The following is a 144,179-nucleotide window of genomic DNA, read 5'->3' on the forward strand; positions in this document are numbered from 1 at the left end:
ATTGTCCCAGGGAATTCGGCTACTTCTGAGGAACCTAACCATTTATAGCTTGATCACAATATATATATACATTGGCAGGTGCCATTCATGCACATCACCAGTAAAAAAGTTAAAAATTAATGATAAAAAAATTACCATGGTAAATAAGTCACAGTTGTAAATCATACAATCTTCATAATCGAGAATAGTTTTTGATGATCGATATAATTTGATCAGCTTCTTTTCAGGGATTCTCATTGACTACTTTTGTGATGAATCTGGTTTCATTTGCAGCCTCCTGTTGGTAACTGAATCACACAATTTGCATCACTTGTTCCAATCGCTGTACCGCATCGTTTGATTGAGTCCACAAAGTCACTCGTAGGACTCTGCTATTGCTACCTGTTATCAGCCTCTCAATAAGCTTGCAGAAATCAATGTCTATCCTCAACTACTCTCTGGCTCCTTGTCTTCTCTAAACAGATGTATAAGGTTGCTGTTCAGGTGTACTTGACATCTATTCTAATAGATCTATCTCCTAACAGGCATAGGTGACTCTACACTCTATCAGGTTCTGGTTCCAAGTCTGTGACTCTGATATCCTGAGGATGCTGCTTCAGGATGTACTCAAGCCAAGGTATTCGCAGATGTTCAGCTGGCTCTCTGAAGTGGAAGGTTTTGAGGCAAAGTGTTGCGTAGTGAAGAGGTGTGCCTATGGCCGAACATGCACATTTATCACTGGAGGATAGATTTGATCCGATGAAGTTGGCCCATATATGTACATTATCTCACGTGATCACTTACGGTTCCATGGTGCAACACGTCACCAGATGCTGTGGGTTGATCGACCAGGCTCTGTGTTGTCATCCCACTTCTGCTGCCATTTATTCAGTAGATACTTCCAAAGGATTGATTTGGCATGTGATGCGGGAAGCAGCGTATCATCTGATTCTACGTTCGTCTTGGTATCTGCCAATTCATTACCCCATTGGTATACATGCGCTTTTACCTAGGAAGGGTTTATTCTGTTAATGTCTGCTTTGTAGAGCAATAATCGAATATAATTTGTGTATAGCGCAAAAAGGTGGCAGCAAATGCGGTGCTAAATTCCAAGACCTTGAAAGCCTTAATTTGTCTTTATTTTCTGCGCCAAATGAACCGAATAGGACCATTTCGCGTCGGCAGAAACGTGTAACTTCATCACTCTAAGTGCTTGTGTTTTCCTAACGTGGCGTATCATCTGCATGTCCATTGCCATTTTGCACAATAAAGAAGTGAGACAAAAAGGAAATGAAAGAAAACAAAAATGAAAAAAAGATCGGCGAAACGCGCGTGGCGTACGACGCATTTGACTTCTCCAGAAGCAGTCGACCAATCACGCCCAACGTAAAGCACTAGTACGTAAGGTGCGTTGCGCTCTGTGGGGCCATTCAACTATTACGTCAGCATTGATTTGGGGGGGGGGGGTTCCGATTTGCTGACTTTTGATAAGGGGGTTTGGGTGATGCTTACGTCATCAACCGCCCTTTATGACAATATGAAATATTCTTAATGGCATCTTACTCGGTGCGCCAAAAACCGGAAAAATCTTTCGCTATAGTTTGTGGGCACCTGAACTAACATTCTCCCTAATGATAAATCCCTTACAGAGCCACTTCAGCGATATCTGGTTCACGGATCCTTAAAAAAGTGCTTGGGTAATGTGTCCGGCCGCTCTGGAACTGCAACGCAGTAATCTGGGAATGTTCCGCGGGTAACTTGAGTGATGTAGAACCGCACTAGGAGGCCGCTTAAGTGCTCTAAACTTGTGCCACATGTCACTCAAGGGATCTCTAAATGTGCCACGGATCGTTTAAGTGTTCTGGAACTGTGTCGCGGGTCACTTAAGTGCCCCAGCACGATCCAACCCACACGAGTGAAAGGCTTATATCCCGGGAGGGACAGAGCCTGAGTCGTGTTTGGTCGGACGGTTACTTAAGTGATCTTTGAATGTGCCACGGGCCTACTTGTGTGATCTGAAAATGTGTCGCAGGCTGCTTAAATGCTCTGGAATTGTGCCACGGGTCATTTAAGCGATCTAAATGTGCCGCTTAGTTCATTTCACAAAATTGGGTTTGATGGGACAAGCCACATCAGATAACCTTCAGGGTCGCATTTTGTCGGTGGGTCGAGGGTTTACCATATATGGCTCAAAGGCGCATGCGCATAGGTTTACTTAACCGGAAAAAATAGAACCGTTCTTATCTGACTTACCAACTAAAGCCGTGTAAACGGCCCTTATCGTCTGCATACATTGTATCGTACTTGGCAACTAAAAATTAAGTTACCAACTAAAGCGCTTGCCTCGTGTAAACGGGCCTTTATCTGACTTACCAACTAAATCACTTCTGCACTTGTCAACTAAAGCCGTGTAAACGGCCCTTATCGTCTGCATACATTGTATCGTACTTGGCAACTAAAAACTAAGTTACCAACTAAAGCGCTTGCCTCGTGTAAACGGGGCTTTAAGGTCCGTTTACACGAGACAAGTGCTTTAGTGGGCAACTTAATTTTAACTTACCGATTCTTCTTGAAACTGTCCACACCAAAGCTGGTCCACACGATAAGTGGTAAGTAGGCGCTGATTGGATAATTTTTACGGAGGCGAGCGCAGTTAGCGCATGCGCGCTTCAGTCTACTCAAATCCACGGAGAGAGAGACAGACGCAACGCGCGGGAGTATAATAGTAATAATTTTTTATTTATCTGGCATTCAGAGAGGTGCTTTTTTTAAAGCTCATAGCTTTCGTAACGATGGATGAAGATGATCAGGTAGAACTTACGAATACTGTGATCACAGCCACATTATATGATTTTTTAAAGAATATAAATTTATTCAATAAAAAAGGAGAAACTTTTTTCTCACTTGCGCGAGAGCAACACACTGAGCAAGAAGTAGGTCACGCAAGGGAAACAGTTCGCTTGTCCCCTTTTTTCGCCTCTGCCACCCACGTAAGGGGGGCGAGAGATGACGCCACAAGGGAAAAAAGAATACACAACATGTTATAAACTTATGTAAGTCATCGAGAAGAAATATAAGATTTCTCTATTTCTCGTCCACGTTGTAAATATCGATTATATGATATTTTAATCGAAGTTGAAGAGGAGATAAATTATTAATTATGGAAGCCGAAAATACAGGAGAAGATTTTTGGCATTCGTAGGAAATTCTAAAGGTTAAAAATTAAATAATAAAAATTCATTAAACAAAAATTATTTCCAAATTTTCGAAATTATTTTTTAATTTATTCTATAGAGATGGCATCTTTATGGTGAATATTTGATCATGTATTTTTACAACAGATGGCAGCAAATTCGTTCTGGACGAGAGAAATATTCGAAACCCCCCTCCAGTTTTTAATATATATAAATCCTCCCCACCCGATATATATTTTTGAATCTTCAATTTTTTTCCACTCCTGACATCACGTCGACAAAATATTCCATAGCTTTTTCCAACATCGAATAATTTTTAGCTTGTTTGTTAAGGTAATTTTCATTTCAATAGTTCAACAAACATTCATGAAGATATTTTTCAATAAACTTGAAGCTTGTGTCCTCTGGCCACCTCACCATCCAATATTTCCGCGGAATTCTAGCGAAACTTCAGGAGACGACGGAGTATGAACAGGTTCACGCTTGAGATCAAAATAAACCCCTCCAGCGCGGCAGGTCACGCCCAATGGCGCATGCGCCTACTTAACCGGAAAAAATAGTCAGAAGAGTGTTCCTGGAGCCACTTTGTAGCAATTCTGGACGTGTGGGGTGTCGCATTGTCCTGCTGAAATTGTCCAAGTCCGTCGGAATGCACAATGGACATGAATGGGTGCAGGTGATCAGACAGGATGCTTACGTACCTGTCACCTGTCAGAGTCGTATCTAGACGTATCAGGGGTCCCATATCATGCCAACTGCACACGCCCCATACCATCACAGAGCCTCCACCAGCTTGAACAGTCCCCCGTTGACATGTAGGGTCCATGGATTCATGAGTTGTCTCCATACCCGTACACGTCCATCAGCTCGAAGCAATTGGGACCGAGACTCGTCAGACCAGGCAACGTGTTTCCAGTCCTCAACAGTCCAATGTCGGTGTTGTCGGGCCCAGGCGAGGCGTAAAGCTTTGTGTCGTGCAGTCATCAAGGGTACACGAGTGGGCCTTCGGCTTCGAAAGCCCATATCGATGATGTTTCGTTGAATGGTTCGCACGCTGACACTTGTTTATGGCCCAGCATTGAAATCTGCAGCAATTTGCGGAAGGGTTGCACGTCTGTCACGTTTAATGATTCTCGTCAGTCGTCCCGTTCTTGCATGATCTTTTTCCGGCCGCAGCGATGTCGTAGATTTAATTTTTTACCGGATTCCCGATATTCACGGTACACTCGTGAAATGGTCGTACGTGAAAATCCAAATTTCATCGCTACCTCGGAGATGCTATGTCCCATCTCTCGTGCGCCGACTATAACATCACGTTCAAACTCACTTAACTCACAGCCAGCTCAATGAGGCTTGGTCCGCGAGAAGGAGAAATTTCCGATCGTAGAGGTAGTGATGGAAATGCTCTACGGCTTCCACGGTTTTAAAAACAACGTTGATCAGCATTTTACTTGTCTAAACGAATATATCTACGCAATCGACTTTTTCAACTGTGTCAAATTATACTGACGATTTTTTCACAGTCGAAAATATGAAACACTTTTTTATCGTTTACTTAAATCTCGATAACCTGCCATTGTAGCAGCAGTAACCGATCTAACAACTTTGCCAGACACTTGTTGTGCTATATAGGCGTTGCCGACCGCAGCGCCGTACTCTGATTGGTTCCATATCTCTTTATTTGCATACGCATGCCTGTACCAGTTTTTTTGGCTCTTCAGTTTATAATATAAAACGATCATAATATTATGCAATATAATACTTTTCTGTATTATTTCTCAGTCACAAGTCCTTGCAAGAAACAAGATGACAAAATTTTCCCGTGCAACTCGTTCGAGACCTCTTTCACACGGCCTCTGGGTAGGATGAGTTATCATCTGGACGTCTTTCCGCTCGACTCCCATTTGCGGGGATCGTAAGCCATCTCTCGTTTCCAGGGAGTCCCATAGCGCCCAGTATCTTTTAGTCGTCGGACTGGAAGAGGCGACGCCTTGTGCCACGTTGGTTTATTCCTGGTGCATTCCTTCAAGCAGGCCGCAACTAGGGGGGAGCAGACGGGTCTCGTGCTCCGGGCGCTGGACCCGAGAGGGCGCAAATTTCACTCTGAAACCTCTCCTTCAACATTACCACCAACGGTTCCACTAATCAAGGTTACAGGTTTCATTTCTAAGTTTCAAAATTTGGCAACATTGTGGAAAAGCTTGCGCCAACTGTAATTGACGAATCATAACAAAATACTTCTGGTTTTATTTGATAATTGGCAGCAAGAGTGTCCTAGTGCCGTGCGGTTTCTCGCATGTATAGATATTAAGATATACGGTTGAAGTTGTTTTCAAATTGAATTTCTGATCATTGACATTTTTATGATTTTGTTATAATGGTTATCTTTTCGAAAGGGAATTCATACCAGAAATTCCCATTAGAAATTAAATCCAAATACGATTAATTAGACGATTAAACTTATTTATTTTTAGAAAAATTCTAGTCTCTTTTATATACGGGGTGATTATAAAGAAACTATCCCGACATATGGGCCCCTAACTATCATACCATTCACAGAAACTGAATGAAATTTTGGCATGAGGTATTTTGATGTATGCGCTCAAGAATGATATGGAAAACAACAGTGTCACTCTAACAGTTACGGTTACAGTGAGAAAATTTCGAAAATATCAAATGGCAACACCAAGTTTTTTATATTGGAATGCGATCTCCATACTGAAAAACACTAAATAGCGTTGGAATGGCACCTGTAGCACGAAAATCCCCGGAGCTAGGCAAGGAAAAGGGACTTTGCCGTGCACCAGAGCATTAATGTTCGTTTCATTCGTCACACCGTTTCCCAGCCTGATTAGTCCTCCACAAGGTCATGTGGAAAATTTGTGAAACACAATAAAATGCTTTATTTTATGCTGCTTCTCTGTCCTTATTGGTTGTCCTCACTTTTAGCCTACCTACCGCCGGTGATTTTCATGCTACAGTTGCCATTCGAACGCTATTTAGGGTTTTTCACAATGGAGATCACATTCCAATACAAAAAACTTGGTGTTGCCATTTGATATTTTCGAAATTTTCTCACTGTAACCGTAACTGTTAGAGTGACGCTGTTGTTTTCCATATCATTCTTGAGCGCATACATCAAGATACCTCATGCCAAAATTTCATTCAGTTTCTGTGAATGGTATGATAGTTAGGGGCCCATACGTCGGGATAGTTTTTTTATAATTACCCTGTATATTACGTAGTGTAAATTTTTGTTTTAAAGCGGTCCTAAAGCCCTTGTAGGTATAAAGGACGTAAAATAAAGTGTCATGTCATGTCACGGCTTCCACGATTGGGAACAACTCCTTCCTAGTGACACAATAATTCCTCTCGGGCTTGGACAAGCTTTTGCTGAAGTAGGCAATGACGTGTTCTTTGCCGTCCACTTCTTGCGATAGAACAGCTCCGATCTCGTTACGTGCTTCCGTGTTGAGGATGAATTCCTTCTCTGCTCGAGGAAACGCCAATATTGGAGCCGATGTTAGGGGTTGTTTTAGTGACGTAAAGGCCTTTTCATACTCATCAGTCCACCAGAATTTTTGTTTGGCTTCCGTGAGTCGTTGGAGGGTCTCGTTATTTTGGAGAAGCCTTGGACGAATTTTCGGTAATATATTTCGAAAGCTCTGAAGCTCGTTCTCTGGTCACTTCTAGTCCTCTAAGGCTTTGGTCTTCTCAGGATCTGTTGTTATTCCCTCTCGAGAGATGATGTGACCCCAGTAGATGACTTCGTGTCTAAACAGACGGCACTTTGTGGAACTCAATTTCAAATTGGCATTTCTCAGCTTCTGAAGGACTTTGCTCAAATTCTCTAGATGTTCCGAGAATGTCCTCCCCACAGTTATTATGTCGTCTAAGTACACGAGACACGATTCGTAGGATAGTGCATGTAAAAGCGCGTATACACTAGCACGTGGTTCATGCAATGAAAGCATTCACAATTGGTTGTTCAGTAATTTGTACGGTGTTGTGAACGATTCTTGAGCTGTTTTCACAACTGCACCCACCCGGAATCGGTTTTTTCAATGAACACAAAGGGAATTTGTGTACCCACGAGCGGATTAGAACCGCTGCAGGGGGTCGTGAGTTGCAAGATCGGCTCGCTAGTGTATACGTGCCTTAAAACGGTCTCCATCAGCCGTACGAAGGTGGCCGTATCCTTGCACAAGCTGAATAGCATGACCTTGAACTGCCACAGTCCTTGTCCGGTCGTGAGGGCCATCCTTTCTCGATCGTCCGGATCATGGGCGGAGATACGGGAGGCATCAAAGGTGCAGTCGACTGATCTAGAGATATAGATAGCAGCACTGAAAAATCACACACAACATTAGACTCGCACTCAGACTTTTAGGTACACATACTTACACCTCCGGCACAACTCACTAGGTAGTAAATTGCCCATGGCGGTAGACGTGAGTTGTGCTCGGTTTGAAAGGAAAAAAAAAAGTCGACTGATCTAATGCATAGATGAATCGACATCATCATCATCTTGCCCCCCCCCCCCCAGACTTCCAAGTCTATCTCCGCCTTTGGTCCGGTCGTATTTCCACTTGCCCATATCGACTATTTAGGTGCAAGGTAGAAAACCACTGATGTCCGGAAAGCGTGTCAAGAGTGTTGTCAATTCTTGGCAGCGGATAATTCCGCTGTGAATTATTGTTTTAAACGTCGTCCGGGCGAAATATGTTGGCACCAACCACTGAGCTATATAGAAACCTTATCGCTAAGTTGCATCAACCAACTGTCACCTGAAAAACGCACGCCAATAGCTATGTCTACACTGGTGCGTTTTTTCTGCGTCAATGCGCTTTTCACTGGCACACCTGTCATCAAGCGTGTCGTAAATCACTCAGGCGTGACTCAAACTTGTTGAAAGGTGGCCATTTTTTAAGAGGCATTCGTGTTCCTTCTGCTCCACCAGGTTTGGATTTTCGTTCAATTTCCCTTTCCTTTTTGTGAAGATTCAGTGTTGTTTTCATAAGTTTTTCTCGATTTTTATGATGTCAACAAAAAAAAAACGTTGATACTTTTGAAGACTTCAGGTCACGTAGTGATTACGTTATATTATTGAAGGTAAATTTAAATTAACGGTAATTATAATTGTAAAATTATAAATTAAATGATTGTCTCGAAAATTATTTTTTTGGTAGAATTTCATGTCAAAATGCTGGTCGATTTCTTTTTCATGTTTTTGCGAAGAGCTCGCGTTACGGAGGTTTGCTGTGTAATTATAAAATAATTCACGAGCTCTTCGCGGGGCGACCTCAATGCATGTGGCAATCCAGACACGACGTGAGAACTTCAACCAGATGTGTTGGAGGGCTATTTATGATAATAAGATCTAATGGTATGATTTTTCAAAGTATATAAAATTGGTACACCCTCCGAATATAACTTTCATCGGAGGTTAACCGTGCTGTTGAAAACTCTTGACTCCATACTTTTCTAAACATTTCGTGGAGGCACACGAATAATACTTAGTCAACTGTTGGAGGATCACCCTTACCGGATGCAAGACCCCTTTACCAGTGCCTGTTCCTTGCATGGGCAAACGGGGGCAAGTGCCCTTCGCCCTTGCAATTTTAGGAGGCCCACAAATTTGGATTTCCTTTCCTTTATTTTTTTTAACCTTCCTTTCCGTAGAGTATTTCCAAACGTGGAATTTAATTTGAGAGTAATTATGTAAACTTTTTACATAATTGTAATCTGTAGCAGACATATTCAACCTGCTGCTCGCGGGCACTGTGGTGCTTTCAAAGTGCTTGATGCTCGTGTCCGATTTCATGTTTGCGAGTACTTGATTAACGTCCCAATTTGAACACTCTGCACAAATTACATTCAACGATTAAAATCATCCTAATTTCAAGCAATCGTATCCCAAACTTGATAAGGGTGCACCCTTTTTGATGATGGGAACAAGCATTGTGCTTGCGACTGGAAAAAAGTTTCCTGAAAGAACGTTATATAAAGGGGGGTGGGGGGTGGGGAGGGAAAAGATTAATGTTTGCACAGGGCCAGAATTTATGAGGAACAGGCTGTGCCCTTCAGCGCAATAATAATCTTCGCTATTTTCTCAAAAACTGTACAGTTTTATGCAGATTTTATTTTCATTAATATTATTAGAGCTGCAACTAGAAGCGTACGCAGGATCAACCTTTCGAGTAGCACGCCGAGTTTAGGGATGAGCGCACAAGAAATTCTCTTCTAGAGAAATTTTCTGTTACTGACTGTCGAAAGCACGGTATTTCAAGTTTAAAAATTGATTGAAACAACATATTAAATGCTTTTCCTTTGATATTCGGATTTGTGTGCGAAAATATTTTAAATCTGATCATCTTGGGCTATCATATTCTGCTACTTTGTATTATAAAAAACTATTTAATTTTAAAATTTCAAGTTTTTCACTTCTATTACCACGGATTTAGTGCTTTGGTGAATGAATAAACACTTGAGAAAAATAATGCTGCGCTGACTATAATTTTGAACGAAAAAAATTATTTAAATACGTATTAGATTACGACTTAGCAAAATAGAAGTATACAGTTTTCTTAATTTCTTTGACTCGACTATATTCGGGTAAAGTTGACGAACGACTTCATTTAATTTTTAATTTATTCCGAAGTTGAGCAATTTTGAGAATGATTTCGTCTATATATCGCGTCTTGCATAGAGCTATTTTCCCTCACATATTTTCACATTAAAATGTGGAAATTGCATCCACTGCGACAGTTGCATCGCCATCTGAATTGAAACGCCGTATAGGTGAAGACAGAAAAAAGGCACGCCACTTGAGGCATGCGATAAAATTCAGCGGTAAAGAAAAAAAAAACGAGATTGAAAGTTGAAAGCTGTTGAAAGAACATGCACCAGTGAGGACATACCTAAGGCCCCTTTCACACGGAGCGGATGCGGATGCGGACGAGGGTCCGCATACCCTTTCAAACGAGCGCTGAAGATGCGGACGAATCGCCCGCATCTTTAGTTCGAAATTCGTGCATAAAAACTGTTTTTTGCGCAATTTTTGTAATTATTTTTTTCCTTCACCCCTGATTCAGTGCCCATAGGCAGCCTAGAGGCATTCTTTGGTGGTTTTTATCATTGAGCCTAAAGATGCCTCCATTCCGATCCTCACAAGTAGTCGATGGGAGAAAATATCTTGAAATATTTTCAAAAAATTTTGAAAAAAAATCTGTCTTTTCGGAAAAATATGAAAGAAAAATTCCAAAAACACATCCAATGTTCGAAAAATCCAATCCAAAAACATTCGATGTTCCAAAAAAAAAAAAAATTCTGCAAATATCAAAGAATTTGCAAGTATAAAAAAAGGGAGGGGTTGGGACTTTCAAAATGTCTGTGCTTAGAAATATTCACATCACAATTCTGTCTTAGGCCGGGATTACACTATGAAAGTTTTGTAAAAGCTCTTTGATAAAACGTGAAAAATTCAACCATTAAGATCACCGGTTGCATTTGCTTGAATGCAACCGATGCGCCTATTGGTTGAATTTTTCAACTTTTATAAAAGATCTTTTACAAAACTTTATAGTATAATCCCGGCCTCAAGTATGGATTACACTATAAAAATTTTATAATAATTCTTTTAAAAAAGCAACTAATATATTTATCGGTTGCACTTGCAATTTATTAGTTGCTTTTTTCAAGTTTTATAAAATAACTTTCATAAACCTTTTAGAGTGAAATCCCATCCTTAGATTAGTCACTTCTGAAATATAAAATTTCATTTTTTTAAGTTTATAGACTAAATATTGAGTAAAATAAACTTGTAGGTATTCGGGGGGAACCACCAAAAATATTCAAGCGCTAGGGTCTTCAAACGTCTTAATCCGGCCCTGAGTGAACACCGTACGTGGATAACGTTGTTTAATAAAAGTATTTTTTTTAAAGTTTAAAAAAGTTAACAGATTAAAAATGAAAAAAAACAACAAATATTTAAAATAATATTTCAGATATTTATATTTTTAAAGAATTTTAAAAATTTAAAAAGAAAAAAATTATTATTTTTTAATTAAATTTGAAAGTTATTAAAGTATTTAGTTGTGGCGATGCTGTCGGCAAGAGTGTGTAGGTGTTGGTTTCGAATAGCATAAATCTGCCAACACCTCGTTATGTGCGCGCGCGTTTGTGGACACCATATGTAGTTGCCGGAGGTGATAATGACATTTAAATTGAAGTAGCTATTTATCCATAGTTAAATTTTATTTGACTCCACTAAGACTGTTCAATTCTAGATACGGTTAAATATACGGTTTATTAATTAGAAGAAACACACGGCACGTTAACACATATATACGAAATAATAATACACGGACACACAGTCAAAAGACATCTCTACTCTGCAAGAAACCAAAGCCTTCTCTCCCAAACAGCGGAAGAGAGGCCAAGAAAAGGCGCGCGCACATAACGAGGTGTTGGCAGATTTATGCTATTCGAAACCAACACCTACACACTCTTGCCGACAGCATCGCCACAGTACTCCCCCACGAGTCCGAAGGACGTTAAGCTTGATAAGGTGTTACAAAACGGACTTTCCGTCCGGACCTCGTGACGAAGCCCTGTGGCGAGGCTGGGGCATTACATATAGATGATTTGCGAACATTAGATTCTTTGCATTCGAGAGAATTAAACAAAAATGCAGGTTTTAAACGATCAATAGAAATACACTTAGATTCATTATTGATACGCAAAGTAAAAAATTTATCAGTCCTATTCAAAACTTCATAAGGTCCTTGGTAAGGCTGCTGTAGCGAACGCCTTACAGTGTCAACCCTCACAAAAACGTGTGTGGATCTGGCCAAGTCCTTGTGCACAAAAATGTTTTTTGAGGAATGATTGGACAAAGGCGAAGGACGAAGCTTTGACATAGTCATACGCAAGTTCGTGACATAATCAGATTTTGAGGTGTGCTTACCGGAATCTTTGAAGAAGTCTCCTGGTAACCTCAGAGATGTTCCGTAGACCATGTCCGCCGGCGTAGCACCAAAATCAGGTTTGAAACTTGAGCGTATCCCGAGTAGAATGGTAGGAAGAACGTCAACCCATCTTTCAGTGGCGTGACACATGATGGCAGCTTTCAAGTCCCTGTGGAATCTCTCGATGGCTCCATTGCTTTGTGGGTGGTAAGCGGTAGTACGCACCCTGTCCACACCCAGCAACTTCGCAAGAGATCGGAAGAGTTCAGATTCAAACTGAGAACCCCAGTCCGTAGTAATGCGTTCTGGAACGCCAAAACGGGAGATCCAATTCGACAGGAAAGCGAATGCCACAGTTTCAGCAGTCTGATCGGGTACAGGAATAGCTTCCGGCCATCTGGTGAATCGGTCACTGCAAGTCACAACGTAGCGATTTCCTTTACTTGGTGGAAGTGGACCCACGATGTCAATATGGACATGCGAGAACCTTGCGGAAGGTAATCCGAATGCACCAATAGGAGAATGTGTGTGACGACCAACTTTGGATCGCTGGCAATGGATGCAAGTTTTGCACCACTCTTTGCAGTCCCTTTCTAAAAATTTCCAGATGAATCGTCTGCGAACCATTTCAGTAGTAGCTTTGGCACCAGGGTGGGAGAGGTTGTGCACTGCATCAAAAATAGCGCGGCGAAACGTTGACGGTACGTAAGGTCTAATTGAACCAGTGGAAACATCACACTGTAGAGTGACTTCAGGAGAACCGAAAGTCATTGGTTTTAACTCGAGACCTGAGTCCATTTCACGAAGTAATCGCAATTCTTCCTCATCCTGAGCGCGAGCCATCTCGGCGAAATCGATATTAGGAGGTATTTCAATTTCCGATATTCTTGAAAATGCATCGGCTACTGCATTTCGATCGCCTGAAATGTGCTTGATACGGGTTGAAAATTGACTAATGAATTCTAGATGACGAATCTGCCTAGGTGAACATTTTTCACTTTTTTGGGAAAATGCATAGACCAATGGTTTGTGGTCTGTGAGAATTTCGAAGTCAGATCCCTCCAGCATATGTCGAAAATATTTAATTGCTGAATATATCGCTAGCAATTCTCGATCGTACGCACTGTATCTGCGTTCAGCTGAAGTTAGCTTACGCGAGAAGAATCCTAATGGCTGAGTTTGATCATTAACTGCTTGATTCAAAACTCCGCCAATCGCGAAATCAGACGCGTCGACAGCTAGAAGGAGATGCGCACTTGAAATAGGATGAGCCAATAGAGCAGCATTGGAAATCATTTCCTTGCATGACTCGAATGCAGATTTTGCTTCCTCAGACCAGACGATTTTTGTTTTATCCCGTTTTTGTTTGCCTTTAACTAGATCATGTAAACATGCTTGCGTAGAGGCAGCGTTTTTCATGAAACGATGATAAAAATTTATTAGTGCCAGAAAACGTCGCAGCTCATCGATTGTGTTGGGCAATGGATAGTCCAAAAGTGCGGTAACACGATCCGGCAACGGGGAAATGCCCTTTTCTGACACAAGATGACCTAAAAACTGAATTTCTTTGAGTCCAAATTGGCATTTGTCAGGATTGAGAACTAAACCGTATTCGCTTAGTCTCTTGAACAACACATCGAGATCTTGTTCATGCGACTTCTCATCAGCTGACGCAACAAGAATGTCGTCTAAGTAAACATAGCAGAAGTCGAGATCCGAGAGGATGCTGTCAACGAATCGTTGAAATGTTTGTGCGGCGTTCCTGAGCCCAAAGGTCATGAAAACATACTCAAAGAGACCGTGCGGTGTAATCACAGCCGTCTTGGGAATATCACTTTCTTTCACAGGAATCTGGTGGTATGCCTTTACAAGATCGAGTTTAGAAAATATTCTTTTTCCAGCCAGACCGAAAGAAAAGTCTTGAATATTGGGAATAGGATAACGATCAGGAGTAGTTACGGCATTCAACCGACGAAAATCACCACATATGCGCCAACCACCTGTCTTTTTTGGGACTAGGTGGATAGGACTAGCCCAAGGGCTTTTGCTAGGACGAATGATGCCTTGCTTCAAAAGCAAGTTAAATTCTTTCTTGACGGCAAAAAGTTTTTCAGGAGAAAGACGTCTAGCCTTTGCGAAGACGGGAGGCCCTGATGTTTCGATGAAGTGGATAATGGCATGTGGTTTGGGTTGAGAATTTAAGACCGAACCAGTGAGATTTGGGAACTTGGTCAAAATTTTATGGTATGTAGTGGCACCAGAAACTGTAGTTAGACCGAGAGAAGGACCAGTGGTAACGACACCAAGAGAGTATAGAGTTGTCAAATTATCAACCAACCGGCGATTCTTGACATCAACAAGTAAACCGAATCTCTCCAAGAAATCGGCACCCAAAATAGGACTTGTGACGTCGGCCACTAAGAAATTGAATGAGAATATTCTCCTCAGTCCGAGATCAAGTTCAAAATGCTTAGTTCCATATGTGTGAATTTTAGTGCCATTAGCCGCATATAACGAAAGGTCGTCAGGCTTGGAAACTTTGGCAAGTGATTTAGGAAAACAGCTCACAGCTGCACCACTGTCAACAAGAAAACGAATTTTCGATTTTCTATCACAAATGAATAAGCGACTTTGAAAGTGGCAATCTCCGGCCGCCGCTGTAACAGGATTGCCCACTAGTTTTCCGAGTGTTGGCAAGGTGAAATGCAACGATGTGCTTTTTCACCATATCGAGCATGATACCAGCACAATTTGCGTCGATCGGAGCGATCTGAAGATTTTTTCCGCTCACGAGTTTTCGAATTGATTCGCGACCGACCTCTGTATTGGTTTCGAGAACGAGGTCCGGACGGAAAGTCCGTTTTGTAACACCTTATCAAGCTTAACGTCCTTCGGACTCGTGGGGGAGTACTGTGGCGATGCTGTCGGCAAGAGTGTGTAGGTGTTGGTTTCGAATAGCATAAATCTGCCAACACCTCGTTATGTGCGCGCGCCTTTTCTTGGCCTCTCTTCCGCTGTTTGGGAGAGAAGGCTTTGGTTTCTTGCAGAGTAGAGATGTCTTTTGACTGTGTGTCCGTGTATTATTATTTCGTATATATGTGTTAACGTGCCGTGTGTTTCTTCTAATTAATAAACCGTATATTTAACCGTATCTAGAATTGAACAGTCTTAGTGGAGTCAAATAAAATTTAACTATGGATAAATAGCTACTTCAATTTAAATGTCATTATCACCTCCGGCAACTACATATGGTGTCCACATAGTCAATTAAATATTCATAATGAACAGAACGGCTTATAATTTTGGTCCCGTCAGTGGCCGTTGTTGACAGGTTTTATTGTATAAAATTGTGAAATATGGACAAAAGGCAGTTGAAGTTGCTATATCTCAATCTCAGAAGGAAACGAAGGGATACACGTATGTAGGTACATTATATTAATGAGCAGGGACCATCATATGGTGTTTTTAAGGGTATTTATGGCAAATAATTAAAAAAATTCCGTGAAAAATCACCTTTAAAAAGTAGCCAAAGATGCGGACGAATTCGCTCCGCATCCGCATCGTGTGAATAGCTCCGAATAAACCTATTGTCAAAACTTCTATGTGCGGATGCGGAGCCCGCACTTAGGTTTTGACACACGCGGACGACATCCGGACCCGCATGAACATTTCCTAGGTGCGGAGATTTTTCGGCTCGTCTGAAAGGCGCAGTATATTCCAATTGTTAAAACTTCTTCCGGACCCGCATCCGCGTCCGCATCCGCTCCGTGTGAAAGGGCCCTAACGTGCTTGCGCGCGCGTTCTGGCGTCACCATCGTTATCTCAAGAAAGAGATATCAAGATGGCGGTGGTTCTGGCAATGTTCAACTACTGAGCTATAAGTAAACTTTATGCTTTCCTTATAGCTCAGTGTGTTCAACATTGCAGCGAGCCACTTTCCCCCCTTTGTCATAATGACGTCATAGTTTGCGCGCCCGAGGGAGATGCGCGGTGCAAGGAAAAGAAGCCGTCCTCGCACAGAAATCATCGTGACTGTGTGAAGGTAAACAAAGCGGGAAGCGTCTCGTTGTTTGTTGTAGATCGGCTTATTAATAATTTTTGTTTGCTTTGTTTTTGGGACGAAAAGAAATGACCACAATCAGACCTTTCACATGTGACGACATGTTCAGATTCAATAACGTGTAAGTTTTGTTTTCTTGATCTCCCCCCCCCACTCAACTACATATCAATTGCAATCTAATAGACGTTAGAGCTGTTATAGGCGCCTATTTTTAACATACTCAATGTTCAACTGACAATTCGACCCTTTTTAATTGACGGGAAAAAGAATCTAGGAGCCCACTTTTGAATATAGACTTGAATCTTAGACGAAATGGCTGGGAATTTACCAGGGAATGGGGTTCCTTGTCAGAGGCGGATCTATGATTTTTCCGCCCTTCTCCTATTCTAGCCTAATTTTCTTGACCAATCATTTCTAAAATTTACCCCCCCCCCCAGGATATAACCTGCTCATACTCCAACCCCTTGTAAATCTGCCGCTAAGTCACTCTTCGTCATTCACATGCTTCCACACTTTCTTGATCACTTTTGGGCGTTAACTGACCTGTCGCCTTGCTTACTAGGTCACTCCTATGCTTACATACACTAAACGCCACTCTTTTTGGTTGCTCATGCTTGGTTTTCTGTGGTTTCCAACTTTAAGGCGCGAATGCGAGCCGATCTCCCTGTTAAAAAGTCTCGCCACAGAGAGCTACAGGCCTACAACGTAACAAATATTCAATCATAACACTTCACTCATAGTTAGTAAAACTGGGGGCAGATGACAGCACTACACATGACAAGCATTACACAGAAACAAACTTTACGTCAGGTTGCACAACACGTACATTCCCACATGTACCGATTCGTTGGGGGGTGCCGCGGTGGGGGGGGGGGTGCATGTGTGGTGTAGCAGTAGTAGGTAGGGGCTCGGGGATCCATAGATGGCAGCACTGAAATATCAAGCACAGCACTAGCAACACACTCAGACTGTTAGGTGCACTCACTTTGTTCCAGACTCTGCCACGAAGCTGGGCTGGAAGAGATCTCGGCAACGGGATAAGTCTGGTGGCAGAGCACCTGGCGTTCATGTCATGGTTGCTCACGCTCTGCAGGTTATTCTTTTTGTTGATTACATGTTTGCATACTATTTTGACCATTCACATGGGTAAATTCCCAGTATACGGTATACCGCGATTTGGCGACTTTTTTAATCGCCAAACTTTGGTGCTTGGGTTACTGTCCCAATGCCGAAGAACGATTAAAAACGTGGAAATAAAAATAATATATATTATAATAAGTTATTTAATTAGTAAAAATCAATAAACGCCTATAGGCCATATTTCATACGGCGCGTGCCTGGGACACAAATGGTTTCGCCAGCTGTGCTCGGACGTCGCTTTGTTCATCATGTCAATGAAAGGGGGGGCCAGGTGCCCCCCCCCCCAGACCCAAAAATATTGACTTCGTACAACCACAAATGCTATGGCAAAGGTGCTGTACACTAGGGTTACTGCCCAAACACAGGCCCATCTTTATACAGAAGTCGATAATGCTTTTCGAATTGTAGCCAATGCAGATGCATTAAATCTGCATGATCAACTATAATTGCGGAAAAAACAGAAAATAGCGTGAAATAACAGTATAGAAAAAGCAAAACCAGCATTGAGCAAAATGGATAAGCAAAACAAAATTTCAACAATAAGCTGGACAAGAAAATAGGGCGCAGTGGTGCGGTCTACGTTTTAGCACCTGGAAGAATTACGTTGACGACATATCATTGTTTGGCGTATATGAAAATTTGGCGACAAAACACTTTCTTGGTCAATGTTTTGGGCGTTCACCGACCTGTCCCCTTGCTTACTAGGTCCCTCTTTGGGTTACTCCTATGCTCACACAAACACACTCAGCGCCATTATTTTTGGTTACTCATGCTCACACACACTCTCTTGGTCATTCTTTTTTGTTGATCACATACTTGCACATTGTTTTGACCATTCACATGCTCACTCTATGTAACTCTTACGATCTCTCACCGGCCTGGTCCCACGTTGTCTTGGTCACTCACATGCTTGCACACTTTCTTGGTCAATCTTTTGGGTGTTCACTGACCTGTCCCCTTGCTTACTATGTCACTCCTATGCTTATACACTCTCAATGTCACTCTTTTAAAATTTTCCAGAATGGCCCAGTCTTTGAGCACCTGTATCTCTTCATTGAGACAGAGAGGCAAGCCATGTTCTGGTTTGCAGGAGGTCACTCACTGACATGGTCCATTGCTCTCTAGTTGACCGAAATTGGCTGTAAAATTGTAGATGCTGATACTAATTTTTTAGTTGCTCTTGAGACCTGGGATTTTTCCAGCTTTGATCTTTGCGATATATTGATATACAAATCTGCCCTGAATTATGAATTTATTTCGTTCCTGGAATGTATGTGTATCATTAAAAACTGGTATCTGAAAGTGCAATTTCCCATTTCAAACAGTGAAAATCTCTGATTTCATTACAGTATATCTCTTATATCACGGGAAGAATTTGCCTGAATTTTAGTGTACCAAATGGTGAGATTTTTCTTTCATTTTAGCCAAAATAATGTACCGGATCGGTGCACACCGGGTTCTAAGTTTTGATATCCCAGGTTTGCAGGCAATAAAAGCAAGTAAAAAAAAACCACATTTTTTTCTACCACAGTTCATGTATTCATATAAATCAGCCTTGAAAGCCTTTCAAGCTGAATATAATTTTCAAAAATTGTAATAAACTTTACAGGTTAAGGTCAGTCTTAGGGATCAATCCTGAATAATTTCAAACTTATCACACAGAATTCCGATACCATAAATCTTTATGTCACAAGCCTGTCGAATATACTGGACAGTTTTTCAGAAGTCGAGATTTTGGGCAGTGAAAACTGTGAGTCCTTCAAACATTGTTGTAAAGTGTGGATGTTGTACAGCACAATAGCTGTAACATCATTAGATCATGACCATTATGTCATTGTTGAACTCTCAATCACCACATCGTTGTTGGCTTAAGATCGTGACATCTGCATTTGACCATAATCGTATCTCTGCAACAAGCTTCAACATGATTATAGTTCATAATTAAAACATCCTGGCTACCGGATGTGTCTCAGTATGGACCATTAAGTAAGGGGCCGTTCAAGTATTACATAAGCAAATTTTTAGCCATTTTTTACCCCCTCCCCCCTCTTGTCAGCAAAAGGCAGCAAAACGCTTACCCTGTCAGCAAAATTTTGTCATCAGTTATGCCCCTCTGAATCTTAACTCATATTTTCATAAAAAGTGGTTGATGATGTAAGCATTATCCAAACCCCCCCTCCCCCCCTTCTCATCAAAAGTCAGCAAATCGGACCCCCCCCCCCCATCGATGATGACGTAATACTTGAACGGCCCCTGATTAAGATTCATATTGGATTAATTTTTTTTTCCAACGGCCAAATGCAGAAACGGAAGTAAATGCAAGAAATGAATATGAGAACAGCTTCAATCATGAGTGGGTATATATACAAAGATATCATCAAAGTCATTTACATATTTTTGAAGTATTAAAACATTATTTTAGAATTCAACCAGGGTTCGTAAATATCGCAATATTTTCAAAAATATCTGATATTTTTGATAAAATGATGAACCGATTGTTTATTATAAATATTTTAAGCATGATATAAATTAAAAAGTAGAACTTTTACTTAACATGAACACTTCCTTTTACTGCATATTAATAAAAAAAATATTTTAAATCTTGTCTCTTACTCTCTCATCTTGCATCCGATATTTTCATATATAATCAATATATCAATATTTTCATGTATATATCTGATGTCTTTGATATAAATATGAGAAGGGTTCAATATTTTCGTTTGACCAGGGTCTGATGTTTTTATTTGACAAGGGTTTGATATTTCAGTTCAAATATTAAATCATTCTCGAATGAAAATATGAAACTGTTCAATAAATGAAAAGGAAATATTTAGACATATTAGACACATATTTAGAAATAATTAAATTATTTCTAAACATGAAAATATCAAACCCTTTTGAACTGAAAATATCAATGTATTCCAGGCTAAATACATCTATTTTTGAGCAAATCTATTTATTTACTGATTGAAAAATTCAAAGAATTCGTGTGTAAATTCATTGATATTTAAATCATGAAAATATTATACAGTTATACATATTAATACATTTAATATATATTTTAGACTGAAAATATCAAAAATATCAGATACCATGATATTTTGAAAATAAATATCGGATATATATCATGACATAGATGGATTGATATAGACAAATCCTGAATTCAAAATGATAAAGTTGATTGTTATGATATCAAGTCTCAGTTACATATAATACACATTGAGTCAAATGCTTTTTTTGTTGTTTTTTTCTGTAAAACCATTTTGCTGGTTTCGCTACTGTCCTGGCAAAAAGTTATTTAATGCTCAGCCATCATGAATATGCTGTAACAATTGAATAGTTTGATATATGACTAAATGGTTTGTTAAAGTACTGAGACATAGAAACTTCTCAATGCTCATTAAACGGAATCAAGAGATAGATCATCTCGTAGATGGTTTGTGCTTTGCCGCGGAAAAACTGATTATGTTATTCATCCATGTTCCATTTGATTAAGAATTTTCAGAGTGGCGCTAAATTTCACTCTGTAAATTTATTCTGTGTATTCTAATCATATCAAAAATTGTTTAAAATAATGTTCTTTGTATTGTGGTCATATTAAAAAAAAACACCTTTTATCCGTAGGAATCTGGATCCGTTAACAGAAACTGTATCCTTTTTTTCAAAGAATTTTTTTCTTTATGATGATGGTGATGATGTGTTTTAAGAAAGCTGCTGCGAAAATTCACAGAAAATGTGAAAAGTCCTTCATTTCCTATTCTATACTCTTCCTTAAACAAAGTAGGTGCTATTCTATGTGAATGAACAAGTCAACACAGGAGTGAGTGAATGAGCTCAATTTATCAATGAGTGATTAAGTAGGTGATCACGCAGTTGGTCAATCATTTGGCTATAGGAATTATTATTCACTCATTCAGTTTGTCAGTTATTCCTGAAGTTTTTCTTGACTAAAATCAAAATAGTATGGATTGTCTTTTTACCTTCAATATCTAGCACATTGGCCGGAATACTTTCAAGTAGCCGAAGCCCCTAATGGTGATATTATGGGTTATAGTAAGTATAAAGCTACGTTTTTTCATTTAAATTTATTACTCATGAGTATGGCTGGTCTGATTAATCAGGTCAGTTAATCGCAGTTAAAAATTTTAGCCGTGTTAATCGACTCGATCAATCCGATTGAAATTCATTTAAAATTTTTATTAAAAGTTCAGAATTTTTTTTTGATTTATTTGACAAAATGGAGTGTGTGTCTTAAATTATATTCCTAGGCATAACATTTCTGATAGGTGGCAACATTTAAAAATATCTGAATCGATATTTTAATCCAATTTTTAGACATGATGAAAATACAAGTCAATTCAATGGAAACTGGTGATAATTTCAGTTTTAAATTGGGATTCACTGGAGTTTTCAAAGACCAAAATTGGTTTTTTCCACTGTGAACAGCAGTTTTTTTTATAATTTAGGAAATTGTTGCCCTCCCCTCCAGTACAATTTAGCAGCAGTTTTTAAGGGGGGGGGGAAGTAGTTTTGAAATCACTGACCAACCAAAAATGACTGATTTTTTTTAATACAATGACAAGATTGTAGTGGAAAAATATGCAGGATTCGACAAAAGTTTTCAGCATTACCTCAACCGTGCAGCCTTAATTTCTTTATCTGTTCCTGTGTTTGTTTACATTTAGTGAATAGGTGATAGGAATAAAATTTATTTTTGTATCATCAGGTAATAAAGAAAAGTTACCTAAATACATTTGTTATAAAGTGTTAGAATTTTGAAATATTTGATTAAAATTTGATTAATTGATCAAGATATGTTGATCAATCAGTTAAAAATTGGAATCAATTCCCAGCCGTACTCATGAGCAATTTAATAACATGAATGTGCCACCGATATTTTGAATTACAGTAGAGTACACTTATAACATACCCTTGATATAACATATGACTTTGTAATCCCTGATTTTCATACTATGCAAACATAAAACCCATAAAAATAAAGTCAAAAACTGACTTATTTGTGCAACGTATATATTGTGTATGTTACTGCCAAAGCCTGAAGTTGGCCTGGCCAATGTCCAAAATTTGGGCTGTTTCTGGCCCCTATATGTTGATCCCTATACATCCCTATAGGGAGTATATGCTTTGGCAGTAACATATATATGTGTGTATCACTAAGATATCGATATTCAGATGCCTTTGATTGTTAGGGTTGCCATAGCTAACCACAATAATTATGGTTAGCTATGGCTAATTATAAAGGACATAATTATCAAAAAATAATACACCAGCTTGGTAATGACCCCGAATCATAGGGATCAATATATATGGCAAAGGCCAGAATTTCGGACATTGGCCAGGTGAACTGGGCTGAACGCTTCGAGAAGTTGCCAACTTTGGTCTTTGGCAGTAATATATATATATATATACTATTGTTATATCTCCCCTCGTTATATATAACCAGTCTTTCGAGGAATCCTGTATTAGCAAGTGGAGTAGGGACATCTCTGTATATGTTGTCCTCTGGTGGCCTATGTCATTCACGAACTAATAGTCGATTGCTGCCAACATCCACATACGGAGTCATTGAACATAAATATACACTCAAAGGAAGAAATTTAACCAGTCTGGAGGAATCTTGCATAACTGGTGTTTATACACAGGAAAATACAGTATACACAGAGCCACTACTTCTAAACCACACACCACACATGCACCTCTTCCATATTCCTCTGCGGTACTTCTAACGAATTGGAAAATGTTAGAATGTGCATGTAAGTTTTGTCACAACCTAACATGAAGTTTGTTTCTGTGTATTGCTTGTTACGTGCAGTGCTGTCATACATTTTTTCAACTATGAGTGAAGTGTAATGATTGAATAATTGTATCGTTGTAGGCCTGTTGCTCTCTGGGGTGAGACTTTTAATGGGGAGATTGACTTGCATTTGCATCTCAAAGTTTGGAATCCAGAAAACCAACTTCAGCAAAGTATACAGAGCTGCCAACTTTCCAGATTTCATGACATTTCATTCCTTTTACAAATCTCCGTTAATTATAATGTGTTTTCTTGAACAAAAAACATTTAGCATAACAGAAATGTCCAGTAAATAATAGAAATTCATGAAATCATCGTTGAAAAACTAGACAGGGCTTCGAGATTGCGAATTCATATTACCGGTTTTCAAGTATTGTTTCAACTTAAACAGCATAAAAACTTGGAAAAAAAGAAGAAAAAAAAAGAAATATTGAGTTTGAGGAAGTTTGAGTTAATCGAAGCCATCTAAATCTATGAATGTAAACAAACATGGCAGCCCATTCATGTTGAATACCTTTTTTATTTCCGTGTTTAATCATAAAAGGGCTAAGGGATGATTATCACCATATTTTCTCTATGTAATATTACGCTGACCATATTTCATTGCAGAAATTACAAAAAAATCTGGATCTATACACCAGAAAATAAGGGACATCGTCAGTTGTGTGTGAGTAAAATTCGTAATTTATTGCTGAAAATTTTTGATAGCTCGGGCATTGAAGGCTTCTACAAATCTTGGTTAATTATAATGTGTTTCATGAAGAAAAAAAATGTTTAACAGTGAAAATGTCGAGTAAATATTTGAAATTCATGAAAGCATCGTTAAAAAACTAAATTTTTCTTTACAACAGTAGGACACCAAATGATGACTAAAAATACAGCTATGTTTCATAAAATACGGGTAATATGTTCACCTTAAGTATTACTTTTTATTTCGATTCTCAATACGCCCATAGAAAACTTTGAACATTCAAATGTACAATGAGTTACAATCCATTTCCAGGCTATTAGGCCATGGTCTAAGACATTTTCTTCCTGACGTTTCACCCACATCTGTGGCAGGCATTTTCTGAGGTTACACGCACGTAGGTTTCTGCGACAAGCAAGAAAGTTTTCGTACATCAAGTGTCATTGAGTTATTCTCTCTGTAGATTTCTGAGGCTTGATCGGCCGCAGAAGATCTTCATTGGCTGGCTTGAATGGATGTGTTATGCTCCGATTGGCTGTATGTGGGGGTCTAGTGGCAATCATCTGTGGTCATTTTTCTGGCTCTCGTTGAGGGCACATCTGCTGAAGTAACAGGACCCAAGTGAGATACACTTTCGTCTCCTTCTTTCGATTTATGTTGTGGTGCTTGAATATTTTAATAGCTTTTCTGTGAAAGTGAGCATAGCAGTGCACCTCTGACAATATTACCTTAGTATTTTTAATTTTGTGATTGGTTTCCCGCAGATGATCTGCAATGGCTGAACTTTTCCCCAGGTGGCAGCTCTTCTGGTGTTCCTTTATTCTTATAGCCGTACTTCTTTTTCCCAATTTGATCGGTAACCTTCCTGAAGTATGGTAAGTAAGCTTTGTGGAACCCTGAGCCCAAGCCTATTTATCATTCTTCCGGGAGGTCACTGATCGAATTGGGTGAATTTTAGAAAAGTTCAACTCAGTTTATCAAGCCCAACTTCAAACCTACTAGAAACTTAGAACAATTGCTGCGCTTTGCAAAAGATGTGACAAACCCGCTTTGCATGGCAGGTGTTTACTGGGTTCCGTACTCATGCAGGAAGGTGTACATTGGAACAACAAAAAGAAGTATGGCTATGAGAATATAGGAACACCAGAGAAGCTGCTGCCTGGGGAAAAGTTCAGCCATTGCGAAACATATGTGGGAAACCGGTCACAAAATTAAATTTGAAAGTAGCGAGGTAATATCATCTGAGGTGCACTACTATGTTTGCCATTACAGAGAAGCTATTTAAATGTTGATGAGCTATTGAAATGATGATGCTAGATGTACAAACTCTTTCTCGCTTATCACAGAAACCTACGTGCATTTAACCTTAGAAGATGCCTGCCACAGATGTAGGCGAAACATCTAGAAGAAAAGGCCTTAGACCATGGCCTAATAGCCCAGAAACTGCTCGCAAATCTATAGGTAATACGTTCACCTTATGCATTACTTCTTATTCTGATTCTCGTTTATGCCCATAAAAAACTTAACGTTCAAAGGAACGTGTGCCGGATTTTTAAATAAATCGCCGGGTTTTCATTAGAAAGTTACGGGACTTTCACCTTCTGAAGGTTGGCAGGTCAGAGTTTATTAAGTTTTGAGAGTATAGTTTGAAAAATAATAATTGATGCATAAAATGTTTCTCGTTATGTGGAGATTAAGAATTATTTTTGTTCTCTATTATAGTCATGGGAAAAGCAGAAGGCGTTGCTGAGAACTGGCATGGTCATGTGACAGCTTTGACAGTAGCTCCGGAATACAGGCGGCTTGGCTTAGCAGCAACATTGATGGCTTACTTGGAAGATATCTCAGAAAAGTCAGTTCCCTTTTTTTTAATTATCATAATTATAGTAAACTGATGCAAGTGGAAATCGGGGGGTAAGTGGAACCACACATGATTTGTGTAAAATTCAGTTAGCTTCTGGTAACGGTCTCTTGCGGAATTTTTCTTTCATATTTACTCTAATTTTCAGTAAAAATATAATTGGTACGATAGCTGCCCATACAAGGAGCTCACATAAGTTAGGTTGTGGTCAAGGAACTACCTGTTGTGACCTTTACATTTCGACTATTTCTGAAACTTCGAATTGACCTAATATCAATATTTCAGCGCCAATTTCTTACTTTCTAATTACTTTATCTGTTATATGATTATGACTTAAAGTAAAGTAGGAATTAAGGTTTACATTTTCACTGTGTTGAAGCAAGTGGAACCCAATACATTTACACTAACCCCACATTCTCGCATTTTCCTTGTTATTTGCCTTATATAATATCGAATAATATTTATGTGGGGGTATTTTATATTAACATGCGGCACAGTTCCAGGTAACTCAAGCAGGCCACTGCATATTTTCAGATAAATTGAGCAACTCACAGCACAGTTTTGGATCATTTAAGTGTCCAGTGGCATATTTACAGATCACTGCAGCACATTCCCAGATCGTTTGAGTGATCCGCAGTGTATTTACAGATCACTTAAGTGATGTTCGCACAGTTCCGGGCTACTCAAGAGGCTAGCAGCCCTTTTAAAGCTCACCGCGGCACAGTTCCAGTGCAATTAAATGTCCGACAGCATATATACTGTTCCGGATAATTTTTCACAAGTCTTCGAGATTGAAAAAACAAGAAGCGGTTTGACGGACAAACACCGATTTATTTACAGAACAGCAGTTTACACGTATTTGCAAGCTAATCAGAGAGCTATTCACTTTTTCGTAAAGTTCAACCACAACTGACTTTTCATTGAGTCTGTCTCTATTCGAGCCTCGCATCTTGTGAGCGCCACACTATTTATAACCCTGGTAGAAACTTCGAGAAGTAGAATGTTCTACAAAATTATATTTTACAGTTTCCAAGTTTGCAGCACCACCGTATGGGGGTGTGGGAACTACTGTCTGGAGGGGTGGGACCTTCTGCAATGTTCTCACCAATCGCATCTTTCTCCAATAAACCGAAACCGGTATCAACTCTCGTTGCCAATGGAAGAATTGGGCCATCTATCGTTTATAGTTTGTAACAATATATATCACCGCAGCGCAGTCTCACAGCACTTACATGACCCACAACACAGTTTCAGAACACTTGAGTGTCCCATGCTTCAATTCCAGATGACTTAAGTGATTCAAAGTACTGTTCCATATCGCTTTAAAAAGTGACCCGCATTACATTTTCACATTAATATTGTGGCCCGCACTCTCTTAAAAGTTGGACACCTCCCTCTGTAGTAAAACATCTCTTGCTCTCAGAGACCGTCCATCCCTTTGGGAAAGAGCACAGACCATCCCAAGATGGTCTCTCTGGGCGGTCATGTCTGCCTGTCTGTACTTAAAACTAAATTTCTTTTCCCCTCCATGAATGGCAAAAAAAGCTTTGCTGCTGACTAATTTTTTTATGAGCAAGTAAAGAAGTGTCGCTAAGATTTTTAAAAGTTATTTTTTTTGTATTATTGTTAACACTTATTTGTGAGGGATGCGTGTTCCAGTTTTGTCTCTTTTTTCGAGAGAGAGAGAGAATAACCCATACATTGTTTTACATTTAGGAAAAGAGCATATTTTGTCGATCTCTTTGTCCGTGTGTCAAACAAAGTGGCGGTTGATATGTATAAAAGGTTTGGATACAGCGTTTATCGTAGAGTACTAGAATACTATTCCGGCGATCCTGATGAAGATGCATTCGGTGAGTAACCTGCTGTTATACTAATGAGTTAAAAATTCATATCGAGTGAAAAATGCAAGCTTATATAGGCATTCGCAATCATTGTCTGACACCCGCTCAGTCCCTGTCTGAATCTTTCCTGACACAAAGATTCAGCATGGATGAGTTCAATAATGGGTTCGTGTAATTTAGGGGCGGGGGGGGGGAATATTAGTGTTCTAATATTTCTACAAGAAAATCAAGAATATTTTTTGGGGTGTCCTGTTAGTCTTAATTCAGCCTTTATCTCATCAACCGTTCATTGTAGAGGTATGGCTCTAGTTTAAAAAATGATCAAAATGTGTTCAGGAATCACTCTGTACCAGTTTCGGTAGTGAAAATACAGTGTGCAGTAAAATAAAAAATTCTAAATTTTTTTATGGATATCCCATCCTCAAAACCCAATTAGAAAGTTAGTTGTCTGGCTCTTCTAAAACCACCAAAAAAAAAATACTATATTTCTAAGTGTAATATTCACTGAGATATGGGGAAAATGTGGGAGAGAAAGTACATTGTGTCCATTAGTTTTTCCCGCCCCACTGTTATTTCTGAATTTTTGAATTCAAATAATCTCAGTGAATATAGCACTCAGAAACATGAATTTTTTTTTTTTTTAGCTGGCCTCAGCAGAGACAGTGCTACAACTTTCACATTAGAAGTTAAAGTGGGAGGGGGGGAATTGTATATAAATTCAGTTTTTTTCTTTTATGGCACAATGTATTTTCACATGAATGGTTGATGACATAAAGCACAATGGTTGATGATAATATTTACAGGACACCCTGTATGTGGTAAATTATAGTACAGTGCACTCCACCTAATGTTATTGCATCAGGACGCAGGTTTCTGATAACAATTGCCAATTCATAAATATATCAGAAAGATATCAAAATGTGAATGTGATGACTATACATACCATTTGATTGAACAGCATGTATAGAAACGGGACAGCTGTTTTTCTTTTCCGTATTAGTAGTTGCAAAATATTCAATCATGCCCTTTTCCTTTTTTTCATATTGTTTAAAAAGGGTATTTTTGTGTCAAGCTAAATACAAATACCGGAATTTATTGAAATTATTATTCAGCCAGTAATGAAGAGTTCACCACTGTCTAATGCATTTTCCAAATTATGATAATTTTTTAATGTACTGTAAGTTTCGTAGATCTGGCCAAGTAACTGTGAAACTGACCAAGAACTGAAGGGGAAGGACTTTTTTTTTTTACATAACAAATATCTCCACGATAGGCAGGCTGTCGCAAAAGTAGCTAAGTATAATCCCCATGCATAGTAGCTGCTATAATCCATCTGTACCGTTATGGTGCACTTCCGGTTAAATTTTTGATTTTCCCAAGAATAATTATCCTGCAGATGGCGGTAAGGAAATTACACATGCCATTCTCCCACTTGAATGGAGATTTATTAACAATTTAATTCTAAAGCTACACCAGATTATTAAATTCAACATGTGACTCTCATTTTAATAATTCAAAATCATATTTCACAATGTAGTAATTCAATATTGCATAAAAATACATGTCTCTCCAACCGACGACAGTCAGGAAAATCGTTCTCTATCCCGCTCTACAAAGTGTGCAATGTTTAGTCCATGCAATCTGGGAGTCCGTATATTAATACCACCTTCTCATTTCAATAGCATAGTGACGGACTTGTGTCGCAAGGTCCTGGGTTCGAACCCCACTGTCACCACAGTAGTCGTCGACTGAAGTTGGTTTTCTGTGGTTCTCTGTCCCAACTTCAAGGCGAGTCGATCTCCCGTTTGAAAAGTCTCGCCACAGAGCAACAGACCTACAAAGAGTAAAAATTTAGTTCAATCATAACACTTCACTTCTGAAATATATATGGCAGCACTGAAAAATCAAACACAACACTACATATGCACTCAGACTGTTAGGTACACACACAGTTACACTTCCGGCACAACTCACTAGGTAGTAAATTGCCCATAGATGGTGATAGACCTGAGCCGTGCTCGGTTTGAAAGAAAGCAGTTCTATGTGTGTGTATGTGCGAGAATAGATTTTGATCATGCTTCCGGTACCTTTATAGTCAGTCAATACCTTTGCTACAGGAAACTGCCATACACAAATGATGTTAGGTGCTGGCCATGGATTCAAATGTTTGATGAGAGCATGAAGAAATATCTAATTTTTTCCTTGTTCATTTATTATTTATGTGTATTTATTTCCAGATATGAGAAAAGCTCTTTCGAGAGATACAGATAAGTTATCAGTCATACCATTAGCTCATCCAGTGCGGCCTGAAGATATAGAATAGATTTCTCTAGCAGTAGCAAGATGACAGCTTTTGCGTGATCTAGCAGATCAACCCGTCAAACAGGTTTCCGATAAATGTGTTTGAAATGTTTCACAATCAGCATTTATTATGTGCATGTTACGTCCTCAAATGTACATACTAACAATGAATCATTAATTTATCAAAGATTTGTGTGTTGTTTCATATTTATGAAATTATCAGATATTACGAAGTTTTTGGCGAGAATGAGTCTTTTTTTTTTTAATAGGATCAATTTCCATAAAATCTGAAGTTCTCTTTCAGAAAAAAGTCTGGATGTAAAATGTGGCTGTACTATTCCAAGGAAGGCTACAAGTGCATTCTGTCTGCATCATATGCGTCATCTATAGCTAGGTGGTGATCTCTTGTCATAATTGGCAAGTCTCACGAATTTTTCGAGTGGCTCCCGAATTGCTACTCCCCCCCCCCCCCCCGGATAGGGCTGGTTCCCAAAAAATTCTTATATCTCCCGCATCTCAACCATGATTGTAAAAAAAACCCTACTTTTTGGTGGGGGGAATTATTCTTGAAAAAAGACTTGTTTCTCTTTCATTTTTTATTCCTGAAATGACATCAAAAGTATGATGTAATTGTTGCTATTGCATCAGGTCACAAAAAAATATTCTATTTTCGGGAGAAGAAGACTAAATTAGCCAGTCAGCTCAGCCAGCATCAATTTGGCTTTTTGACCTCTGAAATTACATGCAGCTGCTTTGACCATATGTCCTGTTTTGGGCATCACGACATGTTTTTTTTCCATTGGCATGATTTTATTTGAGAGTAGTAACTTAACCAACTGATTGGTGACTTGCGGCTAATCGTGATGGCTTGCACGATGCCACACTTTAGCAAACATGAAGAATCCCTACAATTTTACTGAAGTTAATAGAAAATACATTGTTTTTCAAAAATCACTTTTACTTAATTTTTTTCCACAGAGTTCAGATCCTCCCTAAAATATCTCTAATTCTCATTCTCCAAAGTTGGAAGATATGTCTTTTTATACATAGTGCTGGCAAGCCCATCATTTTGCCTCCCCCCGGCTTTTGAAAATACACTAAAAGTGGTATATATACACCTCCCGGAAAAAGTTGAAATGACGGCCCTGAGTGCTGGTTCTGTTCATCCCTAGACCCACTCGAATAAAGTGATCACCTATGGCAGCATTTCTCAGGCTTTGTGAAGCTCAGGACAATTAAATGTCTGTAAAAGACATAACACTTTCGGCAGTGGTTCTTGAACTTTCGCCACCCACGACTCCCTTGCCCTAGCCAATGCTTACCTGTGACTTTCCAGCATAGTAAGGAACCACTTCAAAGCACTGAACAGGCATAGGGCATGGCTGGACAAATCGCAAAAAATCTAGGCGCCAAAAATGTTTTAACCTTAAGAAAAATTCCCAAAATAATGCTTCTTTTGACTTTTTCAGTGCATAGTGACCCTCTTTCATGTTGGCAGATATGCTGCTATAAATTCCCAACATTTTGTGCTGCTCTCAGCCTGCACTTCAGTAACTACACAAATACAATTTTAGGCGCCAATACCAATTTTTTAGTCACTATGGTGGCTGGGATTTGTCCAGCCCTGCTACATCAATATCAACAGCTTGTCTCTGACAATGAAAGATTGGTGATGCATACTAGTAATGATGAGTAGATGGGGCTAATATCTTATTCAAACTTAGGTGAATATCGTTGATATTTGTGGCAAGAATAATTTTCACTTTAATTACTTATATATTTAAATTTTCAAGTCTGTTTGAGGATCACCTGTCCCATTTTTTGCACACCATAAGATGAGGAACGCTGTTTTTAAGTGGATTCCTCTCATTAGACTATATTATTTATCGTGCGTCAGTTAAAACAAGCATCAGATATTACGAATGTATCTGATATGAATGTATATTCATGTTTCTGTGTAACTTCGTTATATGTGGGCTTGATTGTATTTAACATTGACAAGGACTCTGTCCTTTAACGAGAGAGCATTTTTATTTACTTGATTTGAGCTAGGGCTGGGAATCAGATTAAAATTTCCAAATGCCAACCGTTTTTTAACAAACACAATATTGGTAATATTACGTGATAATACAGTTGATGCTTGTTACCCACTTCATTCCACAGAAAACAGACGTTACATTGGGAGGTTTTTATATCAAACATTTAAAAAAAATAACTAGCTTCTCAGTTTTTTTTCCAATTGTTGGAATTTCCCTTCGAGCGATCAACTATGCGAACAAGGAAACCCTAACTCTTGTGCTTTCATAATTGAATCATGGTTTTTAATTATGGTGAACAAAGAAGGTCTACTCTTTGGAAATATTCAATGATTTGGCTCTTTTTTGGCTTTCAACAGCAATTCCCAGTCAACTTCTGCCAAAACTTTCAATTTGAGATCAACTGCTTTCTCCTGCTATAGCTGGCATTCCACTAAAATCCGGAACACCGGATTTTTAAATGTTGGGATCTGACCTGTTCCAGACATGTCGGGAAAAGCAAAGTTTAATAAAGATTGCATTATGCATTCATTTGTCACAATTGAGTTTTAAAATAAAAGTATTTAAAAATTTTCCAGAATTTGTGATTTTAACTTCCCAGCATGCTGGGTATTGCAGTAAAGATATGTAGTGCTTTGTGTATTTAAGACAGCCATGTCGAAGAAATAATTTTCAAAATGACAAAATGAGTTCAGTTACCTGTATATTCTTAAATTTTGAAATTAAGTAAAATTGCAAAAAGTCAGCCACGTGGGAAGTGGGAGTGAGCCACCATGTGAGAAAATAAAACAAAATGGTAAGCCGGGAGGGGCAGAATATGAACACCATCCAGTCGATGCATGCCTTGCTATGACTTGCCCTGCTTCCAGCAGGGCTACAGGGTTTTCTGTAGAAGTGACAGAACGCTTTATCTCTTTTCTTCTCCAAGCATCAAAGGTCAAGGTCAAACACATTCAATGATGGATTTTGTTCATTCATTTGCAAAAAAAAAAACGGGGAACTGAGCTGAGTTTAGTCGTTGTGATGGAATAAATGAATTTTACTGGTTTAGAGTTATGACTCACAGATCTTCAATCTGATTCCACGAGACTGAGACTCGAAATACACATCATTCATAAAATTCATCGAGACTTGAGATCAGATATCATTCACCAATGTCAGTGAGACTCGAGACAAAAGATTATTCACCAAATTAGGTGAGGGCCCAAGACCTGCAGATCATTCACAAAAATCAGGGAGACTCTCAGATCATCCACCCATATCAGCGAGACTCATAGAGATAGTTGGATCATTCAACAAGACACAGTGAGACCCAATCAAACAGATTGCTTGAAAGTACTAGTGAAAGAACTGACCACACAAATATTCCACAAGCTTCTTCTCTAAGGCTGCACTCACATAGTGGAGCGAAGAGGTACAAGTTCCTTATTTAAAAAAAAGGACCTGTCACGCGTAACAGTTGTTATAACAAGGGTCGACTGTATAAAAATATATTTTAATCATTTCATTGCACCTATTTGCTAGGCGTAAACAAATATAGAAATAGATTAAGAAATTAAGGTGGCAAAATGGTTATCACTTTTCTAACAAAAATTGAATTCACATTCTGGAGTCTCCTTCGTCAAAATTTTGGAAGGGGGCAAAATTTCTCATTTCTCTTTCAGTTTATGATGAAACAACGGAGCCAAATTGTGATAAGTCAAAAAACCATAGTATCGAGTTTGTGCAAAATATTGTTTACAAATTTGCCACTCTGAAATTTTGAAAAAGTGGCATGTGTAACATTTTGCCATCTGAGCACAGATTTAATATGCTGAACACGTTTGTCAAATCCTGGAATTTCTTTATTTTGATTTTTGAGAAAAGAAGTTTTTTTTAAATTAGTTACTGATTTTGAAACTACTTTCGATCTTCATTTTGTTGCTTGTTTCTTTAGAAATTGCTCTACGATATGAGAACTGCTGTTCACAGTGAAGGCAATAAATTTTTGTCTTGTCTTCTAAAGGTCCCATCTAACTCAATTTGAAACTGCAATCACCACCTGTTTTTGTTGAATCGACATAATTTGACAAATATTCATCCAAGTACATTGAACATTGAAGGACCGGACAGACCCAAAATACAAATACAGTAGAACGTCGTTACAACATACTATGTATAATAGGGGTTAAGGTTGTCTGTTGTAATTAATGTTCGGTTTAAAACAAATAATGCTTATAAGGATGTGGCTTATAGGTTTGTGGGGACGCAGTGCTGGTGGATGTCTCGTTATTTTGGAAACATACTGAGGCATGGCTCCTTTTCTTTTTTAAGTTATTTAATAGAAGAGAGAGATAATATAAAGAGATAATATAAAAATTGTACAAGACAAGCAACGCCGCAGGTTCTACATCAATGAAAGAACGGTAGTTATACCTGTAAAAAGTGTTTATTACCCTACGCTTACAAGCGATTGGCAAGAAATTGGGATGCTCCCTATTTGATGAATCTGCAATAAATATGGTAACCTTGTCATAACCTTACCGCAATGCTATAAAAAAGGAAAAAAAAACCAGTGAAAGAGTAAAACAGTATAATAGATAAGATAAGAATGTAGGTATATAAAGTAGATTTCTCTTTTCACCCTCTCCGTTCTTTCTTTCATAGTGGTAAGAAAGATACATATGTGGGGAAAAAACCAATAGGAGAAAAAAATCGATGAGAAGAAAGGAAAGAAAACAGAGTGAACTTGTTTTGAATTTATTCCATTGGCGTTTGGACGTAATATTACGTCCTTGATCGTAAAGTGGTTATACAGGGTGCACAGGTAACAGCACGCACAGTATTTTAATGACGAACCGTTGATCCTAGAGGCCTACTTTCAATTAGGAAAAGTATTTAGAGTGGACACTTGGGTGATTTGTTTATTGCTTGTTTCTGAGAATACACAGATGTGGCGAGTCCCGAAGACATTGGTTTCAATTGTTTTTGTGGCCATGTCCTTTCAGAATTTTTTTTCCCCAATGTTTTTTTCAGCGTTATCTTGAGAGGGTAAGAAAGTCTATTGTAAGCATTTTTGGAAGGTACAAGTCTGCCTAAAAGAGTACAGTACGCATGCACAATAAGTTCTTCCGATCATTTCCTGTAGAATTTTCTTTCGATGTGGTGCTTTGCTTGCTGACAGGGCCGTCTTAAGAACATCATGGGCACTTGGGCCAATTGATTTTTCTGAGGCCAAACCTGGAAAATTCTCGAAAATTTCAATTAGTTCCCATTCTTGTGAGGCCCATCTTCCCTTGAGGCCAGGGCGGATTAACCATTAAGCAAAATAAGCACGTGCTTAGGGCACCAAGAGAAAAGGGGCACCATAAAAACTGTCGACATTTTTTTATCTTTTCTGTTGCTTAATTTCATAGTATAGAAAATTAAATCCAAGGATATTTACTCAAAATACAAAAAATGGAAACACCAAACACAGCTATTTAAAGTCAAATCAGTAATTCGAGCAGCGACAAAAAGAGGGCATCAGTGGACGTATCATTCTATTTATCACTCACTCTGTCTAGAGTAAATACTCAGGGCCGTCTTAAGGGCATCATGGGCCCCCGGGCCAAATGATTTTTCTGAGGCCCTACCAGGCAAATTTTCGAAATCTCAACCAGATCCCATTTTTGTGAGGCTCCCTTTTCTCAGCCCCCGGGTGGGCCCATGCCTTAAGACGGCACTGTAGATACTATTATGAATTGAAAAAAAAAGAAAAAACTCTTTATATAAAACTGAATAGCCGACAAGACATTCACTGCTTAGTCGGCAATGTACAACTCTCTCCCCTCCCCCCTCCTTGAAAACGGGTGAGAACTTCACTTGTCCGACAGGGATATAAACTGAAGAGCCAAAAAACTGTTACAGGCATGCGTATGCAAATAAAGAGATATGGAACCAATCAGAGTACGGCGCTGCAGTCGGCAACGCCTATATAGCACAACAAGTGTCTGGCATAATTGTTAGATCGGTTACTGCTTCTACAATGGCAAGTTATCGAGATTTAAGTGAGTTTGAACGTGGTGTTATAGTTGGCGCACGAGAGATGGGACATAGCATCTCCGAGGTAGCGATGAAATTTGAATTTTCACGTACGACCGTTTCACGAGTGTACCGTGAATATCGGGAATCCGGTAAAAAATTAAATCTACGACATCGCTGCGGCCGGAAAAAGATCATGCAAGAACGGGACGACTGACGAGAATCATTAAACGTGACAGACGTGCAACCCTTCCGCAAATTTTCTGCAGATTTCAATGCTGGGCCATCAACAAGTGTCAGCGTGCGAACCATTCAACGAAACATCATCGATATGGGCTTTCGAAGCCGAAGGCCCACTCGTGTACCCTTGATGACTGCACGACACGAAGCTTTACGCCTCGCCTGGGCCCGACAACACCGACATTGGACTGTTGAGGACTGGAAACACGTTGCCTGGTCTGACGAGTCTCGGTTCCAATTGCTTCGAGCTGATGGACGTGTACGGGTATGGAGACAACCTCGTGAATCCATGGACCCCACATGTCAACAGGAGACTGTTCAAGCTGGTGGAAGCTCTGTGATGGTATGGGGCGTGTGCAGTTGGCGTGATATGGGACCCCTGATACGTCTAGATACGACTCTGACAGGTGACAGGTACGTAAGCATCCTGTCTGATCACCTGCACCCATTCATGTCCATTGTGCATTCCGACGGAGTTGGACAATTTCAGCAGGACAATGTTACTAGACTCTCAGGAATAGGCCAATTCCAGGGCCACCATTACCCATAAAATGTTACTAGACTCGGGAATAGGCCAATTCCAGGGCCGCCATTACCAAACGTAGAGTCAGTAGAGGAAATGATCGGGAGAGGCTCTCCCGATTCGCGAATAATTCTCGTTTATTTGTTGTATTATATGGAATAATCATTATCATTTCTATAGTTGAAACATGGCTATGTTGTTCTATTCTTGAAAAAAGAAAAAAATATATTTTTAAAATATTTTTTCATATTACCACGTATGCGGGACTTCTTCGAGCGCGGGGCCTTGTGTGGTCGCATCTGTCACACACCCACGAGGGCGACTCTTGTCAATTTAATCCAATACTAAATATTCATGTTTAATAAATAGCCACGATTTTTTTCAAAGCATTTATGGGGAAAAAATCAAAACAACATGGGCCTCAGAACCTGTCTGCTCCTACCCCGCCTTCGCGGCCTTGTGTGAGTTATGACATCAATTCAAGACCTCTTGGCACAATCATCGGTCCGCTATACAGATACAACGCAGTCCAGTGCCTGAGCGAGGCATATTATGTGCAGCCTGTGAGGAAACAAATTTATAATTTTCCTCTGCTTTTCTAACACAAGCTGCGTTCATCTGAAACAAAATCACTCTCGTCTAAGGCCGGTATTACACTATAAAAGTTTGATAAAATCAATTTTATAAAACTTAAAAAATCCAACCAATAAAGTTCATAGATAACATTCGAGCAAATACAACCGATAAGCTTATTGGCAGAATTTTTCAAGCTTTATAAAAGGGATTTTATTAAACTTTTATAGTGTAATCCTGGCCTCACACCATCCGGTCAAAGCAAAGTTAATGCATGCCAACATCAATCTTCCAGATCACTTGACAAAAATGGGGCTGGAGGGGAGTTGATTGATAATTAATACTGAGTGTTGGAACATTTAAAAAAAAAATTCTTTTGGTGTTCTCAATGCCCAAAATATCCAAGTTTTACAGATTATGGCCTCTGAAATTCACTAATAAACTTGAAACTATGTTAAAATAGCTGTGGTGGTCGAGTGGTTATAGTGCCGGACTCGTGATGCGAGGATCCGGGTTCGAACCCCACAGTGGTGGTCGGCTGAAGTTGGTTTTCTGTGGTTCCCAACTTCAAGGCGCAAATGCGAGCCGATCTCCCCGTTAAAAAGTCTCGCCACAGAGAGCAACAGTCCTACAACGATAAATCATCATTCAATCATAACACTTCACTCATAGTTAGTAAAACTGGGGGCAGATGACAGCACTACACATGACAAGCATTACACAGAAACAAACTTTACGTCAGGTTGCACAACACGTACATTCCCACATGTACCGATTCGTTGGGGGGTGCATGTGTGGTGTAGCAGTAGTAGGTAGGGGCTCGGGGATCCATGATGTTCTTAAGTCAGCCACCTCGTTGGGCAATTTGCCTGTTGTGGCGTTGTATTTGTATTTGTATAGGCATTTCGAGCACGAAAATTTCAAAAAATAATTTTTACCAAAAAAGTTTGAAAATAGGAAGAGGCATTTATAGCATTTTTGTTTTTTTCATGGCTGAATTTCCGGGCTCTAGAGATGACTAATACAGAACCAGGGAAGAAGCAGAACTATAGAAATAAAGTGTGAATTTTCACACTGTTCTAATACACTGTTTTTGCTGCCATCTACGGTCAGAAAGGAAGATGACTGAAATCGTGGTAATGAATTTCGGATCAAGAAGCAGCAATTTTTATTCAGTGGAGTTCCCTGCGAGGAAAGTCCACAAACTGAACTGGATGGTAAGTTCAGTTCTTTCTCAAGAGCATAAAGAGCCATCAAAAACAAAGTACCTGAAATGAACCATGTTGGGTTCACCTTTATTGGTGGGTGAACTTCAATTCCTTTTTTTTTTCACAATAGTAAAACTTTTCACACAATCACATCACACGTATCTGCCACTTTGCATGATCTTTATTTGATCACTCAATAACGCAAATGGTCTCCATCATTTTACAAACTACACGCCTCACATTCACGTCTGCACATAGGCAGCTCCCGACACCCACTGGTCGTCCAAGGTCTCTCGTCTGTCCTCCTTTGTCCCTCAAAGGCAGGTGTCCCGATGTGGATCGGCGATTCCATTTTAAAGAACAAGGAGGGTTCTCTTCGCCTCAACTTCTGTCATTCGTGTCTTTAGGAAGCACATCTCACAAACCAGACGACAGCTGAAGTTTTCGTTCACAACAGCTCCCTACGAGCAAAGAAACAAACTGAACTGAATGGCAAGTTCAGTTCTTTCTTCGGAGTGTAAGGAGCCGTCACAAAAACCTAGAAATGGTAATTGAGCCGGATTTTCACCAATGAAGCGAGGTTTTCCTAGGAGCAGGTTTCCTGTGCCGCGCACAACGTGATTCGCCCAGTGCGACACGCCGTCCACTCACCAATGAGAACAGCAGCATGATTGTTTTCCTACAGAGCCAAAGCCGCTTGAAAGATGCAGCTTTGTACAGAGCGGAATACGCCACACGGCACCGCTTTACGTCGGGCATGATTGGCCGACTGCTTCTGGATGAGTGAATTGAGTCGTACACAGATCTTCTCTTCATTTTTTACAGAGAAATGAGAATTTCCACTATTTGATTTCGTGTGACACAATTAAATATTGTCGAAACAAGAAAAAAAAATCATGCGCCCCCCCCCCTCCCCCAACTGTCGCATTTTTATAATCTATGGACCCTGAAACTCGAGTCAATAACATCGTGCCAAGGTCTCCTATAATGGGGCCCCGGACCAAACGAATGCCACCAAAATTATTGAATTAATAAAGTCAAGAGTTTTTTCAACAACTTATTTTAATGGGGCCCTCAGGAAATTCTTGGGGCACCTGCTCCGGTTCACCACTTAGTGTTTGCAAAGTACTGTTCTCATATATCTACTCTATAATATAAAATCACAAACTCGAAAAGGGCCCCTTTCTATGCAACGGAAATTATTAACGATTTTATGTAACGGAAGTCGGTGACGTTTTTTGAGTGACGAAAATATGTTACGTTTTTGTGTTACGAAGTCGGTTACGATTTTGGATCAAGTTTTCATTTGACTCTTGCACACATCGGGAACTGCTTGACCTGTAAGGACAAAGTTTTGTGCATGTACATGTACCCAGAGGTATAAGCACAATGTGTGTCGGGGGCATCACCAGTGCTCCCAACACACAGGGTCCGGGTACCCAGGGTGGGGACAGATTCATGGGGAAATTGACAGGATTCATTTTGAGTCGGGATGAATCTCATTGTTTTCTTGCTTTTCATTGCGCATTGTACTGCATTGCTAGAGATACGTAAATTTCGCAAAAAAAAAAAAAAGTTTTAAAATCAGAAATTTCGCATTTATTCGCAGTAACGAATTTCAAATGACAAATTTCACATTCACTCACAAAAACAAAAACACCTCTCGAATACATAAAACATAGCTGAAATAAAAAAATTCGCATTTAAAAAAAAACCGGCCGTATTACTGGAAAGTGTTAAATCTGTGAGAAGTTGCATATACAGTCGAAGTACACTTATAACATAACCCAGATATAACATAAACCGTGAATATAACATACGGATGAGGAATTCTTAAAATTTGACCAATTCATAGGTCGATATATTTTCACCTCTGTTATAACATACCCTGCTTAAAGCATACACAATGGACATAACAAACCAAACGAATGGTCTTAACCAAGAAAATAATCCGGATGGTCCATGCTGTAAAAAAACCCTGGAAAAATCACCTAGGGTCTATGTTATAGCCGAACTCGACTGTATTCACATCTAACACAATTTCAGAGGAGAAAGAAGTGACGCTTGTGGTTTCCCATTCAAGCACACTCACAAGTACTGACCAAAATTACGACTTTCTTACTTGAAAAAGTGTAAATTACCTAGATTTCGCTAAAAAAAAGTAAAAAACAAATTTCAGCATTTATTCGTTAAAATTGGCGAATTTCACATTTATTTCGCGAATTCCGCATTTATCGCGGTTATTTCGTAAATACGAAATTTACGTATCTCTATGCATTGCTTATTGTGGTGCACTGAAAATAATGGTGCATTGCATATTGTATTGCTCACCGTAATGCAGCGTTTATTGCGTATTGTGGTGCATTGCGTACTACAGTGCTTTGCTTATTGCGATGCAGCGTTTATTGCGTGTTGTGGTGCATTGCGTACTATAGTGCTTTGCTTATTGCGATGCAGCGTTTATTGCGTGTTGTGGTGCATTGCGTACTATAGTGCTTTGCTTATTGCGATGCATCGCGTATTGCGTTCTATTGCGGTGGAAGGGGTATTGTGCTGTACTGCTTAACGTGGTATATTGGTCGATTGCGCATGGTTATGCATTACGCATTTTAGTGAATCACGTGCCATATGCTTATTCTAATGCAGTGCTTATGGCGTATTGTGATGCACTGCATATTGTGCTGTATTGCTTATGGTGGCGGTGTATTTGTTATTGTGGTGTATTGCCGATGGTGGAGTATTGCGTATTGTGCTGCATTGCTTATTGCGCTGCTTCGAATATGGTGGTGCACTAATTATTGCGCTGTATTGCCTACGGTGGCGCGTTGCTTATTTGCACTGAATCGCCGATGGTGGTGCATTGCGTATTATGCTGTATTGCTTATTGTAGTGCATTTTCAATAGTGGTGCATTACTGATTATGGTGCATTGCACTTTGCAGCGCATTGCATGATGTATTGCTTGTTGTAATGCAGTGGTTTTTGCGTATATTATGGTGCTTCGCTTATGGTGCATTACATTTTATGCTGTATTGCGGTGCGCTGTAAATAGTGGTATACTTCTATTTTTGGTGCATCGCGTGCTGTATTGCTTATTATGGTGCTTTGCTTATTGTGATGCATCGTGTGCTGTATTGCTTATTGTAATGCAGTGCACTGCTGATAATAGTGCATCGCTTGCTTATCGTATTTCAGTGGTTATGGCGTATTGTGGTGCTTATTGCGATGTATAATGATGTATTGCTTATTGTGGTGTGTGTTGCGTATTGCTATACATTACGTGTTGTAGTGCATCACGTGCTGTATTGCTTATTATAATGCAGTGCGTATGATGGTGCATTACGTGTTGTGGTGTATTGAATTTTGTGCAATACAACACAAGTAGTACAGTATATTGTAGTAGTAGTATATTGCAATATATCGTGCGCCGTATTGCTTATTATAATGTCGTGCCTACTGCTTATCGTGCTGTATATCTTATTGTGGTGCACTGCAATATGGTGCATTGCGTACTGTAGAGCATCGCGTGCTGTTTTGTTTAATCTAATGCAATGGTTATAGCTAGCTATTGTGCTGTATTGCTTATTGTGGTGCACCGCAAACAGTGGTACAATGCTGCTGCACCGCATGCTGTATTGCTTATTATAATGCAGTCGTTGATTGCAGTGCTGATTCTGCTGATTGCGTACTGTTTGTTATGCATTACGTACTGTAGTGCATAACGTGTGCTGTATAGCCTATTGTAATCAGTGCTTATTGCGTATTCTGGTGCATTGCGTATTATTGTGCTTTGCTTGATGCGATACATCGCGTATTGCGGCGGATTGCTCATTGTACTGTATTACTTATTGTGGTGCACTGCAAATAGTGCTGCATTACTGATTGTAATGCATCGCGTGCTGTTATAGCTTATTGTAATGAGTGCGCATTGGGAGTGTGTTGCTTATTGTAATGAGTGCGCATTGGGAGTGTATTGCTTATTGTAATGAGTGCGCATTGGGAGTGTATTGCTTATTGTAATGAGTGCGCATTGGGAGTGTATTGCTTATTGTAATGAGTGCGCATTGGGAGTGTATTGCTTATTGTAATGAGTGCGCATTGGGAGTGTATTGCTTATTGCGGCGTGCTGTACTACTCTTTGCGACGCAGTGCTTATTACGTATTGTGGTACATTGCGTATTATTTGGCTTTGCTTAATGCGATGCATTGCATTCTGTGGTGCATTTCATATTATGCTGTATTGCTTATTGTAATGCAGTGCTTACTTTGCTATTGCGATGTATCGCGTATTGTGATGCACTACTTATTTTGCTGTATTGCTGATGGGGCATTGCGTTTTGTGCTGTATTTCTCATTCACCACTATGTGCACTGCACATAGTGGTGAATTGAGTATTGTGCTTTATTGCCAATGGTGGTGAATTGAGTATTGTGCTTTATTGCCGATGGTGGTGCTTTGCGTGTAGTGATACACCGCATATAGTGGTGCATTCCTTATTGTGATGCACTGCATATAGTGGTGCGCTACTTATTGTGCTGTATTGCCTATCGTGGTGTATCGCATATGTATTGTGGTAGATCGAGTAATATGCTGTATTTATGATGGCAATGCATTGCTTATCGAAATCATAGTGGAAAATGGCAATTTTGCAGGCATTCGCAGGGAATATTTTGCTTTATAATTAAAGATGTGACGAGTAGTTAGGTCCATTTTGGAGGAGTTGGACTCCGAAGCCGTCAGGGGAGGGGAATTTTCCCCCTAGTTCATATAGTTATATATTTTTTAATTTAATTACCAGAAAAATTTCAAATTTCGTCCCTGTTCGGGGTCGTTTAGTTTGGGAAGGAGAAAAAAATTTTTGGGACTCCTTTTTTCACTTCTCCTTCCTCTTGCATTAAATATCTTTTATACGCATAATTTATGTCTACGATAATTTGCTTGAAGGACCATTAGGGGCTCCTGGTGGGCTAATCACTCGCTTCCACACTTTTCTGGTCACTCCTATGCTTAAAAACTCTCAAGATCAATCTTTTGGTCATTCACTGCTCTGGTCCCCACCCCCCCTAAAAATTCCCTATACTGCACAAGATAGCGTGTTATTTTGCCGTTCAGCACAGATAGTGAAATTCTGGCCGCAGAGAAACAGGTCTTGTGCAAGTGTAAAAATTAGAATGTGTGCCCCCTCTTCCCATCTGGGAGAAAAAGGTCAGAAGGCACATTTCATGTAAGAATAATTTTTTCTTTTTCTCTGCGAGACCCCCCACATCCTGGAGCCAGGTCGTCCTAGCCCGAGTACTTTGGTGGGCGAGTTTATAGTGTAAAAAAACAATAATATTTGGGCCCCTGCTACCATTGTGTTGTGTGTGTGTGGGGGTGTCATGGAGCTCACTTAAACCATTGAGAGTGGAAACTTGATTTCGTATTAAAGAGACATTCACCGACAACACAGTTGTACCCCCTATGAACATTGGTAGAGATTGACTAGAAACTCTGGAGGAAGGGGGCACGATGATGTCAATTCATCGCATTCCTATGTGAAAACTCCTGTGCGTATATTTCTAAGTACATTACATACATTAAATCAGTCGGCTACGTATGCAGAATTTTCTCGAGAGGGAGGGCTTTTCATTTTTCTCTTCCAAAGAGGGTGGGGGGTTAGAACCAGGGCCGTCTTAAGGGCATCATGGGCCCCCGGGCCAAGTGATTTTTCTGAGGCCCTACTTGGCAAATTTTCGAAAAATTCAACTACTCATTTTTTGAGGCCCCGTATTCTCGAGGCTCCCGGGTGGGGGCCCATGCGTTAAGACGGCGCTGGGTACAATGAATATTTATTTTGCACCGGCGAAATGCACATATTCGGCCTGGGAATCGATTATAATTTTTGAATGGTTAATCTGAAATGTTTAATTAATACAATATTTTGAAATTTTAACCATTCTCTTAGCAAACGCAGTATTGGTAACTTTGTAATACTAATTGATGCTATAAGAAATATTTCATTCATTTCACGCGCATTCGCTAGCTGTAAATAAATATAGGAATAGATTAAGTATTAAGAGTGAAGTCGAGTCTTGCCGCTCATTGAAAGAGAAATTTGATATGCTGAACGTATTTATCAAATCTATGGGTGGAGATACACGCCCCCCCCCTCTTACCAGTGTCAATGACGGAACCAGCTGATCTAATGTAAATTGACTTCATTTTATTATTATTCACTTGGATCTTGTAGTTTTTTTTTTTATAGAAAATCGGTTATTTTTAGATTTGTCACTGATTCCGAAACTTTAAATCTTCACGGTGTTGCTTGTTTCCTATAGAAATTGTCTAAAAGCGGGGGGGGGGGGGGTTTGGATGACCTACTAGGAATTTTCCGAACACGCGAAAACTGCTTTTCACCCTGGAGGTAGTAAATTTCGGGCTTGTCTTCCAAACACCCACCAGACTCAATTTGAAAATGAGTTTTTAATCATCCGTTTCTGTTCAATCGATTTGTATTCATTCCCCCCATGACGAAAAATTGTATCAAAATATATTTAAAATAATTTTCAACATGACCACTTATCTATAATATTATGTAAAGCAGCGTTTCTCAACATTTTTTGACTCGTGGTGCCCTTTTTCAGTATATAATTTCTATGGCGGAGCCCTGTTTGACTCGAGCAGCCCTTTTTTGTACATAATTTTTATGGCAGAATCTTGTAGGCCTCTCTTATTTACTTATCAAATTTACTGATTCATTTTATTTTCCTCGAGTCGCCGCAGAGCCCCAAGGGCTCCGCGGTAGTTTCTCATTACAAGCGTACCAATACCGATCATAGGCGAGGATTTTCTTCTCAACTTTGGACTTTTAATTGATCTCAAACACCGCAGATTAATGGATAGTATCACGAAACTTTCGCAAATAGGAAAAATTGAATATAACTCTGAAAACTATTCCATTAAGGTAATTTCCGAAACTTCGGAATATCACAAAATCTTGGCAGAATTTCCTGAACTAACAAAAGTGGCGCACAAAGTGAAGCCTGTTCAGCATAACACTGTACATTACATCGAAACCACCGGCCCGCCTATACATAGCAAACCTAGGCGATTAAATCCCAAGCTCTATGATGCTGTTAAGGAGGAATTCCAATTTATGATGAATCAAGGAATATGCAGGCCTTCTAAATCGCCCTGGTCATCACCATTACATGTCGTGTCAAAAGTTCAGGAAGTATTCGTCCAGTGGGTGACTACCGCAAACTCAATGCCTGCACGGTCCCAGATAGGTACCCCATTCCTCACATTCAGGACTTTTCAAATGCATTACACGGTAAAAGTTATTTTTCAAGACTTGACATTGTGCGGGCGTACTTTGACGTTCCTGTTCATCCTGACCATATTCCAAAAACAGCTGTCTACACACCTTTCGGCTTATTTGAATTTCCTTACCTGAATTTTGGCTTGTGTAATGCTGCCCAATCTTTTCAACGATTTATGAATGAGATTCTTGGTGATCGGAAATTTTGTTATGTCTATTTAGATGACATTTTGATTTTCAGTGACAGTGAAACTGAACATAAGGATCACTTACGCACTGTTTTACAACAACTCAATAACTATGGCCTCACAATTAATGTTTCCAAATGCGTCTTCGGTGTTGCGGAGATTTCATTCTCAGGCCACTCCCTTTCTAAACAAGGCACCAAACCGTTGCCAGAAAAAGTTGAGCCGATTCTCAATTATCCAAAACCAAAAACAATTAAAGAACTACGACGTTTCCTTGGACTACTTAACTTTTTTTCGCAGATTTTTACCACACGCAGCACATACACAAACTGCACTGAATAATTATTTGAAAGGGTCGAAAAAGAACGACAACAGAGAAATTGCTTGGACTGACATAGCAAATAAGGAATTTCAAAATTCCAAAACACTATTGTCCAACGCAACCCTGTTAGCACATCCGAAACCCGATGCTAAACTCGTACTTCAAGTAGATGCATCCGATTTTGCCATTGGTGGTGCACTGCTTCAGGTGGTTGACAACGAGCTGCAGCCTCTTGCATGCTTTTCAAGGAAATTATCCCCCGTAGAATGCAACTACAGTGCATACGACCGCGAATTGTTGGCTGCATATGCTTCTAAAGTATAAAGCAGTTTCGGCATATGTTAGAAGTTAGGGACTTTTTACTCACGAACCATAGACCATTGACATATGCCTTCAAGGAAAAATTAGACAAGGCTTCTCCTCGTCAATGCAGGCAATTAGATTTTATTGCCCAATTCACGACTGACATACACTATATCAAGGGTAGCGAAAACATACCCGCGGATGCACTTTCCCGCATTGCATCGATTTCAATGCCCAATTCTATTGACTATAACGAAATTTCAAAAGCACAAGAACGCGACCAAACTTTAACTGATCTTTTACAAAATCCACGAGGATTACAGCTCACAAAAGTGACTTTGCCAGACTCAAATATTTCACTATTTTGTGATCTCTCCACTCCGACAGACCAGTCACGACCCAGGCTCTGTCCCTCCCGGGATATAAGCCTTTTACCCTTGCGGGTTGGGTCGCGCTGGGGTGATCTCTCCACTGGCACAGCTAGACCATACATACCAGAACAGTTTCGTAAGCAGATTTTCGAGACCATTCATAATATTTCCCATCCAGGAATTAAAGCTACAACTAAATTGATTCGGACTCGCTTTATTTGGTCTTCATTAAATAAAGATTGTAATAACTGGTCCAGACAATGTATTGACAACCTTATCAAAAATCCAAAATAACACGACATACGAAAACCCCATTAGGTTTATTTCCTGACCAAACTGAGCGGTTTGATCACATCTATCTTGATATCATTGGTCCTCTTCCTCCTTCTGGTGGCAATGCCTATTGTATAACTATGATCGACAGGTTCACACGTTGGCCGGAGGCGGTCCCGATTCCAGACATCAGCGCCGAGACTGTAGCTCGCACATTCTACTCAACATGGATACCTCGCTTCGGGGTGCCATCCAAGATTACAACAGATCAAGGCCGTCAATTCGAGAGCTCTCTCTTCCTAGCACTGGCAAGAGTACTCGGAATTCAACGAATACGGTCCTCACCATATCATCCGCAAGCAAATGGCCTCGTAGAGGAGCTACACAGACCACTCAAAGCTGCCATCAAGGCATATAACACAGAGCACTGGTGTACGGATTCGCCCACTATATTACTCGGTTTCCGTAGCGTCTTCAAAGAAGATCTGAAAGCTACCACCGCGGAATTGGTATACGGCACTAGTCTCAGACTTCCCGGAGAAATATTCGATCCCACTCCGAGGGAAACATCATCAAAAGAACTTGTTGAGACTATCAAAGAACATTTTTCAAAATTACGACCTCGACCAACATCTTGTCATGGACCACAAAGTATTTTCGTCCACCGTCATCTAAAGGACTGCTCACACGTATTCATTCGGCACGATGGAGTGCGGAAGAAGCTTCAAGCTCCATATGACGGACCGTTTCAAGTGATTCAACGACGTGAAAAGACGTTCGACATCGATGTCCGTGGAAAAAAACGAACAGTTTTTCTGGACAGACTGAAACCCGCCTTCAGACGTGAAAGATTCCAATCCGTCATCAACAAGAATTACCTTGCCTACGCCTCCCGTTCCTCAGATAAGAAAAACACGTTCCGGGCCGTTTCGAGAGGGGGGGGGGGATGTGCGGTGGCTCACCAAAGACTGTGGCAAACGGTCGTCAAGTGCGGGGACGCGCGAGAGGATGTTTTGTGACTCGACAGTCCGGAGCATAATGCTGATTCGATAAGTTGTGTTGTCTGTGATACATTAAAAGAAAATTGCCACAAATGTTTGAACTAATCATTTGCGTAACGCTTTGTTTAAATAATTTTTTTGATTAATTTTCACACACTAATTTTTGTGTGAAAATTAAAACTGATTGATGCTTATCCTCAGGACTTGAACGAGAACTTAGCAGCTGAGCTACACTAGTTCCATTCTTATGTGAGGCATAAATCCAGTGGAGAAAAAATAGTCTAAAAACAAAATTCACTCACAATCGGAGCTATATAAAATAATTGTAGATGAGACAACATCGAGTTAGCTTTTCCGAATGTTGATACCGGTTTCAGGACATTTTTAACATTGATGACTACGAATTGCTCTGCCGAGCGTTCATTTTCTCAATTTAAGCATATAAAAAAATCTTAACAGAACAATTATGCAACAAGGTAGGCTCGATGCAATATCTTTACAGTGTATAGAAGCAGATGTGTTGCGGAGCATTGGTTTCAAAGACTTAATCAACGATTTTGCGCCAAGGAAAAGTAGTAGAAGAAAATATTTCTATAAATAAAGTGCGCATTTAGAAATATGAATATTACAAATTTTGGCTCTAGATGTTCAATACATTGAAAAAAAAAACCACCCCATATTTCATGGTTTTATTCATTGATAGTTCCAATATTGAGTGAAATATATTTTTTTACTAATATATACCTATAATGGGGGGGGGGGGTGAGAACCAAAATCACCCGTGCTTAGGGCCTTCAGACGTCTTAATCCGGCCCAGCTTGAGGCCCCCGGGCCGTGCTCCGGTGGGGCCATGTGTTCAGACGGCACTGCTTGCTGACTGAGTCAAATCCAGCGTTCGTAATGCCGTAAAAAAAAACCGCTCTCTTTAAATAAACCTTAAATTTTTGAAGAATTCAACAAGAATTTTAAATTAATAACGGAATTTCATCTTGGAAACCAGTTTAATATGCTCGTTTCAACTTTTTGAAACGATTATAAAGCAGAGAAACAAAAAACCTAAAACAGAAAAACATAAGAGCAAGCTCCTGATTGAAAATCTACTGCAAAAAAAAATAAATTTTTTTTCCCCCCAAGATGGGGAAATTTTCAGGATCATCGCTCCGCCTCTGACAAAGGTTGGAGGCGCAGAGAGAGTATAACCCCTGCGTTAGAGGAATAATCTTTGATGTTCTAAATTAAAGGAAAGTTAAACGCGTTTGGATAGAAATTTTGTTTTGTGTAAAATACGTTTCTTTAGTGGTTCGTTATGCAGAGACTACAGTTTCATTTGGTGTAGTACGAGTATAATTGTGCTTGTTTGGTGAACAACGAAACTATAGAGATGCGGTGAATATCTTATCTGAGAGAAACTAAGGATAAATTTGATACTGTGTATATCTATATAAAATTAATTTTCTGTCTGTGTGTTTTCTATACAAATCCACAATTTTGGATTGATCGTCGCCAAATTTACCACACAGAGCCCGGATTGAACGATAGGCTACTTTAAAAGTTCGTCCACGAAGGGCAAATGCCCGAAATACCGTTGGACAAAAATGGTTTCAAGCAGGGCCCCTGGGCCACGACCACCTAGATAACGTTATATAGGTAGGAGGTCGTGCCCGGGCCAAATGATTTTTCTGAGGCCCTGCCTCGCCAATTTTCATGGGGAAGCTCTATTGTATCGTGTAAAATTATAAACAAATCACATAATCATATCGAAATATAATATTTATTACACACACAATTATATTTTATTTAGCTTAAATATAAGGGCGAAACCTCAATATAACAATATTCTACGGACCAAGAAAAAAATATTGTGGTAGAGGGATTAAAGAGGCAACATTATCGTTATTAGTGATCAAATTTATGCTACTGTTGTAATTTTTTCTATATCGGCATTGTTAATATCGGAAAATGCACTTTTATGTATTTATTCATTACAAAAAAAAATTGTAATTGATTAGTTATTTATAAAATTCACTTAGATGTGTATTGTCCCTGTAAAGAAGTTTACCGCATAGCGCTTTTATGTTGTACAGAATGTAGCAATACAAATAACTTTAGCTTTTGATGATCATTTAGTGCAAAATATTGATGTTATTAGACGCCTGCAGAACAATGAGAACAAGTGACGAAATTAAATTCAAAACGATTTTGAACAAAATATAAAAAAAAAATATTGTTATAGCGATTTTAAAAATCTCCTAAAAATATCGTTATAGAGGATGTCGTTGCACCGATAGTTTTGTATCAAGGATTTTCTCATTGGGGAGGGGGTGCATTCAAAAAAATATTTTTTTCTTCCTGAAAGGGTTTTTTTTTTACTGAAAAAATACACCATAATCTTTTCTCAAAAAGGTGCACAGAATTTTTCGGGGGGAGGAGGGGGGGGGGGCACTAGCATGTGCGGCCATGGACTCGGCCTGAAGTCTCTGATTTCCACTGGCGTTCCATCTCGGACTTTGATGAACCGGTCTTGGGGTTTTCATTGTCACTAGGGAAGGGTGTGTCTTCACAGTCCTCTTTACTTCAACCGATCTAGTTTATCCGATAGCTCACTTGGAGAAAACATATCACACCATTCGTCCATTATAGTGTTCCTTAAGGTACAGAACAAAATTTTAGAAAATGATGCTAGGATTATTTTTCTAAGGTAAAAAAAAAAAGAGAGAGACTTCTAACTTTGGCACGGAAAGGATTCTGCGACAAAGGGTGTAAAAGACTACCAGCCCACAGCATTTATATCAAAGCACCATAATATATATAGTTTAATTTTAATTCAATGAACAGGCAGGGGGGGGGGGAAATAAATGGGAACATTGAGATAAGCTAAACACTATCAACCATCCTTATATAATGATTTCAGTGACTTGCCAAAGGAGTAGTAGTACAAAAGTGTACTAACACAATCTTTATAGGTCTATTTTCCAATGGTTTCTAGCCCCATGTCTTCTTTGAAATGACATATTTCACTTTCAGAAATGAGGCACCACTTCAAGAAATTTTCAGTCGCTGTTCTGTCGCGATCTTGCAACAAGTGTCTTGCACTAGGATCCTTAAGATATTTTATGATGAGCGCTTTACACTCGTACATATCATTTTCTGAAGGCAGTGTCTCTTTCAGAAAACAATCTGTATCATCCAGGTTATTGATTGCCGAAGAAATAAATGAGATGCTCTGGATACCAGAAAAAATGAAGACTCTTTTCTGTGCTTCTGTCATTAAGTTCATAACAAGCTTCACATTATCAAAATCATGAATATCAAATAATTCACAAAAGGTATCCTCACGTGCAGAGGAATATTCCATCATATGTTCCACAAAGCCCATTTTGTAGTTTAAAGGACTAGCACACCAGACTTCGCTGAACAGTTTCTCTATTACTCTACCTTTTCCAACATTGAAGATTAAATCACCCATAAAATTGACATAGTCATTTTCATCCATGAACGAGAACATCACAGAAATTGTTTGCAAGAGATATTTTTTGCCAGGGCCAATCGAAAACTAGAATCTGTGTTAAAACATTATCATATTTTTGGAAAACTTCTCTCTGTTGTTCAGAGTCATTCATCTCCCCCAGCAGAAAAAAGAAAATATCTAAATACCCATCTTTTCTTCCGTAATATTCATTATCATCATCGTTGTCGTCACAATCTATGGATTCAAACAAGCGATCAATCCAAACCATCATATTTGTGTTTTTCTCCTCTTCATTGAGTTTTGGCCAAAAATATTTTGCTGCAAGCTTATTGCCTGTCTGAACTGACAAATCAAACATATTTCGATACATAGAATGATTGCATTTATATATATTGTAGTCGTCGGTCTCCCCTATAATCTCAAACAGTCTTGAAAAGTCATTCTTACAAAAGCAAAGCCAATACACCACAAGGTGTGCATCATACTTGTGCTCCCAGCACAACCCGAAGGTCGTCTCAATATTTTTCTCGCGTCTTGGCATCTTTTTCCACTCTTTCTTAACAAGATTTTCTATACATGCATTTGAGATAGTCATGAACATTCTTTGATCCTTCTTTTGGTGCTTGTAAACAGATCTGATTGTTTCTGATACGTTGACTGTACCTTCACTGGTCCAACAAATGCGTTTTGATGAACGTAAACCCAGGCGGAAATACTCTGGATCAATCCAACCCAAAAAGTTTTGCCCGATATGCATTACATATCGACTGATTTCTCGTTCTAACAGTTTCGGTAATCGGAAGGTGAGTAATTTACTCAACACTTCTTTTTCCATAACTGGAAAGTCATGATAACGAAGAGTAAAATCATGATCGTGATCATTATCCCTGCAGTGATTCATAAGTGGGAAATTGATACAAAAGACACAGAGATGATTTATATTTTCAAAATCTTCATCCCAATAATCATCGTCAGGGTCACACTTGTGCCTGCAGTAGATAATTCGCAGGTAGCACTGTAGCTCCCACAATTTGACAACGATTCTGGTTATCACAGCACTTTTCAATGATGGTGCATAAGCACTGGTAACAAAATCTTTGCCCTTATCCATTTTCTGACAGAAAATATTTTTCGTTACATCACCACAAATTCATGCAAGATGCAACTGAAAGAGAAGAAACAGAAATATAGCTAACTTGAATCATCAGAATATCCTCCACAAAGAACAATGGACTCCACAAAGAACAATGGACTCCACAAAGAAACACTGGATCCATTAACAAATTAATACATAGGCTATACTTCCTTAACCCTTTCACTACTGGCAGTACCAATAATTTTCTATAATCCCCTTGTAACATCCCTTAGCATTCAAATATGTCAATTAATAAAATTCAGTCAGATGTTTCGTCCCCATAAAAGGGTTTACTGCATTCACTTTTGTGTTACGCAGTAAAACAATCCTTTCAGAAAATGTTCCCCAACAAATGCATAAAATACAAATTATGACTTTCTTTAACCCTTTAATTGGCAAGCATTGAAATATCCAGGGAAGAAAATTTTTGAGGGGTTATATTAAGCAAATGAGGAACCCTGAATGCTATTGCATGACAAAAAATATTATTGTCAATATTTAAAATAATAGATGTTGCACTTCAGTGTTTTTATATGATTTCAAATCTATGTAAATCATATAAATACAGTGTGTTTATATGATTTATATAGATTTGAATTGTATAAAAATGTCATTGATTGTTTACCAACTTACTTTTGCCAAAATTAGCTCAAAATATACAAAATGCTTTTATTTTAAAAATATAAGAAACTTGTGTTGTTCTCAAGCAACATGGCCAAATAAAGGGTTAAAGTATCACTAGAGTCAAAAAACTTACTAACTTAAAGACTATGTTTAAAACGCCATGATTTGCAAAGTGATCTGATTTTTAAATTTTCATCTTTTATAAAAGCCCCATTTCTTGTGGTACCAAAAAAAGCAGGTTTTAGAATCAGTTATGCCACTTTTTCAATGAAAAATCTACCCATTGTATCATTACAAAACTTTAATAAGATATATTGCCATGATATTTTTGGGGTTATGAACCATAAAGTTTTATCACATGTATTTGTATAATTACAGTGTTTTATAGACAATATGCAGGATGAAATTTCCAAAAATTCACGGTACAGCAACAGATTTGGGTGTAATGAATACTATTATGAGCATATCATAGTCCTTTCTTTAAGTTTTGATTCATAACCTCATGACCACTATAATATCAAACAAATTTTGATTGAAATTTGATTTAAAAATGACTTTTCTATAGAAAATGACAGTTGCAGGGGTCAGCACGGATCATGGCCTCAAAAATAGTGAAAATAGTGACCAAATTGTTTAAAAAAGTGAGCAAATAGTGACCAAAATGTTTAAAAAGTGACCCAATAGTGACCAAAATAATTTTAGAAAGAGACCAAATGGACAATGAATTTTGATTATTACCAAATTGAATGAATTGAAATTGAATTTAGTTTTCACTAAACTTTGTATTTCAATGGAGCTCATCGAAATTGCTTTTTTTACATAATAGTGTGAAATAAATCAAACTCGAATGCATTCTGCTAACCAGAAAAGTTTTGAATAACTTATCAAATTTATCAACAACTATGTGTGAGAGAGTAACATTACATCCTTTCTAAGTAACAGTAGCAATGCCTTTCCCCTCCCCATAGGGGCCGTTAAAGTATTACGTCATCATAGATGGGGGGGAGGGGGTTTCCGATTTGCTGACTTTTGATGACAAGGGGGGAGGTTGAATAACGCTTACGTCATCAACCACCCTTTATGAAAATATGAGTTAGGATTTAGGGGGGGCAGAGCTGATGACGAAATTTTGCTGACAGGGGGGGAGAGGGGTCAGCGTTTTGCTGACGGGAGGGGGGGGGGTCAAAAATGGCTAAAAATTTGCTTATGTAATACTTGAATGGCCCCCATATTGCTATCCACAACCCATCTTAAAATCAATTTAAGCCGGAAAAACTTCAAAACGAGAAAACATTTTCACATTCAAAGAAGGAAAAAAAATGAAATAACACAAAATTTGATGAGAGAATTTGTCCCATCTACATTCTAGTGGATTTTTCATTCATGTTATGCTATGAATGACAGTATACAAAATGTACTTTTTTTAACTAGTACAAATTGATTTACATAATTAGGTTTGTATAATATCTTCCAACAAATTTTAAGAAATTTACTATAATGATTGATTTAAAAAAAAACTAAAATTACATTTTAAACAATATTTTAAATTATTAAATTAAAATATTACTTAAACTACTGAATTAAATAAATTATTTAAATTATTAAATTAACTAAATTATTTTAATTGTTAGGGGCCGTTCAAGTATTACCTCATCATCGATGGGGGGGGGGGTTGGTTTCGATAATGCTTACGTCATCAACCACCCTTTATGAAAATATGAGTTAGGATTCAGAGGGGCAGAGCTGATGAAGAAATTTTGCTGCCAAGGGGGGGGGGGGTCAAAAATGGCTAAAAATTTGCTTACGTAATACTTGAACGGCCCCTTATACGTTGAGGGAGGGCAATCCATCCTCCCCCCAACGTCAATGGCAGAGCCTACTGATGTATACATGATGTATATCAATTGTCATCTGCCGCACCTCTAAGACCTTCAAGTCTATCTGCACCTATGGCTGGACTGGGAAGGGTGGGTGGGTCTACTCTTTTACAGGCAGAGGGGGCTCCAAAATAATACCCTCCCTTGGGCGAGGGAGAAAATAAATCAGTTTTGAAATTGGTTTTTGAGAGAAAAATTTGTAAATACATATTTTTCTTTTTTTTTACACACAACATACACCCCTAGCAAAAAAAACATTTACTACTTTACCCAGAAACAATATAATTTTGCCCCCCCCCCCCGTAATTTTTAACAGAAAAAGACTCCGCGGTCTTCCCCGGTAAATTTCCCATGAACCTTGTAAGCACCAACGTGGCGACTTTTTTCCGCGCCAACCAATCGCCGTTTTGCGGCGGTCAATTCAAGATGGCTGACAAAGGCCACATAAAATTACAAAAAAATATATAATTTATAACATGAATCAACCAAATATGCGAAAATCGATAGAAATATATCGGGAAATACGGAAAATTAGGATAAAATGAACACAAAATTCGAATCAACGACATACGGGGTTTATAAATGCGGTTGATACAGTTTATGGATGCCGCTGTCAGGGCTACCTATTTTAATGCGAAAAAAAGTCGCCACGTTAGCTCTGACTCCTCCCGTAATTTTCAACGAACAAAAACAGTGAATTCACCCCCACCCGGGGCACCCGATTTACCATGGCCGTAATACGATATTTTTTCTGGAGGGGAAACGTAATTTTACTGCCCCTTGACTGTGAAATTCGATAATTTTGCAAAGGAATTTATTTCCTTTTCTTAAATATACCATTCCATCAAAAATTCCATTCGAGGCATTGCCCCCCCCCCCGTGTTTTGGATTTGATCACGGTATGTAGCAACCCGCACCGCAAGTACGAACGAAAATTTACTATCGCCCGGGGCCGGTATCCATTTTTTTAACGGAAAAAGAGTAAACTCGGCACCCTTCCTCGTTCAACACCCGTGGAACCAGACCCCGCCCTCTCCTATTGCGGTCATAACAGCGACTCGAGACAAAAACGTTGTAATAACTTCCGAGGTCTAAAAAGGCTTTTTTTACACAACACCGAGAATGGAGCGCAATATGTCGATATTAAGTCAACAATCAGCATCGTGAAGATGCTCTAAATTAAGTTACGACCAGAGGCGGATAAAGGTCAGTTATTGACGGCCCCGGGCATAAAAAAAAATTAATATTACGCCCCTTAAATTAGGAAAAAAGTATAAAGTAGGGGCCAAAGGCGCGGTCGCTGTGCCCACCGTTAAATCCACCTCTATGTACGGCTCGCATGCACATTAACTGAGTTTTCATCAGCCTGATGACCAATTTTCATCTTATTTGGTTAAACTAAACGTTGAATCCGAAGGTTTTAACAACTGGCTGTTGCGAAGATATATTTTGGAAAGAGAAAATTCAACTGCCCCTGCGGGGAATCGAACCCACTAGACTACAGAGGCAACGAATCTCTCAATCTTTCCTTGGAGCTCGTGTACACTGAAAAGGACCGTACATGGACGGCCAGACCAGACTCAGGCCAAGCTCACAACTGCTGACGCTGCCACCAGATGGCGACTTATGGAAGGATGACGTCACTTTCCGCTACCACACGAAGGTTTTTAACAACTGGCTGTTGCGAAGATATATTTTGGAAAGAGAAAATTCGACCGGAAAGTGAAAGGACGTGGGTTCGATTCCCAGCAGGGGCAGTTGAATTTTCTCTTTCCAAAATATATCTTTGCAACAGCCAGTTGTTAAAAACCTTCGTATGGTAGCGGAGAGTGACGTCATCCTTCCATAAACGTTGAATTGCAGGATTCTGTGATCTTTTCATAAATAGTTCTCCTTTCGATCATATCTGGGGCTACGGTTTCTTGCTGAGATTTAAATCCAGTTAGAAAAATAGTACGAATTTTATTTCTAGATAGATCGCGTTTTTCAGTCGGATGATTTTTTTTTTATTGTAAGTAAATTCAAAATACTTGCGAGCTTCTTTAACGTTGGCCAGCTACAAGTGAAATTCAATTCTCCAAAGCGTACTAATAATACGCTTAATACGTATTAATAGTACGCATCTTTAATAGGCGCGCTTTGGTATTCTCCCGCTGCGCGTAAGTTAGTTTCTGCACGGGCTCTCTTTATAAACTCGCTCAATGTAAATGAGCCTTTAAATCGTCATTTCAAATATTAAAAAAAATTAATAAAAGTAACGATAGAACAAACGACAAATGTAACTTGCTCGATGCTCCAAGAAAGGAATTCGGCCCTTAGGACTAAAACTTTTTAAAACAAATAAAATAAAGGATCAATTTTAAAATAAGATGAAAATGAAAGAATGAGTGGGGAAATAAGAAAGAATGGTAGTAGAGGAGGGGAAAAAATTCTTTGTTGTAAATAAGCCTTTTACGCTATTTTTTTCCGACCGGCTTTTCCATAAAATGACGACTCTTTAACTACAAGTATAAGGAGCTTTCTTTCCAAGCGCCTTGAAATCAAGTTATGCTGACGTCACACGGTATGCTCCCGGGAAGATAAAGACGCCTTCATATATATATATAGGGGTTCCTTGTACGATCGTAGTTCAATGAAGGGAGGGAGAAAATTAGCGACCTTGAACCGGTAAAGTTCCTCCTTGAAGAAAAGAAAAACACTGACAGCGGAAAAGAGCGCGAGACTTAGGTTTTCTTGCTAAAAAAAGTGGAAAAAGTGACCTGGGCCCGAAAATAGGTAATAAAAGTGACCAGCTTCTAAAAAAGTGACTTTTAGGGAAAAAAGTGACCCGTGCCGAGCCCTGCAGTTGTTTTGATAGTAGTTCAAAATTTACTATTGTTTTCACATACTACTATGTTCATAAAGTTTCAAGACTTATTTTATTATGGAAGAATGAATACATATAGAACCTGTTTATTTGGTGTACCTTCTAAGTAACTACCCTGAGCAATTATGCCATTGTTCATACAAAGATATGAATATGGATTGCAAGCCTTTTTTTTTTGTCACATCCTCTAGTGCCTTCGTCGCTGTACTTCTTTGGAACCTGAGAATCATTACCCCTCAAGTAAATTTTTTATCCGAGGAAAAGGTCACATGGGGACAAGATCAGGGGGGAGCAAGTTGGTTGTGGAAATATCCGAATGTGGTTTGATGGGCAATCTGAAACCAGGAAGGATCCGCAAGTACTTAAATGTTGGCATGATTCTATGAGACGCAAGTAACTAGACCTAGACTAGATCTTTAAAATGCCAAGCCATAGATGTTCTTTCATGATAATGCGCCGACTTACAGGACCCTCCTGGTGTCAGATTATCTGTCAAAACACAGCTGATAAAACTTTCAAGTACCAGGTTACAAATTTGCTGTGTACTAATTTTTTTTAACTTTAAAAAAAAAAATTTAAGCTTTAATTAGAACTAAAATGACCTACCTAAAAATTTGCATAACTATTTCCTTTTTTCATAAGATGGTAGGTAGTGAAAAGGTTAATGGTTAATGCAAGCCTCTGTCTCTCTCTTGAAAAAGTCTCTCCTGCAGAGAGCAGACAGCCTTCATCTACATACTTACATAACGTGAAAATTCAAGCACATTCACCGCCTTCATTTCAAAATATGGAAGAGGGATAGCAGCACGTGCAAGAACACAAAACAAGCTATGAAACTATGAAAACATCAAGATGAGCATATGCATACACACAACACGTTCCAGCACATACTGATTCATGAGCAATTCCGCAGAGGAAGGTGTACACGGTGCATACTATCATGAAGAACTTAGTAGCATAGTGAAAGTCTATGAGACATATATTGATGACCAAGAGTTAATATGAAGCAGCCATACTGTATTCCAATTTCAATATTAACTTTTATAGCTCAGATTGAGTGACAGTCAACATTTAAAATAAGTTGAAAATTAGTTAATAATTGAAAATTAGTTTCAGTCATGACTTCACGATCTCAGCAATATACAATCAACGAGTTGAAAGGGATAGACTAAGTACCAAAGAAAACATTTTGTGCTATGAATTTTCTGATGAGTTGGTGCTTATATTGTTTTCAACCAAATAACTGAAGCTATTATTATTCCAGTCAAGAACCAAGTAAGGAATGCTGTTTGCTTTCATACAGTGAGTGGCACATACACATGTATATATTGTTACTTTGCAGTACACATACAAGACTAGCATAGAATTTTGTGGATTCTTTAAAACTAAATAATCTTATGGCCTTAGGCAACTTTCACTCAAGCATGGGAAAAACGTCAAGCCCGAACATTTGCTTATAGAAATATATTGTATACCCGGTTGGTTTTTTAAATTTCAACATTTGTTAAGAATTTCAATTCAGTTTCCTTAACTCAGAGTAGGGAATAGAAAGAAACAATAGACAGTTGGTATTAATACCTTGGTATAATATCGATCACTCTTGATGTCACTCCGCCTATCACATAAGTTAGTAAAGGTCAGTGCCAAGATACTTTATATACTGGTGTATAAGCATACAAGCCCCTCCAGGGCGCCAAAAGTTTAAAACCTATGCATAGCTCCCACCCCTAAAATTTAGAGGCAAAAACATATGCTTCTAAAATGCAAAAAGGTACAACGGAAAATAAAAACTTCAAAAATCTTTGTTTTTTACATCTTCTCATTTTCTTACAGTCTGCACTTTGCGAGACAATAGCATTTTTTTAATAGTAGATTAATAGCTACTGCATGGGTTAAGGCGGCACAGAATGAGTAATCTTTTCTGTCTGCTGGCCAAATATGCGAGAAGACGATCATTCGAGGGCCACAAACTAGTGTAGTAAGTGGCCTTTGATTGGTAATTGTGTAGACTGATATTCTTTGGGTGGAGGATTAAAACACCTTTTATGCATTGCCTTCTTAATCTTTGTGTGGGCTGCCTTAGATGAACTTGCATAGCAATCTCTCCATCAGTTTATCCAACTGGTGTAGAGGGCTTAATGCATTACTCTACTAAGAGCCCATGATGCCACTAAGACAGTTTTCACTGGCTGTATGGAACTCAGGGGGCTGTATTTGGCTCATGGGAAAGTGTGTACACTCCTGTTGTAATGGGTATTTGTAAAACTCTGAGTGAAGTTTTTGATCCCCAAAAATTGACCTGTATATGTTACAGTAAAAGCCAGAAATGCGACGCTTGTAAATGTTTCCATTTCAGACATTTACCAAGTCGAAGCCCGTTTTTAATGAACAAATCAACTATCATGAACCCATTAGTTTCTGAACATATAATTATAAAATATTTATAATATATGTTTAAATATTTTAATATTTAATTATTTAATATTTTATTATAATTATAAAATATTTATAATTAATAACAAATACATTAACTGTCATGAACTTATTGGTTCCTGACACTAATTAAACTAATAATTATTTACTCCTGATGCTGATTAAGCAATAATTAATTGCCTAATTAATCCACTCTGACCATCAATGGTCAATTGATTCATTGAAAACAAGTTTTAACTGTTCAAATTAATTTTCTGCGAACAGTATAAAGTTTAAATCAACTAATTAATTAATGATAATTGGTCATTATTTTGTTAGCTTCAGGAAGTATCGATCATTGCATGTGTGCTCAAGAAATAACCTTAGTCAGTGTTACCAAACGACAGAATTATGGGTTAGGTTTTTTTAAACTACTTCTTTTTAAACTTCATTCTATCAATTCATCTGAAAATATAATAATAAAAAAAACACTCCCTTCCATATCTCCAAAGATTAATAAGGTTGTGCACCTATTTTAAATGATTGAAAAATAATAATAATCATAGAAAAGTAACTGCTCACATCAACTTTAAATTTTTCTTCCAGTTTAAGTTTGGGGGGGGGGGGGAAATAGGTCTGCAACAAAAGGTACGAGAGAAAAGACCTTCCTCAACATGTATAACAGAGCTCCATATACCACTTACAGTTTCATTTTTATTCAGGCAAGGAAAAAAAAAAACAGAAATATTAAGATAGTAATACAAGGTAAGGGAATAGGGTATGCCAATGTGACTTGTGATAATAAAAAAAGGAATGATAGGTCTATACTGTAAATACAATCATCGAAGGTCTACTTTCCAATGGTTTCTAGCCCCATGTCTTCTTTGAAATGGCATATTTCATCTTCAGAAATGAGGCACCATTTCAAGAAATTTTCAGTCGCTGTTCTGTCATGATTTTGCAACAAGTGCCTTGCACTAGGATATTAAAGATATTTTATTATGAGTGCTTTACACTCGTGCATGTCATTTTCTGAAGGCAGTGTCTCTTTCAGAAAACCATCTGTGTCATCCAGGTTATTGATTGCCGAAGAAATAAATGAGATACTCTGGACACCAGAAAAAATGAAGACTCTTTTCTGTGCTTCTGTCATTAAGTTCATAATAAGCTTCACATTATTAAAATCATGAATATCAAATAATTCACAAAAGGTATTCTCATGTGTACAGGAATATTCCATCATATGTTCCACAAAGCCCATTTTGAAGTTTGAAGGACTAGCACACCAGACTTCGCTGAACAGTTTCTCTATTACTCTACCTTTTCCAACATTGAAGATTAAATCACCCATAAAATTGATGTAGTCAGTTTGATCCATGAACGAGAACATCACAGAAATTGTTTGCAAGAGATATTTTTGCCAGGGCCAATCGAAAACTAGAATCTGTGTTAAAACATTATCATATTTTTGGAAAACTTCTCTCTGTTGTTCAGAGTCATTCATCTCCCCCAGCAGGAAAAAGAAAATATCTAAATACCCATCTTTTCTTCCGTAATATTCACAATCATCATTGTTGTCGCCACAATCTATGGATTCAAACAAGCGATCAATCCAAACCATCATATTTGTGTTTTTCTCCTCTTCACTGAGTTTTGGCCAAAAATATTTTGCTGCAAGCTTATTGCCTGTCTGAACTGACAAATCAAACATGTTTCGATACATAGAATGATTGCATTTATATATATTGTAATCATCAGTGTCCTCTATAATCTTGAACAGCCTTGAAAAGTCATTCTTACAAAAGCAAAGCCAATACACCACAAGGTGTGCATCATACTTGTGTTCCCAGCACAACTTTAAGGTTGACTGAACATCTTTCTCGCGTCTTGGCATCTTTTTCCACTCTTTCTTAACAAGATCTTCCATACATGCATTTGCGATAGTCATGAACATTCTCTGATCCTTCTTTTCACAATCGTAAACAAATCTGATTGTTTCAGACAAGTTGACTGTACCTTCACTAGTCCAACAAATGTGTTTTGATGAACGTAAACCCAGGCGGGAATACCCTGGATCAATCCAGCGTAAAAATTTTTGCCCGATGTGCATTACATATCGACTGATTTCTCGTTCTAACTGTTTTGGTAATTGCAAGGCGAGTAATTTACTCAACACTTCTTTTTCCATAACTGGAAGATCATGATAACGAACAGTAGAATCATGGTCACAGTAATGAACAGTAGAATAACGACCGTTGCAGTCATCAGTAAGCATGAAATCGATACAAAAATCACAGGAATGATATGTATCCTTAAAATCTTTGTTGTTATCACTGCCTTCATTGTACCTGCAATTTAAAGTTTGCTGGGAGTAATGTAATTCCCACAGTTTGACAACAATTCTGGTAATTGCAGCACTTTTCAATGATGGCGTATATACATAGGTAACAAAATCCCTTCTTTTATCCATTTGACAGAAAATATTGTCTTTTACTCTTCACCACGAGCTCAACCAAAACTTTATTCCTTGTAAGGTGTCACTATAAAAAAAGAAACAAATATCAACTCTAAGCACTCTTTCAGAAGGAACAGATATTGCTGACTAACAAATTATTACATAGGTATTAGTGCATAATAATGCTGCACTCCCTTAATGCAATTTCTGGTAAGAGACATCAGAGATGGGACAAATATTCGTCCACTATTCAGTATTCGGCCGAATATCTATGTAAATCCAAGCACATACAAACTAATTTTAAAAATATTAACTGGAATTTTTCATATAAATTAAAAATTTGCTGATTATATTTTATTGTGTGGTGTAAAAAATGAATTTGTATACCCCTTTCTATAGAATTCTAGTGCAATAAGGTGGAAGTGAGCATGAATTACACAAGTTCATTAACTGAAGGATGTATCTAGACAAGAAACGTATTAATCTACTGAAAGAGGCAAAAGGGGGCAAAGAACGTTTAAAGAGGGAAAATAAGAAAATAAGTTGTATATTTTATGATGCATTACTAATTGAGAGTAAATACTGGTTGACATTTTCGTGATTAGATGCGAAACTGTGTGACATGAGTTGAAAAAATAGATTCTTTAAGTTATATTAAAATACAATATAGTAGAACTTGGTTAATTCGAACTTTGGATAAAGCAAACTTCCCTTGAGTTTTCTATCTAAGTTAATGTTAAAATTTCTTGTTTAATTCAAATTTTTTGCATGATTCAAAGTTGGAGGGAAAAAATTATGATTTTTATATCAGCGAATTTAGTTTGGGAAAATTCTAAAGGAAGTCACACAGACTTGGTTTTATTTGACTAACACGCAACAAATTTTCAAAACAAATGCTTTCTTTGATAATTTAATGCCTATTTTGATATTGATCAGCTGGAGTGCATCGAGAACGTGTACCACTTGATATTGATTAAGTTGAACGTATGGATCAAGGTGTACCATTCAAAATCTGTATCTTTTTATAGTCAAAGTACAAATTATAATGCGTTATTGAATGTATATTGCATTGATAGCATAAGAATGACAAGCAAAATTTGGAAAACAGTTCCGTAACCGATAATCATGAATTGTTGCCCTTAAATAAGGATTTGAGCACGGCCAAGAAATTCTGCAGTGATGGTGATTCCAGAACAGTAGCTAAGATCAATTATTATAATTATAAATAATTAAAATTTGGGAACGTTTCGTAACTGAGATAAAATTTTAATAACTTATAACTATTATCCCCCCACCCATGTGAATGTTGATGATTAAGTTGCAATTTGTAACCTTTTTTGCAGGTCCAGGATAGATTAATTGTATAATTCAAATTTCAGATAAATCAAACTTTTCTCTAGTGACTCTCTACTTTGAACTAACAAAGTTCGACCGTGTATCATCGTTAAATTTGATTGGCAGTATCATGATAATAAAAATCTTTCAATTAACACAGTTTTTTATATTTATTTAAATGATGAATCGCATAATTGAAATTCAATATCATTTAAAATTACTAATAATTTAATTTTCAATTAAAAACACCAATTTTATTTACAATTTCTATGAATTTCAAGAAAATTAATATTCAGCCACTGAATATTCGGTACTTGGCCAAATCACTATTCGTCCCATCCCTAAGAGACATGAGATTTTCTTAAAATATCCATATACAGTGATACCTCGACTGCCCCTGTGGTGGCAGAGTGGTCATGGTGACAGACTTGCGTCGCGAGGTACCGGGTTCGAACCCCACCGTCACCACAGTGGTGGTCAGCTAAAATTGGTTTCTTGTAGTTCCCAACTTCAAGGCGCAAATACGAGCCAATCTCCCCTTTAAAAAGTCTCGCCACAGAGAGCAACATACCTAAAAACAGTACAAATGCAATTCAATCGTAACACATCGCTCACTTCCCTTCTGAAATATAGATGGCAGCACTGAAAAAATCAAACAACACTACATATGCATTCAGACTGTTAGGTACACACACAGTTACACTTCTGGCACAACTCACTAGGTAGTAAATTGCCCATAGATGGTGATAGACCTGAGTTGTGCTCGGTTTGAAAGAAAGACACCTCGACTAACAAACGTCTTGGTTTATGAATTTTTTGAGGTTTTTTGCCTCTTCTAATGAACACGGATTAGGCTAACATAAAATAGCCGAGTCACGATCTAAATTCGAGCACCAATTATCATTAAAATTTCTGTCACTTGAGCCTGATCAACTCAGGTTCACCTCTGAATCTTTCTATATGTACCTCCATTTCTCTTTCTGAAAATTTTTAAACTATTTCATGTAAAATCATAGCTGCCAACTTTAGCGAATGAAAATTCCAGAGGTTTTTGCACGGATCCAAATGCTATAACAAAAATAAATGTAAAAGGGATATTTTTAAAACAATTTTGGGATTTTTCACTAGTAAAATGGAAATCTTGGGAATATTTTGCTTTTGCAAAAATCGTGACACCATGCAAGTCATGGCAAATCAGTAGGTTAAAGACCTTGGGTTAAATTACCTGTCATTATTACTCAAAAATCAAATCTCGCAAACCAAAATCTCCGTTGGGCCAGAAACGGGACATAAGGATTAAGCAGATACACACGATTGTGCCAATTTTGGATTTCGAAAGGCTAGATTGATGCTTGCCAATTGTGTTTTCTCAAACAAATAAAATATTTTTTTGTGATTTGACGGAATGGTGACAATTTACACAACGCTTATGAAGCAGCAGTTTTTTCCCAAATGTAAGAATTTTTTTACAATCATGGGTGAAATTCAGGAGATATAAGAATTTTTCGGGAGTCCGGGAGATAGAGTAGAAATTCGGGAGACTTGGCAGTATGTAAAATGATTCAGCTAAGAGGCAATGCATTGAAAAAAAAAGTAGGCTAGGTTTTTAGAGCACACGTTCTCTCAGTGCAAGGCACAGCATTAAACTAAAAATAGTCTGGATATTCTAGGAGCTAATCTTTTCCATCTACATATATCAGACACAGGAATTTGCTGACCAAATCACAAATGGCAGCAAACTCGACTGGGTTGCCTTAACACCAGTTTCAAAAGACTAAAGCTGGTGTTAGTACTATACATAGTGTAAAATGAAAAGATCTTTAGCATCTACTTGTTAATTCTCATTTATACAATTTTGACTTACAGCCTCGGCCAGTTTTTGCCTTTATCACAGTGCTCTCTGGTGTTTCAAAAAAAAAAAAAAAAAAAATTTAAATTATGGGCAATTCCTAGAATGGATTAAATCAGTGTTTACGCCCCACTGGTGGGGGATGGAATGGTCCAGGGGGGTGATACAAGCAATGGATTTAACATAGGATCCTATGGGTTCACTTGAGTTGGGGGCGATGAGAGAAAAAAAAATTCTAAAGATGATGGCGATGGAATGAAAAGCTTGGAAAACTATGAATTAAATGATATTCTATAGGAACCCACGTTTCAGCTAATGAACATGATTCTGTTGTCATCTTCTTCGTTAGCTGAGGTGTCCCTGTACCAGAGTTGGGACAGTTTCATCTGAAGCAGAAAAAGCCATGGGAAAGAAACTAGCTTCCCTTCAGTAACTTATCACGTAATTCAGATTTTACACTCTATATATAGTGAATGCATGTTTTTTTATAACATCAATTAAATTTAATTATGTATACAAATCAGGGTTGTGTGGTTTAAACCAGTTCGGTTTTTTTCAAAAAGTCAAATAAAAGTGGCTTTAATATAATTTTTTCCTTTTTGATCCCGGTTGTGACAAGTGGTTTGTCCCAAGATGCCTGCCGCTGCTCAATTTGGAGCTGAATATGCCTGTTTCCGTTTCCATTCACAGCTGAAGATATGTCTTCACTTTCATTTGCAGCTGAAGACATCTGCCTCAGTTTCCCATTCACAGCTGAAGATATGTCTTCACTTTCATTTGCAGCTGAAGACATCTGCCTCAGTTTCCCATTCACAGCTGAACGTCTGCCTCCATTTCTAATTCGTAGCTGAATATGTCTGCCTTCACTCAGGCATGGGGTGACTCCAAAGAGCCGAATATGGGAAAATTGGTTTGGTAATATGTGGAACAATCCAACGAACTCACGCAAATTGCTCCTCCCAACACATCATCCTGGATCAAAAATCACGTATAGAAGATAAGTATCTATACATCTATACAAGTGTTGTTGGATGGATCCCGTTTTAACAAATACCGTTATAGCAAAAATCTATTTTATAACGAACACTTTTCTAATACCCCAGATAAGTTTACATAACAACATTTTGAATAAACCTGGAATTCCTTTATAATGAATTATTTCTCCGGTCCCTTAGAGTTCGTTATAACGGGATTCAAAATATGGCATTTAAATATATCACATATAATATACAAAAATATAGGCATTTTTTTTGTATACCTCAATATAACGGGTATGATGACACTAAATTTCGACAGTTTTTCGGCAATTCACTGAAAAAAAATACCCCAACTTTATAGTGGTGCTTATTCCCGCCAAATTATAATGGGAAGAGGCTTGCTAGATTAGCATTACGCAACGCGTTGGACAAGTAAATACGGGACATTGTTAAAAAGAAAAGAGATTTGTCGAAGAAATCGTCTAAAAGAGGTAAATAAAATCATTGAATATTGCAATGCATGAAAATTAATGGATACTCAAAATCACAGTGAACAGACCCCCAGGGGGTCTATTACGCTCATGTCGTTATGCCCGCGTTTCAAACGTGTTTGGGGTTTGCGGTGCATTGTGGGATAGATTTACGTCACCATCGCTAAAGGTTGATTTTTCTCACATCGTTACTAGCGATTTTCGTTATCGACATCGCTACGTAAAATGTTAATAGACCCCCAGGGGGTCTATTAACAAACCTTATTAACCTTAATCAAAAATTCCGAAATATGTATAAAAAAAGGGAAAATATATATGCATTAAAAAATACACCATGCAAAAAAAACGAATGTGTTTTTAAAATACATGTTTTCTATTAGTGCATATGTATTTCATTTTTCCCAAAAAATATCCCCTCATATATATGTATACAGCATATGCAAATAACTTCTACATATTTTTTATTCAGGCATTTCTTTAGTTTTCAGTTTGTTGTAGCTGCTCAATAACGAAAATAGCAGTAATAAAAGAATTTCCACACTATTTCTAAAAACAAAATTAACATTTTGAGACATCTCGAGAAATAGCCTTACAATAAAACAGTTAGTAATCGTAAAATACTTTATAAATATGTATTAATTCACTAAATTTCACATACCGGGAAAAAAATCGATGTTATGAAAATATTACGAACCATATTTATTTGGAAAATTATAAAAAAAAAGGTGAGTTTAAGTAAACCTTCAAAAATATGCACTTATACTGGAAATTCTTTGATTTTATGCATTTATATGCATTAATGCCAAATTGGGTTAATGCATATGCACATATGCATTTGCATATAATCCGGGCTCTACTCATGACCTTCCTTTGTTTTCTTCACAATCAGATAACTTTTAAGCACAATCCGAAAGTTAAATGAAAATTATTTTCTGAGTTTGGGAGAAGTTACGGCTAAATAAGAACGGTTAAAGCAGTGGTTCTCAACCTTTTTTTGTCCATGGCCCCGTTTCACCCATTTTTCATTCCTGTGGCCCCCCTTGCGAACATGAATAATTTTCTACTCCCCCTTCCTTTCTCCCCCCCCCCCCGTTTTCCCATTAGAAGATAGTTATTCAAAAATTGTCTGAAGTATAAATATTTTTGAATTTAATTTATGAAAATAACGAAAAAGCAAAATAAACATAATAGAATACAGTAAAAATAGAATAAATCCCAAAGGGTCTGTATCATCGTAATGTTACTTTTTGTGAAGTTTATTGTTTTGTGTTTTTCTCAGTTTGATTTGTATGTTTTATGTGTTGTGTCAGTCCAATTTTAATCAATGTAAACTCTGCGCTTGAAGACGGCACAATGTCATCAAGTTACTGTACTGGATGAAATTTTTATTATTTCCAAATTAGTTTTTTATGACATATGGCATTTTACTGGCGAACCATTGGTCCTAGAGGCATACTTCCAGTTGGAAAAAGTACCCGAATAATGTGTAGTACTCAAATTTTTCACTGAGGTATTCCAAGAAAGTTGGAAAAAAACAGCATTAAATGAGGGGGAAACCATTTTACCCTCATTGAATGCTGTTTTTTCGCAAATTTCTTCAAGTTTTTGAATTCGCATATCTCGGTGAATATTGCACTTGGAAACGTGAAATTATTTTAGTTGGCATCGGGAAAGACAGACATATCTGGGTTGGACACTTGATGTGGATACTTTTTCTAGTTGGGTATGTCTCTAAGATTAATGGCTCACCAGTAAAGTGCCATTCGCCCTGTTACCCATGCAGCAAATACACGTAAAAAATTAGCTTGAGACGAAATACAGTCAACTCTCATTGTAACAAATACCATTACAACGGGAAAAATATCGTTTTAACGAAAACTTTTCTAATACCTCGGATAGGTAGGAACAATATAAAAATCTGGAATTCCTTTGTAACGAAATTTCGTTATTACGAAGTGATTTCTCGGGTCTCTTGGAGTTCCGGTCTAATGGGGTTTGACCAAAGTGTATTAATAAAGGGTCTTTAATACGCTTTGGGTTTGACTGCATTTCCCCCAAAAAAAATCGGACATTTTTGTTGTCTTAAGTAAAGTCTACGCTGCCGCCCCTTACAATGTGTCAGGGCCTACTGTCACCCCCAAGTCGTAAAACCACCGAGATTACATGAACCACTTTTTTTATTTCCTTCTTCCTCATGTTAATGTTACTCGAATAGGGAAAAATTACGAAAGAGATATTCTATGCACATTTTGTTTGAAATTCAATTTTTTTAGTCAGAGTGACTAAAAAAATTTAATGTCACAAATTTCTTCGTGGCCCCCGTATCAGTAGCCGTGGCTCCCCTTTTGCAAGATTTTCATCAGTGGCCCCCTCTGGAATATCCTAGGGCCCCCGGTTGAGAACCACTGGGTTAAAGAACTGCCGTGTATGTGTGATTCCGTCTCTCGAAAGTCGTATAAACGGGGTTCTCTCCCCACTGTATTTATTTTCTTCTCTTCATTTCCCCTCTCTTCTGATCTGGGGACCACGTAATGTCTGAATCTGAATGGTTTTGCGCTACAACACTGATCTTTATCTATCTATATTGCTCTAAAATAGAATTTTTTAACCCCGGCATCTGATGACAACCCGGTAACTTTAGGTCCTTTCTACTCCCAGGGTTATATAACTAAATCGTTTCACTTTAATGCGCGTCAACAAAACAATCAGTGAATGGTCATATCCTTGGCCAACGCCAGCCCCCATCTGTTCTTTGTCTTTTTATGAGAGCAAAAGACCTATTCCAGAGAAGTCAGTCCCTGGAAAACTTATCTTTCCAGTTGAACGTAGCTATTTCCTTTTTGAAAAAAAGGAAAACATCGATCTCACAAATGGCGGAATCTTTTTAGTGCTAGTTTTTTCTTTCACTCCCTTCTTCGTTTGAAGCTGAAGCTACTGCAGGAAAACAAGAAACGGGCTTTGCCCCACAAGTGGTCATTTTTTTTATCTTAACTGGTGGGGGAAATGGAAAGGCTAGCGGGGCAAAATCCCTCCCCCCCTCAGTTAACATGTTAAAAAAAGGCCTGCTCTGAACGTATATCTCCGTTTTTCCTTAAACCTCACTGTCTTTGTTGGATGGGCATAACAAGGATGGGCATAACAAGGATGGGCCAGGGCCTCTCCCCTTTCTTTACGGGAACACTCCCAAAGGGATTAAGCCCCACCGCACTAAGACAAGTGTCAGAATTTCTGGCGCCACGTTGTGTCTGTGGTCAACTTCGAAAGTCAATAATTCTTTGCAGTGCAACATTTTTTGAATAGCGCAATCGGAATCATGAAAAAAAAAAGGGTTAACCAAAAAAAGTACATTTATCTTCAGTCTTTCGGAAATCATAATATAAGAGATCATAATATACAATAAAAAATTAACTACAAAATCAACATAATCTTTTGAAGTTCTTGAGGAGTCGAGGTTCTTGGTTCTAGTCGAGAGGCTCCTGAACCTTTGAAAAAGTATCCTTAATTTTTGTTTCCTTTTTTTTAATCAATATTATAATTTAGTTGTTGTTCGGGCCCATGGGCCGGATACAAGTTTACGCCTATGCAACTGTACATATAAACTTACATTAGAAATCATCACATCAGATCGTAAGTTACTTCCGGCCAAGCAGGAACTAACCCAGAACCTCATATTTGTTCAGGGACCTATTACGTGAGACGGCCATGTATGAAATCCCCGGGTCTAGGTCAATTTGTCAAGTTCAACTTGTCGCAGGACAATTCGTCGCATTCAATTTGTCGCAGCGTCAATTCGTCGTGCTACAAACTCGTCGTGGTACAAATTTGCCGTCACTGTATCGTCAATTTGCCGCGAAAAATTTGAATTGCTTTATAATTCATATGTTTGTTGTGATCTTATAAATAGGGTAGTTGCTTTAGGCGTAGAAAATGGAACAAATTTTTTTTGGACATTGGAACGTACATCAAGATACTAAATTGGGATCCAATAAATTTATAAAATTTAATTTTCACCATATAAGCCGCATTTCTGTCGGGATTTCCATTCCTTGCAGTGAGGGGCGTTGGGGAGCTCACCCAAATAATAAATTGGGATCAAATAAATTTTGAAAACTTAGTTTCCTTTGTATAGGCCGCGCTTCCCGCTTTCTGTAGGGATTTCCATTTCTTGCAGCGAGGGGCGTTGGGGGGTGCACATCGAGATAATAAATTGCGATCAATGTGGCCGTCCCAGCACGATTTCCGTAATTCACTATTAAATGCATCCATGCAGAGAATATATCTTTAAGGAAATTTTTAAGACAATGTAAGTTTTATGTGTAACAGCTGCGAAAAGTCTTATTTTCAAATTATATTTTTACAATGCGATGCACATTTCAAATCACTTTGTATTATCACATTGAAATAATATTCAAACACTCCGACCATAGGCGACAGAAACTAGGGGCTGATACCATTTGAGCCGCCCCCCCCCCCCACTCCAATAACTCATGAGTATACAATGTAATGCACCATTTCGCTTCCTGATTACGGGTTTGGGTCCCTTATAAACGGAATGAATGGCGATTTTCGCCCCCCCCCTCATCAATGTTTCCTTCATGTCGGCACCTTTGACTGGCCAAGGATGCTGGAAGTTTTGGAACTTGTGGGTTCTTGTCTTGATCTTGAAGTAGGAAATTTTGATTGATTTCTGAATCATTTCTCTGGGTGCTCATACCCATTCCATAAAGTACCCTGCCCACCAACAGTATCTCTGTCTCTGACACCACTGCAACTGTCAATCGATTTTTGATATTTTTTTCAACTCTAAATTAACAACTCTCCACTAAGAAGAATGAAATCAGACTTTTAATTAGCCCATTGTATGTAACTTCATGTGCATGACACTCATACGGCTCCAGTCAGCAATTAGTAAAAATTTCTTCTTACAATACAAGTGAATTAACATTAACAGACAATATAAGATTATATTCAGAGGTATATTTCATGGGTGAGGAGGGGGGGGGGTTGTCTCAGTTTTGCTGACGTACGCCCCCCCCTACCCAAATGAATGAGTACAGAATCATTTAGCGCAGAAATACGGGACTATTTTTTTTGTTCCGTGTATTTGCTATTAAATACTTTAACGCCCCCCCCTACCCAAATGAATGAGTACAGAATCATTTAGCGCAGAAATACGGGACTATTTTTTTTGTTCCGTGTATTTGCTATTAAATACTTTAACGCCCCCCCCCCTACCCAAATGAATGAGTACAGAATCATTTAGCGCAGAAATACGGGACTATTTTTTTTTGTTCCGTGTATTTGCTATTAAATACTTTAACGCCCCCCCCCTACCCAAATGAATGAGTACAGAATCATTTAGCGCAGAAATACGGGACTATTTTTTTTGTTCCGTGTATTTGCTATTAAATACTTTAACGCCCCCCCCTACCCAAATGAATGAGTACAGAATCATTTAGCGCAGAAATACGGGACTATTTTTTTTGTTCCGTGTATTTGCTATTAAATACTTTAACGCCCCCCCCTACCCAAATGAATGAGTACAGAATCATTTAGCGCAGAAATACGGGACTATTTTTTTTGTTCCGTGTATTTGCTATTAAATACTTTAACGCCCCCCCCCTACCCAAATGAATGAGTACAGAATCATTTAGCGCAGAAATACGGGACTATTTTTTTTGTTCCGTGTATTTGCTATTAAATACTTTAACGCCCCCCCCTACCCAAATGAATGAGTACAGAATCATTTAGCGCAGAAATACGGGACTATTTTTTTTGTTCCGTGTATTTGCTATTAAATACTTTAACGCCCCCCCCCCTACCCAAATGAATGAGTACAGAATCATTTAGCGCAGAAATACGGGACTATTTTTTTTTGTTCCGTGTATTTGCTATTAAATACTTTAACGCCCCCCCCCTACCCAAATGAATGAGTACAGAATCATTTAGCGCAGAAATACGGGACTATTTTTTTTGTTCCGTGTATTTGCTATTAAATACTTTAACGCCCCCCCCTACCCAAATGAATGAGTACAGAATCATTTAGCGCAGAAATACGGGACTATTTTTTTTGTTCCGTGTATTTGCTATTAAATACTTTAACGCCCCCCCCTACCCAAATGAATGAGTACAGAATCATTTAGCGCAGAAATACGGGACTATTTTTTTTGTTCCGTGTATTTGCTATTAAATACTTTAACGCCCCCCCCCCTACCCAAATGAATGAGTACAGAATCATTTAGCGCAGAAATACGGGACTATTTTTTTTTGTTCCGTGTATTTGCTATTAAATACTTTAACGCCCCCCCCCTACCCAAATGAATGAGTACAGAATCATTTAGCCGTGTATTTGCTATTAAATAATTTTTTTGTCCCGTATTTGCTTAAACGCATGTCCCGCATTTTTATATGGTCAGCTGTAAGCAAACCGTGGTTGAAGAACCGTTTAGCCGCCTGTGTCTACTGACGTGGATCCGCTATGGTACGCTTGGCGAAGTTTTGTACTTGGCGATATAAGGGGGACCGGTCTCTGCACTCTACCCGAATAATAATTCTCTGAATTACGTTCCTTAATTTAGTAACATGATATAGAGACAGCATTATCGTTTAAAATGTTATCTGTACACATACTGATTGGAAAAAATTATTCATAGTGGTAAATCGTTATAAATTATTATACTCAGTACAAACATAAATCACTCTACAAAACGGTTTTTTTTTTAAATCTTGCATGTAAATGCCTTTATTCTAATCTTAAACTCATCTCAATATAAGAATATTATTTAACTGGTAAATCTATCTATCGCGATGTTTTCAAGACATTTTGAAATTCGCTCAATATTTTTTTTACACCTCGTTCAAAATCGACGTCAATATATATTTAAACGTCTCCAGATTTTCCCCTTCTTAATTCGTTTAATAACATTCATATTTTGTGATATCACTTAAGTATTGCTACTTTCTGTGCAGTACACAGAAGCGTAATGCAGTAAACACCATTACACACACACTATACTCTGCGCACTAAGTACAATATAAAAAATCAAAGTAAATTTTATTAATCAACAAATAAATTTTTTCTAATCCTTGAGTGCATAAAAAAGATGTCAACAACAATGCCACATTTAGTGGCATTTCATTCTCATGTGTGACACAAGGAAACCAATTGTCTAATTGATGATGTAAATAAAAGGTAACTTGTTCTTGATTTCGACTAAATATCAAGACGGTAGATTAAATGTGTTAAAAACATGGTAATATATGATGATGATATTTTTGATAGTCGTTTTGCAAATTCACATAGCGTCATTGAACTTCAATAGAAAATCATTTTTTAAACGTAATAATTCAGAAAATTTCCCCGCGCCAATATCATGTGCGTGTATAACCTACCTTTTTCTCAAATATTTGATGAAAGTAAAAAGAATCCGGATGAATTAAGAAAAAATGTAGCTTAGAAAATTATAACAACCGACTATTATAGACAACCGACGCTCACTTCTTCTTCTTCAATTATACAGGGCTTTACGCCTTCGGGCCATCCCCTGTTAGAGAAAGAACATTCCACAAGAGCATAGAAAATGTTATAAAATATACTAACGAAAGAGCTGTCATCAATCACAGAACACATAGGAATTCCAGTAATTTCCATTCTTCCCTCTTCTTCAGAAGGGTATGAAAAAAAAAAAAAAAAAAACACAAACCAGACGAAACAAACGCAGATGGAGATGTTATTTGAGATGGAGAAGAAGTCTTCAGGCTTAGGGGACGATGCTAAGCCGCTTTAAAATGATATGATGACATGTAGGTATGATGGATGTAGGTATTCGTTCAAGGGAGCTCTATTGCAAATGAGTTTGTAAAATAAACATTCCAACCTTCTGTTCGAAAACAAAGGGGAGAAGTTCTGGCAGCAGTTATAGAAGAAGCTAAACTCAGGAATAGATAAGAAAAGAGCATTGCGAATATTATCCTTGAAGTAGCGATAGTAAATCGAACGAATGTCCTCCACATAAAGGCTAGAAGGTAGAAGATCAACAGTAGAAGAAGCTACAGTACGAACATGATTGTCAATGGTTTCATTAATGGTAATGCCCGAATGACTTGGGACCCAAATTAGTGATATGCTGTTAACCAAAGAACTAGTATGAACCAGTTGAGCATACAGGAGATGAGTCACCGTAGATGAATGAATAGAGAAATTGTCGAGAGCCATGATGACTGATTTGGAATCCGTAAATATGAATATTGAAGAATTAGACGATTGAATGAAGGATCTGAGACCCAAAGTATTAGCAAGGGCCTCCGCAGTGAAAACTGAGGAGTCTTTATTAATGAACCAAGACTTGATAACTTTAGTAACCAAACAGAAAGCTCCACAAACCACTTGAGATGATTTAGATGCATCTGTAGCAATTACATGAGCATTCAGCGGCAGAGATTCAATGTACTCTTGGAATATTGTTTGATAAGGGATGGTAGACTTAGTTTTTTGAAAATTAAGACCCTCCGATATGAAATAGATATTTGAGGGTATCCACGGCCAAAAGGAATAAATTGGACGCAACATGGACCTATGGGAAAAACCAATGGTATTATTGAACTGTGATATTTTCCTAGCCAAAGATGGAGAGAGGCGACAAAAACCCGAATCCATATGGTTAGAGTGACCCTGCGTGGGAGAGGCTGTGGCAGAAATACAAGGTAACCCAATTCTGAAGAGAATAGAATCCTGAAAGGAGGGTAGGGCGAGAATGGTTCTGAGTTTATCTATGCGAGTTGACGTAGGGAGGCCTAAGATAGATCTCATCGAGGAGTTATAGATGGTGTTTATCTTAGTGAGAGAAGATTTGGCTGCATTGAACCAAGCCACAGCTCCGTAACCAATGGTACCTCCAATGATGCTCATTAGCACAGGTTTGAGGAACTTGCAAGGAATATTTCTTGAGGAGTGAGAGATGGAGCGACAAATGTTTAAAGATAGAGTGCCCTTAGAACGCAGAGATGATAATTGTTTTTTCCAGGTGAGAGTACAATCCAGATGAACACCTAGAACTTTCAAATACGGATCAAACGGAATGGATTCGCCATTAATGCTGAAAGAAGGAAAGTATGGAGGTCGTCTCCGTGAAAAAATAGAAAAACGAGATTTGGATAGAGAGATGCACAAGCCACTATTTTCAGCCCATCTGAGAATGTTAGGCAAGGTGTTCATCAATCTAGACTCAGCATACTTCCCATCTAACGCATTCATCTGAAGAAAAATATCATCAGCATACATAAAAAAATTAATGTCAGAATTAATATATGAGGTTATATCTAGTGTGAACAGAGTGAAAAGTACAGGGGAGAGGGTGGAACCCTGTAAAAGACCGCAGTTGGGAGCAAAAGCACCAGATCTGGAACCCCTCCAATGAATGACATGTTTACGGTTCGAGAGATAATTGAAGAGCCAAGTTAAAAATTTACCATGAAAGCCCAAGCGGGCTAATTTGGCAATGAGCAAATCATGTCTCACAGAATCATAAGCAGCTCTCAAATCTAGAGCAATAATGTAGCTAGTATAGCCCCTTTGGAGGGCATATGAAATGGGGAACACCATATCTTTCATGCAAACCTCAGCACCAGTTTTTGGTCGAAAACCGTAAAAGTTTTTTGGAAAGAGCTCAAATCGTAATGCAATCCAGGTGATCCTAAAAAGAATGATTCTCTCAAAGATTTTGCTAATAGTGTTTATAAGGGTCAGAGGACGAAAGTTCTTCGGATCATTTGTTGGTTTTCCTGACTTGGGAATAAAAATAATACGTCCTTCTTTAAAAGACGGCGGCACCAGCGATGAAGACCAAAGGGTATTAAATGCATTCAGAAATTCAATCCCCTTATTTGGAAGGAGTTTATATACCTTCAATGGAACACCATCTGGATCAGGGGTCGTTGAACGACCAGAACAAATGGCTCTACGAATTTCCGTGGGGGTGAACGGTGCATCCATCTAAGCCTGGAACTCACGAGGAGGACCATAAAAAGTAACGGTGTGAGATCGGCCAGGTGAAGAGAAGTGGTTAAATTTTAAAAGTTGGATCTGTACGAGAGGATCGACATAACTATTATTAGCAATCTTGAAAATATGCCGGGAATCATCCCAAGTTTTCGCCACGATATAACGGTGTCTACGCAAGACAGAAAAAAGAACTGAGGGCTGCGTAAAAGGATGAAGTTCTTGAGCCAGAGTCTTCAATCGTAGAATGCGAAGGTGGCGACGAAAAACAGAAGCTAATTTTTTATATTTAATCCAGTTGTCCTGAGAGGGCACACTGCGAAATAAGCGGAAAGCCCGTTTTTTTTCGATAAGAGCAATACGCCCTTCTTTATCCAACTTAAGCCAAGGTTGTTTCTTCCGGTACACAGAGTACCTAGCTGAGTTAACGATGGAAACAACATGATTGTAAATATTGTCGAAATCGTTAGTAGCGGGGATGACAGAGAGACCTGCCATTACCGCTGACCATTTAATGAAACGGAATTCCTGAGATATGAATTGTTTATTCAAAGAGACGGAAATTTTAATTGGCAAATGATCACTATTGAATAAGGATTCACAGGGAGTCCAGATAATATATCTATAAAGACCTGGACTACAGAAACATAAGTCGATATAAGATTGTGAGTCCTTGCTATAAAAGGTGGGGCAAAATGGAGGAACTAGACAAAGGTTATGATTAAGATACCAATTAAATAACATAGTACCTGCAGGAGATACAATATATCCTCACCAGTTTGGATGATGACTGTTGGAATCTCCGATTATGATGAAATTCCCAGAGATGTATGAGAAAATATTGTCAATAGCCGCGATATTGAAAACACCTGGAGGACGATAAAAATTAATTTCATACATAGAAAAATTATTTAGAAAAACTTGAACAATCATAATTTCAAAAAAGGGGTCGGAAATTTTCCATATCAAAGATGAGGAAAGAGATGAATTCACCGCGGTCACTAAACCACCACCTGGGAGAAGTCGATCATTTCTAAAAAATCTGAAAACCAGCAAGAAAAAAATGGTCCTTCGGTTCCAGAAAAGTCTCCTGTAAACATAACATATCATAGTTTAAACAAAAATTTCTGATAAAGGATGATTTGGACTTGATGCCTCGGACATTCCATTGAAGAATTCTAAAATTCATATTATTCATAGTTTTTTTTTTTTTTGGAAAGGATTAACTAGAAAAATATATTGAACTGAAGAGAGGGAAAAAGCATCAAATTCACAGAAAAATAAAAATAAAAAAAAAAACAAAAAACACTTATTTTTTGAGAAAGAAAAAGGAAATATCAAGCGAGAAAAACACAATAGGAAAGGGAGGGGAAAAAAAACCAAACCAAACTCGATTTGATCACAACAATAAGAATACTGAACTCTTGTCAGCTCTAAATGAGGTAAAGAAAAACCATTATCAAACTCGATAACAGAGAGAAAGGAAAAAAGATCAAGCGAGGAACAAACTTTAAGCGAGAGGGGGAAAAAAAGGGGGGGGAGACAAAAAACGAAATTAAGTGAAAACTAGGTTCCAACATTTGAGGCTGAGTCATTTTTCAGTCTCTTAGCTAATCGTCTTTGTTTAACCCTTTCCGCAGGAGAAGTGTAGAAAATATTCGATTCAGGATCTTGAGAAAAGTCACTATCGTCATTATGCTCAGGGGGCAAAGGTTGGTTGAAGACAGCAGTCGAAGGACCAGAAGTGTCCATATTCACATTCGAATTAAGTGGTGGTATTATATTCACCTTATGTACAGCTAGGTTAACCGAATTGACTATTTCAGGAATAAGCGCTCTAATAGAGTCATTCAGCGATTCCTGAAGACTTATTTTCAGATCTTTAAGAACAATTTCTTTGATGGCCGATACTTCCGCTTGGACCAGGGAACTGATCTCAGCCTTGAGAGCACTGAAGTCAGATGACATGGAAATGCTGGTCCGAGCAGCATATGAAGAGGAATTCATTTTACATCTTTCTCGAGCGATGTTTATTGGAACATGATGATCGGCTTTATAGTGATATGCTTTTGACTCCAAGACATAAGCAGGGCACTGACGGTCAGAGGCAAGATGAGTGGAAGCCTTACAGTTAATGCAGGAGATAGGGTTTTGGCAGGTTTCGTGGTTATGATTTTGGCCGCATCGTTTGCAGATCTGAGATGATACTCTACAAAACTTTGAGCGGTGAAAGAAGCTCCAGCAGCGAAGGCATTGATTAGGACGCTCAATAAATTTACGTGGCCGAAATATCAAGAACCATAACTTTATTTCCGGCGGAATGTTCCTACCAAGAATCGTAACCAGAACAGTTTGTAAGGGAATTCTTTCTTTTATAAATCTTCGAATACCGATGACCTGTAACCCCTCCGATTGCAGTTCTTCCGCAATTTCCACTACTGCAATATCACACGGAAAAACCAACGCACACGAGTACAATACAATACAATAACAATTATACAGGGCTCTCGGCTACTATGACCATCCCCTGATCATTAAAAAAAAAAAAAAATTGAGAATAGAGATGCCAGGATCATAACAAAAACATCTAGGAAATTAGAAAAAAGAAATTATGCCTATCAATTATACATTAACAGTCAAAAATAATTAAAAAAAAAAATAATTGTCAAAATTAAATGACAACAAAAACCATGAATAATACATTGTCGCAGGTGATGACAACAACAAAAGCATAAGAATCATAGCACAGATAATGACAACAATAAAAGTATTGAAACAAAGCAAAGAATAGTAATACTGAAAAATTTATACACATATATATATATATATATACACACACACACACACATATATATATATAGTGAGTATCGATAGGATGAAACTTGAATACCAACAACTAGACGAAACGGGAACTACAAGTAACGAAACGTTCAAAGAGAGGAATAATAATATTAGGAGGAGTCGACGCAAAATCTCGCCAACAAGAAACCGGAAAATGAAGATTGCGGAAAGTAGCATTACGCACAGAATCATAATGACTGCAATAAAAAAGAAAATGAGAAGCAGTTTCCAAATTGTTACAATGGCTACACAATGGACTATCCGCCCTATTAATGCGATGTAAATACTCAAAAAGAGGAGCCCTGTTACAGAGGAGCTTGTAAAACATATTTTCAAATTTACCGGACGAAAAAAAGGATGAATACAATTTGCAACAATCATAAAATGGACGGAAATCAGGAAGTGTATTTTTTAGTGATTGAGTGAAATATTTTTTATATCGGGATTTAAAAATTGAGATCAGATCTTCTGGGTAGAGGCTGGAAGGGGTTACACGCTGAGAAGAAGCCGCAGTGCGAACGTGACTATCAATAATCTCATTAAAAGTAATGCCAGAGTGACCAGGGACCCAGATAATAGAAATGTGATTAGAAAGAGAGCTTGTGAAAACAAGCTGGTAATAAAAGAAGAAAAATGACTGTAGGAGAATGGAATGAGAACGCTCGTGCTGCAGAAATAACAGATTTGGAGTCTGAGATTATGACAATGGGTTGCCGAGAACCAGGAATAAAAAATCGGAGGCCAAGAATGATTGCAAGAGCTTCCCCGGTAAACACAGAAGAGCTAGAATTGATAAACCATGTCTTGACGACGTTAGTTAAGGGACAGAAAGCACCGCAGACAACTTGGTTTTTCTTAGAGGTATCCGTGGCGATGATGATGGAAGATGGGTCCAAGGAGTCTAAATAGTGCTGGAACGAAAGTTGCAAAGAACCATGGGGGAAACTTTTCTGAAAATCCAAGTCATCAGTGATGAAAGAAACGTTTTGAAGATGCCAAGGGTAAAAATCAAAAATAGGTTGAAGAGTGCTTGTAAGATTGAAATCAATAGTATCGGAAAAATTTTCCATTTTCGTCCTCAGAGGGGGGGGGGGGGCTAAACGTCTGAAACCTGAGTCCCACAGATTAGAAGGGCCCTGGGAGGGTGACGCCGTTGACCGAATGCAAGCAGAGCCACATCGAGATGAAAGGAGTTCAGTAAGAGTCGGTAATGCCAAAATCATTCTCATTTTGTCAATTCTAGTAGATATAGGTAAACCTAAAATCGAACGCAAAGCAGAGTGATAAATAATATTAATTTTAGAAAGAGATGAGCGAGAGGAATTGAACCAAGCATGTGCACCATAGCATAGAAGACCAGACACCATATTTAAGATAATGGGTTTCACATACCTGCAAGGAACATTTCGAGAGCGGAATGCGATGGACCGACAAATATTTAAAATAAAAGTGCCTTTAGTTTTAATTGTACTGAGTTGTTTTGCCCAAGTCAGAGATCTATCAAAAAAGACCCCCAGAATTTTTATGAAGGGATCAAAAGGAACAGACACTCCACGAATTGTAAAAGTAGGAACATAAAAGGAACGTTTCCTAGTAAAAATTGAAAATTTTGACTTGGGAAGGGAGATAGTGAGACCACTGTCTTCAGCCCATTGCATGGTCTTAGATACAGAGAGAGTAAGAGAAGATTCAGCGGAGGATCCATCCGAACTACTTGCGGCCAGGAAAATATCGTCCGCATACAAGAGATGAATGTTAGGAGGCAAGTATGAAGGTAAATCAATCGTAAATAAAGCGAACAGAAGAGGCGATAAAGAAGAGCCTTGAAGGAGACCAGTAGTAGGAGAAAACGTACTGGACTTCCTGCCTCTCCAGTGAATAAAATGGAGACGGTTGATGAGGTATTCATAAAGCCACGATAGAAATTTCTTATCGAACCCCATTCGTGCTAATTTGTTAATTAGAAGATCATGACGAACCGAATCATACGCTGCTTTCAAGTCTAAGGCAATGAGTGAGATACAAGACATGAGAGTTCTTGAAAGCATCCCAGATAGTGGACACAATGTCTCGTAAACATGATTCTGAACCAGTTTTGGGGCGAAACCCATAAAAGCAGGAAGAGAACAAATTAAATTTGAATGAAATCCAATTTAATCTAAAAAGAATGAGGCGTTCGAAAATTTTGTTCACAGTGTTAATCAGAGTGAGAGGTCTAAAACCGGAGGGTTCCGATGGTGAACGGCCAGGTTTTGGAATAAAGACAATTCTGCCTTCCTTAAATGAAGGAGGGATATAATTTGATGACCATAAATCATTGAACGCATGTAGAAATTCCAGACCTTTTTTGGAAGACTTTTATAGACTCGTAGTGGGATACTGTCTGGACCCGGAGTACTCGATCTACCAGTCCGAAGAGCTCGCAATAATTCTATATTTGTAAACGCCATATCCATATGTTCACCGAATGAATGAGGGGGCCCCACAAAGACATGAGGGGGAACCCTACGACCGCACGGGAAATGATGATCTCGGAAGAGGTCAATTTGATCAAGAGCGTCGGCATAAGAGTTTTGGGCAATGACAAAAAAAAAGATGAGAGTTATCAAAAGATTTGTTTGCGACGTATCTATGACGTCTTAGTGTTGAATAAATCTTGGAAGGCGGAGAGAAAGGAAGTATCTCATCTGAAAGAAGTTTGACTCTCAGAGTGCGAAGGTGGCACCGAAATTTAGCAGACAACCGTTTGTATGAGACCCAGTTGTCTTGCGAAGGAGAAAACCTAAAATGACGAAAGGCCAGTTTTTTCTCCTTAAGGAGAAGACGCCCATATTTATCAAGAGAAATACGAGGGTAACGAGGGCGCCTGGTGATAAAGGAATTATTTTGAACCATTTCAGAAATGGAAGCATAGAGAGTATCAAACGGTGCGTTAGCGGAAACCCTACTTAAATCTTTAAGTAAGGATGCCCAACGAATTTTGTATGAGTAGTAGATATTGGAACTTGACAATGAGGAGAATGAGATCATAGCAGGAAGATGATCACTACCAAATAATGATGACAACGGTGACCAGGATAGTGAACGATGAACCTCAGGCGATGAAAAACACAAATCCAGATAGGATTGCGTGGTAGCACCATAATAGGTAGGGCAAGTAGGAGGAGTAAGGCAAACATTATTGGATAAATACCAGTTATAAAGAGCTCGGCCAGCAGTTGAATCAAAATGCGAATTCCACGCAGAGAAATGGGCATTAAAATCACCAAGAAGAACAAAGTCCCCGGAAATAAAATTGAAAATTTCATTAATAGCTGTGAAAGAGAAAGGAGATGAGGGCCGGTAAGCATTGATGAGGTATAACGGACGATCTGTAAAAAATATTTTGACAATAAGGAGTTCAAACGATGAATCCACTCTTTTCCAAATAAATTGGGAGGGGTAGATTGAACGAACTGCAAGTACAAGACCACCCCCGAAATCGTCAGGTCTATCAGCACGATAGATATGATAACCCGGAAGGAAGAAATTTTTTGATGGCTTCAAAAAAGATTGATGAAAGCATAAAGCATCATAATCTAACATATAATTATGTATCGCTAAATATTTAGATGAAATACCCCTAACATTCCATGAGATAATCTTGATATTACTGTCAACATTATTCATTATATAGCAAATAGTAAAAAAAAAAGGTAAGGAAAAAACATAAAAATAACCGACTTTAGGGGAGGGAAAAAAAACAACAAAACAAGTTTGAGCACAATAACAATGAAATCTTTTCACTGAATGCAGAAAGAAAAACAAGGGGGGGGGGAAAACTACGCGCATAACAAAGGCAAAAAAGACAAAAAACATCGCTATGTACTTGATAACGATCGGGTGCGGGGGCACTCAAGTTCAGGATTGGGGCTCAGACCCCTTTTTTTGTCTTTTAATTGTTCGGCGTTGCTTCGCTCTTTCCGCGGGCGAAATGGAGAAATCATTACACTCGAATTCACTAGAAACATCGGAGATTAGACCTTTCTCAGATGATAGTGTGTCATTAACGTTTATACCAGAAGGACCGGAGGCCTCCATGTCCACAAGTGCACCGTCTGAAGCTGGCATGCACGTATTTCGGAGTGATGACTGAATTGAGCTCACGATCACCGGTATCAAGGATTTAATTGAGTTGTGGAGAGATTCTTGGAGACTGGCATTTAGCTCCTTGAGAACGATTTCTCTAAGAGCGTTTACCTCTGCATGAACAAGGGATCTGATCTCCTGTTTCAAAGAGTTAATGTCCGACGAAGTTGAAATATTGGCTCGACCAGCATACGACGTATCATTGGATTTGCACCTGGCTCGCGCAATGTTTATGGGGACATAATTTTCAGCTTTGTATTTGAGGACTTTCGCTTCAAAAACAAATGTCGGGCAATTACGGTCAGTGGCAAAGTGAGAAGCTTTGCAGTTTATACAAGAAACAGAGTTTTGACATTGATCATAGTCATGGTTATCGCCACCACACTTTTTGCAAATTTGATTAATAGCTCTGCAAAACTTTTTTCTGTGCGAATAGTTAAAACACTTTTGGCATTGTTTTGGTTGATCTATGAAACGGCGTGGATGGAAAATTAGGAACCACAATTTAACCTCACTTGGTATATTTTTACCAAGAATCGTGACTAATACCGTCTGCAAGGGATTATTGTCTTTGATGAAACGACGGACACTGATAACCTGGAGGTTTTCACTTTGGAGCTCATCTGCGATTTCGCAAACCGGAATATCAGTAGGGACATTATTGAGAACAAATTTAGATGAGATGGATTCTGTAAGAAGGAAAGGTTTGACAGGAATATCAAATATATTGACTATCTTCAAGATCTCCTTAGCTATTTATGGATCACCTGTGGTAATCAGAAGCTCACCGGCACGGGTGAAGCGAATTTCATGAATATTTTTGGGGTTTGAAATTTGGCCACAAATGTATTTCTTCAAATCAATGGGTCTTGTTTTCGGAATAGCTTGCGGACCGGAAAGTTTGAGAGTAAAAAGACACGCTAGTTCGGAATGATCGATGATATCCATGTCGCAAATCGAGGACGACCAAACATTAAAAGGGTTAGACACCTTACCTGTGCTAGCCGAAGCGAAGGTCTCTGACTTGGCAGAATTCATGGTTGTTTGGAACACTTTGATACTATTAGCCAGAAAATCTATGAAATTATCCTTGTTCTTGCGAAGGGCATTGTAACCACGTGGGAGAACAGAGCCCTTACCTTGAGTCCGAACTTTATAAGATTTCACTTTAAATCGAAAAAATAATTTACGAACTATCAAAATAAATAATCACCGAACCACTAGAAAAGTATAGAATAATTCAAACACGTTGAAAGGAAAAAACGAGAAAAAAACAAATTTTTTTACGAAAAACACGAATTAACACTAAGGAACTACCACACGTGCCTTCACGTTCAAAAAATCCAGCGTCTATAAGTTTTTGAAAATACACGCACACGAGTAAATAAAATAATAATAACGCACGTGCTGCAGCACTCGTTGATAGTAATGATGATTATCAGCAGCGGAAAAAATTATCCGATTGGTCCATCCCTTTCGGAGCTAACGCAACTCTCGGACCAGGGAGTTTTTCGTAAAATAGATAACGACATACCCCGATAGAGTTGCCAGATTGGCGGTTTTCCCGCCAAATTGGGCTGGTTCGGCGGGGAATTTTTGGCTTTGGCGGGTGGCGGTTTTTCCAAAATTTCTCCCTATTTTTCTTTATTTTTCTTTGCTTGCGAGCAAAGAAGTTTTTCTTTTTTTCACTTTAGTCCTCACCTCATGTTGTGTTTTCTTCCTGACAAGGCAGAAGGGGTGGGGGGCATCTCACCCAACTATGGAAAGCCAGAACTTTCAACCTGGGCTGACCATATTTCTTCGAGAGAAATACGGGACATCGGGATTCCAAATACGGGAAAATACGGGACATCGCCAATTATCGCCAAAAATGTTGCCAAAACCAAACAAAGTTGCCAAATATTGTTGAAATTACGGAAAATCACAATGGCAGGAAATGATGCATTACTACAAATAGCAGTGGATTAAAATGTATTCCACGAAAAAAAAACGTTCACCATGGCAAATGTGGGAGATTAATATTCTCATATATAGTTGTAATTATCATAAAATAATTTCTGAGTTGAAAAATAATGCAAATCTTGGACTTCAATGAAGAATAAAAATTCAAGTAGGCTTCGTGTAAAATACGGGAAAAACCGGGACACTTTTGCCAAAAAGTCGGGACGGCCAAAAAAACAGAAAATACCGGGACTGTCCCGGGAAATACGGGACGTATGGTCACCCTATTTCAACCATAATGCCTGTGCCACCCAATGATTGAAGGGACCGTAAAACAAAAACTTGGGAACTGTCCTAGGCTCTAGATCAGTGGTTTTCAACCTTCATGATACCGCGGCCAATCGGTTATAATATATCCAACACTATAAGGGAGACTTCAGTCACGTCACGAGCTTCGCGCGGAGGCCTTCTGCTATAGAAGGTGTTGCTCCGGCCCGACGGATGGGAAACACAGTATCTAGACCACAGAAGCCTGTGAAAGAAACCGTAGCCTCCACAAGCGGGGAGCTGGCAGGGCTCAAGCCCGGGAATCAGTTCTGTCTTAACGCATAGGCCTACCCAAGCATGGCCCGGGGGGCCTCAAGAGAAGAGGGGCCTCTCAGAAAAACGAGAGGTAGTTGTATTTTTCGGGGATTTTCCATGTAGGAAATAAGAAAAATCACTTGGCTCTCGGGCCCATGATGCTCTTAAAACAGCCCTGCCAGGAACCCAGAAGAGTTCTTAAATTTTTTGTTTACTAGACCGTGAAAAATCTGGTCTGGGACCCATACCTAATTTTTAAAATCATAGTACCAAATTTCGTAGGCACCTATGCACAATTTGAGGCAGTGTCGTCTTGACGCATGGGCCAACCCGGGCACGCCACGGAGGCCTTGAATGAAGAGCGGGGGGGGGGGGGGATAAAAAATGATATATGGTTAAGATTTGCGAGATTAAGCATGTGAATTGGTGAGTTGGCATTTGCAGTTTGGATAGAGGGCTGAGCACAATCAATTTGTCCGGGGGCCCCATGATGCTTTTAAGACGGCCTAGACTTCAGGCCATATCTGGGCCGTTTTTCCAGGAGAGAGAATGTGTAGACCTGACTTTCGCAAAATGCTAAAAAAAACCATATTTTTTCACGAAAAAGTGAAAAGTGGGGGGGGGGGGGAGTTAGTGACTATGACAGGAAAAGAATTATAAGCCACTTTTGCAGGATAAATATCGTCAAACTGTAGCTCGCTTGTTGCTTCATAGATGGCAGCACAAGTTCAAATATTTTGGGCTACTTTTTGGCTACTTTTGAAGCAGATTTTGGCTGGAAATTTTTTAAGGACCTGGCAACTCTGTACCCCGAGTTGCTGAGAAAAATCAAGTTTTTGACAATGGTCGCTGAGATTTGCGTTATGAGGCTCGTTGAGAATTTGCGTTAAGGGCGTGACGTGACTAACGACCTCGTTGTATAACGACGTGAGCGTAATAGACCTCCTGCATTTTAGGGAAAAAAACGCTAAGCATGACAAATTGGAATGACCATATTTCCCGAGAAAGATACATTGAAATTGAGATTAACAATGAAGGCCGAAAATGATGCCAAAGGTAAACAAAAAAGTTGCTAATTATTGCTAAAATCATCAAAGAAAACACTAACCATGCGAAATGAAGGGAACTACAAATTGCAGTACATTGAAATGAATTATATACAATATAACGCTTAAACATGAATAACATGTGAGATGAATATTCATATTTGTTGTCATTGTTATCACAATTTTATTTTATAAGTGGGGAAAATAATTTTACTCCTTGATTTCAATGAATAAAAATTCAAGTAAACTTCGTTAGAAAAACGAAAAATTTTTATTTTATAAAAAGGGCTAGATAACTAAAATTTCATGCTAATATGTAAACGTCCCATGAATACGAATTAGAGTTTCAACTTCTGTTTAATCAGCTGACGTGCGTCTATTTGCCACCAACGTGATTGTCTTACGTCATGAAAAATGTGTCTCCTTAAACATGAAATCAACGGAATGGGTGGCATGGAAATTTTAAAAATCCTTGTCAGAAATATTCTTCAGAGATAACGTTGGGTTGTAAACAAGACTTCAAAAACGTTGGTTTTTAGATTTGTTTGTGTGTTATTTTTCTAGCTGTTCGTTTCAAAAATGGCCAGCAATAGCGGGAAGCCCCAGAAAATACCGAAGGTTGCGAAGGTAAGAATATATTTGAGAGGAGTTATCTCTCAATTAGTTGCATGATAAGTTGCAATCCTAAGCGGTGAATTCCTAGTACAAGGTGCACCAGTGGTTGTCAAGGTTTAGGGGAAATTTCATTCCGGTACGTTCCGCTTGCCCTGATCGGGTGAGTGACTGTAGGAACAGCTTTGGTATAAGGGACAGGTTGGCGATCTTCGGCGACTTTTTTTTCCGGCGCCAAATATGTCAGACGGCCCGAGAAAAAGCCGCCAGACACTACGTGCGCCAGAAAAAAAAAAGTCGCCAGCATAGAAAACAGTAAAAACAAATGGCATAAACAAAAATAAGCTGTGGAGTGTTTAAAAAATAAAACTGGATAAAAAAAAATTAAGCAGGGTTTAAATGAAACCCGGACCGTTGTGAATAAACAACGGTCCTGTTGTATAAATAAAAATATTCTATTTATTATAAATTAAAACCCGGACTCTCTTTCCGGGAATCCAGGTTCTTATAAATAATCAACGGTATAAAATAAATAAATAAAATAAAAAGGATGCAGGGGCATCCTGCATGTAGAAAAGAATAAATATTGGAAAATATTAAAGGTACAACCGGAAGGAAAAGATATCCAAAATGATTCCAATTAATCCGACACACACACTACATTATATATACGGAAGGAAGAGAAAATATGAAGAACTATCCCAACGGTTTTTCAAAACGGCGCGGCTATTAAGTGACGTCATTTGGAAGAAAAAAAGAGAGAGGATAGAATGAGAAAAAGAGAAAACCAGTTTGAAAATGGCAGTAAAACCCGTTTGAAAGACGCGCTAGGACGCTAAGAACACGGAAAAACAACAGCCAGCGCCACCGACTGGCAGAATTCTACGAACATTCTGGAACAACGACAACCCAGAAGAACAACAACAAACCAGAGCACGCCAACGATAGAAACTTATCGCCGGTAAAAAGTCGCCAATTTGGCGTGTCCCTTATACCAAAGCTGTTCCGTCGAAGAACAGCTTCGGTATAAGGGACAGGTTGGTGATTTTCGGTGACTTTTCTTTTCGGCGTCAAACATGTCTGATCAAAAGTCGCCAAGGCCGTTAGACACATCACCGGCGGCGAAAAAAAAAAAATCGCCAGCATAAAAAACAACGGAAACCACAATAAGCACATAGTAATTACTAAATATAATAAAATCAAAACAACATAAACACCCTTCCTGTTGTTTAAAAAACAAGATCAGTATAAATAAAACCTGGACCATTTTTTTAAGAATAAATCGATCGGGGTATAAATAAAACCCTGGCATGTTTAAATAAAGGAAAATATTAAGGGTACAACCTGAGACACGATGGAAAAATCCGATGATGTTGGTTTCTGTTATTGCTTTTTATGCTGGCAATTTTTTTCCTAATGATATTCAATAATTAATCCGATCCACACCCTACATTGTGTGAAAATCAAGCTGTAAGAAAAGGTCTCATTTCACAACGGTAACGATTTTCAAAATCATTCAAAACTCTGCGGCTGTGGGGTGACGTCATTTGAAAGAAAAGAAAAAGAGAGCGAATGAAAAAAAAGGGAGAAGACCGGTTTGAAAATAGCAGTTGAACGTTTCAAAAGATGCGCTGGAACAGGCAAAAACAACCACCAGCGCCACCCAGCTGTAGTTTTTTAACAGAAAGGACATTCTAGAACAATAACCCTGTAGAAAAACAGCAATGCAGAACATAGCGCACCAGCGCTGGCAACTTATCATCGGAAAAAAGTCGCCAAGTTGGTGTGTCCCTTATACTGAAGCTGTTCCGACAGCACTGCGTAGAGAGCATGTGAATGACAAGAAGAGGAACGCCACCTGGCAGTCCAGTGGTTAGGGAGCTAGCTGCTGACTGTGCAGGTCTGGGTTTGAATCCCGGTTCGGGCATAGATGTCTACTAACATACCAACAAATTCCCTGGACAGAGATCATAAAGATCTCTTTGGAATACGTGATGATCACGTTATTTAAAAAAAAACTTCAATGCAAGTGCGCTTACAGGTGGGGGGGGGGCTTGCAGGTTACAGTATAGGGTGGCGAATTCAAGGAAAGAGTAATCAAGAAAATTAGACTAGAATTGGAAGAAGGGCATCATAAGTTAGGTAGTCCACAGGTGGTTAAACTGTAAATGAACCTCTGACTGTATCAGTGACCAAGTGAGTAACATATGAGTGATCAAGTTTATGACCATATGAGTGACCACACTTATTTGATCTCTCACACTCTCACTCATTCATACATTCATACAGTCTCTCTGCCTTTCAATTGGTCACTCACTTCATCACTTACATGGTCAGGGTAAGATAAATATACCGGGGACAAGATGACAGGCGAAATTTCCATGAACCCACATAATCGTATCCTACAGTGAATGGAAAGACGAGTGAACATCGTCTCTCCCCTTCTGTTATCAGACTTTGAACAAGAGCTGACTCCGCCTACTGGTATCGATTGACAGGGCAGGGAGAGGAAGGAAAAACATGTGATCATGCAAAGCTCTCTGTACAGAGCTGTGCTCATAATTGCCAAAATGAGAGGATTGTAAGAAGACAAGATATCTCGATATTGTCACTGTTAGAGTTAAAGGGGAAATTAAATCATTTTATTTATTTTAAAACAATTGAAAAAAATGCACGATTTAACATTTTGAAACCTGTTATATGGGAAAGAAAACGGAAGTCCTGTTCCACCGAACAGGTCATATAGTCATCGTGCTTACAACTAGGATATTTTTTTCAGATATAGAACTATAACAGAAACTCTGTCTCTTGATGTGATCACATTAAGCAGTCTGCATATTGATTCACCGAAATCGCTATAGTTTTCAGTCGTCTTTACTCATATCACTGTGTATAAATTCTTATTTTTAATCCAATTTTTTGCCTTATGTTATTCATTATTTCGTTGTTTTTTTTTTGTGTAGGTGAAGAACAAAACACCAGCGGAAATACAGATAACTGCAGAACAGTTGCTCAGAGAGGCGAAAGAAAGAGACCTTGAAATATTACCTCCGGTAAAGATTTTTTTATAATACAGCATACAAGCGCCATAAATTTTATGATTCATTAAATACTTGAGAGTAAATAATGGTGACATTTTTTTCTTAATTAGATGAAAAATTGTAACAAGTGTTGAAAAAAAAATTGATTCTGTAAGGACAGTTATACCTTAGCTAACGAATGCCTTGGCTTATGAATTTTCTGATTTTATGAATTTACATCCTTGAAATGTTCAATTTTTTTTTTTTCATTTTTCATTTAGCCACCGAAACAAAAGATATCAGATCCAGAAGAGCTTGCAGAGTACAGACTAAGAAAGCGAAAGGTACGTACGAGGGAGTTGTTTTAGGAAAAATTTATGCTTAGCCTACTCTTTTGTCAGGAAGAAAATTTTGAAGGAGCTTCATTATACAGCAAAACCTCAATTATAATAACTCGATTATAGTAATCCAACATAATTTGGACAGCACCAGAACTTTGCCACTGGACTTATCCCATTGGCAAGATCTCTTCCAGTTCAGCTTTGTGGCAGAGTCCGGAACACTTTATTTTTATTTTTTTTTAAACTTTATTTTTAGTTTAAAAAAAATTAAACATACAAAATTTTTACAATATATTTTCCCTGAACAATTGGCTACTGTCACGAGTCACATAACTTGTGGTGATAACAGACGAGATAGGATTGAGAGTTATTGGAGAAAAGTTGCGGGGTTTTGTTAAGAAAAATTAATGTACATTAATGAGGTATATTTTAGAAGCAATTGGAGGGGGTGGGGTGCATGCCATCTCATCTGTTATCTCACACCATATACAAGAACATAAGAAATAAACAAAACAAAAATCTTATTGTTTAATTATAAAATGTCCATCATAGCGAGTCATCTCATATAACACTATTGGTGAGCAAGCCGATTTGATTGGTCTTGTTAACTTGTGAGCTAGAAGCCAGCACCAGTTTCATTTGGTTGTTTGGCGAGGCCTATAATTCAAGGTTTCCGGGGGTGTCAGGGGCATTGAGAATTGGTCTGAGACCTCTGAGAAAATGTAAAGTAATAACGAAAGTCAGGGAAATATGAAAATATTTGATAAAAGTCGGGGTAAAAATTTTGTGAAGGGGGAAAAAACTGAAATGCTAAGAACATTTGACAGCTTTTTATATAAAAGGAACCCATCGCCATTAAATCAAAACTGAAAAAATGTCATTTAAAGTTTCTTTGATTCAGTTATCTCCTCAGTTTGGTAGTTGGTTCAAGTGCACACAGATGGCATCACAGCCTATATGTCACTTGTTTCTATTTAGATTAAAAAAAATCCCACCTGTCAATAGTTTAGATGTCGGTATATCTCCAAAATGTTACAAATGGCACTTGTGGTTCCTCTCATATAAAAGCCGTCCATTTGGAAGGTTAAGTTTCTGAATTATACAGTATTTCTTTCTTTCTTCAGGAGTTTTGGTCCGAGAAATTTTTTAGTTTTTCCTGATTCTCAGGTGTTGGTAATGGCTTAAATTTTAACTTTATGCCAGTGTTTTTAAGCTCTTTCAGCCATAGTTCTCTTAAGGCTCTGCCATAGACAAACTGGGTCCCCAACTGCATTCAGTATAAAAAAATGGTATTATAAAGGCAAAGAGAGACATTTTTTTGTCCCCTTTCCTTTTTCACTGTACACATTCGGGATTTACCCCTCCCCCCCCCCATTCAAGTTGCAAGTATCTGCTTATGCACCTCTGCCCAGCAATCCTTTCAGATCCTTTTTTTTTTGGTTGCCTCATTATCTTAGTCAGGAGGTCTTTCTACTTATTAATTCGATTTCTGGGTAATTTGAGGAGCAAAAAAAAAAATGTGATATATAATATATGTAGAGAAAGAAAATGGCTGGAAGTTGGAAAAAGAATAGAAACTTGTTCCCTCATCCTTTTTTTCCCCTTCATTTCTTATGTGTAAACAATGATACCATTTTTTAGATTTATCTCTGTTAGCTCAACTGCCCATCATCAAAATTTCCTGCCAAATGCCTGTACATGAAGGAGTTAATAGTGTACTTTTTTTTCATAAATAAGGTTGATCTTTGGACTTGCTGGCTGGAGTTCTATCAGCCAACACTCTGCTCCAACACAAATTTGGCACTTTTAACACTGAAACTTAGAGGGGGCACTAGGTATAGGCCTATGGGTTTATATGCATAACCGCAAAGGAAAAATCAAGTTGGATGTTTCAAGACACTGCACTGAAAATCAGGTTCCACTGGACGTCATGTATATACAGGAATCAAAGGTGTCAGGGTGGGAGTTGGTTACATTATATTGGTTACATTATTATTGTTACTCAATTATTGGGGCCGAAAGCTTAAAAGATGAACTTTTATCAATACCTATCACATGCAATTTGCATTTTGGTTATTGAAATTGTGATTCAGAAAAATAATAAAAATTTATTTAAAGAAAAAAAAGCAAAAAAAGCTTTTTTACAAAAATGAGAGGACAACTGAATTATACTTTTAACAAAAAGGATCCTTGCCTGTGAGATGGGACCTATGGTCTTTGCATTGAAATTTTTAGAGTGACACAGTTTGGAAAGAAGTTGATTTTCCCCATCTAAGTTATGGATGTGGGTGTCCTTTTTTTTTTATTGGTGTGCAATTACAGTCGAATCCCGTTATAACGAACGCCAAGAGACCGGAGGAATCACTTCGTTAAACCGAAATTTAGTTATAAAGGAATTCCAGGTTACCTAGCATTGTTTCTATGTAAACTTATTTGGGGGATTTAAAAAAATGTTCGTTAAAACAAAATTTTCGCTATAGCAGTATTCGTTAAAACTGGATTTGACTGTATTATGAATTATCCTGAAACTATTCTGGAGTAGTAGAGATATTGATTTTAAAAGATTTATGGTCATTTACTGGAAGATGCTGCTTATTAAAATCATGGATAACATTATCATTTGGGTATTGTTATCACTTCTTTCACTAAGCGTAAAACTGACAGATATCATAACATAGGAACAAAAATTTCTTTATAGTTATCAGGACTTTGGTTTACGTTATCAATTTTTTTTTGTCCAAAGTTTTTTTTACTGCATATTGCGAAGCTAAGGTTAAACCAGCGACATATTTTTTCTCCCTATAAGTTATTATTATCAACTATTTAGGAAGCCAGAAGGTGTCCCTGCCTTGCTGATGAAACTTTTTTGTACTTAGTTCTCAATGTTCTTATTGGGCTATAGTAGCCGCTATGATCCACTTGTGTGTAGCACTTTTTTGTGCGATTTTCTTTCCTATAGTGGCACATGCAAGGTAAAAAAAACCTTTCTTCAGTTCATGGTCAGTTTCTTTCAACTGACCACATTCACAGTTCTTCGGCTGGAGAACTTTCATGAGGGAATCTATGGAATGTACCATACACATTATGAAAAGTATTGTAATTTGTAATATACATTAGACAGTTCCATTTCAACTCTAATCTCTAATTCTTTCAACAATTTCTGAATAAAAAAATATTTTAACTTACGGGAGAAGAAATCCTGTTTTAGAACAATTGAAAAAAAAATTGCATGATTTAACATTTTGAAACCTCTTTAAAAAAGTTATAATTTGGTTATAATAGGAAAGAAAAAGACGTCTCGTTTTCATATGCTTTGTTCCATAACTTCATAATTTTTCTCTATTTGAATTGGTTGTAGAGAAGAACGTTATGACGCTTTTCTATTGCAAATAACCATTATACACACACATACACCTCGTCCATATTCCTCTGCGGAACTTATATGACCATCGTACTTAAAACCAGGATTTTTTGGATATAGTTATCAATCAGTTATTGTTATCGAAAGCCCCAGAGTCTCAATGTGATCAAATTAAGCGTCATACACTGTATTTATAACAGAAAGGTAGAAAAATCCTATTTGATTTAATACCAAAGATTTTCCTTCAATTAAATATCTATGGCTAGACAGAGATATCTGCATTGTTCCTTTTTTATGAAGTTGATTATTGGATTTTGTATGAATGACAATCTTCTAACATTTTCTTCCATCCCATGAATATTCTAGACATTTGAGGACAATATAAGAAAAAACAGGACACAGATCAACAACTGGATCAAATATGCACAGTGGGAAGAAAGCCAAAAAGAGATTGACAGGTAGTTTTACATTTATGTGAAGAATTATACCTAGTGCATAACCACTTTTTTAGTCTTCGGAAAACTTGTAACAGTTTCATTAGTATTCTGTTGTTTTGATTTTTTTCTCCGTTATTGCAGGTCTCGATCTGTTTATGAGCGAGCTTTGGATGTGGATCATCGTAATGCTACCCTGTGGCTGAAATATGCTGAGATGGAAATGAGGTTAGTTAGCTGTTTGTTTACAATGAATTCTGAATGTTCAATCACTGTGAATTTAAATGCAAGTGATGCAATTTGTGCAGCTGACAAAAAACTTAGACATATCATGAGTTTGGCTCATTAAATTGCTGTATAGTAATGAAGGAACATAAATAGATATTTGACTCATTGGAATTCAGCCTACCAGCAAATAACATTTTTTTCCCCTTAATAATTTAAATACAGGCACAGGCAAGTGAACCACGCCAGAAATATTTGGGACAGAGCAGTATCATTGCTACCAAGGGTGAACCAGTTTTGGTACAAGTATACATACATGGAGCAAGTACTAAATAACATAGCTGGTGCCAGACAAGTGTTTGAACGATGGATGGAATGGCAACCGGATGAACAAGCATGGTTTACATATATCAAGTTTGAGTTGCGCTTCAAGGAAATTGATCGAGCGAGACAGATATATGAACGATATATCCTTTCACACCTATTTTTGCTATATATGTTAATGAAATCTATAACTAATTAGAATTTTAAAAAAATTGAATTCCGTATACATGTTTTTTTTAATGACATTTCTCTTTTTGATCCTATATATTCATTGGATATTTCCTTAACTGATTTGTACTTGTTATGGTTCATCCTGATATTAAAAATTGGATTCGATATGCAAAATTCGAAGAACAGAACAGTTTCATATCCAATGCCAGAGCTATTTATGAAAGAGCAGTAGAATTCTTTGGTGAAGAATACATGGATGAAAAGCTTTTTGTAGCATTTGCTAAGTTTGAAGAGAATCAGAGAGAAGTAAATAAGGGGTTTTTTTTGCCTTACTGTGTGAAAATAATTGCTTGACAAATTATGTATATTCTTTTAACATGAATCAAATTAAAAATCTATTGCTTATTTTTAATAGATTTATTTTTTAAATTAAGATTGAAAATTGAATTGACTTAATTCATTTAGCAATCGGTGGTTTTTCAATAATTTCTGGCAGATACATGAAGTGACAGATTCAACTCTATACAGGTTGCCACTGACTTATGAAAGTCTGGGGGAGGGGGGATAATGATGTCAATACACATATTGATGGCTCAGTTCGGAAAGGCAACAACTCAAAATTCTATGTTTTGAGATACCGAAATTTTATAGATTCACTTTGTATGGAACTGAATGGGAATCAACTCAGATTTAATTACAATATAGAGCATATAAACAAAGTTGGGAGCTGGTGCATATGTAGAGGCATTTTTCCACTGTTCTCATGGTGTGCATAACTCAAAATAAAATTTTTCTGATTTGATGCCTTTTAACTGAGTTGTCGATGTACAGGGGGCATAGTAGAGGTATACTTCCAATTAGAGCAAGTATCCAAATAACGTGTAGTGCTCAGATATGTCATTCACATGTTGCAAAGAGTTGTAGTTATTAAAATAAAATAAAAAATTAGCTTTTTGTACACTCCTGCATGCCCCAAAACCCAATTAGAAACTTGTTGCCCTGTCTCTCCTAATGTCAACAAAAAAACTTAAAGTTCATGTTTTCAAGTGCAATATTCACTGAGATATTTGAATTCAAAAAATGGAGGAAATTTGGGGGGAAAAAACAGCATTAAATGCGGACTGCATTACAGTGGATAACCTGATAAACAGGTTTTTCTGCATTTAGAGTTTTTTTTTTTTACAAATTTCCTGTTTTTCGAATTCAAATATAAGTGAATGTTGAACTTAAAAGCATGGAATTTTTTTGTTGGCACAACTTTAGAATTGGGTTTTGTGAGCCGCAAAGAGACTGTATAAAAAGTTAATTTTTTTATTTTAATAATTATACAACCCCTTGAAACCATAGGTGGAGATAGACTTGGAAGTTTGGGGGGCACGATGATGTCAGTTCATATATACATTAGATCAGTCGACTCCACCTTTGACGCTCCCCCGTATCTCCGCCCATGCTTAATGACATATCTGAATACTACACGTTATTTGGATACTTTCTCTAATTGGAAGTGTGCCTCTAGGATCAACGGTTCACCAGTAAAATGCCATACCTCATTTGCTATACTCCCTGTATACAGATCAGAGATAACCCGCATACATCTTTGATGTTGAGGGAAGATGCCTCCCTCAAATCTCTGCCCATGCTTTAACCATTTTATGAACAGATTTTCTCTCAAAATATTTAAGAATGAATTTCCATCTGTAAAATTTTAAATTTCCCTTGTGGCATGAACTTTACAGTGCTCTAAGCTCTTATTATCCTAACCTTAGGCATAAAGTTAAGGAAAATATTGTGCAGTTTGTCACATTGATCCATATAAATCCTATGTTAAAAATGAAGTCATAACAATGTTTCTATAACTGTAGTATATCCAGGTACACTACAATTGTAACAGTTCGCTCTATAAAAAAAATGGCCCATACACTCGTGGGCCTGACTGCAATTTAACAAATTCTAACACACAAAGCTTTTTGTTTGCCCGTGAATGCCATTTTAATTCACTGACTGCTTTTAGTTGAATGTGTGATATTACGAGAGAATATGTAAAAAAGTATGAAAATTTCAGTAGGGTTTATTATAAGTCAGATGGAAATAGAGGTTCATGTTCTATATTATTAATTCCATTTGAATTTAACGATTGTGCTGAAGGATTTTTCCATCATTCTAGCATGATCGTGTCAGAGTGATATACAAATATGCTCTCGACAAAATTCCAAAGGAAAAAGCAGCTGAGCTGTTCAAGAATTATACAATTCACGAGAAGAAATATGGAGATAGAGCAGGCATAGAAGATGTTATAGTGAGCAAAAGGAAGTATCAATATGAAGAGGTAAGCTGAAGGAGAGTAATTTTATACTGAAAGAGAAATTATACTCATAAAGTGGAACACTTCACACCCTTATAAATGGGGATCAGCACAGTTCCATTTAATCTCACCCATACCAGGTTTCAAGATCATTTATGCACTTAAATTTTTACAGTAGAATCTTGAAACTTCGAGGTTTCACATAATTTGAGGTGCTGGAATTTTTTTTCAAAACCAATTTTCCACCAAGAAAGAGGTTTTTTTAAAATTTTGTCTCATTTTTATTATGAATGCAATTTAAGTTTGAAGGGGTCTTTGATTAGGGGTCTTCAGTGCACCCCTTAGGCCAAAAGTTTTCACAAGCCCTTCTCTAGTAAATATATAGCATGAAAAAAATAACATTCATATCAAGGTCCTTCAAGGGCTACTTCACCAAACACAAACTCATATATTGCTATATTGCAATTTACTGCCATTAGTGAGGTGGGTTGGAAATGAAGGCGTCCTCTATTGGTAGTCACCTCAAGTTCGTTTGGGAAAATATCTTATCTATATCCTCCCTCAGGTTCGAACCCAGGACCATGACAGCAACCTTCATGGTGGTAGATGAGCATCTTACCACTATGTCACTCGTCCCCAGGGCTGCAGCTTCTGTGAATTTCCTTTATAAAGAGGCCATGGGCTTAGCAGTTTGATAAATTGAACCATTATATAGATTAAAGGTGAAACAGCTAAGAAAACATATTCCCCCTCTTCTCATTTAAAATGTTGGTTTCTACTAGTTTTAGCAATCCGATGTGGTCTCTGTCCTGTTCAACTCAGATTATTTAGATACTCTAGTAGTCTAGATCTCCACTAGCAGTTGAACCAGTCTATGTTACATCATCTACAAATTCATAAACTTTTTTGTCCTGCTAATTTACATGAAAAGTAAAAAGATTTGTTATTTGTGAAGGAGCAGTGAAATTGTCTGAAATAAGGGAATCTTTGCTCTTCTCACTTGACCCGTCAACGCCTAGCATACTATAAATTGGACAACTACAGTTTTGTTTTCTATTTGTCCAGTACATGCATATTATTGGTGTTTTTTGCATTCACTTATGTCTCATCATCTCTTGCACTGTCTCCAATCTGCTTTCAACCTGTTTGTACAAATCTTTGTACCCCGTGTTGGAGTTAAAACTTTGCTAATATCTTGGTTTCAGCATAGATGTTGAATTTTTTACTCCAGTGAGGTTTAATTGACAGAAATGTTTTAAATTATGACTGACTGTATTATTTCATTGATCTAGTATTTTTCTAAATGAAATACATTATAAAATATCATGATTACGTGGTGTAAAACAAGGAGTTGATTCGCTGACCTATAAATAGGAGACTGGGCCTTTTCTGATTCTTTTTCCATCCTAGTTCTTTTGCAGTTGGGGGTCTGTCCAGATTCTTTTTTGTAGGGTCCTGTTTTTGTGAAAATTTTCCTTATTTTTGTGAAAAGGATCATTAATTTTGTAAAAAATAAGCAATTTTGTGAGAAGTGAAATAATCTAGTTAATCTATTGCAAAAGAAATAAAATGGCAAATTTATGGTTTCATTAATTTTTATTTTGCGAAGGGTCTGGAAAATAGGCCCAAATTTTGGTTGGACAGACCCCTGGCTGTGCATCAATGAACATGTTTCTAAATGGAAAAAGTGTTGGGACATTGCTTTCAAGTGGTATAACATTGTTTTCATGTATGTCCATCCTAGGTTTTTAGTCTTGAGGCCCACAAGGCCATCTTAACAGCACCATGGGTCCTCAGATAAAGTGATGTTCTGGGCCTCTATATAGATCGAAGTAACTGCCTACCACACTTTCAAAAATCGTTGTATCAAATCTCACTATCATCAGACCTCTTATGCACTTGAGACCCTTGTGTAAGTAGGCCCATGTATTGTGGTCCTGCCCTGCATTAATAAGGAAAGTTCACATGGTGGTTGAGCCTTCTTCGCAATAATTCCTGAAAATATACTATGTAACTCGCATGCCCATGCCAGCTGCATTCGAGGGAGTCAAGGATATCTATTAGACATTATATACTACCTTACACTAGAAACTAAAGCGCAGTGCAAGAAGAATTATTGGTAGGCTATTATTTGCAAAATCATCAGAGAAAAATATAATTCATGGCATGGGTGATTACATAATTAATTTCTCTGTTCTCCGGGACTGTTAGCCCCCTTCCTTTAGTAGGAACTGTGGGATTTCCGATTGAGAAAGAGCAAAACAAAGAGGAGGTCAATTTCCTGCTTAAGGAAGAGTAATGTTGCATTGTGTGTTTAAAGCGAATAAATAAGTAAAATTAAATTGCAGTACAACATAATGCCACCTGTTTCTTGATGAGTATTGTTCATTTTATTTAAAATAAATGTCATAATCTGAATTATCAATATTTTATCAACCATGGGAATAATTAGTGTCAAGTCATCTGTAAGTGGAGTTATTTCTGTTCTACTGTATTAACTGAATTTTCTGGAAATCTAAATCTTCAAAAACAATAGCTTCATTATTTTTCACTTATTCTAGGAAGTCAATAGCAATCCACATAACTATGATGCCTGGTTTGACTACCTAAGACTAACAGAAAGTGAAGGAAATATCGAGGCCACAAGAGAAGTGTATGAACGAGCAATTGCAAATATACCTTTGAAGAAAGTGAGAATTTTTTCATTCTGAAATCAGCCTATTTTTGTGTTTCTTATTTATAAGTGGGAAGAAATTGAATGTTTTGTTACCCTGTTATCTTTACCAGTTGCAATAAGACCAAAAAGTCCTAAAAATTTGTTTCTCTACTGATCCCTTAATTATCATATACAGTTGACAGTCGTTTTTACGAACCCATGTGGGCACAAAAACTAGTTCATAAAATCAAACGTTTATAAATGGGGGAAGTCATTTAAATTAATAATATATTGCTTTTGACCCCAGAAGATTAGTTTGCAAATATGTTGACTGAAGTTGGTTTACTGTGGTCCTTACTTCGAGGCGTGAATATAAGCCAATCTCCCTGTTAAAAAGTCTCGCCACAAAGAGCATTAAACCTACACAATGGTATAACAAATATTCAATCATTACACTTCACTCACCCTTTGAAAAATAAATGGCAACATTGAAAAATTCACACAGAACTCTAGATACCCATTCAGACTCTTAAGCACTCATGCATACTTCTGGCACATATTTGGCAGTAAATTGCCCATTGCAGTGTGCCAGAATTGTGCTCAGTTTGAATGAAGGAAAAAAAGTTCGTAAAAATTTGCAGTTTGTAGATTGTTCATAAAATCAAGCATGGACTGTACAATCAAACTTTCATTCATCAGAGTTCTATACATCAGATTTTTGATTACACGAGGTAATATAGATTTTCTGGAGTACTTTGAGGTGGCTAAGTTTGATCATAGTTGGGAAGTTGAATCAAAAACCTTTTCCATAATTCTTAACAATTTCTTCTCCATATCTCTCATTAACATGCATAACTAAGTAGTTAATGACAGAATGACAAATTGATGAGATTGGCGTCTGTAACAAGACAACTGTCTTCCATGTTCAAAAGAGTGTATTGTAATTTTATATGTATTTTAGTATATGATGATATTGTATCGTGTGGATTAATTTTTTTTTGGATTTGCATGATGTTACTTATCAACTTTCTCATTTTTAGTTTTTTTAGTTATACCCCATAAATGCAATGGATATATAACTGTTAATGAGCAAATGCTAGTCATTTTTACCTCTTGTTTAAACTGGGTTTGACCCTAAATGCACTGTATAAATGTATTTTTTTTTAAGAAACAAAATTTGAGATTCATTCATTACTTTCTTAGTTTCAAAGTGTTACGTAATGTTTTGAATCACAGGAGAAGAGACTCTGGCGACGTTACATATATCTATGGATCAATTACGCTTTATATGAGGAGTTAGAAGTTGAAGACATGGAGCGAACACGTGATGTTTATCAAGCATGTTTGAAAGTCATTCCTCACAAGTCTTTCACTTTTGCCAAGCTGTGGTTACTGGCCGCAAAGTTTGAAATAAGACAAAAGAATCTCATGGCTGCTAGAAAGCTATTGGTATAAAGAAAAAATTATCTTCATTTTTTTATACTCTGATTAACAATTTGTTTGTTTTTTGGTTAACGATGTGACATGATAATAATTAAGATTCATCACAAATGTTTTCAAAGCTATTTGTTATCCATTTGTAAAATCATTCAGTTCTTTTTTTTAGAACATGTTACAGAGTTGTATTGATTTAATTGTCTCGGAATGGAAGAGAAATTTATTTTTAATTCAAAATTAAAAAAAAGTTCTTGATAGTTAATACGTGAATAAAAATGTAGAGATTCACCCTCTCTGTTATAATGAAAACCAAAGACTTTATGCGCACTTTCTTCTAGAATATTGTGCTATTATTTGTGTATATGGAATATTCAGTCAGGGAGTTCTAAGTAATTGTATATTCGTTGTGATCTGAGGTCTATCATACTATTTCAGAGGTTGAATAAAATGTCACTAGAGTTTTCATCCGCTACTCGCCGCAGTGCTTAAAAAAGAAAAATTCCATTTTTCTTTTGTGCTGATTTTAAAATGTATAGGTAGATTTGTTTTATGAAGCTTGAAATTATTTCTGGGGGGGGGGGGGGAGAACAAGAAAAATAATTTGTCCTTATAAATTATTTTTCAATTTGAATCTGATCTCCATTTTTGATACATCTAATACGTTTCTCAACCATTCTGGTACCAAGGACCACTAAAATTTCAGAAGCAATTCGATGGACCACTAACCCACAGCCTGAATAATGATCATATGGCCAGTATTTTATGCAACATCCCTGAATTTTTGATCATATCAAATTTAATACAGCATACAATTGTTCCATTTTCCTCAACAAAGCATGTTCCACTTTGTAATTTTTACTAAAATCGTGAATGAAGATAATTCTCGTAATTTATAAATTGTATTTTACAGTAGCAATTATGGCTATAAATTTTCATCTTACATATTTGTTAGGTTCAACCTTTTTTTTGGGAAATACATTGCAATTTTTCCTTTTCACCCATTGGTGCAGTTTTAGCAATAATTGTTGATTTTTTTCTGACTTGAGGCAACTTTTTCTGCAATGTCTTTTATTTTCTATATTTAAGGGAAAATCTCGTATTTTTCTTAAATAAGGTCACTCTGGTCATGATGAACAGTTTTGTGTGTGTGGTAAATATTTGCATACATGATTTTAATTTTGCTGAAAATTTCATTTTTTGATGACAATTTTGATAACTTCAATATTCCTTACCTAGAATTATAATTTCTCTATCAGATATGGTCATCCTAAGTATGAAGGCTTAATTTTTTTCTTTGAACCCACAAGAATATTTTCATTATCAGTTGCATAAAATTCAATAATTTTTCATTCAATTAAAATTAAATGATTGCCTTCCTTTGAACCAGGGGTTGAGAAACGTTGATCTGATACTAACTCTATTGAGAGAGGGGGGTTTGGTTTATCAAGATTGTTGAGAAATTTTTTATTGTATTTGTGCAAATCCTATGAATTCTTTTCCTTTTTTAAAATAAAATAATCATCTGGATTGTGCAATAATCTTCACTGGAATCTGTCATCTTTGATGACACGTTAGTTGTAGTAAATGTGGTGTGATTGAGTTTCTATTGCTATCGTATCTTTTTCAGTCTTTCATTTTTTTTTGACATAGTATGAATTTGATATTGAACTAAATGAATTTGATGTCTTATTCTTTTGTTTGAAAGGGAACAGCCATTGGTATGTGTCCTAAGGATAAACTTTTCCGGGAATATATTGAAATTGAAGTCAGCTTGAGAGAATTCGATCGTTGTCGTATCCTCTATGAGAAGTTTTTGGAGTTTGCACCTGAGAATTGTAGAACCTGGATGAAGGTATTTTTAGTATTATATCCCTATTTGTAGTTTTACCATCTTTAGTTGTTCATCTAGTGATTCTTGAATATTTTTATTCAAGATTTAGCTCGCAGATGTTCCAATGCTGATGAGTCGTTTTATTTTACCAATTAATTCAGTGACATGTTTGTGTAACTTAGTGCCAAAATTTTAGTTTGCAGATCTGGAAACTATACTTGGGGACACAGATAGAGCTAGGGCAATATACGAGATAGCAATCAATCAGCCTCGTCTCGACATGCCTGAAGTTATATGGAAAGCTTTCATTGATTTTGAGATTGAACAAGAGGAATTCGATCGCGCCAGGCATCTGTACAATCGTTTACTTGAAAGAACTCAACATGTCAAGGTAATTTATGTGACAACTTATTGCAGTTTGTTTTGTTTGAGTATGATGATGATAATCACATTCCTTGTCAAATATTGCTAAATTCATTTTTTGAGATTTACTAAATTCTAGTAAGGCGTGATGAATAAAAAAAAAAGTTAGGTGCCAGTCAAATTTTAAAAATGATTCACTCCTATATCTCTAGAAAAATGGTTTAAAGCAATGTTTTTGCTTTTCTGGATTTAGTGACCCCTATTTCATGTTTTTAGACTAAATTCCAAAAATTTAGTGGTCATGTGCACATAAAAATTCAGCTATACTACATACATTATTACAGATGAAAGTGCTAATTTTTTTCGAGTCAACTTGATGCCTGGGATTCATCAAGCCTTGCAATATAGTACAGTGCCTCTGTGTGGTCCATCATTTGGGCATCATACTGGATTTTAATCTTAATGATCCAGAGCCTAACCCTGTTCATGGCTAAGGGATTGACTGAAGTTGATTTTCTGCAGTTGTCCAACTTCAAGATGTGAATATGAGTCAGTCTCCCATTTGAAAAAGGCTCTCCATGGGCAGTCCTTCACCATATTGCTTACATAACATGAAAATTCAGACATTTGTCATTTTCATTTCAAAATATGGCAGCACCATTTCTTTTCCTTTTTGAACCAAACAAGGCACAGACTCCATTGTTGATCTGCAATTTCAGCCATTGCCCCAAAGAGGGATGAGACCATGTCAGACTTTTATTCAAATAAGATAAAATTTACATGTATTATATAATCTCATGTATAGAATCTCAAGAATCAATTACATTATAAAATTTTTAATGCAATTGAAAAATATCTAAAATAAAATGATGGCAGCACCAGTATAACATGAAACAAGCATAATTCTCACAACATAAATATGCTAGGACCATGCTTATACACACACACAGTTCCAGAGTGTATGTTCCTTCATGTACCAGTTCCTTAGGAATTCTCCAGAGGAATGTTTATGAGGTGCATGTAATTATAAGTACAGTATGAACATTTTATAAGGCCTATACAACATTTAAATTCCATGCCTAATACAAACAGGTAACATAAACTGCAAAGTTGTTTGTTTCTAGATCCAGTGAACAGGTGGCAGTACTTGAACACATACACTGCATATTCCGACATGCACCAATTGGTTAGAAGTTTCACAGAGAAGTGTTTATGAGGTGCATGTTTTGTATAGTACAGTGATCTCACTTATGTGTCGAGGCAAGGGATCAAGGAAAGAAAATGTAAAGTGCGAGAGGGATATATATCATGTTTAAAAAAAATCAGTTATGAAACCTTGAATTGGAAATATAGAATCATAATGGGTACAATCCAAATAAACTTAGGTAAATTTCATTGGCAAAATGCATATTACGAATTCATATGTGCAAACCATTTTTGTTTCAGGTATGGGTGAGCTTTGCCAGTTTCGAACTGAACTGTAGTGAAGGGGAAGAATCGGTTAGAAATGCCCGTTCTGTGTATGAGAAAGCAAACAGAAGCTTCCGAAAGTCAGAGGATAAAGAAGAAAGGCTGATGCTACTGGAAGCATGGAAACAGTTCGAAGTAATTATTTTTAATTTTTGCTTGATTGATATTATTTTATAATTTTTTGAATCCTACTAAACCTCAATAAAATTAAGGCGTTCCCTTGTGTCTAAGTACTTCATTGATGGGATGTCAATATCTGATTAATTGTATCACAGTCTCTTCGGAAATCTTAAATGCTTCAATCATATCTTACACTTATGTTCTTCCAAAGAAAACATGTTTAAATGCATCTCTCTTCGTAGCTCAAGCCCTTCATATTCACTAGTGTTCCCATGAAGAGCAGGCAGACCTTCAACATGATACTTTCACAACATGAAAATTGGAGCGTTTACCATCTTCACTTCCAAATATCAAAGACAGATAGCAATGCCAGCAAGAATACAAAACAAGCCTAACTCTGACTATATGCCCACGCACAGCACATTCCTGCATGTACTGGTTTATTAGAAATTCTGCAAAGGAATACGTACGAGGTGCATGTACGGTTGAGTAATAGTGTTCTAGTGGTCTCCTGTACTCCCTCAACCAAGTCTGTATTGTTCTGAAGATATGACCTACAAAACAACCATATGATATACTATAGGTCTGTGGTTCTCAACCGGCACTCCGTGAAGCCTTTGGGGGCTCTGTTTGCACTCCCCAGGGGCTCTGCGGTGACTAGAGGAAAAAAAACCAGTAAATTTGAAAAAATTAGAAATATTTTTAAATAATAAAAATAAATCGGTAACTGTGATGAATAAATAAAAATATGCCTAGGAGGCTCCACCATAGAAATTACAAACCAGAAAGGGCTCCCAGAGTTAAAAAAAAGTTGAGAACTGCTGCGCTAGGTCAGAGCAAACTGATCCCACAAAATACATACATATGTGTGTATGATATAAGATACAAATGCATTGTGTGTGTGTGTTCCCCATGGTGACTATGATGAATACAGTCATCGAAAAATAGAAATGGACTTACATGTGTCATGCCAAATTAAACATTTTTCTGTTTGTAGTTAAAGTTAAGCCACTTTACGCTGTTTTGCATTTTGCTAATTTGCATTTTGCTAATTGTGAACTGAATCTTTCTTGTTTAGCATCTTCAGATCTATCTTGGCATCCTATAAAATTGTCTTGCAATGCCAAGGTAGAAAAAAACTAAGGAAATATAAAGTGTAAAGGATTTGACAACAAAAACTGATTTTTGCTACGACAGCTTATTTCCATCTCTCGAGAATTCCGCTCCCCCTCCCCACTTCTTCTTTTTCCCCTAAGAGTATTCAAAACCCCTATCGGGTTTTTGGAGGATTATATTCTCAATGGAATATACATTGATTTAGCCTCTTTTTGAGTCCTCAAAACAATTTTTTTCTTTCAGGAAGAATATGGTGATGATGAATCTAAAGAAAATGTCATCAAACAGATGCCGAGAAAAGTTCATAAAAGAAGAAAAGTCCAAGCAGAAGACGGGGTAATTTCAATTTGTTTCCTGATCTTGACACTATACTATTCAAAGCCAATAATTATTCACAACACGAAGCTTTTCAAACATGTTGTCTTACGTTAGTTGCTTGGGAACATTTTATATTTATCATAGACACACATTTATGTATTAAATATATGTGTGTACCACAGAACCTCCCTTGTCCAAAGTAAAAAGGTTTGGACCCATTTCAGATATGGGTGAATGTGTCTCTAGAGCCGTAAAATTATTTTGGAGCTAGTAAAAGCTTGCTACCATCTCGCCCCTTATGTATCATTGAATATGCATGTGTAATAAAACTATTTTGGTAGTTCTGGGTTCATGAGAATTCATTCATAAATCAAAACCTCCTACATAAAGCCTCTAGATGTGAAACTTCAGATGCCCCTGGAGGTTCATACATGAGATGCTTTTTTCACTCTATATCAAATCTATAATCAAATGCCTATAATCAAAGTTGTTGTATTCTGAGCTGTCTACAGCCTTAACTACCCACCAGGGAATTCTGAAATCATAAGAATGTCTTAATGAAGAGGTGAAGAAAATTTCCAAAGCCTCTCCTCCACCCCTTAGATACAGAAAATTTCAGCATAACATTTAATGCAGAATGATTTACGGAAAATTCACTGAAAAAAATTTACCATCACACAATTCAGCTATAGGAAAATTCACAGACCTCAGTGTGTGAGTGAATGTGTAAGCAAGTGAATTTAATTACCTAATGAATGAGCAATAACCACATGAAAAACCAAGTGAGTGAGCGACTCACTCACTTGATCATCTACTCACTCACCATGTCGCTTTGTCAATGAATTGTTTATCTGTGAATTTTCCTAGCAGTGAAGTGTCATGTTGGTGAATTTTCCTGCAGTGAATTGTTGCAGATGAATTTTTCACACATGAATCATAATGTTCGTAAAAGAGATTCACCAGTGAAAGCATGTTCTTGTAAATTCAACGTCACAATCTTTATTAGAGATGTGAGAAGGGGAATGTTTGTAAAATAGGGATATTCTCAGATACTCTGCCATGAAGCACATACTTACAAAAAATTAGCTTATTCACTACAATTTGTGTATAAAACACTCTAGTGGTAGATGCAAGAACAGATCTTTTTCACTGCCAATTTCTTTTCCATCTATTCATTAAATCATTCAATAAGTTTCATGCCTTTCTGTTATGTTGAGGCTGTGGACAGTTCAGAGCATTCCGACTTTTAATGCAACCACTCTGTGTATATGTTATGGTCCAAGTCAGAAGTCTAGCATCATCGTGAATTGGATTTTGGGTTTATTGGCGCAAGGACCAATTAGGTCAAACTGTGCCATCATCTTTTTCAGGTATTAAATTTCTTGCAAGATTTTCTATGTGCAGGCAATGTGCGAAGTGGCATGGTCACTTCGCACATTGCCTGCACATAGAAAATCTTGCAAGAAATTTAAAACCTTTTCAGTTTAAGACATTGCTAAAGTTCATTATGTTTGAGGTTTGCTACATCAGCAGTATAAAATAGCATGTGTTATTTTGTGCTCAAGATGGAACAGATATCATTGTTTGCATTATATATGATGATGGTGGGTAGTATGTAGTCATTAAAGAGACTAGTTATAATGATGAAACATTTTTTAATCAGGGTTGTATCAGTTTGTTTGTATCTTTTGACTGGGGGTAGTTTTAATCGTGGTCAAAATTGATACAACAATAATCCCTGTACAACTTTTTTTCTTGGTCTGCAGAATATTGTTGTATTAAGGTCATATTTTGATAGTTTTAACCAGTTAAAACCATTTTTAGCCGATGGCCTGGACAAAATTGGTTTTGGCCGACTAAAATTCCAATCCTGTTTTCAATGTAGAGTTCTCTTAATGGATGAAGTTCCTACGTTTGGAAATTTGTTTATACCAATTCAATCATTAAAATTATATTAATTATATTTTCAGTCTGATGCTGGTTGGGAGGAGTATTTGGATTATATCTTCCCTTCGGATGAAGTTGCGCAACCTCACTTGAAGCTTCTGGAAATGGCCAAAAAGTGGAAATCAGCCAAACAAGAAACATCTCCGGAAAAAAACAGTTCAGAACTCTCTCCTGAAACATCATAGCACAACACTAGTTTGCGAGCTCATATTGAAAGTGTAAATATATCATGTAAATAGGTTATTTTACGAGTTGAAAAATAAATGAAACTCATGATTCACATTTTTTCACAAAATGCTTTGTAAGTTGTGCCTTTTTTAACCACTTTATGATCAACCTGCCGCCCGGGTGCGAAGCCTCATATGCCGTCCCAAATGGTGACCCTGGCAGGAGGCAGTGCCGTCTTAACATGGGCCCACCTGGGCACGGCCTAAGGGCCTCAGAGAAATTAGAACCGGTTGAAATTTTTGAAAATTTGTCGGGTCTGGCCTCAGGAAAATCACTTGGCCCACAGGTCCATGTTGTTCTTAAGACTGCCCTGGCAGGAGGCTGGCAGGGCTTCAGTGAAAGGAACCTCGAGATAAACCTGATTTTTTTTTTAAGAAGAAAGCCGCACATCGTTGTTTATCGTGCAAAATGTGCGTGACCATACGTCCCTCTTTTGAAATAGAATTTTTCAGTTTTTTTTGTGTTCCAGAATTATTTTACCATTCTTAATAATGCCAGTAAGCTTAATCCTTGAAACAGCACTTATTTTTGTGAGCCATCATCACTTATCCTGTGAAGATAATTTATAACCAGCTTATTTTTATTAAGAAATTTTTTCAAAGGTGTTTCTGGTACTCCAGGGACCGGATAAATGAGAAGCCGAATTCTTCCTTTGCTTCCATTTGACTATTGTGGAATAAATTCTGGGTGAGAGCGTGCCCCCATTCTAGACCCAGGGCCCCTAGACTGGTATCTTTTGCGGGTCCGTCTATAATTAATATTTAAAGCGTGAAAATGCCAAAAAAAATCATGAGAATTGTCCCGGGGCCATGAATGAGAGAACAAAAATGCACGCTTGCCCCTTGTAATAGATCACAGGGGTGGCGTTTGGCCATGCGAACCTCTGCGGCCGCATGGGGTGCCGCTCAAGAGGGGTACTAAATCCGAGGTGAATTGGTAAGAGAAGTTCCATTGGCCGAAAAAAATCAAAGAAAATATTTTCTGTCGGCTCTGGAGTGGCGCAAAATCCGAAATGAAAGGGCGAAATTTTTTTTTTTTGTTCGGAATTGTTTGGATAAATTGTGAGGGAGGGGTATGGCCTCCAAGGATAGGGCTGACAGGGCTCCAGCTCTGGGCCCGAGACTAAATGCTTATAATTTTTCTTTTTTCACTCTATAAATGTAGAAGGGGCCTCATGGAAAATCTGGCTTGGGTCCCGTGAAAGATTCCAGCCTAGGGCCTTGAAGCAGGATGTAGGGGCTAAGGGAAAGGACAATGAGGAGGAGGCGCAAAAAATAAGTCCCACACATGTACAGATTTTGTCTCGAGCCGCCCCGATAGCTTACATTCTTGTTTCTGTTACTACGGTCGGAGGCCCGTTTATTTTCTCAACGTTTCCGTTGTGGAGGTATGACTCAAAAGCGTGATGTCATCTGAATTTTTATTGTGTTCAATTTTGGGGTCTTAACTAAAGTCTACGCTGCTGTCGCCCGGTTGCGCTGCACCCGTTGCACCCTCGCTTAAGCCGCCCCTGCTGGTATCTATCATCACTCTGACCAGTGAAACTTATCAGTATCGATAAAACATACTGTTCCACGGGTGGTAGGAATTTAAACTGAAAGGGTTAATTGAATTGCTGTGATGAGCAATTGTTGCGAGTTATTTAGAAAGGTGGCACATTCCCGTTTTCACTAGAGACCACATTTTGAGTGTGCCTAGTCATTCTATAGAGAGAAACGAAGAAAAGAAAATATTCTAGAATTAATGAAAGAAAATATTCTAGAATTAATGAAAGAAAATATTCTAGAATTAATGAAAGAAAATATTCTAGAATTAATGAAAGAAAATATTCTAGAATTAATGAAAGAAAATATTCTAGAATTAATGAAAGAAAATATTCTAGAATTAATGAAAGAAAATATTCTAGAATTAATGAAAGAAAATATTCTAGAATTAATGAAAGAAAATACAGTCGAATCCCGTAATAACGAACTCCAAGAGACCGACGAAATCACTTCGTTATAAAGGAATTGCAGGTTATTTAAAAATGTCCCTATGTAAACTTAGCAGGGGGATTAGAAAAGGGTTCGTTAAAATGAGAATTTCCCTATAACGGTATTCGTTAAAACGGGATTCGACTGTATTCTAGAATTAATGTAAGAGATAAAATTGATTTGTGCATTGTTTTGTGATAAAGGTGCATTGATAAAAGTGATAATTCCAAAATTGATGAAAAAGATCATTTTAGCATTAATGAAAGATAATTTCAGAATGATGAAAAAAGTGATAATTCCAAAATTAATGAAAGCAGAATTCTAGAATTAAGGAAAGCGATAATTCCAAATTAATGAAAGAAAAAATTATAGGATTAATGGAAGAGATAATTATAGGATTAATGGAAGAGATAATTATAGGATTAATGGAAGAGATAATTCCAAATTCAATGAAAAAGGTAATTTCAGAATTAATGAGGTGATAATTCCAAAATAATTGAAAGCGATAATTGAGCATTAATGAAAGATAATTTCAGCTTGATGAAAAAGTGATATATCCAAAGTAAATGAAAGAAATAATTCTAGAATTAAATGAAAGAAATAATTCTAGAATTAAATGAAAGAAATAATTTCAGCATTAATGAAAGTGATAATTTCAGCATTAATGAAAGTGATAATTTCAGCATTAATGAAAGTGATAATTTCAAAAATAATGTAAGAGATAATTCCAGAATTAATGAGATATAATTTCAGAATCAATGAAAGAAATAATTCCAGCATTAATAAAAGAAATAATTCCAGCATTAATAAAAGAAATAATTTTACGCATTAATGAAAGAAATAATTTTCACGCATTAATGAAAGAAATATTTTCAGCATTAATGAAAGAAATAATTTCAGCATTAACGAAAGAAACAAATCTAGAATTGATGAAAGCAATTATTCCAGAAGTAATGAAAGAAATAATAATTAATAAAGGAAATAATAATTAATAAAGGAAATATTCCAGAATTAATGAAAGAAAATTCCAGAATTAATGAAAGAAAATTCCAGAATTAATGAAGGAAAATTCAAGAATTGATGAAATTTTTCAGCATTAATGAAAGAAATGATTCCAGTTTTAATGAAATAAATAATTTAATCTTTTTTTCACCTTTATACGAGTTCTCCATCCTTTTTTTTAATCTTTAAAACCCAATATTTAGAGACCGAACTATGGGCAAATTGCCAGGCACGAACTGTGTTTTCACCGAGTCACGTGATTTCCTTGCATTTGATGTTGCTACCGTCGCGGCGGCTGGATGCTCCCTCCAGTAATATAAAGTCGATGGCGCGCGCGCACCATCGACCTCACCATCTAGCTGACGAACACCTCGGCTTACGAATTTTTCTGCTAACGAAGATTTTGTTTCTAATTTTTGTTGCCTTGGCTAACAAAGATTTTTATCACAAATTTTTCAGATTCGTTTAAGTAAAGGAGCACGAACCATAGGCGACGGAACCTAGGAACTTGGGCTATTTGAGGCCCCTCCTCCCCCAATAGATTTTGTAAGGGAGGCTGAGCCACCCTCCCAATAATTTCTGAAAAAACAGTACAATGCACATTCCCCCTCCTGTGTACGCGCTTGAGTCCCGTATATACGGGAAGACAGCAACTCTTTCAGCCTCTCCAATGTTTTCTTCATGTCAGCGCCTCTAGCGTGAACAGAAATTTTCGGTCGAGTTCTTTGATATTAATGTCACTCACGTCTCATTAATTTATGTTCAACTGAAAATAACTTTAAAAAGTACCTATATTTTGGCGTTCAATCATCTGATGACACTGGATGCATCCTCAAAAAATTGTTTGCTTTGAACGCTCATGTCTGAAGGACAATTCAGAATATATCCATGTTTTTTTATGTCTGCGCATAGATCTCGTTAAGACAAATGCAATGATGTCACTCTGGTTTTAATATCTTTCCCGGAACTTGTTGCTAAAAATGTTGACATTGCACATAAGATAGTTCCCTAGGACAAAGCTTTACATTTGGAAGTGAATGAAGAGGATGTAGAATTATTTAAAGAACACTCAAAAGACTTAACGACAGAAGATCAGGAAGAGTTAAAAAAAAAAGAAAGAACTGGATCACAAGAAAGGAATATCGAAGATGAAGTGTGTTCAAAGGAAGAAAGCAGCAAAAAAAGAAAAATACCAACGTGAGATATAACAAAATTGTTACGCTCTGGGAAAAGTTTGTCTTTCGCCAAAAGATTGCCCATGCCGATAGATCGGAGTTGGGCTCGATTTGAAAGAAAGAAAGCCTTTGGCAAAAAAGTGGCATCGAGACAGAGCTGAAATAAACAGACCGTGTGCTTTGATTGGAGACAAATGCATCGCTCCCTTCCGAGACATTTTAAAAGATAAAGAGGTTTAATTGACTTTGTCTCTTTGCTGAAGGAGAAGTTAAAAATCTGTCCAGAGGCCATATGCTCTGAAGAATCAGCTTCTGACAAGCTCACCCCTGAATAGATTTTGAAGTTCTGGAAGAATGTAAATAGTTGGATAATAGAAGTTTTGTAAATCGTGTAAAAAAGATCTTTTAAATCTTTTATTCAGTTGTGAAGCACCTCAACCTTTACTGTTTTTATAACAGTTATCAAATATGGGGCCGAACATGGAAATAATCAAACGCTTTTACATAGAAACCTATGGGAAATCGCGTTTCGGCCAACGATCATAATTTTAGAACGAATCATCTTCGTCGGCCGAGATACCACTGTATATGTATTTTTTGCCCCCCCCGACAACTCGTGATCGGTCTGTGAAAAATGTAGATGACATCAAACGCCTAACAGAAAGAAGATTAAAAACATGTAAAGGCCCCCCCCCCCACTGACTGGCATATGAATTAACATCATACTGCCCTCCCCCAGCCTTTAAAGTCTATCACCGGCTATGTTCGTTAGGCGAAATAAAATTGTTTTCAGTAGTGAATTTATGTTCCAGGAAAATGTAAAAATATACAGGGTGATTACTTAATTCCACTTGCCGCATTTTTTTGGTGAACCTAGAGCATGGCCCTCAAGCCAGACAATTCACGGGCCCTATCTATAGTGAATTGATAGCGTGCAAAAAAACAACAAAAAATGATGGTAATTGTCCCGGGCCTCAGGGCTCGAGCCGTGTCAGCTTGCCAGAACTGCTCTGACACCTGTAGGCTGTACTTCGTATGGCCCACGAAAAGGGTCGCACCGATCCGTAAAGAATTTTTAAAGATTATTTTCTCCTTTCGTCGGGTTTTATCCTTATTGAATTACAGATCTCTTGGTGCTGTTGGAACAAAGTCAATATTTACCCAGGGTGACCGAGCGTAGCGAGCGGATATATCCGTTAGCAAGCGAAGCGCGCCGCGTTACTTGTTGGTCGATTTTCTTGCTTGATTGGTTCAAGCAAGATGGTCATTCATGATCATTCTTGATAAAATGACCATGATACCTGTAGAAAACCCCTGTAGCAAGAAAATCGACCAACAAGTAACGCGGCGCGCTTCGCTTGCGCCACGGATATATCCGCTTCCCGCTCGCTACGCCCTGGGTAAATATTGACTTTGTTCCAACAGCACCAAGAGATCTGTAATTCAGTAAGGATAAAACCCGACGAAAAGAAAGTACCGACAGTCCAATGAACCGGCTGCGGGTAATACTATACTGTGGCGGGATATGCTCCAAAAAAGTTCCAGTTTTATATAGAAAGATACGGGGCAGGCACGCGCCGTATGAAGTGCCGGCTACAGGTCACGCTAAAAGTAATACACGTGTTTACACCTTTCTTGGTCATTGGTTCATAGTGATAATACATACTATTACTTAATTCCATTGCGGTAAGCCGCTGCATTTATTACATTGTATTATCGTTATTGACAATATTTACAGGAAGGGGTATAATTTTTTTTATGATGTTACAAATAAATATATATAAATACCATAACCATATAATAAATGCGGATAAATAAATATACATGAACAATACGTTCATAATGTAAGTACATATAAATAAGAGGTCAGTATAAGAAATACATTCATAAAATAACAACTCACAAATAATAATATACAAAGTGTCAAAAAGAACACCAATAGCAGTCCTTCCCATTGTCAGTTAGCATGTTGTCTTCATCATCTGAAAGACAATCCGATATTCCACGTTTTGCGACTGGCTTGAACTTTTCAATGTATTCGCTTTCAGCGGTAGGGGTGTCAATATACCGCAAACTCAAAGGAACTGCTCCAAAACTTTTACGACGTCTTCAAGGAATATTTGAATCCTCTCACCCACGAGTTCGTCTGTAGTAAAAGACCGCCATCAACCTGGGTAAATCAGTGCGTGAATGCTTCAGACTCTTCTTCAGGAGTTTGTTTTGGTTCTCCAAATCATTTATAGTGTTCGTCTTATCGTCTTTCGAAACGAATTCGCCTTTTCGGTGATTCGTCCGTTTGTGCTGTGCATTTACGAAAAGGTTCTCTACTCCCATATATTGTCGTCGGAGCAAATAATGCTGGTTGACTCGTGACAATATTTTTTGATGTACGGCCACAGATTTCTTTTGCTCTTCCCATTTACACGGAAGAAGAGACCTTCCTTATCTTCTCTGCAATACATTCCAAACACAGTTACTGTCATTGCCTCGCTTATCCGTCCTTTCCGATATTTTCTTTTCACCACGAACGTTTCATCGACTGATATTGTTTTCCCAGGTCCTCCGAGTTGACGGGTATTGTTAGATGCTATGACTTCGCATACTTCCCGACAATAGTTGTAATAACCAGTAATAGTTTCACTTGAAAGGGTACTCTCTTTCCTGTCCCGACGCCAACAGTCTATGTGATCGTGAAGAAATGTCACTGGCCATTGCATGACGAAACCGAACATTATAGCTAGGATGTCACGAAACGGTATCTTCGTACCATGGGAAAACGTGTTTTTCAAAGGGCTAACTGTACCACAGCATTGCTGCTCGAGTATATACATCTCCAACCAGCTTTTTCAGTACCATCCGAACGACTTCTCATATTGTGACCACATTCCGGACAGTTCATCGGTTTCGATCGTGGAGGTAGCAAGCCAACGTCGGTCAAGAATTTCATGGCGTCTTCTTCCGATGAAAGCATCTTCATCATGGTGAAGATGCTGAAATTGATAAGGAAGGGATGCATGATTATCAACGTTAAACAGCTCCGAACATGAAACACGAATGCAAATAACGAGCAACACACGAAACCAAAAGCATAAGTATATGGCTTTGTAAAAACCTCCATGAAGGCTTCAATATCGTCTGCCGTGAAATTCGAACACCTTGAATAATACAATTTTATAATTATTATAATAATTAATAAAATATTAATTATAATAAACCATTTCCATTTATGTAATAAATAAGCTAATTAATAAATGAATTATTTAATAATTACTATTTTTTACTATAACAATTATAATTAATAACTATAAATATAACATAGGTTATATATATACATCAAAATAATAATTATTATAATATTACTTAGTATTATTATATTAATTTGTATTTCTTATTATTAGTATAAATTATTAATTACAATTGTTAATAATAACATTTGTTAATAAATATAAATTATTATTATTAATCTGACACTTATAATAAATCAATTTCAATTCATTAGTTCTCATTTAATTGTAAAATCGACGACTTTTGCTGCATTTTCGTGACGTCACATGGAGCTATTCTGGAACTATTCTAACACAGCTACCACATATAAACAAGTATCACACATTGGCGAGAAAAAAATTTCGCCAAGTTGGCAGGAAACCCGATTACGGAAATACAGCCAAAATACTCGAATATGTTTTAAAATGCGGAACATGATGTCACCGTAGTAAGGCCTTTCAACTCGTGTACTTTACATTGTATGGTGCAACAATATAGAAAATATAATTTATGAAAAATGAAACGGTGTCGGAAAAAGTACGCAACGTCAAAAAACGAGGACTACGGCAGTGCCGTCTTAACGCATGGGCTCATCCGGGCATGGCCCGGGGGCCTCACAAAAATGAGATCCTGTTGAAATTTTCTAGGGTTTACCAGGTAGGGCCTCCGAAAAACCACTTGGCCCGGGGGCCTATGATACTCTTAAGACGGCTATGGACTACGGTACTTACAAAAAGAAGTGAAATCCCATCAAAAACATTTTATGTAAAAAATGAAGCCAAGTCTCGAGATTCTTTAGAAATAAAAAATTGTGATATCTGATGTAAAGCCAAGTCAAATGCTGTAGCTAACTGTTGCATCCACAAACCACTCCAAGGTTCTACACCTTTAATTGAAGAACATTTTGGGACTCGGCAATTACGCAGCACGAGAATGTGTCGACCGTGGTCAAGTTTTATTATTCACGCCATTAATCGAATTCCATCAAATACTGTCAGGGCCGGATTAACTATTAAGCAGAATAAGCACATGCTTAGGGCATCAGTACAAAAGCGGCACCGCAAAAAGGTATTGAATGGTATTTTTTTTAATGTACATTTTTTTTTCAACATCGATCATCCGATAGAAGATTCTAAAATTTTACGAACACTGGATTGTATAGTCGAAGATTATTATCACAAGGATGGCACAAAAGATGAGGAACTAATAATATTGCAAACTAGACACATTATTTCTGAGTTTTTCGATTAGCTTTTCACAATTTTCATAAAGTACGCCCAGGGCTGTCTTAACGTCATCATACGCCCACATACAAAGTGATTTTGATTTTTCTGAGACAGGCACTACTACCTAGCTAAAGATTCCTACCTACCTATTTGCATATTTACTCTTGAAAATCGGAACCATATCTAATTGTCACTTGACACCCCGGTGCCAGAAGTGCCCATGCAGTAAACCAAGTTCTACAGAATAAGGACATGATTTTTGTGTTTCATTAGTGGATCAACTGAGTAGTTTGATCTATAGAAGTAAAAGAAATGCTACCTAGTGTAAATTACAAACTTGAGAATGTATCTAAAAGAAAAAATACCCAATATAACGGTGATTCGTCAGAAATAAGATACCTACTGGCAGGGCCGCAACTGGATACTTGGTTAACCGGGGCAACCACTCGTTTAGACACCCCCCGTAATGCTGAAGGATAGGCTAAATGGTTAAATTTGCGCACCCTTTTGTGATGCACCCGGGGCACCAGACCCGCCTGCTCCCCCTCAACTACTTGCGGCCCTGCCTATTGGTAATATATTATGGTCATTCTAAGATTCAATGGTTTCTCCTTGGAGTGTTGTTACAGCCTTTATCTCATCAACCGTTCTTCGTAGTGGTTCTAATTTCAAAAATTCTCAAAATGGGACCAGAAATCATCCTGTACGAGTTTTGAGGATGAAAATACAGTGCACACAAAATTAAAAATGTAAATTTTTATACGATCCCCCTCCTCTAACTTCCAATTAGACAGTTGCGCTCTTTCTCTTCTGAGCCCAACAAAAAAATTACATGTTTTTAACTGCATTGTTCCCCGAGATATTTAAATTTAAAAATCGGAGACAGGTCCGGGCTTAGAATTTCGTGGCCCAATGCAAAAAAAAATTTTGCGGCCCCTCTAAAAAAAATCATGTAGTTGCTCCCCGACTTACAAACTTTTCGAGTTGCGGACATAAAATCTTGAAGGGGAAATTTTTTTTCAGAAAAAGAACGCATTTTATTACACTCCTTTTTTAAAGTGCTTCATCTCTTCATCAAAAATACGTTGCAATTCGTTAACATCATTTTTCGAATTTTTTGTTGCTGTTTTTGTTTAATTAATGTAAATTAATAGAAGTAAAGGAATCAAGCACTGGAATCCCATGATCCGCACAAGGGTGGGGCTGACAGGCAGGATCGTCTTAAGGGGCCCCCGAGCCAAGGGATATTTTGGAGGCCCTACCTGAAAAATTCACCTACGTCTAGTTTTTTTGAGGCACCTCTTCTCTTGAGGTCCTTCGGACACGGCCCGGGGGGGGGGGGGGCATGCGTTAAGACGGCACTGCCTAAGGTTCACACACAGCCATCCTCATTTTTCAGTTTTGAATCTGGTAACCCTATCTGAAGACCCAAGGGCGTAGCGAGGGGAGGGGACTTGGGGGTCTGGTGCCCCCCCCCGAAATGTGAGAAAATGACCGAAAAAAGGGAAAAAGATGGCCAAATCCATTGTTCTGTCACTTTGGTGTCCCCCCCGAACGAAATTTCTGGCTACGCCCCTGTGAAGACCACATAATCCGTATTTTCACTTATTGGTTCGATCATCCATACATTGTCCGACTTTTTTGTGTGTGGAAAGAACAAACTTTTTCTACAAAAAAAAAAATCGATTATTGCTAGGCTGACCATATTTCCTCGGAAGAAATACGGGGATTTAAATGAAAATTCCACGAAATAAAACGTTCACCAAGACAAATGTGAGAGATTAATATTCTTATTTATAATTGTAATTATCATAATATAATGTATGAGTGGGAAAATAATCTCATTCTTTGACTTCAATAAAGAATAAAAATTTAAGTAAGCTTCGTGTAAAAACGGGAGAAACCGGGACACTTTCGCTAAAAAGTCGGGACGACCAAAAAAAACCGGGACTGTCTCGGTAAATACGGGACGTATGGTCACTCTAATTATTGCAAATGTACGAATTTTGTTACTGAAATTTTCGTCTCATAAAACATTTTATAACAAACTCTTTATTTCATCATCGCATGAGTTGCCTGAAATTTCAAGATTAATTGGCAGAACCAACAGTATATGAATCAAGCCTCAGAATCTGTCGTCTGCTTCTCACCAGGTTCCTTGTTTTGGACGAGTCCTTGTATCCTGAAAAAATAACTGAACTGAAAGTTCGAACTGCCAGTTCTGTTTGTGAGCTTAGCTTGTAGGGAACCGAACAAACCGACTTCTTGTCTGTCGGTCCGGGGGCCTCAAGAGAAGAGGGGCCTCAGAAAAACGAAAAGTAGTTGAATTTTTCGAGAATTTTTCAGATAAGGCGTCAGAAAAATCCCTTGGCCCGGGGGCCCATGATATTCTTGACTTCCTTGGTGGGGGCACAGATTTTGCCACAGGACAAGTGCAATTTCGCGCGATTTCTCGGGATCTCATAATTTTTTCGGGCCTCTACATTAAAACCAAAAATATTTGACCTCAATGGAAGCCAGTAATTTATTTTGGAAGGGGCAGTGCTGTGTTAACGCATGGGCCCACCAGGGTACGGCCCGGAGGGCTCTCTCAAGTACAAAAAGACCCTCGTGATAATGAGATCTGGTTACAATTTTCAGTAGTTTGAAGGCGGGTATTTCTAGCTCGGCGAGAGAGGGCGGCAGAAAAATCACTTTGCCAGTGCGGGCCTGTGTGCACTTAAGGCGGCCCTGCGAGAGGAAGGTGGGGGGGGGGGGGTAACCAAAGGATAGAGCAACAAACTCTTGATCATGTCATCGCCATCTCCGTCGGCCATTTTCTCGCATTTTGGGTGGGAGAAATCCCCCTCTTTTCACTGTGGTCTTAGTAGTTGACTTTAATTCTTGCTTTGGATATCATTGGCTTGCTTATATCAAAGTGGGCTCTTAAAAACCACCACATACTTTTACAGAAAAACGTGTCAACTAATACTTTGTAAAAACAAGGGGTCATTCAAGTATTATAACAGCATCGAGGGGGGGGGGGTTTGAAGGTTGCTTACGTCATCACCCTTTTTGAATATATGAAATATCCTAAGCTGCTGACGAAATTTTGCTAACAAGGGGGGGGGGAGGAGTCAAAAATGGCTAAAAATATGCTTACGTAATACTTGAATGGTCCCCAACGTTATCATCTGGGTTATTTCTCGAAATATAAAGATTTTGACCAGGCATGTATTTTTTCCCCACAATCACATGACCTATTCTTGCACAAAAAGTATTTATTCGTGAATGTGAATTTTCGTGGATTTGTCCAGCCATTTTTTTATTTTCTACCCACATATTCAGAAGGGAAACTATAATCGTTGGTCTTAACCAGGGACTGTTCTTTGGCCGTGCGACCTGCGCGGTTGCATGGGGCACCGCCAGGTATGGATCTAAATCGATGTGTCGGGAGAAGCGACTTGTGTAAGTTCGATGGATCGTCCCGTATTTTACGGGACAGTAACATTTTCCAACATTATTCGGTTCTTCCCTATACCGCCCCACCCCTGGATCCATTCCTGAGCAAAAGGCAAACATCTTAAGCTGCTGCGAATGGAGCAGAGGCAGAAATATTCAGCTGGGAAAGAAGCTGAGACAGACATCTTAAACTGCGAAATGAGTGGAGGCAGAAATATTCAGCTCCGAATGGAGCGGAGGTAAAGGCATCTTCAGCTGCGAACAAAGCAGAGGCAGAGGTCTTCAGCTGCAAATAAAGCTGAGGTAGGTATCTTCAGCTGCTAATGAAACCGAGACAGATATCTTTAGTTTCGAATGAAGCCGTGGCAGACATTTTCAGCTTCGAATGGAATGAAGGCAGGCGGATCCAGGCCGATGTGTCGGAGAAGCGACTTCCTGGATCATCATCCGTATTTCAAGGGACAGACAAATTTCTCCCGTATTATTCGGCTCTTGGGAGGGGCGACCGCTCTCCGTCTGGATCTTGGGCACTGCTCTAAGAGGAGTGTGAAATTCGAGTTGAAAAAGTAAGAAGCTTTGTCAACGAAAAAAAAAAAAAAACGTGGGCAGGGGACACCAAAAATAGGTTCCGCACAAGGTACAGATTTCTTCTCGAGTCACCCCTGTTCTTAACGCATATTGGTGCATCAGGCCCCCCCTCCACCCTCCAGAAGCAGGGCCGCTGTGTCAGATTTTTTCACCGGATATTCATTACTCTGTAATGAATTTATAAAAAAAAACATGGATCCCATATCCTACGGCATGGTTCCTAGCCTGGGATCTCTGGTACAAAAAAGGACGCCAAAATGTGATCTTGCCCGGCTGACCAAGCATCGGCCGTGCTTGTGGGAAGGAGCCTTAACTACCAGGGACGTAGCGTGCCTTCTCGGGGGGGGGGGGGGACCCGGGGCAGACTTTCTTGAGGCTTCTTGTCACTTTGTAGCAATTCTGGACGTGTGGGGGTGTCGCATTGTCCAAGTCCGTCGGAATGCACAATGGACATGAATGGGTGCAGGTGATCAGACAGGATGCTTACGTACCTGTCACCTGTCAGAGTCGTATCTAGACGTATCAGGGGTCCCATATCACGCCAACTGCACACGCCCCATACCATCACAGAGCCTCCACTAGCTTGAACAGTCCCCTGTTGACATGTAGGGTCCATGGATTCATGAGGTTGTCTCCATACCCTTACACGTCCATCAGCTCGAAGCAATTGGAACGGAGACTCGTCAGACCAGGCAACGTGTTTCCAGCCAGTCCTCAACAGTCCAATGTCGGTGTTGTCGGGCCCAGGCGAGGCGTAAAGCTTTGTGTCGTGCAGTCATCAAGGGTACACGAGTGGGCCTTCGGCTCCGAAAGCCCATATCGATGAATGGTTCGCACGCTGACACTTGTTGATGGCCCAGCATTGAAATCTGCAGCAATTTGCGGAAGGGTTGCACGTCTGTCACGTTTAATGATTCTCGTCAGTCGTCGTTGGTCCCGTTCTTGCATGATCTTTTTCCGGCCGCAGCGATGTCGTAGATTCAATTTTTTACCGGATTCCCGATATTCACGGTACACTCGTGAAATGGTCGTACGTGAAAATCCAAATTTCATCGCTACCTCGAAGATGCTATGTCCCATCTCTCGTGCGACGACTATAACACCACGTTCAAACTCACTTAAATCTCGATAAGCTTCCATTGTAGCAGCAGTAACCGATCTAACAACTATGCCAGACACTTTTTGTGTTATATAGGCGTTGCCGACCGCAGCGCCGTACTCTGATTGGTTCCATATCTCTTTATTTGCATAAGCATGCCTGTACTAGTTTTTTTGGCTCTTCAGTTTATATATATGTAACAGAAAATAATTTCAGTCCTTTGACGTTCCGTTTCATACAAGTTTTACTAATAGAATTAAGCTACTGCTCCCTTCCCCTCCCAGCTTTCTTCATCACATCATAAATAACTGTTCTGTGTACGTGTGTGTATGTATTCAAATATATTTTCCCTTTCCTTGTACTTTCTTTTGAATACTGTAAAATTTTTAATTTAAAATTATAAACTTTAACTTGTATAGTTTTATCTTAATGACTGGAGACAAACAAATTATGTTATGTTTTACTGGAGGGGGGGGGGGGCCTAGCCCCTACTGCATTTGGTAGAGAACCCCGGTTTTCTCTTCACAACATATCTTGTTTATTCCGTCCCACTTCATCAGACTGCTATGAAAAGTGACATGTGAAAGCACCAGCTTACTGACAGATTTTACAATAATAAAGTAACAAAAAAACAAATGTGATTCATCAAGTAAGCCCAGAAAACTTCCCCTATGGGAGTCCCCAGCCTGTTGGACCACGAAAAATTTTCATTGTATTCATTTTACCAACAAATAAATTCCAGAGCCGATAATATCCATCCAGGACCTCCGAAATCAGCCAACTTTTCCATGGGGGGGGGGGGGCAAGACCTTGAAGCTTGTCGGACATCACCACTGTGAGGGTCTTGAAAAATTTTCATCTGTATTCAATTTACCAACGAATAAAATCCAGGGCCCCCAATCACTTACCCGGAATTCGCAGATTTTTATGGGCCCCAGAGACAGGATACATCTTGGACTTCCGCTATTGCGAATTTTTCATTGTTAAAGCAGCAAGAAAACAATGAGATCCATCAAGGCCCCATCCATAAAAATGAAACCTTTTAACTTCCTCATAAAGGTATATGCGCTATGTCCGCCCTAGGTATCCCGACTCTGTGTGGTGAGAGCACTGGTGATATATTATACATACCTCTCGGTATGGTCCCCCACAAGGGCAGGGCTGACAGGGGCCAATTTTGATTTTTTTACACTATAAATTAACCACAGAGGGGGCCCCGCCAACTATCCCAGCCTAGGAACCCTGCTGCAGGATCTGGGGGTCATACCTCTCGGTACATACCCATCCGATGGGTCAAACGGTTCCCGATATATTCAAGAGTTAAATTAAAACTTGACCCAAAAACGTAACCGATTTCCGTCGCATAGAAACGGGCCTTTTTCGAGTTTGTGATTTTATAGAGTAGATATGTTTCTAATCGGAAATCAGAAGACGGGAGGGGAAGAACGTTTAAAAATTTTTATTTTATGGCACACCGTATCTTCACGCTCAAAACTGCTGCGGAGTGATTCCTAAACACATTTTGAGCATTTTTTAAAGCAGAACTATTTCTCCACGACGACCGGTTGAGATAAAATCCGAATTAGGACTTACAGGAAACTGTATATTTGTAATCATACGGGTAAGTACTGTGAGTTCACCCCCCCCCCCCCCATGAAATTAATTTCTTGTGCCCTAGCTTTGTGTTGCAAGAGGTCGTGGTTAAGAGGGGGGGGGGCAACCAGGAAAAAATATATATATGGTCCAAGGGGGTGGGGCTAGAAAACGGTTGGAAAAAACACTGGTGTATATCACTTTTATAATAGGGAAAAGATAAGCGGTTATCACCGAATACAATAACAAAAGTACGAGGAAATGAAGAAATGGATCGCAAAAAAAAAGAATATTCATGATTCATCATGATCACACCGCTACCGGGACACGCTTGAGACACGCGTTTTAGGCAACCTTGGCAATTTGCCTTCTGCCGTGACGTTTGACGTTAAATACAATACGGCGAGTTAACAATAAATAAAATAAAAACGAACGCAATATTCTCTTCACGTGAAGGCGAGATTAAATGTCGTAATTCTCTGTTCTGGTTTTTTTCCTGGATTTTTAATATGGTGGCTATTATCTACCGAGAGACAGACGCGTCCGTAAATCGTAGGTAAATATTTCCTTTGAGCGCCGCCTGTCGTCGATGCGAAGTTTTCTTTTATTTCGTTAATTCTACGCTAGATGAAGCAATAATACAATTGCTTAGTGTAAACAAGTCTTGTGAAAATTTTGCAATCTCCTTTCGCGTGTGTGGTAGTTCTTTTTTACTTCCACGAACCCCGTCGAAATAATAACGCTGTAGCGCGAAATTTCGCAGCAAAGTTTTCGAGAAATGAAGAGGAACCAGTGCAAAAGTGACGTTAAAGAGACGGATTTCTCGCTGACCACAGTGGACGTGCATCGTAATATGGACAAAGCCGTGGAGGACAGCCTAGAACGGCCGCACGGCAACGATGCCAGCGTACTGGGAGGCAAGAACAACGGCTCCCAAGTCAAAAACGGATCTCTGGGCAAGGAAGGCATGGCCACGGGCATCGTACTGAATCCTCTGGAGTTTTTCCGTGCTCCGTGGAATTTCAAGTGGACCCCTCAGAACAGATTCGACTCGAAGGATAACGAAATGACTTTCAGCAATGGTATCCATAAGAAGCCCCCACTCGAAGGCGGTTTGACCACGGGTCGTATCGACAAGGACGGGGCAGACTTAAAACCTATCGGGAAGATGACTCTAGCCAGGAGAATCGCCTTCGTCTTCTCGTTTGCGCCAGTCATAATGTTCGTGTTGCTCATTACCGTCTTGATGCCGTGCAATAATACTCCGCAGGACGTGCCGTGTTGTCAGAACAACGCATCAGTGATCGACGATGCTGTCGTAAACGGAACATTTCTGGCCTAATGGACTTGTGGTGGTGGGAAGCATGTGTTGATTGGAAAAGGAAGGATCAGAGAAAGTTGCCTCTGACCCTATACGTGTAATGATTTTAACAAGTAAGGATCCGAAAAAACTATTTTTAATTACGCGTAATTATTCGACATTATTTGTACTTTTTCTTCGAAATTATAACTTTTAAGAACTTGCCTCGAAGATTTCTTGACTACCGTTGAATGATGCCCTTTATTTACGGTCTTCTTGGTGCAGGCTGAATTATTTATATATATATACAGGGTGTCCTGTAAGTGCTGGCACGGCCTTTATCTCATCAACCCTCCGTCGTAGAGGTAAGTACGATTCCAATTTAGAAAATGTTCAGTAGGGGCTTCAAAAATTATCCTGTACTAGTTTTGAGAGTGAAAAAAGTGTGTAACAAAATAAAAAAAAAAACCTAAATTTTTATACGGTCCCCCCTGTGGTCTAACTTCCAATTAGAAAGTTGTTGCCCTGTCTCTCCTGATGCTTGCAAAAAAAATTCCATGTTTCTAAGTTCACTGAGATATTCGAAAAAAGGGAGGAAAGTTGGGAAAAAAAAGATCTCTAAATTCGGAAAAATCATTTTAGCCGCATTTAATGCTGTTCTTTTCCAAATTTCCTCAGTTTTTCGAATTCCTAGAAACATTATTTTTGGCTTCAGGACAACAACTTTCTAATTGGAAGTTAGAGCACAGAGGGACCGTATAAAAATTTAGTTTTATTTTAATTTTACATACTGCATTTTCACTCTCAAAACTAGTACAGGGTAATTTTTGAAGCCAGTTGAACATTTTCTACATTGGAGTCGTACCTCTACGACGGACGGTTGATGAGATAAAGGCCATGCTAGCACTTACAGTACATCCTGTATATACAGTCACAAAGTATTTTTCCAATAAATAAATGTCTTGCAATTCGAACCAATAAAGTAACTCTGTACATTAAACATTGAAGGACCGGACACATCCCCTTCACATCTCGGAGAGGTATTGAAGCGTTCCCGAAGGATGGGGTGTATCCCGAAATTTTATTAAAAACAAAGTAACATAACCACCACAGACGAAGGCAACAGAAAAAATATATATGTGCATCACCACACGGAAAATCGTCAATTTAAAATAATATAAAAGATAAAATATAAACAAACTACGCCAACGGGCGATCAAAACTATAAATGTGATGAAGGTCCAAGATTGCCCTTATCGGACGCGGGACCCGACGTGAGAATAATTTCGGAGAGCTCCTTAGCTCCGATTTTATATATTTTGTGACGGAGGAGAACTGGCTATCCAAAGATTCATGCATTATCACAGAATATACAGGAATGCTGAAAAATATCCATCACCAACGAAAATTCAGAATTAATGAAGGAGAAAAAAAAAATCCAAGAACTGATTAACATTCAGAATTAATGACCGAAAAAAAAGAATTGATCAAAATTTAGAACTAATCAGAAGAATGATTCCAGAATTGATTGAAATTCAGAAATGAGAGAAATGCAGTGAAACCCCTCTGAACGGACACCCCTAAGATGCTGCCACCCCTTTTATTACGGCCCAATAATTATTGTATAATAAAGCTGTGCTTTCAATCCCCTGATTAACGGTCACCCATCTCTTTCACCGATGAATTTTTTTGTCCCACCGGGTGTCCGCAAAAGAGGGGTTTTAATGTACTTCCACAATTGATGAAAATTCCAGATCAAATCGGTTGAATCAGTTTTACACTATAAATTTACAATTGTGAGGGGGCTCCGCTCTAGGATGTTGGGGCTACGATCACCATGCATAAAAGCAATCGTGCAATTTGGTCAGGAATTGAAAGAGCAGTCAAAAATGGGATGAAAGATATCTGTATTTCAGGGACGGTAGATCTGGTCTCCATGGGTGTCCATTATTGAGAGGTTTCCATGTCAGTGGCGTATTTACGGAGAAATGCTAAGCGGGCTATAGCTCAGTGACAAATTTAATGAATTGGTGATCAAGAAAATTAAATTATAACGTGAGAAGGGTGACAGCCATAAATCCACATCTGTTCTCTATGCATGGAGATACTATCTACCACCGCACAACAATAACATACGTGATTTCTTATCAAAAACTAATATGGAAAAGTGTTTTCAGTTTTTTTGATTTGACTAGTAATTAATGAATTATAACGCTTTCTAACTGATTACGTCACTTCATAATCCTGCCATATTCACCGAACGTACATCAAACGAAGAACTTGGCGTGTTTGAAGCTGATATAAAATCTCTCAGCCCTAAGAAAAATCGTAAAAGCATACTAGTTTTTTTCCCCTTCTCGCACTTTTCACATTTTTACGCGATCGTTGTACCTAAAAATAAAAATGTTGTTCAATGTCTGTTGTCCATTAGATTTGTCTCGTTTAAATGAAGAACGTACCACTAACAATTTTGAGATTACATTTTTTCCATCCCAGGCCCATACCATCTTGTATCACTAAGATATCGATATTCAGATCCTTTTGATTGCCATAACCATAATTATTATGGTAAGCTATGGCTAATTATAAGTGCCATAGCACTTTAATTGATAGCCCCTTTATAAGCTTTTCATAATTATCACAAAAAAATACACCAACGTGGAGGTGAAAAAGAATCATTGGGATCGATATATGGAGGACTGGCTAAAGCCCGAATTTCGGACATTGGGTCAACTGGGCTGGCCACTTCGCCCTTTGGAAGTTAAATATATATCTGGTTCCCTGCAGGGGTGAACGAAGGATCGACCTTGTGAGAGAGACGCACAAACAATTTCTTCCGGAGAAATTCGAGTTACCAACCTTCGAAACGCACTTAAATTAATAGATATTGATTAAAGTAGCATATAATTTGCTCTCGAAATTTTTAATTAAATCCCATTTTCATGAAACCACCTCGTCTGTACTTGAGACACTACCCTCCTTGGGCTGTGTCCCGGTGGACCCATGCGTTTAAATTATAAAGGGGCACTGCCCCTATGTCCTTGCATACGCCTCTGGTCCTCCGACTATGAGGCGTATGCAAGAAGGACAGAGGCAGTGCCGTCCGAAACACTGTGATGCTTCGGAGCTACAACGCAATCCATGTTCATCACGGCTAATGGAAGAACAAGAAAAATCGGACTGGATCTTCCCATTCACCACTGCGTAATATCTATCGTTAAGGGAAAATAACTTGATTTAACTAAATATCAGAAGAAATATAATAAGTTTTATTGAAATGGATTCACTTCGCTACAATATCATGTTCCAAAATAAGAAAAATTCAAATTATATCTACGATCTTTAAAAGTCTATTTTTCAATTGGTTACAACTTGATACAGATCTTTGAACTAGGTTGTTTTGGCTTCGGAATCCGAACACCACCTCAGAAAGTTTTCAACAGCTCTCTTGTTCATTGAAGAGAGCAACCGACTATCTCTAGGATGTTTAAGATAATTCATAAGTAGTCTTTTGCACAGAGAAATGTCTGTTTCTGCAGGTAGCATTTCTCTAAGAAACTGGTCGATGCTAAACAAATTACTGATGGCATAATGAATAAAATGTTTACCCTTGACGCCGGACAAAACCAATTCTTTCCTTACCTCGCCTGATGCACAGCTCATAATTAACTTTAAACTATCCAAATCATCAACATAAAGTAAGCGATCAAACACAACCGGACCTATACACGAATCAGACATTGCATCTTCCACGAAGCGTATTTTCAAGCTTAACGGACTAGCACACCACACTTCCCTAAATAATTCACTTGCCCTGCTACCTCCTTCGATACTTAAAACAAAATTGCTCATAAATTCAATGTATACAGCTTCTTCAATGAACGGGAACATCACATCAATCGTTTCCAAGAGGTATTTCTGCCACGGCCAAACAAAAAGTAGAGATTCCAGGATCTCTTCGCCATATTTTTGGAATGCTAGCCGTTGTTGTCCACAATCATTCATTTGACCCAGCAGAAAATACAATATACTTAAAAACCCATACTGTTCTCGGGCGAACGTGTGATCCCATGACTCTATATTTTTGATCAGATGATCGATCCAAACCACCATATTTGTGCTCTTTTCCTGTTCTGTTAGTTTCTGCCAGAAATATTTCGCTGCAAGCTCATTAGCGGTCCAAACTGACAAATCGAACATGTTCTTAAACACACTGTGGCCGTGGCGATAGATGTTGGATTCATCATTATTTTTTATAATTCCTATCAATCTCGACAATTCGCCATTACAAAAGCAAATCCAATACATCACAAGGTGATATTCGTACTTGTGTTCCATGCATAACGAATAATTATAGTTACTGTTAACATCTTTCACGTATTCTGGCATCCTGCTCCACGCATCTACAACAAGATCTTCTAGGCACGCTTTCGAAATCGCTGTAAACATGCTTTGATCTTCCCTGTGACTATTGAAAATAGATCTGATCGTATTTTGCGCATGTACTGTGCCTTCATTCGTCCAGCAAATGTGACCCAATGTACGCAAACCCAGGTCGAAGTTCTCTGTAGCCAGCCAACCTAACAAGTGCTGGCCGATAGGTGTTACGTAGTGTGTGATCTCTCGCTTCAACTGATGCGGTAATGGTAAGGCAAACAACCCATCCAAAACTTTACTTTGGATGATCGCTTGGGAATGAACTGCACGGTTAAAATCGATGCCTTCGTGAGAACATTGGCGCTCCCATAGTTTTGAGGCGATTTTCATCATCACAGTGGATTCCAAAGACATTATAGAAATGTAACGAACAAAATGTCCACCTTTATCCATTTCACATCAAAATCTGTTTCTTTTGCCAAAAGAGATAATTGGAAAACTTCAAGAATGTATATTGTACGTCACACCCGTTCTTCACTTCAGTTCGCCCATAACTGCAAGACTTGGCTATAAAAATAAACAAATACATAATTATAATTAACCGTTTACGAGGGAGAAGTTTAGTAACAATTTATTAATTAATGATTTAATTTCAAGGTGCAACAGCTTTTTTAGTGGTTTAAAATAGTTCTTCTTTAGTGACAGACGGTGCGCATGATTATTCTCCCAATCTAACTCTTTAACTTAGATGGTGCTTTTCAAGAATGGGCTACTATGAAGGTCGATTAACTGAAATTTATTAACGAATATAAATATTAAAAAACTATTAGACACTAAATATAGTTTTGCAGCATAACTCAAACATAAGCTTAAAACGGATAAAGAAGGTCCTGCGCTGGAACACAGCAGCGACCAGTTTATATAAAAAGTCTTGGCGACACGAGTGGCGGCGGAACTCCGCCTTATAACTCCCCCGCCAGACTCATACTTGGTTTGGTTGACTTAATCGCACTTTCCGATCATATCTGGTGACATGATTGGGTCACATCATCACTGGCATTCGAAGATTCATTAGGAAGTTTCTCTTGTGATAGCAGAAATGCCGGTTTCAACCTGTCGATATTGACCACCTTTTCTTCGTTGTTCACTTTCACAACTTCCTAAGTCCTTGGTCAACTTCCGTATGACGCGGAACGGACCTTCATAGGGGCACTGAAGAGACTTCTTGAAAGGACCACGGCGGATGAAGACGAGAGTGCAGTTTGGCAAGCTCACTTCGGGACGTAGATCTTCGGACAGAATTCATTGGCTTCAGACAGCTCATGATCCTCTGCAGTTGAGCAATGAAGTCGGGAGAATTTGACAATGACTGGTCGTCGTGGAGCTGACCAGGAAAGCGAAGTGATGAACAATATGTCAGCTGGGCCGTTGAGGCATCGAAGTCACTCCTATATGTGGATCTCAACCCCAGAAAGACCAGTGGAAGAACTTCATACCAGTCCGAATCGAGGCTTTCTAGGACACTTGTTTCAGCATGAGACACATCAAGGCTTGTTTGGGTGGCCTATGGAAGCCCTTATCTTCATCATGGCGTTGCACTGAAGAGTGCATGCAGCCGTTATTGCCAACTGGACTCCCACCAATCTGGAAAGAGACCAGATGCAAATTTTCTACCTCTATCTGAGGCGTACCAAATCATGCAACCCACCCATGTACAAAAGCTCTGGCGATATTTTTGGCCATCATACGTATCAGATAATGGCACTACCTCAGGCAATCTGGTGAATCTATTATCATTGTTAGACGGTAACAAAAACCATGGTGCGCAGGGAGTGGCCCTATGAAAGTCTATATGAACGTGGGAAAAGAGTTCATCGGGGACTAAAAAATTCGCAAATAATTCACAAGGGAAAAAACTAAAATGAACAAAAATAATGAATCCTGAAATGAAAAAAATTAGTAAAAATAAAATCGTGAATGAACCAATTGGTGCCTTTTCTTCATACACTAGTCGAGATCTGACAAATGATTTGCACCAGTTGACACGGAAAATCTATATATACATCTATATATATAAAATTGATTTTCTGTCTGTCTGTGTGTATGTTCTCTATACAAATCTACAATTTTCGATCGATCGTCGCCAAATTTTGCATATATACCAAATGGGACCCGACTTGAACAATAGGCTACTTTAAAATTTCGTCAGCCCAGGGCAAATGCCCCAAATGGGCAAAAAACTGTCCGGCAACAATGGTTTTTGGGCCTCAACAATCACTTTTACTTTGGTTACCGTGGTTCCCTAGCAATGCGTTTCAGACGTGTATATGCCTTTATAATGGTTTGCCACATTTTCAATATACTCTCAGTAATGAGGCTTTTTGAATAGACGTCATAATCATCATCAGCATCGCTTTGAGAGTCAGGAAAAGGGTGATCCTCATAGAAATGAGTGCTAAAATTGTCGATTTTACTGTAGAAATGCGGAAATTAGTGGGATTTTCCGCCCCATCAATAATTTTAAAAATTGTATTGAATTCTCGATTTTTGAAATATTCAGTTCGCATACGAAGCAAAGGAGATTAAATATGAAGTAATTAGCCAAACCTATACTTTTGAGTTGGATATTCGAGCAATATCATTGATTTCATTTATATCTTCTCAAGTATGAAAATTAATGTCTCCATATTGTCTCTTTTGATATTTATTTGCATAAATTCATGTGGGTTAGGATATTTCAAAATTAGTTATGAGCCCGTGAAAAGTGCATCGAAAAAATTCCACAGCTTTAACTAAGGATTTTTGGAAGCTGGAACAGACAGATGGATAACTTGAAGTTGGGGGGGGGGGGATCGAAATACCTAGCGCCCCTTAAAAAAAGAAAAATATATATTCATTTCTACCTTTCTGTGTAAATCTATATTTGTTTATTTCATCAATCGCGCAGGTCGCCATATTGGTTAACTTGAACACGGTTTGTATGTCCCTCAAGAAAAATAGAGGGAGATATCACGTGATCCAAAAAAGCCTCATTGAAGAAAACCCGGGCAGCGCCGGGTATTATAGCTAGTGCATATATATATATAAAATTGATTTTATGTGTGTGTGTGTTTTCTTTATACAAATCTACAATTTTAGATCGATTGGCGCCAAATTTTGTATATATACCAAATGGGACCCGACTTGAACGACAGGCTACTTTAAAATTTCGTCAAAGCAAATGCCCCAAATAGGCAAAAACTGTCGGGCAACAATGGTTTTTGGGCCTCAACAATCACTTTCGGAACATTTACTTTGGTTACCGTGGTTCCCTAGCAATGCGTTTCAGACGTGTATATGCTTTTACAATGGTTTGTCACTTCTTAATCCTGTTACTACATATATATAATACTTTATGCCTTTGCAATGGTTTGCCACTTTTTCAATCCTTCCAGTAATGAGGCTTTTCGAATAGACGTCACAATCATCACTTTGAGGGTCAGGCAAAGGATGATCCCCATAGAAATCAGTGTTAAAATTGCCGATTTTACTGTAGAAATGCGGAAATTTGGTGGGGTTTTCTGTCACATCAATAATTTTAAAAATTGTATTGAATTCTCGATTTTTGAAATATTGAGTTCGCTTAGAGATATACAAAGCGCAGGAGATTAAATATGAAGTAATTAGCCGGACCTACTTTTGAGTTGGATATTCATACAATATAACATTGATTTCAACATTTTATTTATATCTTCTCAAGATTGAAAACTAATGTCTCTATTGTCTTTTAATATTCAACTACATAAATTCATGTGGGCTAGAATATTTCAAAATTAATTTTGGGCCCGTAAAATGTACATCGAACAAATTCTACAGCTTTAACTAAGCATTTTTGGAAGTTGAAATAGGCAGACGGATAACTTGAAGTTAAGGGAGGGGATCGAAATACTTAGCGCTCCTTAAAAAGGGAAAAATATATATATTCATTTCTACGTTTCCTTAAATCTAGATTTGTTTATTTCATGAGTCGCGCAGGAAGTTGCCATATTTCGTTAACGTGGACACAGTTTGTATGTCCCTCAAAGAAAGAGGGAGATACCACGTGATCCAAAAAGCCTCATTGATTAAAAACCCGGGCAGCGCCGGGTATTATAGCTAGTGTATATATATAAATATAAAATTGATTTTATGTGTGTGTGTTTTCTTTATACAAATCTACAATTTTAGAACGATCATCGCCAAACTTTTCATATACACGAAACAGGACCCGACTTGAACGGCAGGTTACTTTAAAAGTTTGTCAGCGCTGGGCAAAAAACTGTTGGGCAACAATGGTTCCAGAGCCTCACCAATTTTTAGAACATCTACTTTGGTTCTCTAACAATGTATTTCAGACATTGTTATTGTTCCATATGCCTTTATAAGGGTTTAACACTTCTTTAATGCTGCCAGTATATGTATGATAACATATTCCTTTAAAATGATTTGTCAACCCCCTCCACCCGGTAATTGAAGACAACCCGGGCAGCGTCGGGTATTATAGTACTGTATAATATTGAACATGAAAAAACAGATGCACACAGATTCTCATTACGTTTGATTTCAATGGAATATAATATTACACGATATCAAGGGAAAAAAAATTCAATTCTTTTTTCATGCTTTCTCATAGCGCTCACCTTAGAAAGGAAGGTTTTTTTTTTTTTCATATTTCCCTTAACCTCTTGATGATCACTTACGAAATATTACGTCGAAACGTCAGTGACATAAATTTAAACCAGTTCTCAGTGTTTCCTTTTCTCAACATCGCCAAGCTTTATTGTAACCCTATGAACCGAAGTTGTTTTTTCTTCCCCATTCTTTCTATACTCCTGTTAATTACCCCCCCCCCCCACACATATAATCTTTCTACTAAATACATGTTAGACAGAAAGAGAACACATAAGGTGAGGGTGAAAGATTAAAAAAATTCTATTGGATGCTCTCTTCTCTCTCCTCTATGCTTTGTTTTTCTTTTTAAATTTTTATTCTTTTCCCTTCTTCCCTATTCTAACTTACAGTTAAAACAAGGTTACCAGATTCATTGCCAATACGTCATTGATGTATTGGAGATTATTTGACTCAAATAAAGAAGACCCAAATTTGTTGCCAATTAGCCTGCACGTTAAACATAAAATTTTTTTTAACCTGGTTACAATTCTTTTATGATTGCATGTAAATCATTATTGATACATATTATCATGGTTGGCGAGTTTTTGCCATAAGTGGTAAAACCGTCCTGGTAAAAAGAAGTTTTTTGCCAAGAGGAAAAAAATTTATTTCTGCCCTATTTATGCATGTGAGGTATTATTGTGCATTCATTTATTTTTTTACATGCAAATAAGATAGTTTTGAACACAAACTTCACTATAAGAATTAATAAATTTTTGAGTTAGTGAGTTTTTACCATTGCTGGAAAAATTGCCCTGGCAACAATGTTTTTTTTTTGTAAACACCAATTAAAAATATTAATTAAAATAAATTTAAAAAAACCAAATTTAAACATAATTTCAGAAAAAAATTAATACAAAAACTGTTTGAAATACACAAACTTCAAGAATTATATTAACAAGGATATATATGATTATTAAGTTTTATCAATCAAAGAATAAGCATAAATTATGTTTTACAAAAGTTCTTAAAACATCTAATACCCTACTGTTCACACAATTGTGTTTGCAATGAAAGTAGCAAATTTTGTTGAAGTAAACAAATTCTTTCTAAAATAGACAGCACAGTAATACCCAGAAGTTGTGAGATTGGCAACAACCATGTAAGTCAGGGTACAGTTCTCCATAGTTCTGGTATATGGATGTTAGTTAATTGTGATCAAATATTAGAAGGAACATAAACCTGTAAGAAGCACTGTATGTAAACCAAACACACAACATAACACGTCTTTTTCATTTTTATTATGACTATAATGCCATAATAGTACTCTTCTATGGAGCTCCATAAATTTAACATGTGTTGTGAATGCAGTCCAGTCTGGTAAAAAAAAGACTGAATTAAAATCTGTATGTGCACTCTGAAATCTGCGCAAATGAAAGATGTTTTGGATGCTTTGATAAGACCTCGATCAATCGAAAGAAATGATCTGCTCATGCTCCCACATTTATGTCTTGTATCATTAAAAAAATATACACAAAAGAACAATTCTTTTGCGTTGTTATAACAATATACAATAATTGTATATTGTTATAACAATTAACAATATACAATAATTGTATATTGTTATAAGGACCCGGATTGTCTCGGAAGACAGGTAGTCATTGTATTTATAGGAGAAATATTGGACAGTAATTAAAAAAAAAAACATTAGGGACCTTACCTACAGGTCATTGTAATGGAATGATAGCTATAATATATGGGAGTCATTATATCAAGCATTGACTGTTTCTTAGCTGTATTTATTTGTAAATGTATTTTCTACCAGATAACTTCACGACACAGCAGTATAAACTTGATTGTTGTAAAAATTTCAGGTCCCAGTTACATATAATACACATTGAGTCAAATGTTTTATTTCATTAAACCATTTTTGCAATTCCTATCAGGTTTGCATAGCTGCCAACTTTCGAAAATAAAAATTTGGGAGATTTTCGCGCAAACCCGTATTTTATGCTAAAACCACTCCAATAAATACAATAGGGATTTTTCCAAATAAAATAGGGATTTTCAAAACATAAAAGTTGAAGCATAAAGAATAAAATCCCTACTCAAAAACTGAAGTCAAATTAAAGTACGGATTTTACACACATGGAAGTTAAACCCTTGGGAATAAAATTTCTAAGCGAAAAACAAGTGAAATTGGAGGCCAAAACTTCAATGATGTAAAAATAAATATTGTGTTCAATCAGAAACGCTGTGAATAAACATTCTGCACGAATGACCCCAAAATCATCGGAAGATAAAGGAAAAAAGCGTCAATTTTTGAAGAACACTGACTTTTTGTGACACTTGCTTGATGTTTTTTTTTTTCATTTCACGAGTGATGATTGTGCATGTCTTTCCATGACCGATGTTTATGTTCGTTGTACAAAAAGGAAAAGTCTGTCCTCTTCTGGAACGTTTGTGAAAGGAAATTCATCAGAATAAGTATCTTTAAAACTGATTAAATATGTTTTTGTTCATCAGTATTCATGTTCTGTTATATCGCACGTACGTAACTTCAACAAAAGAAATTTTGACCATATGCGCGTCACTATAATCTTCAATTATTATCCAGGACTATTAGCTGCTAAGCTATTTCCCTGCACGATAAGACAAACAACTTTCTTGTTACCATCAGAGAGAGGGTTTGTAAAACTTTCTTAAAAAAGGGAATTTCCCCATTTACGACGTATGACATGATTTCGAAAGGGGAAAAAAAAAAAAGGTTTCATACCCCACAAGAAAATCCTTAGGGATTGTTTTCATAAGCGGGGATTTCTGTAATGAAGTAGGGAATTTTTAGGGACAATTAGGGATTTTTGTGATTTTCGTAAAAATTCGGGAGATTTAAGAACTTTTCGGGAGGTCGAGCGATGAAGCTAAAATTCGGGAGACTTGGCAGCTATGGGTTTGGAAGTGATTTTGATTCACAAGCTGTGAAACTGGTCTCCAGTCCCTCATGGTTAGGATATTTTTCCGACCACAGTTTTGGTGTAGTGTTTCAGGGCCATGTATGTTACACCACTTCTTGTAGACAAGTTGAACAGTCTGCTGCAAAACATCAACAAATCCGGCAACTTCACTTACGTATGGCCATGGCCGAACACAATTGCCCCATTGTGCCACTCTCACATCCTTACATTTACCCATCTTGGCCAAAAATTCTCGCTTCAAAAAAAATTTATAAAAATATATCACTCAACATTACTGCCTTATGATTACATACAGGGTGATCAGCAAATAAGCCCTTATTTCAAATTTAAATATCTCTACAATAAAGATCAATAGAATTATGCGGTAAACGGTACGTTTATTAGCAAAACTGTAAGAATGTTGTACAGAAATTTCGAAAATTTAGTTTTTTTTAAATTTTTTAAAATTTAAAAAAAAAAACAAAACTGGAGATTTTGGGGTTCCGAAAATCCTCATTTGTGTGAAGAGAAACCACTGCATTCGCCTAAAGTTACTGCATGGGCTGCGGTATGCGCCAGAGGCATTATCGGCCCCTTCTTCGTGTGAGAAACGATTACTACTGAACGTTATGTTACAATTTTGAAACAATTTGTCAGCACACATGGCGCATACCGCAGCCCATGCAGTAACTTTAGGCGAATGCAGTGGTTTCTCTTCACACAAATGAGGATTTTCGGAACCCCAAAATCTCCAGTTTTGTTTTTTTAAATTTAAAAAAATTTAAAAATAAAAACTAAATTTTTAAAATTTCTGTACAACATCCTTACAGTTTTGCTAATAAACGTACCGTTTACCGCATAATTCTATTGATCTTTGTTGTAGAGATATTTAATTTTGAAATAAGGGCTTATTCGTGATCACCCTGTAGAAGCAGTGTAATGACACACAGAGCAGCGAAATTGTTTTTTGACTCAATGAAGTTCCATATAGCTCCTGATACGTTCCTTAAGTTCTTGCAGAAACTACAATCACTCGCTTGGAACAACAGTTTATATCGCCATTGAGTTCATTGTTTTCTTCAGTTACCTTCCCATATGAAATGATGGTCTGTTACTTTCTGGCAAAAAAAAAAAAAAGAAGATTCCCCACTTCACAAATATCTTCCATTGGGTCTCTTTTAAGTTTGAAAAAAAGACAGACCATTGTTTAGCTCAAACCCTTCAATTGAAATATTCCCAGTCTAACCGAATGTTCCACTTAATCGGATATTGTGTGCTGGAACCTGCAACCTTCCTGATGAATTCAAAGATTTCTACACCCAAATTATTGCAGACAACAACAGAACTTATTAATAGTTTTCTTATACTAAATTGTAATTTTGCCATTACAATTTAGTATAAAAAAAAAATGTTATTAACAATTACTGATCACAATATTGACCAATTTGGATTCATGACAAAATGTCAAGCTTTCTCTTACCAAGCCAGCCAACGTCACATAAATATGTGTTGCATTTTAGCATCTTGTCTTCATAATTCCCTTATAGCCTATTTTTCTATGACACCTAGCAAATTTGAGGTCATATACAATAGGCTAATGACCAAAATTGACCCTTCTTTGTCAGTACATTTTTTATTTTAGGATATGCTATTGCATACAGCCCATCATTTATGTGGATTCCAAAAAGTTAAAAAAAAGATTCCATATGTATTGCATCATGTTTTTATTGTACAAGCAGACATTTTTTTGAATCAAATGTTATCCATCTGTTACATTCCTACAAGGAATGTAAACTGTTTTTCAAACTTATGATGCAAAAATTGTATCAGCATGAAAAACTGCTTTAAAAAGATCAGAAAGCTCAAAAAAAGTTCAAACATGTCTGTCATAAAACAATGAGAAATTTAGTCCTGACACACAATTGTGCATGTCAGAGTTTCAAGCTTCATAAGTAAAGAAATAACTTAAATCTCTAAACTTTTTTCAGCTAGAATTCTACAGGATGTATCTCTATTCAGATACATTTTTTCCTAAAATTTTATTACTAAATTTTATGTATTACATCACAATTTCTCCCAGAGGCACCTTCTTCTAGAAGCCATCTTGAAAAAAACAGCAAGTTGAACTTTAAATGCTGCCCTCTGATAAAAGGCTTGAAATTCACACTTATATGCTTCTACTCAAAAAACTCTCAATCCTATGAGTTGGGGCTTAACTCTTTGAGGCAGGGTATGAAAGAATCATGATTTTTCAGGTTTAAATCAATTTTTTTTAAATAATTTTAATAATTAAAACAAATTTTGTTAATCACTAAGAAAATGAACAGTTTTTCATGTAATCTCCCAAATGTAATACACCATTAATGAATAAATAAACAAACTACAAGCAAAAAATATTAACACCGAAAATCTGTGTTTATGTAACATGAAAGGATGTTGAGCTTGAATTAACTTCATGGATTAACATTTTTCTCGTAGAGTGCTTTTATTCATGAGGGCTTTCCCCCTAAAAGTAAATGCCTGGAAGCAAATTGGTATCACATATGGTGCAGGTTTCTTGATCCATTCAATGTACAACCAAAGGATCATTCAGCATCAACTTAAATGAAAAACATTACATTAACAAGATTGTTTTTGCACAATTGATGGATGCGTTTATTATGATGTGTTTTCAACTTGCATATGTTACTTAATAATTGACACACCTTTATTCTTTCACAAATTCAAGTCTTGCTAAAAAAAAACAAGCAAACTCAGACTTTTCACTCTTTGTATTAAAGCTTCATGTTTAACGGTATTTATGTTTCAGTACAACATCTATTATTTTAAATCAGCAATGGAGCACAGAGAATTCCAGACTTTATACAAAAACTCTAGTGCCCAATTGTAATGCATTGCATATAGTTGATGATGTTATATCTAAGTTTAGCTTCCTACATATTTCTGCAATTTCCCCCCCCCCCTCCCCCGCCATGCATGCATAAAATTTACAAATACAACAACTACATTTCTGCACTGTATCTAGGAATTAGGTTCAAGTGTCTGTGTTAAAACGACTTTCTATATTTATTTTATTACATTTCAATAACATGCATAACACATACATTTAATAACCCTGCTAGGTTGTTTTTACTTCATTATCCTTGGAGTTAAATAAAGAAAAAATGAAATTCTCAAATTTAGTGATTTAAATCTGTGGGCACTGTTCCGAGATTAAAAAATCTACAGTGAAAAAAAGCAACTCCCTTAACACAGGGTCTGAAAGGAGTATAGAGACTGGAAAAGATTACTTTGACAGCGTTGTAGCCAGGGTTGAGTTTTTGATGTCAAAAATTGTCGAAAACCGTCAAAAACCTAAATGAATGCCTTTTATAATGTTTTGAACACAATAGGTGTACAACATGATGAAAAACTTACTTTTTGGCATACCAGAATGTTTTATTTTTAAACATTAATTTATTACAATTAAAACAAAATGTTAATTATAATGTGCAATTTTGAATTCTTCAACATAAGAGCCTAGAACATATAAAATATAATTTTATGGTTTATTTATCTAACCTACTCATTACTTTCAATGTTTGTTCAATTGCTAATTGATTGTTCAATTTGCTAAGTGTAATAGAGCTGCTTTCTGACCCCAGAAACTAACTTGGTATTAAAACTATCAAAATCTTAGATAGCGAGAGACACAGAGCTTTAAAAAATATTTTCAACCAAAGCAGAGCTGACAAGACTTGATACCCAAAGCATTTGTTTTGAACGTTTGAATACAGCTTCAATTGGAAAACCATTGCATTATAAATTCTAGTAAATATGCCATATCATAGTGCAAAAGTAAGAATAACTAAGTTTGACTTACAAGCTAACATTGCCAAATTAAATGACATTTTAGTCCTACAATTTAGTATTTTGATCGCTAGATATATTTCAATGTTATGCACAACAAGAGTATCGTTTTAAATATCAGTGGTTATCTAGATAATTTATTAACAGAAATCGACATACATACATATATGATGTAATAAACCTTTTTTTAAACTCTTGCACACATATATAAGCATTTGAAGAAATTTTGGAAGGTCAAGAATCATTTCAAGAATGTCAAATCATTCCATAGTTTTCCCTTTCGTGTTTATGCTATGCTTTATTCAAATTGTATATTTTATAAGAAAAAAAAAAAAAATATATATATATATATAAATTATTTCGCACAATATATATATATATATATATATATATATATATATATATATATATATATATATTGTGCGAAATAATTTTGTAGAGAGTAGAGAATTATTTTAGAATCATATTAAATATTCATTTTTTGTATAACATAGTCACTTTAAACATTACATGCAATTAATGTGTGCATTTCCAATGGGAATTTTAATATCAAAAAGCAATATTTGAGGTTTTTGACGTGACAAATTAAACAGTCAAAACTGTGATGTGTCAAAAACCTGCCAACCCTGGTTGTAGCTATGAGTAAAGAATTTTAACAATAAATCAAATGTACACGCACAAAGAAAACATCTTTAAACCATCTTCTTTAAAATAATTATAGAAAATTACGAGAGTTTCTTATTCAGAGATTCACTGTTTGGGTTCGAGCACTATTTTGTTCATGAAACTGTGCAGCTCAGATTCAGAATCAAAACACCATCTAAAAAAGGCTTCAGTATCTTCTCTCTTGAATTCTGTAAGAAAACACTGATAAAAAGGGTCTTCAAACAGATTTATGATAAGCTTTTTACAGTAACAAACGTCATGTTCTGAGTCCACTGTTTCTTTGAGAAAATTATCTGCAAGATCTAAGTTACTCATAGCAAAGCTGATGAAAATTTTACTTGGAACACAAGCGAAAATGAAATCGTTCTTCTCTTTCTCTGTTGCATAACACATAACTTGCTTCAACGTAACTAAATCACCAATTTTGAGTAAGTTGAGAAACACACCACTGCCTCGTCGTTTAGATATTACCATACTTCTCACAAAGCCTATTTTCAAGTCCACGGGACTAGCACACCACACTTCCTTGAATAAATTCTCTTCTCCAGTATC

The 144,179-nt window shown here is 37.8% G+C and overlaps 3 protein-coding genes and 1 pseudogene across 11 annotated transcripts in view; 2 read left to right on the forward strand and 2 right to left on the reverse strand.

Annotated features, from left to right (window-relative positions):
* The first annotated feature begins 16,151 nt into the window (after positions 1–16,151).
* Positions 16,152–30,040, forward strand: Naa20A (N-alpha-acetyltransferase 20 A). 3 transcript variants are annotated; one of them, XM_089245937.1, is made up of 8 exons: positions 16,159–16,323; positions 20,967–20,991; positions 21,305–21,395; positions 24,309–24,466; positions 25,192–25,306; positions 25,568–25,697; positions 27,423–27,559; positions 29,788–30,040. In XM_089245937.1, the coding sequence occupies exons 5-8, from the start codon at positions 25,219–25,221 to the stop codon at positions 29,871–29,873; spliced, it is 441 nt and encodes a 146-aa protein (XP_089102063.1). In that variant the 5' UTR covers positions 16,159–16,323; positions 20,967–20,991; positions 21,305–21,395; positions 24,309–24,466; positions 25,192–25,218; the 3' UTR covers positions 29,874–30,040. The 3 variants fall into 3 exon arrangements, with proteins under 3 accessions (XP_089102060.1, XP_089102063.1, XP_089102062.1); XM_089245936.1 differs by having other exon boundaries at positions 16,174–16,323; positions 24,161–24,466; XM_089245934.1 differs by lacking the exons at positions 24,309–24,466; positions 25,192–25,306 and having other exon boundaries at positions 16,152–16,323.
* Positions 30,041–50,011: 19,971 nt separating this feature from the next.
* LOC149074977 (uncharacterized) lies at positions 50,012–75,190 on the reverse strand (annotated as a pseudogene). Its single transcript, XR_016194316.1, has 2 exons — positions 75,073–75,190; positions 50,012–52,824 (listed from the first exon to the last, which is right to left on the reverse strand). The product of XR_016194316.1 is annotated as an uncharacterized LOC149074977 (transcript).
* A 13,513-nt stretch (positions 75,191–88,703) lies between these two features.
* Positions 88,704–110,558, forward strand: crn (pre-mRNA splicing factor crn). The gene is made up of 15 exons (XM_089245938.1): positions 88,704–88,842; positions 91,791–91,880; positions 92,129–92,191; positions 95,916–96,007; positions 96,128–96,211; positions 96,434–96,675; positions 96,831–97,009; positions 98,868–99,029; positions 101,567–101,695; positions 102,898–103,110; positions 104,804–104,950; positions 105,126–105,320; positions 106,739–106,897; positions 108,242–108,334; positions 110,287–110,558. The coding sequence occupies exons 1-15, from the start codon at positions 88,795–88,797 to the stop codon at positions 110,446–110,448; spliced, it is 2,058 nt and encodes a 685-aa protein (XP_089102064.1). The 5' UTR covers positions 88,704–88,794; the 3' UTR covers positions 110,449–110,558.
* Positions 110,559–116,312: 5,754 nt separating this feature from the next.
* Positions 116,313–144,179, reverse strand: part of LOC149074979 (uncharacterized) — a 37,401-nt gene continuing 9,534 nt past the window's right edge. For 2 of the 6 annotated variants that reach the window (XM_089245941.1, XM_089245942.1), the window contains exon 3: positions 130,401–132,096. In XM_089245941.1, the coding sequence (XP_089102067.1) occupies positions 130,543–131,982 (1,440 nt within the window). In that variant the 5' untranslated portion in view covers positions 131,983–132,096 and the 3' untranslated portion in view covers positions 130,401–130,542. Of the gene's footprint in view, positions 117,632–130,400; positions 132,097–140,769; positions 141,712–143,394 lie in introns of those variants that run through there. The other 4 variants (XM_089245939.1, XM_089245940.1, XR_016194317.1 and 1 more) reach the window with 3 other exon arrangements.

Source organism: Pholcus phalangioides, unplaced genomic scaffold (assembly GCF_987345545.1).
Source record: "Pholcus phalangioides strain wild (caught in Gottingen) unplaced genomic scaffold, Ppha-v1.0 ptg000016l_1, whole genome shotgun sequence".
NCBI lineage: Eukaryota > Metazoa > Arthropoda > Arachnida > Araneae > Pholcidae > Pholcus > Pholcus phalangioides.

What these genes read in the sequence shown, in the direction of transcription:
- Naa20A (XM_089245934.1), top strand. Translation starts at nt 16,271, where the DNA reads ATGACCACAATCAGACCTTTCACATGTGACGACATGTTCAGATTCAAT. An exon ending in ATGTTCAGATTCAATAACGT is followed by an intron (nt 16,324 to 20,966) that starts GTAAGTTTTGTT and finishes TTTTATCCGTAG; the next exon opens with GAATCTGGATCCGTTAACAG. An exon ending in TCCTGATGAAGATGCATTCG is followed by an intron (nt 27,560 to 29,787) that starts GTGAGTAACCTG and finishes ATTTATTTCCAG; the next exon opens with ATATGAGAAAAGCTCTTTCG.
- crn (XM_089245938.1), top strand. Translation starts at nt 88,795, where the DNA reads ATGGCCAGCAATAGCGGGAAGCCCCAGAAAATACCGAAGGTTGCGAAG. An exon ending in AGCCAAAAAGAGATTGACAG is followed by an intron (nt 96,008 to 96,127) that starts GTAGTTTTACAT and finishes CCGTTATTGCAG; the next exon opens with GTCTCGATCTGTTTATGAGC. An exon ending in GGAAGTATCAATATGAAGAG is followed by an intron (nt 99,030 to 101,566) that starts GTAAGCTGAAGG and finishes CACTTATTCTAG; the next exon opens with GAAGTCAATAGCAATCCACA.